This window comes from Selaginella moellendorffii, unplaced genomic scaffold (assembly GCF_000143415.4).
Source record: "Selaginella moellendorffii unplaced genomic scaffold, v1.0 SELMOscaffold_7, whole genome shotgun sequence".
Taxonomy (NCBI): Eukaryota; Viridiplantae; Streptophyta; class Lycopodiopsida; order Selaginellales; family Selaginellaceae; genus Selaginella; species Selaginella moellendorffii.
In genome coordinates, this window is record NW_003314268.1 from 1367158 (window position 1) to 1496515 (window position 129358).

Below are 129358 nucleotides of genomic sequence, written 5' to 3' on the forward strand. Positions count from 1 at the left end.
ATTAAAGCATTACTTGTGAGGAAGGCATTTTTGTATTCCTTATAAATAATATTGCTTTGAGGTACATTGCAAACAAGCTAATACTTCTAACAAATTTTTCTAAGTGGATGACAAATTATAACAAAGTATAACTTTGAGTTTTAATATAAGATAAAATCACTTAAGCAAAATTGGCTATAATTTTGGATTATAAAATACCTCTAGAGCAAGAAGAGATCCATGCTAGGAAGAGGATCATGACGTTTAAATAATGAGTGTTGAAAGAATATCAAGATTTTACAATTTTGAAAATAAGGAGTTTTTCAAAAGGGTGTAAAGGCATTGAGAAGTAGAAAATTATATGCAAGTCAAAACCATTCATATTAATAATTAATCAACTTTACCAAATTGGATGAGACAATATGTTTTAGGGAGCAGTTGAATAGAACAAAGGAAAGGAGATCAAAAGTTTAGATTTATGAAATATGTTGTAGTGGATAGTATCTATCATAATAAGGAGGAGTTGCCAAACTTTCTAGGCCGCCGAATCCAGCCAATCGCAACTGTTTGATAGGGGTGTAACTGTAAAGGGGTTATTTTTTTAACCACATGTTAGTGAATAATTGCGCTGATGTTTGCTCCTGGTTAATGGGAGCAGCCAAACCATGTATGGCAAGAGAAGAAGGCCTGGCAACACATGTCACATGCTAATGTGTTGACCATGGCTGCGCCTATCGTTTAGACATCGAGATCCCTCGAGCACCAAAGCTGTAAGGAAGATTTGGCAACTTGAGAACCACATGCTTGTTCCAAGAGATCACATTAGCATTTGTGTTGTGGACTTTCACCACTGTTTTGAAAGTACCAATGGAAACTCCCATAGACTGACCATTCCATCGGAGGAGCAAGCCACAAGCTCAAAGGAATCCACCCTTTTACATAAACTTAATATAAAAGATAAAGAAAGATGATTCAGTTGCCTGGATGAAAGAAAAGCAAGGCTTAACTAAAAAAAAAAGTTCAATCAATTAGTTCAAAGCATGATGTGAGCTTTCTATGGTGCACTGAACTCCAATCTAGAGCAAATCCTTCCACCCCAAACAACTTGGAGGGGTGCCTGGTTTGTAACCTGAGAAAAAGCACAGCTGCTTTCACCAAAGTCCCAAACCCGGTGAAAGTACGAGATCCCTCATTTCTTCGTCATCACAAAGAAATCAACTTAAGAAATCCATTCCTTTCAGCTCCTCAAATTTTTCTTTCGCCTATGTGCCTAGCTCGATCCTGTGCTGCTGCTGCTAGAGCTCTTGATCCTCTCAAAAATCTAGAACAGACTGCAAGGAAACCTTTGTTGCTAGAGATCTCTTGGCGACCAGAGGGGGATTGAGATCCATTGCCGCTGATCACGATTTCCATGCCTTGGATCAGCTCCATTGTGACTGTCACTCTGTGGTGGCACTGGAGATGCTTGAGCTATGGCGATGACCAATCTAACACCACTACCATTGTAGCTAAGGCGGCAACAAACTTTGATGCCTTGCGATGCCATGAAAATTCCAATCACCCAAATGGGCTAGATCCAATCTGTATTTGGCACGACACACTTTTTTAGCTCTTGCTTCACATAAGCCTAAATCTCACGATTAAATTTTGGGCTTAAGGGCACCATCAAAAATTACAACAACTTGCAGCAAAAGGTCAGTCTTTCTTCTCAATCCATGACACATCCTTTTCCGGCAAACAATTGAAAAACCCTAGATGGGCACACAGAACTAAACACACAGCAGGTTCATGTTTGTTTATATCCTTGCCTCCACCACATATTAAACACTGTTTCATATTTCTCTTACTAATTTGAGTTTGTTTACAAACATGAACCTATATAAGCTATAGTTTTCTAGCTTTGTACTTGAAAATTTTAAATTATGCCTCCCCTTTGTCATCTTCTTAGAACTATAAGAAATACCAATCATTTTGATAAGAATTTTGATACTAACAATTTTGATAAACACCTTGAGCCACTTCAAATTATTTCAGATCAAAATGAAATATATATACATCAAGCAATATCCACTACATCATCTCTACCTTCACAAACCACACTAGCAAGTCATACTATTCACAAAGATTCACAAATTTCAACTTTTGAAATTGGTTTTTTATTTGTTTTTTGTAATGCATCACATTTTAAAGATGAGAACATTGTTATGTGTTGTCAACATGGTCAAGTGATATTGCCACTTATATTACCTTTGCCAAATACTTTACTTACACTTTACAAGCAAAACAAAAACTCTAATTTCAAAATTAATATTAGACACTATAATAGTGCCCTTTGCATTTGCATCAATGGGTGTTAACATTGACACTTTTAGGGGTAATAGTCCTTATTGCTTTAGAATTCATGGGTAGATTTACCATAGTGTCATGTCATCACATTCTTTTGGTGATTAAAGTCCATATTACGGGCAACTTTATATGCTAGATACACAAGAAGCCACAGATATAAGTCATCAAAACCCATTTAATACAAATTGCGAGCAAGATTTACTATTACATTTTGATACACTCTTTTGTCATATTAATCCATATGCACAGACTTATAGAATGATATATGAAATGGAACAAAAAGAACTTCATGAAGTAGAAATTACAAGCTGTCCTTTATGTGGTGTTTATATATTACTAAGGAATGAAGGAACCAATAATTGACATTATAATATATCATAAACAAATGATGTTGTTTTTGTTTTTGTTAGTGAGAATGGAGAACCCCCACATGGACGTAAAATTTGTATATATTCTATGGTCATTCTAAAAAGATTTTAATACTTGATGTTAATTGTGATCCTATGGTTTATCCTTTGATATTTTTCCTTTTAGTGATAAAGGATGGCATGCAAATATTTTGAATACATGACAACATCAAACTACATTACTTTTATATTATGCATATCGCTCATCTAAAAGAGACACACTATAATCAAGTTTGGACCAAATCTTACATGCTAGCAAGCTTACTCAACTATACATTGTTGATGCATATGTCAAAGTTGAGAGTAATAACCTATATTACTATTGTACCCACGAAATGTAATTATGAGTAGAAATGGATATTGGTCTTATGAATTATGTTGCAAATCATGTTTCAAATGAAAATATGAACCTTGGTAAAATTGTTATACTACCTTTAACTTTTGGTGGTGGACCTAGAGCAATGCAACAAAATTATTCAGATGCAATGGCAATTATTGCTCATTACTCAAAATTAGATATTTTCATTACTTTCACTTACAACCCTAAATAGCCAGAAATTATAAAAAACTTATATCCAAATGAAGGTCCTAAAGACTGTCCTGATTTGGTCTCTAGAGTTTTCTATATTAAACTTAAAGAATTTTTGAAAGACATAACAAAAAGACATGTATTTGGAAAATATGTAGCATATATATATGTAATTGAGTTCTATAAAAAAGGTCTCCCACATTGTCATTTTCTAGAAATTCTAGCCCATGAAAATAAAATTAGAGACCATGATGCAATTAATCAATATATCATGGTTGAATTACCAGATCCTTTGTGAGACACAAAATCCCTAGGCCCCAAAGTGGAGCCGGAAAGGGTGCCACGTGGTAGTGGCCGAAGCGAAAGCCCAAACGAGTGTAACACGTTTGGACTAAAAGCTCTGACTTGGAAGGTCGAGAGTGGGAGTGGAACTCCCAACAAAGTGCTCAAGGAGCGAGCACGAAGCGAGCAATAAGCAAGGCTCCAAAAAGGGATCCAAAAAGGACCAACACATGACACGTGGAAGTGTTCGAGATGGAGTCCGATATGGAGTCCAAGATGGACCCGAAGTGGAGTCCGAGATGAAGTCCGATATGGAGTCCGAGATGGACCTGAAGTGGAGTCCGAGGTGGACCGAGACGGAGTCTGAGATGGACCCGAGATGGAGTCCGAGGTGGACCAAGATGGAGCCCGAGATGGAGTCCGAGATGGACCGAGACGGAGTCCGAGATGGAGTCCGAGAAGGACCCGAGATGGAGTTCGAGGTCGAGACCGAGACCGGGACCGAGACCGAGACCGAGACCGAGACCGGGACCGAGACCGAGACCGGGACCGGGACCGGGACCGAGACCAAGACCGAGGCCAAGACCGAGCCCGAGCCCGAGCCCGAGTCTGAGTCCGAGTCCGAGTCCGAGTCCGAGTCCGAGTTCGAGTCTGAGGGGGTGAAAGCCCAAAGCGTTCGTCTCCCAGACCCTGGGGGGTTTGGTGAGCTCCAAAAGTATAGTAAGGGGGAGGACTGCAGTGGAGCCAGTTTGGCCAGGAAAGGCCAGTTTGGCCCAGGAAGGCCAGACCCAGTGTTGGGTGATGAGCTGACCACTGGGAAGTCCAAGACTAGAGTGAACATGGACCGACAAGTGGGGTAGCTTGGTGAAGTGTTCAAGAGCCAACTCTAGTTCCCCTGGGAGATCGACTGGCCGATACTCCTAGTCCAAGTGTGGGTGGCACTACCTACTTGGATACCAGGCGTGGCTCAACGGAACCCCACTCTAAGCCCATGGCTAGAGCACCCAAGGGCGGAAGGCAGGGAAAGTACCTAGGTGGCTCGCGTAAGGCCATGGTGTTCCGAAATGTCATCCCAAAGGCCCAGACTGTGGAAAGGAAGAAGAGCAGTCATCTGGGGTGTGACCAAGGACACAGTCGTGTGGTGATAAAGTCCTAGAGGACTGTGGGACTTAGTGGTCGGGCCTGTAGGCTTCGATCCAGTGGCAGTGTTGGCAAACACGGCCAAAGGCAAAAAGGGACTTAGTGGGGACTGACAGAGGGATATTGGGGAAGGCTGTTCCCTTTGTCAGTGGGCATCCTAAGGATGCTAAGGAGTGGATCTGGGGTGACCACTCATGGATGGTTGGCCCAGTCTTGGAGAGACAAGACTGTGTTGCAAGTGGTATTGGACTACCAGTGCAGCAAAGGTGATTGGGCATAGCCTTAGCGTAACAGGCTGCTATGTCGGTGGTACCTTTGAGTGTCAGTCATGGGATTGGACACATAGAGCACTTAGACCAGGTGCAAGGGTTGAGTGGCATGGATGCCATTCTTGGGGCTAGCAAGTCCCAAGTCCTGAATTGGACTTATGGAGGTTGTGAATGAGACTCCTCCAAATGGTCGGAGGTGTGGTTAAGTGATTAAAGTAGAATGGAAAAATTAGTTGCTTACAACTTGGTATCGGAGCTGTTCCTTAGTCCGACTTTTATTGGTGCTCAAGTATATCACCATTGATATTGGCATCGGAAGGTCCTAGGAGTGGGCTTATCCTTGAGGAGTAGCATGTCGAGAGGACATGGCTCTCCACTCAAGTTCATGCGTGAACTTCGGCTTAATGTGGTGGATAGAAAAGTGGTCAATAATAGAACGACTTTGGGATCTTGGGAATAGTATATGGTTTTCCTTAGAGAGTTGAGGATGTGATCCAGATGAGCATTTAACTTAGCAAACTGGCTAATGTAGTTGTGGTAAACAACTATAGCTGGGATCACGGTAAAGATAAAGACTCTAAAACAATAAAGGAGTCACAAGATTATCCTCATATAGTTGAGGTTGGTGCTCATGAATGTGAGACCAGAAGTAATGACTGTGGGAGGTCAAATACGGAAGAGGGCTCAAGTCCTTGAAATGGTAGCCGGGGCTACTTTTAATAAATGTTGGAACAACCCAAGGAGTTGGGGGGTGTACTTAGAGATGAGTTGGTATTCTCATCACATGGACAAGTAGTCTTAAGGGGCAAAGGTTGCCCCAGAGAACAAAATCAAGTGTCAGAGCAACACTTGTGAAAATAGTCCTTGTGAGTGAAGACATGAATGCAAGAAGTGTATTCCAATGAGTTAGTGCCCGACAAGTAGGACCTTACGGGTCTGCGGATTAACCAAGTCCAAAACTGCTGGATGACTCAAGTAGAGTCAAGGAATGGTCCTAAAGGACTGATGGAAGCATTTGGACTGAAGTGTGTGGTACCCCACGAAGGATGGGGGGGATCATAGGATCCAAGGATAAGAACAGAGGGTATCTCATCGATGGCAAAATATGCCATGCTAAAGTCGTGGGAAGGGTGTTCCCAAAAAGAAAACAATTTTGAAACAAAGTTGTGTGTGACCTCTATGGTGCAGTGCTAACGGATGGTTGGCATGAGAAAGAGTGGTATTGGTCTTGGCAAAGACTTAGACACAAAGAAGAAGTGTCATAGAGGTAGGCTCGTGGAGCCGATGGTGTGGAGACACCAAATGTGCCAAGGTGTGATACCTTGAGGCTATGTTGGTGGGCTCATGAGAACCCCTTGCCAAAGGAATCCCAATGGAAATGGGAATGGCATAGCCTAAACTGCAGAGCATGCAGTTGGAGTGTGGTGACCTAGATAATGATGAAGGTGTGGAAGCACCAGCAATGAGTTGTAGGACTTGACAACTATGAGGCAACTAAGCAAGAGGTGCAAAATAATTGGTTAAACGGGTAGAAGGTAGCTACCCAAGCCTTCTTAATGGCATAAGGAAATTGGATATACCCTTACAGGGGATAAGTTGCTTATGTTGCGATATAGTAAGTCAATGTCATGAAAAGAAATACTCATTGTCAAGGAAGTTGTCATTGGGACACCTGAACACTCTAGAACACCAGGAGGTGGTGTTTGATGTCGCGAGGGCAATAGATAAGGCCCAAGGGACTAAGTCCTTAGCGAATGATGGATAGAAGGTGCTATCCAAATGTCCAAGGTGGCGGAGACAGGAGAAGACTGTCTACTCAAATTGGACAAAGCCAAAAATGAAATTTTGGCAAGGCTAGCGATGGGCATGTAAAGGCCCATAAGCAACAACATAATCTCGGTGTGTGGGATTATAGGGTGAGCATACCTAGATTGAGGAACCACTCCCTAGGCTACCAGGTAGGTTCATCCCCAAGAATACTTGCTAATGCATGATAGAAAGTGCAAAGCTATCCTCTTGATCTGGAGGAGAATGACCGAAGGAAAGGTGTGAAGCCAAAAGCAAGAAGTATGGGGGTAGAACCAAACCATAGGAATCGAAGGGCATAACCAAGGTTGGTTATGCCAGTTGGGAGTGGAGAATCAAGTGGGGGCTCGAGGGTGTTGCCGTTAGCAACCGTGATGCCATGGAGAGTCTAAAATATAGAATTATCCATGTTAGACTATATGGTAATTGGAAAGCTTGCAAAAAGGGAGGCCTTAGCCAGCTAAGGGACAGAGTTCCTTCAAAGTTCCCAAAGATGATTCTAGGTAGCTTAGTACCTAGAAAGGCCAAGCATAAATGGTTCAAAGAACGCACGAAATCAGAGTGGCACAGCAGAAGTGTGGTCTTGAAGCTTGCCATGAGGCAAGGCTATCAAGGTTAGGGAAGTAGTTCCCGAGTGTTCAAAGAGAGGGTTTTGAACAAAAGTCGATGATCAAGGGCTTTTACGCTTGTGCAGGAACCATGTTACAGTGGTCGGAGGACTTGCCAAAGCAAGATTGGCAAGTCAGGGGAACAAATACCCTAGTTGAAGGTGATAACTTCAAAAAGGGTGGGCCATGGGGCCAAGCATGGAGGAGTCCATGCATGATCACAGACTTGTCAAGTAAGAGGACTTGGCAGTGTGGAGGAACTAGGTTCCTAAGCTGTGATCTATAGCGTGCTTTGAGTATAAGTTGGTGCACTGGCGTGGGGAGTCACGCCAGGCATCCTTGGTGATGCCGTCTGTAGATGCATATACGGAGGTTGGGTTCGAGTCCCGACCCTCTAGTGCTTGGGTTCGAGTCCCAACTCACTAGGGCGTGGTGATGGTTTGGAATATGAGGACACTCATATTTCGGTGGTCATGGACTCTCAGTGAGGAGACTGGTTTGGGCACACCGCCAAGCGAGGGATGCTTCGGAGTCGTGATGCACGGTTAGATTGCTTAGAGTGAAAGCTCGGCATATCTAACTTGAATACTTTGGTGCAAAGGGCACCAAAGATGTGTTGGATGAGATGGGGACACCCAAGTCTCAGTTGCTATGGACCCTTGGCCGGAAGGGCTGGCTTGGGCGCACCGCCAAGTGTGGGGGATGCCCCCGGGGTTGTAGTTAACAAGTTAAAGGTCTGGAAGACCTAATACCTATTGGCAAACCTGTTAAGGTGCCGAGGTGAGATCACTAGGTGATCTTGTGGCTAAATAAGGACAAGGTCCTTGTTTGGGCTAAGGAATAAGGTTCTTAGTTCAAAGTGTTGATTTGAACTATTAATAAAGGTGTGGCTTGGTCAAGGTGACTAAGTGGGAAGGACACCTAAGGGAAATGAACTACTACAATACAATGGTATTATGAGTTCAAGAAAATAGTCTCCAGAGACAGGCCCATGGGTGGGTCACAAGGTTGGGCTAGGAAGAGAGCCTAGAACAGTGGGGAGACTTACTAGGGGTGAACACCCTAGTCTGGGCAAAGCAGATCCTTTGCTATGGAACCAAAAGAATACCTCAAGGAGGGAGGTAATGATCCTATGTTACTTGGTGCAACAATCCAAGGATAGGAGCAAAAGACGAGTGCCCAAGATAGGGCCGTGGAATCCATTAGAAAGAATCCAAGTGGCAAAGTTAGCCAAGGAACACTAATGTGTTTGATGCTAACGGATTGCGAAAAAAGAAGTGAACTTCCAAGGATGGATTCCCAAGTGCTCCAATTTGGCAAAGGAAAGGTTCCAAGTGAGGGAGCAACTAAGTAGCCAAAAGATAGGGCCGTGGACAGCCCTAGCACAAATAATGATAAATGGAACGTAATGCCAATGGTGGCACAAAAATAGAAAAGAGGATGAAGGTGCCCTCGAGTAGAGAACTTCCTAGGAGGGGAAGTGGAGTTGCACAAAATGTGCAAGGCAAGGTGTCGGAGACACCTAGGAAATTGACTTCAAGAAGTCAAAAGTAAACGTTCCAAAGTGCAAAGGTAGATCAATGGAATCTGTGACTACTCAAGAATGAGTAGTGGAATTGAGTTAGAGAGGGTGTCTCTAACAGGTTTAGTGAGAACTGAACCAATAAAAAGGAGCAACCCACCCCAGGTGGTCAAGTGAGTCTCTAAGTTAGAGAGACTATCCTCCTTAGAGGATGGGCAAGGCATGGTGAGCCTTTGGTGTCAAACTATTGACGAATATGAAGAAGGCATGGTGAGCCTTCAATGTCAAACCATTGACAAATATTGGCTAGGTGCCAAGGATGGAAATGGTAACACATGCGGGTGTTACTTTATAAAATGGTTTACCGTTCGATGAGGACATCGAACTTCATCTATGGGTGGTGGAGTTGTGAGACACAAAATCCCTAGGCCCCAAAGTGGAGCCGGAAAAGGTGCCACGTGGTAGTGGCCGAAGCGAAAGCCCAAACGAGTGTAACACGTTTGGACTAAAAGCTCTGACTTGGAAGGTCGAGAGTGGGAGTGGAACTCCCAACAAAGTGCTCAAGGAGCGAGCAATAAGCAAGGCTCCAAAAAGGGATCCAAAAAGGACCAACACATGACACGTGGAAGTGTCCGAGATGGAGTCCGATATGGAGTCCGAGATGGACCCGAAGTGGAGTCCGAGATGGAGTCCGATATGGAGTCCGAGATGGACCCGAAGTGGAGTCCGAGGTGGACCGAGACGGAGTCCGAGATGGACCTGAGATGGAGTCCAAGATGGACCGAGATGGAGCCCGAGATGGAGTCCGAGATGGAGTCCGAGATGTACCGAGACGGAGTCTGAGATGGAGTCCGAGATGGAGTCCGAGAAGGACCCGAGATGGAGTCCGAGGTCGAGACCGAGACCGGGACCGAGACCGAGACCGAGACCGAGATCGGGACCGAGACCGAGACCAGGACCGGGACCGAGACCGAGACCGAGGCCAAGGCTGAGACCGAGCCCGAGCCCAAGTCCGAGTCTGAGTCCAAGTCCGAGTCCGAGTCCGAGTCCGAGTTCGAGTCTGAGAGGGTGAAAGCCCAAAGTGTTCGTCTCCCAGACCCTGGGGGGTTTGGTGAGCTCCAAAAGTATAGTAAGGGGGAGGACTGCAATGGAGCCAGTTTGGCCAGGAAAGGCCAGTTTGGCCCAGGAAGGCCAGACCCAGTGTTGGGTGATGAGCTGACCACTGGGAAGTCCAAGACTAGAGTGAACATGGACCGACAAGTGGGGTAGCTTGGTGAAGTGTTCAAGAGCGGACTCTAGTTCCCCTGGGAGATCGACTGGCCGATGCTCCTAGTCCAAGTGTGGGTGGCACTACCTACTTGGATACCAGGCGTGGCTCAACAGAACCCCACTCTAAGCCCATGGCTAGAGCACCCAAGGGCGGAAGGCGGGGAAAGTACCTAGGTGGCTCGCGTAAGGCCATGGTGTTCCGAAATGTCATCCCAAAGGCCCAGACTGTGGAAAGGAAGAGGAGCAGTCATCTGGGGTGTGACCAAGGACACAGTCGTGTGGTGATGAAGTCCCAGAGGACTGTGGGACTTAGTGGTCGGGCCTGTGGGCCTCGATCCAGTGGCAGTGTTGGCAAACACAGCCAAAGGCAAAAAGGGACTTAGTGGGGACTGACAGAGGGATATTGGGGAAGGCTGTTCCCTTTGTCGGTGGGCATCCTAAGGATGCTAAGGAGTGGATCTGGGGTGACCACTCATGGATGGTTGGCCCAGTCTTGGAGAGACAAGACTGTGTTGCAAGTGGTATTGGACTACCAGTGTAGCAAAGGTGATTGGGCATAGCCTTAACGTAACATGTTGTTATGTCGGTGGTACCTTTGAGTGTCGGTCATGGGATTGGACACATGGAGCACTTAGACCAGGTGCAAGGGTTGAGTGGCATGGATGCCATTCTTGGGGTTAGCAAGTCCCAAGTCCTGAATTGGACTTATGGAGGTTGTGAATGAGACTCCTCCAAATGGTCGGAGGTGTGGTTAAGTGACTAAAGTAGAATGGAAAAATTAGTCGCTTACATCCTTGTGACGAGTTTGAACTCTTTAAAATAATTACATCACATATGATGCATGGACTATGTGGACTTTTTTATCCTAATAGAAAATGGTTCTTGCTCAAAAGGTTTTCCAAAAAAATTTAATTATGAAACAACATTTTTAGTTAATGGATATCCAAATTATTATAGACTAGAAAATGGATGTACAGTTTTTAAAAATTGTCAGACATCATATATAACTTTTAAACTTCCTGTTCCATTAAATGAAACTTTTATTTCTACTATTATAGCTAATAGTGAAGCATGCCAGAAAATAAAAAAATGCACATATGTTAATATGGGATGAAATTAGTATGGTTTACACACATGCATTTTTTGCCATTAATTTAGCATTACAAGATATAAAAAAAATGAATTACCTTTTGGAGGAATTATTCTTATTACAAGTGGCGACTTTAGACAAACACTACCAATTATTCCACATGGTCATCGAGTATAAATTGTTTCAAATTCAGTAAAAATGAATAGGTTATAGAAATTTTTAAAACACTTTCCTAAAAAGGAATATGAGACTAATTGAATACTTTTTATGGGCTGATTGGCTTCTTCAAATTGGAAATGGTAATAATTACATGAATTTACCCAATTTACTTTTAGAATCTATTACATTACCTTACACACAGGTAATAATATCCTCTATTGTTGATTTTGTTTTCCCATCTTTACAAGATATTTCAAACCCCTACATTGCATCTAATAGAGTCATACTTACCCCACTTAATGATGATGCTTTTCCAAAAAGATGAACATCCCTTGGACTTAGCAAAGCAAGAGCTTTTCATCCTTGAGGTATGTTTTCGATTCCATAGCTGATATACATATTTATAAAAATGTTGACTTTTTTGATATTGAACACCTAGAAGATTTTCCAATTGAATTCCTAAATTTCATTACTCCTTCTGGTCTTCCACCACATAAAATCTCGCTTAAAGAAGGTATTATCTTTATTTTATTGAGGAATATATGTCCATCAACTAGACTATATAATGGTACACACCTCATACTTAAACATGCCTTACCAACAATTCTAGACTATGAAATTATATTAAGCCAATTCAAAGGTACATGAGCTTTCATCCCTCAAATCACACTCACACCTTTAGACATAGAAATTTTAATTAAAATGTCTAGAAGACAATTTCTAGTGCGTTTATGGTATTGCCTTATAATCTCTAAATGTCAAGGCCAAACATTTGACCGAGTCACAATACACTTGTCATATCTAGTTTTCACCCATGACCAACTTTATATGGCTTTATCAAGATGCACATCACCAGCAGAATTAAGCATTAAAGTACAGAACACATCACTCTAAGGATAGTTATTCCCTTTGAGTCCTTTTACTTTCACTATCAACACAGTATATAAGAACGTTTTATCCTCCATGTATTGTTTATAGCACTAAAACAAATTCTTAATATAAATTAATGAACAAATAAAACAGCCTACTAATAGGACAGCATATGCTAGGCAAGTGCTAGTAATTATAAAACTAAGAAGATTGTAAATATAAAATATTTCTAGCCAACATTATTCCAAGATATAAAAGAATGGTGTAGGTCATGTCATATTTATCAAGTCTTTCAGAAGAATCCTTCAAACAAGAAGTCTTTATTCAATTTTGTCAACATGATCATTTGAGCAATAGGGTATAAATATTGTAGGACCAATTGTAGTGACATCAAGTTATAAAAATCTATCCTGGTGGCAATAAACTACCTTACTAAGTGGGCTAAAGCAATAAAAATTAAAACCAACATCAAGGAAGTTGTGATAAACTTTCTTGTTTAAAATATATGCATAAGGTTTGGTTGCCCATTAGAAATTGTTATTAACTAGGGTTCATATATATCTACTATCCAAAAGCTAATGGGTTGGTGGAGCTAATGTGTATTGTGCAACATTTTAGGAAAGTTGACTGCTGAGAAAAATAAAGTTTGGGATAAATAGAAAATAACAACATTATAGGTTTACACAACCACACATAAGGTAGTAATAAATTTCACTTCTTTTCAACAAGTTTATAAAATAGTAGCTATACTTCCAATTGAGTTGGAAATCTTAAGTCTATAATTAGTGTTTAAGCATGGAATAAGTGATAAGAAGGACTTGTAATTGAGGCTCATTCAACTTGAGAATCAATGTTAGCTCTTCAATATACAAAAACAGTTCAATAAAATAGAAAGCATAGATGTGATAAGAAATTTATAAAAGCTTTATAAATGGAAATCTAATGAATTATATTTGCTTGTAGATTTTAATGAAGAACAACAGAACACCTTAGTGCATGGATATAAATGTTCTAACTTCAACTATAAAACAACATTATCATTAGGATGTAAATAACCTACATGACTTATAGCCATGTGGCTTGTTTGGGTGGGATTATACAACCAAAAATGGCATGTTTAAAGTCAAGATGTCTGGATACAAGGTATGTATATACAAAACCATCCTCCTTATACCTCTACCATCAATTTTTCCTTATAATTTTAAAGTTGAAGTCAAAGTATAACTACTCTTTCCTTTCTATATCTTATATTTGTTCTATTACTTATCCACTTTACTTTATCACAAACCTTATATTCCACCATCTTTATAAAATAAAACTCTTATATTCAAGTATACCCTCCAACTTTGTAAAAGTTTCTACCACCATTCAAAAAATATTTCCTTGTGTAATATATGTATTCACTAATAGTCATCTAAATTTGCCACCTTTTCTACACCAATATTTTATGATACTAACAACAAAACATAAAATATATTCTAAGGACTATATAATGAAGAGCATTGAGTATGAAGTGATTTTAGTTTTGTAATATTCTTTTTTGATCCTTACTTCCTTAAAAAATGTAAAAATTACAATTTAGTAGAAATCCCTCTCCTCTCTCTTTCTCTCAAAGCACAAAGTATATAAAAATAGTGTGCCACTAACCACTAAATTCAAACATAATGATTTCATAATTGTGTAAAGAGAAGCTGAAAAATTAATGAAATATTTGTCAACTCTTTTATTAAAAGATTTATTCTTGATTACATCATTGCTCTGAAATTCCCTCTAAAGCACACCTAATGGAGTATGATGCATAAGTTATAGAAAAGATCATCTAAAGTCTTGCATTAGAGAAGTGAAATTTATCCTTCCTTGGCAATGATCATGGCCATATCTTCATTTTTGTCCTTGAACACAAGTAGCAACAATCATCAAAATTCTATCATGTCTCATGAAAAGTAAACATATATAGTTACAAATAGGAGAGATATGTTTCATAGCATTGTGCTACTTGAAAAGTATCATCAAAGTGGTTAGTGCAATTGCATGTATAAATCACATAAGATCTTGATAAAGTCTTAAATAACCCTTAATGAAGACAATGCAATTGCACAATCTCAAATGCATGCTTGAAGATATTCAAGAAAAAAGCTTTAATTACCATACCATTGTAATGCCATCTTTTGAAAATATGTAAACATTAAACATTGGCATAAGATAAGTGGCAATCATTATAAAGTGATTAAATGAATGATACACATCATCTATAGAATTCCAAAGGAAAAAATATAGTTTATGCAAGGATTAGCAATAAGAGCAAGAGAAGTTACATCATACACTATGAATGCCACCATCATCTAAGTGCATAATATCATATTTATTAGATACCAATTTTAAATAAAATATAAATTAAGATAAGTAATTGATAATTGATTAAAAAATAAAAAATTGCTACACATTGCATGTAGAAATATTTGATGTGCTTAATAGTAGTGTTATTCTTACTTATTAATCCAATTGATCAAATAAAGTTTATAATTATAAGCACGTTTGTAATTTATAAACACAAGATTAATCTTATTGCATATCAACCATTAGATGATAAAATAAAAAAGAATATACTAGAAAGGTTTTAAGAAATTTTATAAATTATAAAAATATTTATAAATTATAAATATAAGATTAATCTAAATGCATAACAACCATTAGATGGTAGAATATCCTAGGATATCCAAGTATATTTTATATATATCCACTACCATCCTAGCCCCCCTACAAGTTTGTTTAAGCAAACAAAAAATTCAAAGAGAGAATATTGAAGATTATATCATTTTTCAACCATCATTCAGTTTCTATTTCATTAGTTTCAATAAGCATCAAAACATTATTTATAAAAGATAATAAGACCATACAGCCCTTTTTTATTTGCAATTTTTCCTGAATTTCAAGTAAATTTATTCTCCCTTTGTATTTTGTGTCAGAACTTATAATAATTTTAGTGTTGTGATAACTGCAAATGATGTGTTTAAATCAGACATTCAAAATAATTCTTTTGTACAAACACATAAGTAGCCTAATGCAATTTTTCAGAATATTTGAACAAAAGCCTTTGGAAAGTTTAAGAAATATTTTAAATATCCTCGACTCAATATTTGTGGATTTTTTGGTGTTAGCAAATGAACTTTACCAGATATTGGAGAAAAATCCATAATGAAGATAGGCTTAGATCTAGAAATGCAATTTAATTTACACCATAATGATAAATGAAAGGTATACTGCCATTTCTAAGTACATCTATAGTAGAAGAAAGCACTCCTAAATTATTTCACAAATATAAAGAATGAGCTAGATAATTTCAAGAACTTTATCTCTGTATGGTGACCTTAAGTAAATAATAAATCGAGGTTAATTTCAAGTATATGTTGTATCCAATAAATCAAGTGGCTATAATAAAAATAACTAAAGACCACGATATAAAAATGAAAAAATAGAAAAAAATATATTGTTTCCATTTTTATTTTGGTACCAGGGATTACAATCAACTTCTTCAAGAAGTTCCTCCTTTGAATTTGCGACTTGCAGACTTGCAAATAGAAATTGCCTAAAGCTGAGATGTTGGAGCCTATAGAACAAACTCCCATTGAAAGGTTCATACTCAATTTCCTCACCAGCTTGAAAGTGAGCTCAAATGCACTTGCTATCACCACTTTTGACATTGTCCCAGCCAAGCCTATACCCCATTTTGTTACGTTTCACCTTATTTGACTAAATCACAATTTGACTCAGGAAAATGCCCGCGCAATCTCGGCCGCCAATCAAGAACAACGAAAAACACAAACCAGTCTCCTTTGATGGTCTGACAAAAGAGTCCTATCAAAACTCTCCACATCGCTCTCATATATAAGCTTCTCATGGAAACATAACGCTTTTATTCAAAGCATTGCTCAGTCGATCCACAATCATAGAGAAAACTTCATTGAAGGACGATGGAAAAGCTCATATTGTTCTCGCTGTTCTTGTCCATTGTCTCACGCTGCTTCGCTCAACTCGGCCAGACGAATGGTAGTGATTTTTCTGTAAACTTAAGCTTCACTGGTCCTCCATCACCAGGAACTTCATTGTCAGTCACTTGGTTGAACTCTCCAAGAAACTCCTCCACTGCTGTTCTCGCCAGCACTTCCGCTTCTTTTTGCCAGATCCAGATTCAAGCCACCAACACGCCGGTGCTGATCGGCCAGCCAACGCCAATCTTCTGGAGCTCGCCTTGCGCCCCGGGCCTAAACTGTTCCTCTCGATTCCAAGTCAACGGGAGCTTGGAGCTCGTCGTGATGGAGGAGGTGGTGTGGAGCACAAGCACAGATGGGAGAAATGCGAGCTTTGCGAGGCTCAGCGATGGTGGAGAGCTCTCACTTGTGACGTCCTCTAACCAGGTTGTATGGACGAGTAAGGATGGGCCACTGGCGGGGCTTTGTTTGATCAGACAAAGCAGTGCCGGATCATCCCTTGCAGTTCCTTGCGGCTTATTGATTCTGCTCGGGTCACTCCTTCTAGCGCTATGGAAGAGTGTGTAGATCTTCTATCACAATAAAATTCTTCCACCATTCCTTAAAAGATATCTCAGTGATCCACTAAGTCGATTCTTTGTCAGCTCTATAGATATATGTGAAGAACTAACTACAAGCACAAAGTGGGCGGTAGAGATTTGCCCGGGTGGAAAAATCATATCGGCTCACAATGTGCCAAGTTGATGCTTATCGGCTGTCCATGTGTCTTCCTTCTATCGTTAGACCCTAATCACTTGGCACTTGCCATGGAAGGTCTTTAGCTAGGTTTCTCGGATCGATCCATTCCTCCATGGCGTCGCTCGATCACAGGGAAGCACGGCGAGCACAGGTGCGCTGGGCTAGAATCGAGGGGCTGAGCCCGGTGTTGCCGATTCCACGCGATAATCTGGGCCTCGGCGGTGCTGGATTGGGATTCGCGAGCATCAGCTTGTTTGGACGCCGCAAGCCAGAGAATGCGGGCCGGGAGGAGGCTGCTCCGGCTCAAGCGGTGCCATACTCGCCGAAGCGCGGGACGTATGCGCATGACGCTCTACAGCGGAGGTTTAAGGTGGGATTTTAGATTGTTTTGTTTATTCCCATGCCGTGACGAAGGAAGATCTTTGTCTTTGGCTCTTTCAGGAGCTGGACAAGCAAAACGCTGGGCACATAAGCGAGAATGATCTGAAAGCGGTGCTCAAGAGCCTCAATCTCCCATCGTCGGAAGAGGTACTAAAATTCGGTGCTGTTAAGTGTTTGTTTTCTATTATCTCTTTGGTGTTGTGACGTTTTCTATGCACAGAATGTTCAAGAGTTTCTCGATTCGCTTGGTGGCAATACTGTGCCATTTGATCAGTTCGCGGAGTACGCTGTTAGCCGAGAAAACCTCCTGTTTGATACCTTCAGAGAGCTCGACAAGAATAACGTACGAATCATATCATGTCCGTCTAGTTCTTATTGTTCTCTGTTGTCTGTTTGGCTTGCAACAGACAGGATACCTTACTACGAACGAAATAAAAGCCGCGTTGGTGAAATACAAGTTCCGGTAGGCTGTGCAAAGTATGTGAATTGCGAAGTCTCTCTCTCGGTTTTCTTTTTTTTTTTTGCGTTTCAGGTTTTCGGACAGTGATCTGCAAGCACTTGCTCGGACCTACAGCAAAGTTGGTGCTGGTCCTTTTGATGAAAACCAGCTCTTTGATTTTGCTGATTACAGGTAATTCATATGCATTCTCGGTACTGGTGGTTGCGACTAAGAACTGAATTTTTACTGCAGGAATTGCTTGATGGCGTACAGTCAAAAGGATCTGATAGACGCGGATCAAGTTTGGGCTCGAGCTGCGATAGATGTAGGGGACGTGGATACATCTTTCCCTCTTATATCTGCGAAGAAAGGAAAAGCTGGCGACCTCCTCCTGTCGAAGGACAAGATATTGAAGCATTTGTCTCTTGGTGTGCTTGCCTCCGCAGTAACGAGGACGCTCGTGGCACCTCTGGAACGTGTGAAGGTACTACTCTTTTCACACCTTCCGAACATGACAAGAATTTGTTTGGCTGAAATTGCAGCTTCTCTCAACGGTGGATTCCAATATTGCTTTTGGGAAGGCTTTCGAAGAAATCCGGAAGTAAGCGGTTCTACTTACCTGGTTGCAGTTGCTGACATCACTTAGTGCTTGACTGCAGGGACGAGGGGTTTCAAGGACTTTTTAGAGGCAACTTACTGAATGTGGCCCGCGTGATTCCAACCAGGGTGCGACTTGCAAAACTCAAATTTGTTTCGCTTTGTTGACTGTTTGCATGTGTAGGTCGTGGAGTTCCTTGTTTATGACAAACTTAAAGAAACGCTGCTGAGTAAAAGAAAGCAGTCAGAGATTTCTAATTTCGATCGCTTACTTTTGGGGACGTTTGCGTCTATGGCTGGTGTTATTGCGGGGTATCCTCTGGATACCATGAGAACGGTTCTAGCGTCACAATTACCAAACAGGCATGTGGACGACTTGATGGTAAAATCTGCTTTGGACAATGGCGGATTTCTAAACTTGTACAGAGGCCTTATACCCAACTTGGTACGTAGTTTTACGAGCTGCGCTGTTTGCAATCTCTGATCCCTGAGTGTTTATTTGGCAGGCGAGGGCAGTACCATATACTCTGATAACTTTCACTGTATTTAATCATTTGCAAGAACGTCATAGACAAAAGACTGGTCCTGGTGGCGAGATTAAAACTTCCGTGGATGCTTTATTCGGGTAAGCGTTGTCTTACATTTTTGTGAAACCTGGTTTGACACGCGCTTGGCCATTTTCCACTTTAGGATAGTGGCGGCTACGGCGGCACAGACCCTGGTGCATCCTCTCGAAGTGGTTCAACGGAGGTTGCAGGTATCGTTGAGAGAACTTTGACCTGGATTAATTACTTGTACAGGCTGAGACTGCAAAGCAAGGAGTACTGGTATACAATAACATGATAAATGCTTTCCAAGTTATCCTTGAAAAGGAGGGTGTAAATGGCCTTTATTCAGGTATGTCGTGAATACTTTCGTTCTGTTTTGACTTGAGAAATGTTACAGGGTTGGCCGCAAGCTATGTCAAAATTGTTCCTGCGACTGCGATCTCCTTACTCCTGTATAAAGCGCTCAAAGAAAAGCTCGACGATAGGCAGAGGCGATAAGGTACTGCACGGTTTGTTTTCTGAGTGCCTCAAAATGGTTCATCTGCAGGTTTGGCGAGTCACGTGTTCACTGTTTTAGCTGCTTCCATTGTGGAAACTACTTATTGAACCACAGCTTCCGAAAACAGTTTGAACGACTTGATTAGTCACACGACTTGGGAGCCTGAAAAGGAAGGCCTTCAGGTATGCCTTCGGCAATATACGCTGAAAACCTTGTTTCTTTGGAATTACTAGATTTGCTCCTGCAACTAGCAAAGTCACCTGGTTCTATATCCACAAGACCATTAGAAGTAAAGTTCACGTACTCAATGAGCTTATCTCTCCGGTATGCGCCTGTACTTCTTTTGGTTTTTGCACGCGATCTTTGTGTCTTGTGCAACGTTTGTACATTGTTTAAGACGGTTCTCTGACGAAAAGTTGCACAAGGCATGACGATTGCGAGATGTTTCGAAGGCTAGAGCATAGGCTTGCTGGTAGTGGTCGGCAATGGTGATCTGGAGGAGAGTATTCTAAGATGATCGCGGCTGGCTGGTGACAATAGTTCCCGCGGCTAGATAGGCAGGAAGTTGAAGCGTCACGCTTGAGAGTTCCGGGTAGCAGAAGGAACACAGGGACATTGTTGGGGCTGCATATGGACAGGATCAATCAGGGAAAAGCTAGCTAGCAGCAAAGCGAGCTGTGGTACCGTCGAAATGAGAAGTTGGCGAAATGTGACGAAGAAGGGTCGTCCAACAGAAGGGACGTATCAAAGTCCGGGAAAATGGAAAGACCCAAGGAAAAGGAAGGCGGAGGCAGCCACGCGTTGGACGCAGACTGGAAATTCCAATGAATGCGCGTGTTGGGCGTCTCCAGACAACGACGAGGACGTTGATAAGTTAAATCAATATGAAGTACCAGGTAGCAAGCAAGCCAAGCAGAAGAGGCAGGGGGAGAGGAAAATCACAAGAGAAATGATAAGCTCCGCGATTAGAAGGCTGATGGTGGTGCATTTGGTGACGAGGAAAGGAGGCAGCAGAGTAGCAGCAGTAGCAGTGGCAGAAACAGCAGTAGCAGAGGAGCAACTCATCAGGCACAGACCACCTCTTTAGTGTTTTTCTTTTATGCTGTTCTTGCTGGCTATGGTGGGGAGAGGTGGGAAGCTTGGGGAAGTGTCACATACACAGGGAAGAGAAAGAACAGATGAAGGATTGAAGAAGAGGAGGCTGCTGTTGTACTAGACACACTCTAGTACAGAGGTTTGGACAGAAGGTCATAATTGGCATCATATGAATTCTCATCTCATGCAAGGAAAAACAGCAGCATTTAATAGCTGTCATGTGGCACACAAAGCTCACACACACACTCCCACACACTAAGTTTGGGAGCTGGCATTGGTGGGGAGAAGAGGCAGGCATTGTTTGCATGCTCAGTAAATGAATGCCCAGGATATTCTCTTAGCTTGTAAGAGCATCATTGCATGGTTCCCAAGTGGAAAGGTGGTGGAGTTTTGGGGGTTAGAGACCTCTAGAGAGAGATTAGAACACATGTTTGCTATCTGATCGTTGGGGGCCATGAATTGATGAACTTCTTCACCCTCTGTGAAAAGGATTGTCTGTGTACACAGCCAGCAAGCAAGCAACCAGGGGTTTCAACTTTACAGTATTTATTTGCATAGATTAGGAGGAGCAGAGAGGCAAGGACAAATTTGTTCCAGGCTAGTGACAATGGCAAGGCTCTCAACCAAGAACAAGAACAATTTCTCTTTGCAGCAGCAACAGTCAAATAGTGGAGGGGAGACTGCTGTTGCTGGTGCCACCCAATGTTAGGCTGGCCGCCTTCACTACCCTTGCTCTCAACTCTTTCTCTCTCATTTTATAAGACAACTGTTGGAATCCTGCACCAAGTATATATAATATTATTATATATTTCCTAGTTTTCTGTTCTGGTTGCAGTTTAAAATTCCAAATTCAGGACTCTTTGTATGATATGTGGAGTGTTTTCTCTTTCTTGTATGATATGTGGAGTGTTTTCTCTCTGCTGTGCATGGCTGCCAACGTTTTTAAAGCGCCCCCCTCCTCCCACCTGTGGAAAGGAAGTTAGGGATGTGGCTGAAATTGGCCTGTTATTGTTGTTTGTTTGTTTGCTTGCTTCTAGCCTAGTGGTCCACCTTTGACCGCACCCCTCCACCCTTTTGTTTTGCTTGGCATTATTCTTACCTTTTATCACCACAACTGCTAGCCATGCAACCAAAGATCTCAGGAGAAAAAGAGGTGTGTGTTTTGTGGGTGGTAAAAGATTGAGATGAAATGAGAGAGAGAGGCCCCAGCCAGCCAAGCAATAGCTACATTCATTCAATTCAAATCTTTTGGGCATTCTTTACCACCTTTTTGCAACATCTGACCGGGCGCGTCCGTACCGTGGATCTGGGCCCGGGATTTAGCACGCCCATCGAAAGTGAGATGGTTGACGACGAGGGGAAGAATACTGAGCATCTGGATTGCCCTGAAATTTTGGGAGTGATGCGATCTTGGTGGTGGTGTATTTCCACGAGCCTTTCCTTTAGGTGGAGGCGGGTGAAAAAGTCTCTCGCCCAAAATTCAACAGGCTGGAAAGGCAACGAGTTCTCAGCCTTTCAAGAACTTGAGATGACAAGAGTATACGGAAGAGGAAGAATTTCCAGCTCCATGCTCGTTTACGTTTCGTTCGTTCTATCCATCAATCAATCAATCAAGCCATCCAAGGTAGAGATTTGGGCACAAATGTGGTAAGAAAAAGGTGGTGCGGCTGGCTTTTCATTGCATTCTAGGCAGCTACTAGCTGCTAGCCAGCTACAAGAATTCATGTAAAGCGCAAAAAAAAAAAAAACAAAAAAAAAAGAGAGAGTGGTCACTTCATTTGTTTTGTCCTTGCCTCTTTTTTCTTCGATTTCGTCCCCAACGGGCAGCGAAAATTCGTCCCCTAGCTAACCTAAAATCTACGCATCAGTCAAATCTAGAAGCCCTCTCGCACCAGGAATATCCCTCCACGTTTTGAAATTCAAAGGCTTTGGCGCGCGCGCGAAGTGCGGAGATTGGACGATCGACCGAATCGAATTCTTCCCGGCGAGTGAGGCGAGTGGAGGAGAGGAGAGTGGAGTGGAGCGAGTGAAATCGACCCACACGACTTTGGAGTGGGCGCGGCAATGATTAATCATTGAATACAGGGAGATTTTCCCAGCCGGAGGTACAAGGCATGGCGGCCAGAAGTGCCCAGAAAGAGCAACAAGCAACGACGAACAAGGAACAAAGGAACGGAAAAAGCAACACGGCAGATAGCAGCACAGCTAGTGCTAGAAGAGCCAAAAAAGATAGAGAAAGCAAAAGCAAAACAAAACACCCCCTCAAGATCTGGACAGACAAAGCCTGCGCAGGGAGGAAAGCAAAGAAAAGGAGAAATTTCATCATCGCTCACTACGTCTCTCAGATCCCCTCCTTGTCTCTCGCGAGAAAAAGCTACTCCATGCGTGCTCAAAGGAGGGAGGAAAAGAATTTCAAAGGAAAAAGGAACAAAGAAGAAGAAAAGGAGAGACAAGAAAAAAAATCACCACCTTCGCTGCAATCTACAAACAATGTTAGCCGCTACTCTTCTCCGGAACCAATTCGCGCATCCATCGTCCAATCCTCTCTCGCCCAATTCCCAGCTCTCGATGGAGAAAATCTCCACGACCCAAGACCCAAAATCCTCCCAGGACCCAGGGCGCTCGCTCTCCTAGATGCTCGAATTGGACGTGCCCACCGCGGCGCCGCGCACCCACCGCCAAAAGTACTCCCCGCCGCGCAGCCCAATGACGCTGGGCGGGCGGTCGCTCCTCGCGCTCGCCATCACCGTACGGTAGACGTACAGCATATCCACCGTATATTCGTCCTCCGTGCTCTCCTTGACGAGCTCCACGTTGAGCCATGGCAGCTTCTTGGACAGCTCGTCGCAGCCGGCGATGCTCACCCGGCAGCCCGAGAGCCAGAGGAAGCGCATCGTCTCGTAGCGCTCCAGCCCCGCCAGGAGCGCGCGATCGCCAAACGGGCAGTCGCGGATCTCCAGCTTGCGGATCTTGGTGCATCCCCGGAACACCGCCTCCAGTCCCACATCGCTGTCCGCCGCGAACGCCACCGAGAGCGTCTCCACGTTCTTGCCGAATTCGCCGATGTACTGGAAGGCGCGATCGGTGAGCAGGCCCGAGACCGCGAGGCGCTTGAGCTCCTTGCAGTTCTTGACGATGGCGCCGAATCCCTCGTCCAGCGGCTCGCCTGTGACGTGATCCGGCTGCCGGGTGGTGATGATGCACAGGCGGAAGCGGCGCATCTTGGAGCAGGCGCGCGACATGGCAGTGATGGCCGAGTTCGTCATCCGGCGGCAGAAGTAGAGGATCGAGGAGAGGTTGGCGCAGCCCTCGGAGATGGCGAGCAGGCCTTGCTCGGTCACCACGCCAACGCCCTCGTGATCCGCCGGGAACACCCGCAGCTCGCGAAGATCCTTGCAGGTGTTGGCCACGATGCGCAGCCCCGCGTCCTCGACATTGTCCTGGAGCTGCGACCAGGGGAGAAAAGCAAAAGTGAGATGGATGGATCACGGATCGATCGATCGAGAGAATGCATGGGCTTTTTGACTAGATCGATCGAGAGCGAGCGAGAGGCTGCTTGCCTCCATTCATGAGCGAATGAATCGCAAGCAATCATGATGCAAGAGAAGGGATGCCAATGGCCACACCAGCAAAAACCGAAAAAGCAAAAAGGAGCAAAAGTCAGAGAGGCTCGCATGTTCATTGTTCAGAATCAAACCATCACGCAGAAGGGGAAAAAAAAAAAAAAAAACGAGAAAAGAAAAGAGAGAACACCAGAGAAGGGGACAGCCACAAATCGACCTGGAGACGACCCAAGAGGCAAAACTCAGCGCAACCCAGCTCGTGATTCCCGCGGCCGGGTATAACCCATCAAGGAAATCGCGAATGCACGCCCGTAACAAGGAGCCCACGATTGAGATCACACCCAACCAAAAAGAAACGCAAAAAAAAAAACAAACAAAAACACCGCACAAAAGCAGGGGATCACATACCATCAATGCACGCACACGAACACTACTACTACTACTAAAAGCTCGCCTCGATCGATCAATCACCATGGAGCAACAAGACGCCATAGAACCATGAGAAATCCAAGAGCGAGAGCGAGAGCGAGAGAGACTTACCCACAACCTCTGGAGCTTGTGGCAGTGGCTGAGCAGCTGGAGGAGATCCGCGTTGCGGAGGTTGGCGTAGCTGAGGTTGAGCGAGAGGAGGTTGAGGCAAACCGGGTAGAGCGCGATGAGACACGGCGGCTCCGCCTCCCAGATCCCGGACAAGCTCTGCAGCTTGGTGCAACTCGAGAGGCACGCACCCAGGTCCTGAATCCGCTCCCACTGAATCATCTCCTGCTGCTCCGGAGCCGGCTGCGGCGGCTGCACCTGCACCTGCACCTGCATCTGCGCCTGAAGCTGCTGCGGAAGCGGAAGCGGAAGCCCGCCTACGCCAACTGCTCCGCCGCCGTTAAGGTTCCCGATGCCGCTCATCGAGCCCGTGCCCAGATCCGTGAGCTGCGGCCCGCAGCGGTGGAGCAGCTTCTGCAATTGCCACAGCGCCACCTTTTTGTTGAGGCCCAGGCTCCGGAGCTGCGGGTTGCGGGCGACCAGCGCGTCCAGGGCGTCGAAGTCCACCGCCGCGTCCAGGCAGGAGAAGTGGAGCGCGAGGAGCGAGGTTGTGCTGTCCGGGAAGGCGCTGATCCAGTCCACGCTGCTGTGATCCTCCACCAGGCTCTCCTGGAGGTTGAGCTCCTGCAAGTTCCTGGAGAGATCATCACGGCGATGGCGATGAGCATTCAATCAATCCGTCCAGAGGAGAGGAGATGCTTACCGGCAGTTCCTGGCGATGGAGGCGAGGCCCTTGGTGCTGAAGCCGTCGCAATTGTTGAGCACGATGACGCGGAAGCCTGGGAAGGAGGTGGCGAGGAGATCGAGCGCCTCGTCGCTCACGCACATCCGCTTGAGGCGGAGCTCCTCAAGCGGGAGTGACGCGTGCGCGAAGGTGACGATCCATGGCAGGAGGTAGGCTCCCCAATGCGGGGGCAAGAGATTGAAATCCGCGAAGCGCGGCTTGCCCTTGAGCGTGAGGGAGCGCACCTTGGGGAAGCGTCGCGCGACGAGCTCCGGCGAGACCGAGTAGCAGTTGCCGATGAAGAGGTTGGCGCGGCTGGCGGCCTCGGCCTTGTACCACGACTTGCAGACGAGCGACACCGAGTTGCGATCGCGGTGGGAGGAGAGGAAGACGAGGACGTGCTCGAGGATGTCGTCCGGGAACTCGTACACCATGTCTCGGGCGAAGCCTCTCATCAAAGCCCGGCGATTGGAAGCGATCTAGCTTGAAGAGTGGGGGTGGAGAAACAGGGGAGCGGTGGATCAATCGGCGGGATTTGGCGCGTGGGTTCGCGAGTGGAGGGCTGCTCCTGGCGATTGGGAGGATTCTAGAGCGACCCAAGTCCCTATCTCCAGCTGTTCTTGTCTCCTGGCAGGACCCATCAAGACCAAATCCCTCTCGCTCTCTCGCTCTTCCAAGTTGCGTTTGAATCCACCAGCATCTGTGTCTCTCCCCGGCCGCGATCTAGCTAAGCACAGCTATGGCCGCGTGGGATCCCTTGGAACCCCCGACCACCAGCACAAGCCACAGCGCGCTTGTTCTTTTGCTTGTTCTTCCGTCTCTCCTTTATCCCCTCCCCCCCCTGTTCTTGCGCTCGCTCGTCGGTGCCACCCACTGTATCAGACACCTATTCGCTGCTGGTGGTCCGTCCTCCTCATCCATTCTCGCCATTCCCGCCGGGTCAAAGCGCCCAGATCGCCGAATCCATCTCCTCCATCGCCGCAAGAACGACCACCCGATCAAAATCAATCAATCAACCTATCACCGCTTTCCTTGTCTTCCCTCTCCAGGATCGAGAAGAGGAACTCTCTAGCTAGCACCAATTTCTTGGCTCTCGCTCGCATCGCTCGCTCTCTCGCGACTCGCGAGCGACAAAAAAAAAAAACATAAGAAAAAAACACACACACTCACACCCTTGATTTCGAGCACACTAAACTGGATTTGCGTCAAATCTTGGGGTACGCTTGGCTGTCGGATTTGAGAGCGCGACTGACGTCCGCCGGCCACCCGCCTCGTATAAAGCGGGAAAACGGACCGTATCTCGCATTAACCACGCCGTAGCGTACTGCTCTACATACAGCCCTAAGCACCCGGCGAATATTCGGGCTTGCGCTGGTCAAGCCTTTGACCGCATATTCCGCCAAAGATGCGCCCCTCTAAATGGCCCATCATAAATTTTTGTGCCACGTTGGTACTTGGAAAAGTAGCCGTAGCATTGTGCATGATCATCATCAGCCAACGTACTTACTATCATTCGGGCGAGAAAATAAAAGGAAAATTCTCCAAGGTGTTTTGCCTGCTATGGTTAAGATTTGGTAGAGATTTTTTATTTTTTTTAGAAGTTTGCTTCGCGGATCCCCCATTCAGGCTCGATCAGGCATGTCGGCGTCTCATTTAAATCGCTGTTCTAGCCTGCTTTTGTTCGTGTCTCGAGTTTTATGATCCGATCGGTGTAAGTAGCTGCTAACTTTGAGATGAAATGTCCACTCTCGGCTCAACTCAACTCGATGCGATGCGAAGACAATGCTGCGCTAAACTCGCTGGTTCGTCCTAGTAATCCAAAATGGGTACTTTTACCTCGTAAGTTTTTCCGTGTAGCGAAGCTCGCGCTCGCAGTCCTTTCAATCGATTTAACAATCGATCCTGTTGCAGAGGCAGCAGCGGCGGAGATATCTGCATGAGAGCCAAGCAAAAAACTCGTGAATGCAGTGAGACTCGACGAAATCATGCTTACCAGTGCCACAACTCCATAGTTTAGCTTTAAAAAACCTACCTCGATCGATGGCTGATAGATGGGCAGAACGTTTTTCTCGCCCAGCCATGGCGGACCAGAAGCTAGCCCCTCTCCTTTGCCTCTCTGCCAAAGCCGTGCCTTGTGTGAGTGAGACGAAGAACGAAGAAGATGGAAGCAAAAGGAGTGATAGCTTACTTATTTACTCGCTCCTCCTTTCAAGGCACGATGAAAAATGATATCTTATGATCGCTGCTGCTACCTCTGATTCCTGGAGTCTCTGCTCGCTCGCTGCTCGCATTTCTGTGCATGGCGATCAATGCAATGCCTCTTTCCAGTCTGGACTGATCCAACTCCGATCTGATTGATCGTTTGATTCTTCCGAAATCCCTCCAGGAAATAAAAACTCTCCCCTCGCCATAGGTGGTGGGGAGGAGCTTGTGTATTCCTTCACTTTCTCCAGTTGCTATATATACATACCTCTTCCTTTTGCGCTGGTCAGTGGTGGTGGATGATTGATATAAAAACCTTGCATGGTTTTTCTTTGCGCTCGCCTCGTTTTCTGAGACAAAATCGACAAAAGTAAGTGAGGAATCCAACAGCAGCAGCGACTCTAAACGCAAATCCCTCTAGCTAAGCTAAAGAATGCTTGTTTATTTTTGTGATCTTCTCGGAGCACGAGGATCATGACGAGTAACTCTCATGATCTCCTCTCGCTGGTTTGATCCCAAGCACTAGATGGGTCGTGAGAGAATCGAGCAGTGACGCTACATACCTTGGATCCGAGGACGAGCGTCATGACCCAGCAGCGTCGTCATCGCGAGGGACCAGCGATTATAGCCGAAAACCCTGCCAACATTTTAACACGCTCTCAAGTTTTTGCATAAACAAAACCTCTTACGGAAAAGCGCGAGCAAACAAGAAGAAGAAGCGTCGATTACTTTATTCCCTGCGGCTTTTGCTTCTCAGGAATGATTGAAGCGAAGCTTCTTTCCTTCGCAGAGAGAAAAAGATATAAAAAAACGAAAGGAAAAACAAATTTTTAGACGAAGATGAGGAAGAAAGAAGAAGAACCTCGCATTGAAACAATGATTGTGTTCGTAGGAGAACTTGCATCGTCTCGTCGCCAAGGAGAAATAATTTAATCTTCTTTCTCCCAGCGAATAAACTCCGCTTTTCTCTTTCGTTTAGCGGCTGTTCATGATGGTCCAGATTTAATTCCGGTGCTCCATTTGTGGTAGCTGCTTTTTTGACTTGGATAAACAAATACTTCCACCCCAAAGTTGCTGCGTTCATCTGGGAGATTTTCGTGCAAGACCAATGGGAGGAAAAAGCGAAAGCTCTCTGTGAAATGCAGCAGCAAAAATATACGAATCAATCAAGCAATCAATGCCGAATTGAAAAAGTCGCTCGCGTACCTCTGAGAAGTTTGTTTCTTTTTTCTTTCTATTGCCTGTTCCTTTTTCTCCATTGGCAACTAACCGGCCAGAGCGACGAGGCTTTGCTGGACAACGGGAACTGCGGCCACCACCGACGAGATTATTCCCGTGAGAGCATAAGCTATCGCACAAAACGGTAGTGCCTCGGGTTCTTTTGCGGATAGCGCTGCAGTGCCTAATCCATGAGCACTGGCAAGAAGAAAAAGAAGAAGAAGGATCAGGACGATGATGAGACATTAAAGTTCACGCATTTTAAAATGCAAACCTGGAAGCTGTAGCCATCCCTCTAGCAATCGGGTCGTCCAGTTCGAGCTTATCCATTAATGTCTGCGCGAAGTTTGCTCCGACAAGACCGGTCAACACCACAACTGCTGCTGTCAACGATTGATTTTGAGCTGTAGAAAATACCTGGGAGCTTACAAAACGATTCAATAGCAGGATAAAGTGAAAAGCAAACCTTCGAGTAGAGACGAGATTGGCAGCGCTAAAGCAACAGTAACACATCTCGGTACTATAGCTCGAGTGAATTGTCCGTCCAGGCCGAGGACTCGTCCAGCTGCTGCGGTGGAATACAGAGAAAAAAGCGACGATGCAATAACTGCTGAAAAAATCTCCGCGGCGTGCCTCTTGACAAGCTGAGTTTGGAAGAAACAAATTACTCTAAGTGAATGAACGAACGAGTCATATAAGATCTTACAGAAACGTCACCTTTCTTTGACGAAACATCGAGAACGAGAAAGAGAGAATCACCGAACCAAGAAATCCCATGAGCAAGTCACCGGCACCAGGATCCCTAGGATTCTTTGTCAAATAAGCTCCTGACAAAGAGGAATTTGACAAAACACGAATAAGTTGCAAAACAGGTTGCACAGGAAGTGTACCTAGTATTGATTCGAATCCTCTTTGCGTGAAAAGGCCGAGCAAGAACGCGGCCAGGTCTGCAGCTATAGCACAGCACACAATCGGATGGAGCACCTTCTTAAGATCCGCTGGGAAGCTACAGCAGACAATGAAACAAAAAGTCGGTTAGAACTAAAGTTGGACGAGCAAACCTTGAGCCCAGCATATATCCGAGAACAGTTGCTGCAAGTAGAAAAGGCAGCGCTGTTGCTGGAAATGATCCAAGAGCCCCGGGAGACAAAACCGCTAGACCAAACGACAATACAAACACGATGGACCAGGCTGTTATCTCTTTCGTTGTGAATGGAGCAGGCTTTGGAGTCGGCTCCGTGGGCTCTAGCTTGGTTCGAACGATTCCCCTGACAGCCACCGCAGTGTATCCCGCCACAGCCAAAGTTGCAGCCCATCCAAAAACTGCCAAGGAACAAACTATATCAGTAATGCCAAAACTTGAAACAGTTCTTTTATCTTACCGAGAATGGCACCAATCTTTGCACCAGCGGACGCAGGAATACCTTTGGTTGCAAGTGGAATGACGACCAAGGAAGGCACATAAAAAAGTGGCAGCCATCTTTGTATGAACGTGATCGCTGGAGAAAAAAAGGAGACCACCGACGCAGCCGAGTCGGGTGATGCCGCGTCCAAAACGTTGAGGATGACGAAGATGCAAAACATCCCAAACAACGCACTTGGAAACTTTATCGACGCTGAAACGAAGAGTTTCTTGAGTAGCTTATCCAGTCCCAGGAAAATTCCCAGTGACACTCCCAGATGAGCCACCTACATTTGCAAGAAAACTTCAGTACTTCGAGAACTTGGCCGATAGAAAAAAAGAAAACGAAAACGAAAACCTGGATCTACCTAGGACAAAAACTCAAAAGAACTTACTCAGATCTCTCAACATAGAAGAAACATTACCTGCGTGAGTGCCAGAGAAGAAGCTCTCCCTTCTCCACTGTTGTGTCCTTCGGTGCTCGAGGATCTTCGCACGAGAACGAGACGACGATTTCTTCCCGAGAGCGCAAGTAAGTTACTCTGGATGTCCAGTCCTCCACCACCACCAAGTCTCGAGAGAAGAACACGACCAGTTCCACTTCGATTTCCAGGCTCGCAGGTATTTCTCTTCCATTTCTCTGGAGGATGGCAGCTCGGGCGAGGAGATCTGAGACTTAAACTCAGCAATGCCATCGAATCTACGTACCAATCGGCTACCAGGGATCCACTGTTCTTCCCGTCTCTTATCTCGTGAAGCCCAGACCTGTGGAAGAAAAAAATTCTTCTATCTTAAAAAACCACCCAATAAAACCATGCCACTTCTTTTGTCGGGACCACGACACATACCTTTAAGTGTAACCGAAGGAAAAAAAGAGAAACCCTTGCTCCTCCTCTCCGTCGATTGATCGCTCCAGCTCCATCGATTGATGCGAATGGCGCTGGCGGGGATCGCCGCGGCGGGAGCTATGGCAGCCGGGGGAGTGGCGCTGTGGAAATTCCGGCCCAAGGATCCCATCTTCGAGGTAACCTCGATCGAATTCAAGGGATTCCAGATGCGCTTCTGCACGGATTCGCCGATGCTCATGGCGGTGATCGATGTGGAGCTGGTGCTGAGCATCAGCGTCACCAATCCCAACGTCGCGCCGATCGCGTACACGAGCACTACCATGGACATCTTCTACCATGACACACTTCTAGGGCAAGCCAAGGTGAGTTCTACTATACTTTCTATAGTTTTCTTCGTTCTTCCAAGAGAATGTCAAGGCGTGCTAGATCTTTTTTTTTTTCTCTTTGTCTTGATCAAATCAATGCTTTGAGATGGCAGCCAGCATTTTTTCGTTAGATCATCCATCACTCCTGTCAAGAATTGTTCTAGATTGGGAACACGTAGAAACAAGTTATTCACAAGGAAAACTATGAAAAACAATTGTGACCAATCAAGATCTCGATTGTTCACGATTGCTCATAGTTTATCCTCGTGAATATCTTGTTTCTTCGATTAAGGAATTGCTACATTGTTTTCCTCGTGAATTGCCTGTTTCTTTGATCAAGGAATTGCTACATTGTCTTGGTTCGCATGAATAGCACTCCAATCTCTTCTTCTTCAAATTTGAGCTAGAAATCTAAACTTCCGTAGAAATCGAGAGCTTGGAAGTTCTTCCAGAGCTCGAGAGCGTGCATTCACGTCTAAACAACAACAACAAAAAAATTTCCTTTTTTTTTTTCTTCCAGGTTGACGAAGGCACCCAGGAGGCCGATTCCACCAAAATCCTGCGCGTCCCCGCCAAGCTCGATGGCCTCCAAGTCACGAACCACGTCAAGGATCTCATCAAAGACGTGTATAAGCGCGAGATGCTGCTCCACTCCACCGTCACGATCTGCGGCGCCGCCAGAGTCTGGAAATGGCGCCACAAATTCGAGGTTTGTCGTCTCAATTCATCGCGCTCAAATCTCTCAATCGCGCTGGTCTTCCAGGTTCACGTCGACAGCGACATCAAGGTCGATCCAATCTACCTCGACGTGATCGAGCAGGAGAATCGCGTCCATATGGAAATGCCGCTGGTGGCGGGATGAGAAGCTCTGTTTTTAGGGTTCTTGAATAAATGTCACTCTGTTTTTAGGGAATTTTGTCCCCTGTTTCTAGGGCTATTGCGAGTTTCGCCGATCCAAGCGTGATTTCCACGAATTATTTTAGTGGGCTCGCAGCTGCCGGACAGCTGCGCGGACCCAATTGCCTGATTCCGCGCGCAACAGAGCAAAACAGGGCGGAATCTCGCAAGCCCAGGTGAGTGCAACGAAATGATTCATGGACGAACAACAACAGCAACCATAAGAACAAGGAAAAAGATGATGGAATTGTCGACGATCCATTCCATCGATGAGAGGATCGAGGCATTAAAAAAGCCTCTGGGGAATTTCGAGAGGCTGGTTTCTCGTTCGCGCTCTTGCCTGCCTCATATCTCATCTCGTTTGATCTGTCTTGCGTGTACTTTGGCCAAAGAACATGTCCAAAAGAAACAAAGGTATTTATATATATTGTGTTGGTTGACCACTCTCCCCCTGTGTAGTCATGGTCCATGTCTCTCACTCAACACACTCAAAGAATATCTCTCTATCTCACATATCACACACACAACACTCAAATCCTCACTCTGGGATTCAAATCTCGGCTTTTCAATCGCTTGGGCAGCCGCAGCGCGCGATTTCCTTGGATGGGCAGCCGCGAATCGGGAGAATTCATCCCGAATTGCAGTAGAATCGCAGCATCGGACCAGCGATGAACCAGAGCACTGGGGATTGTGCTTGATTCGTCCATCCATTCCCGTCGATCGATCGATTGGAGCTGGCGAGAGGTCTCACATCACAGCGACGGTGCGATCTGGCTTGCCCGGCCCGTGCGAATGCGAGGGAGGCGGATTGGAAGAGGACGAGGACGAGAAGAGCTTCCGCAAGCCATGAACCCTAACGCTCCGGAGCGACGGCCCAATGCACGCCGGGACGTGAAGAACGGGCGTCACTCGCACGCTCGAGGAGGAAGGCTTGTGATCCGATGGCCGCCTCCAGTTGCTCTCGCTGTGCGGGCGCGAATTCCCGATCAGGACGTGGTCCTGGAGCTGCATCTTGGCCGATAGCGTGGAAGAATTCGCCTTGCGATTGCTCCCACTTCTCTGGAGATTGCTGCCACTGTTCTTCCCTGCCGACGAGTTCTGGAGCTGCCCATGGAGCCTGGCGTTAGAGATTCCAGCCGATGATCGCCGCCCCCTGCTGCTAGCCCGGCCTCTGTTCGAATCGGGCTTGCTCCTGCTCGAATTTCTGCCCGGGGCGATGGCGATCTCGTCTGGGAAATCCGCGGAGGAGGAGGAAGAGGAATTAGCCGACGACGCTGTCCAATTTGAGGAGGAATTGGAGGAAGTAGACGAGACCGACGAGGAGTGGAGCGCCAGGATCTCGGGATCGCAGGAATTAGAGGAGGAATCCTTGAGCAGCGGCACCAGAGAGCTGTCATGGACAATCTCCGCCGGATCATCCGGAGGAGAGATCTCTGGCGCATTGGAGCTGCTGGAATTGGAGCTGCTACTCCGGTTAAAGATCATCTTGAGAAGCTTGGCTGGAACACCTTGCTTGGAAGAACTCGATGCTTTTGGGGAAGAAATGGATTTTCTTTGAAACCCGAAGAGATCTCTCCAGCGGCTGGAAGAAGAACATTTGCCAGATTTTGGGGGCGAGGAGGGGCGCGAGGTGTAGCCCGGCGGGGGATAGGAAGAGGATTTGAGCGTGGACGCCACCACCAATGGGCGAGCGGGAGATCTCAGCGAGCGCTCGCGGCGCATTAGGGCAACCGGTGGCGATCTTGCCACGATCGATCCTTGCTGCTGCTTCATCTGGGCGGTGGGCTGGTTCTTCCCAGGCGGCGCTGGATCCATCCGGAGCTCGGACAAGTCCTGGACCATTTGGATTCGCGGAGGGAGATGGAGTGGCAGGAGCTTGCCCTTGTAGAAGAGCTCGTCGGCGGAGAGCATTGGGGGGTTCTTGGGCGGCGCCGCGCGATCGCTAGCGGCGGTGGCGCTGGCCGTGAATTCAAACTCGCCAGACGAGGAGGAGGGGCGGTGGCGCGGCGATAGCGAAGCGCCCACATTGCTGCCGGGATGATCTAGATCGCCCAGTTGGGCGAAATCGTTGGAGAACGAGATCCGTGGGCTGTGCCAAGATCTACCGCTGCTGCTCCTGCTGCTACTGCCGCCGCCGCCGCTGCCCAGATCATCCGAGAGCTCCACCGATTCCAAGAAGCTCTTGCCCGCCATAGCTATGGCCTTCCTCTTCCCGGCCTGTGATCGAGGCAGCGCGGCCTCTGGAAACCATGAGTCGTCCGCGGCGATTCCACTCCACTTCCTCTCGCCACTAGCATTTCTCGCGATCAGCGATGGATCGATCGATCCAGGAGGGGGAGAGCTACGAAAGATCCAATTGCTGGCCGGAAAGGAATCGCCAGGCGATGCCCTGTACTTTCTGGGCTAAATAGCAAGGAAAAGAGGATGGGTCATGGCTTTGCTTGTAGCAAGCACAACAGTGCAGCCATAGACAGGCGGGCAAAACTCCCCCACACGTGCCACGTGGACACGTCGTGCGAATCGGACGGACGCGATCGTCCTATACACCGAGACCGGATTAGTTATGATACGACGGCATAAACCCCCGTGGTTTAGACCATGATTAGTACGGACATACTGCCAGGGTGGGCCACATGGGGTTTAAATCCAGTACGGCCCACGTGGCCAGAACAATATTTGTCTTTCCCGGTTATGTTAATCGTAGCCCCTAAAGTAGAAGCGTATGGAATCTCGCAGGAATCTTCCGTTCCATGGTAGCTGGATAGAGAGGAATTTTTACCTAAGTGACAAGCGCTTGTACTTTACCTTGCAGCGGAATAAAGCTGCGCAGCAAAAAGAAGATCTCTACCAAATACGAGCCGTCCATTCCAGGATCTATCCAACGGCTGCAATTTAACATTTTAAAATCTGGCGCGGGCAAGAAAAGAATATCCCCATAAAAGCGAAGGAATAAAAAAATTCACGAACTAGCTAGAGCTGGCCGCTAGACGAAGAATTGCTCGAGCTTCTCAGCTCCTGCTTCTTCTTCCTCCTCCTCTCGCTGCGATTCAACACCGCGACAGCGCTCTCCAATCGGCTCACAATCTCGCCCATGCTCGGCCGCTCCTTCCCCTCGAGCCGGACGCACTCCTCCGCGAGCTCCGCCACGATCAACACCGCCTCCATCTCGTCCGCCTCCTCAGGAAGTCCAATCCTCGGATCCAGGATCGAGATCACTTGCCCCGCCAGGATGAATGGCACCGCGAAATCCACCACATTGACAGGCAGCTGTGGATTCTGGCGGAGCTTGAGCCGGTTCTCCACGATGATCGCGCGCTTGCCGGTGAGGATCTCGAGCAGCACCACGCCGAAGCTGTAGACGTCGCTCTTGGTGGTGAGCTGCTGGAGCCTGTAGTACTCGGGATCCATGTAGCCCACGGTGCCGGCGGCGGTGAGCGAGAGATGGGACTCGCCATCGCTCGGACCCATGAGCGAGAGACCAAAGTCCGAGACCCTGGCCGAGCACTCGGCGTCGATGAGGATGTTGCTCGACTTGATGTCCCTGTGGATGATCGGAGGAACCGCGTACGTGTGGAGGTACTCGATCCCCCTGGCGGCCTGGAGGGCGATCCCGATTCGCATTTGCCACGAGTTTAGATTGATCGCGAAGATCCTCTCTTGCTGCTGTGGGACGATCTCTCCACCCTCTTGCCGTTCCTGGTGTTCTTCCTCCTTTCGCCCGTGGAGGTGATCGTGGACGGTTCCATTCGGCATGAAATCGTAGACGAGCAATCGCTCGTCGTCCTCGGCACAGAATCCCACCAGCGTCACCAGGTGCCGGTGGTGGAGCCTGGTGAGGAACTCGAGCTCGCTCTGGAAAGCCGATTCCTTGTCCTGGAACTTCTTCTTGGCGATGGCGTCCATGCCCGACGATCCAACCCCGCCGCGCTTGATCGCCACCTCGCGCCCGTCCGGAAGAACACCCCGGTAGACGGTGCCAAAGCTGCCAGTGCCGATGCGATTGTCATCGCTGAAGTTGTCGGTGGCGGCCGCGAGCTCTTCCAGCGTGAATGTTTCGGCTCGGCCCAGGCTCCTCCGGCTCCCGGTCACGTACGATGCTCCACTGCGCTGCCGTCGCAATTGCTGCTGCTGGGAGATCGTCACCGATCCATTGTTGGCATTCACGGAGTGATGGATCCTTCCGGACTCTGAGCGCTTGCGGAGCCTCGACCAAGAACAGAACGCGATCGCGACGAGGCCGAGTAGCATCCCTGTCGATCCCAGCACCACGCTCACGATCTCCACGTTCGATAGCCGCCGCCGCCGAGATCTTCCAGGAGGAGGAGGTGGAGGAGCTAGCGCTGGAGGTGGCGGTGATGAGCTGCATTGCCTGTCCCCGCCAGTGATCCCGCAAGGGACCTCCTCGATTGCCCCTTCCGGGCATCTGGTGCACGACACGCAGACGTGATTGAATCCACCGCAGACGCTGGAATTCCCTGTGGCATTCACCAGCGCGTACGATTCCGCCGCGCATTGCCCACTGCTACACGATCCTGGCAGCGATTGGCTCAACCCGATCGAGACGCTGCCCCAGCAAGTTACCCCAAGATCGCCGCTCCTCACGCCGCAAGTGTAGAAATCCCCCGCGGCGATGGAATCAAACCTCACTCCTGCTGGCGCCGCGAGCTGCGAGGTGGAATTGTCGCCCCAGCAGAGCGCCTGGCGCGTCGATCGATCCAACCCGCAAGAATGCCTCTGCCCTAACGCAAACGCGAAGAACTCCACGCTGGGAGGGAAATCCAGCTGCCCGTACGTGTTATCGCCCCAGCAGTACGACACGGTCCCAAAGGACGAGTAAAGACCACAGACGTGTTGGCCGCCCGCCTGTACGGACGAGAATGAGCCCTGCGATGGCTGGAAGCGCCGTTGGATCGATTCGTCGCCCCAACACACGACGCTCCCGTTTGACGCGACGATGCCACAGCTGAAATTCGAGCCGCTGGTGATGCTGGTGAGATTTGCTAGATTAGTCGGTGCCGCGATGCCGATCCCTCGCCAGCAATCCACGCCGCCATCGATCGATCGAATGCCGCAGACGTGGGAATCGCCCACCGCGATCTGGGAGTAGCTCGCGCTCGAGAGGCGGCTGCGCGAGCTGAAATTCATGGCATCCCAGCAAAAGGGCTGGCGCGTCCACTCCCTGAGCGCGCAGAAGAATCCATTCCCGCCCGAGATGCCAACGAAGGAAGCGTCGCCATAGCTGAGTGGGGGGCTGGCGCTGTTATTGCTGCCCGCGCAGCTGATGATCGATCCAGCCAATCCGGGGACAATCCCGCAAATCCGAGCTTCTGGGTACGTGGGAGCGATCCCCGACATTGAACCCAATGAGCGCGCGGCAGGGATTAGCAGCGAGACGACGAGAAATCGACATACCAGACCCCATTTCTTCGCTAAAGCTCTGTTCTTGCGACCCGAATTCCTACCCAAGGAGATCGAATTCTCAAGAATTGCCTGAAACCCACTACACCTGTCCATGAAGCAAGCTGATCAAGCTTGGATCGTCCCCAATTGCAGCACATTTTTCGTTCCCGGGTCGTGCAATTCCGGCCGGTCTCGGGTTTCGATCGGTAAGGAGGAAGCGAACGCCTATTGATGAACGACCGCGATTTTCTGCCGCGCTGCTGGTACCTAGAGTCGTCGTCCAAAGTCCTCCACGGAGCGCGAGCTATAAATCCCAAAGCGGGCTTTTCTCGCAGCTCTCGATCGTTTCAAACCGGCGGCTCATTGACCATTCCAGCACAGTGGAAATTAGCACCAAATTTTTGTGCGTGCGCGGTCTAGCAAATCTAATCGTTGTTTTCTTCTTCTACGTGGTCTTGAGGGAGCTTCCGCGTTTTGTCAATTCAGCGCGCAGCGTGTGAAAAGTGCCATGTCTGATTAACCAAGAGCCGTAGGATCCCGGTCAAGCCCAGCTCTGACGTTGATTTGACAAGAATATTCCACCGATTTGAATTTAAAACCTTTGCCGCGTGGCACCGCCCACCCAGCTAACCTGTGGACGAAGTGTCGAACTCCGTTGAAAACTTGCGCTGGGGCGGAGGGGGGGTTCGTTCTCGACATTTTCTGCATCTGGGCGAGTTATTTCTCGTCAATCAGGAGCTCTGGAATGCTACAAGGACGCACAGAAAGCAAACGAAAAGAAAAAAAAAAGATGGAGGTGATCCGTGGACGTCCTTGTCGGATCCACAAACACCCAAAAACCTTTGCTCTAATCTTTTCAATAAATTCGCGAACCTTGACGCTGCTGACATTTGGCTGGTTTCTAGAATCATTTAAGCTGTCCTGGCCTTAAACCTGCGAAAAATAATCACAGTAAGTTCACGACGAGAAAGTTGCAGAGTGTTTCTTCTACCTGTACTTCGGTTTGACGTTTACCAGGAAAGCAGCGCCAAGAAAACAAAGGTTTTGAGGCATTCAAAGCAATTTTTACAGAGATTGGTACCTCTGAATTGAGTCCATGGTTTGTGTACAAGACCCTGGCCAAGTCCAGCCATGGAGATCCCTCTCAAAATACAGCGATGACTCCGCTGCTCTGAGAAGTCTTGACGGAATCTCGCGCCCTGAGACAAAAAAGAGAATAAAAAGTATGTAATAAGAGAAACTGAAGTTAACAACTTACCTCTCCAAACCTTTGATGCGATGCCGACTCGGTCAGCAAAAGCCCCAGTTGCCACCTCAAAAGATCGCTCGCTGTCGATGACTCTTGACTCTCCTCGGTCTCCTCCTTTAATTTGATTTTCGTTTGCTTCACACCTTAATCGTGGAAAGCGCGTTTCCCCATCGAAAGCCCCATTTCGCACGACTAAAGTGTTGTGTAAGACGAGGAAGAAGCACGGGGAGCGATGAATGCGAGCACCGGAGCTGGCCATCTCTGTCTTCTCTGCCTGTAAAAACTATGAGAAACTCCAAAGCATTGTTTCTAGTGCTGCCAGTAAGTAATCCCACTGTGACTTAAAAAATCTCGTAGCTTACTTGGTTCGAGGAGGAAGGGGAACCGACGAAGTTTTCTAGTGCTTTCAACACCTCCAAAACTTGTGAGGGACAGGTAGATCGATCAGTGTATGCGCTGCATGATCCACACTCGTTTTGCTTTGCTGTCTAGATCAAATTCAATCACCAAGTACTTAGACAACGAAGTAGGAAGAAAAAAAAATTCGTTTCCTTTAAAGCATTGAAAAGGTTATACCAAAGTTTCCGGACTGTTAGAACACATGTCGCTCCACTACTAAAAAACGATCCCCTTCTTCTCAAGAAAATCTTTTGCCTCGATGATATCCTGACAGACAATGAAGCGAAAAAGATCAATCTCTTTTTTCCCGAGAGAATTTGGTCGAGAAAAGTAAACCTGTTGTAGTAGAATCGCCTCCTTGGGACACGATGGAAAAACCAGGAGTCCATAAGCAACCATTACGACGCCATAGCAACCCAAAGCAAAAATCGCGAGAATTGGAAGCTACAAAGTTAAATATTTAGCGAAGAAAAGATAGAACTGCAATACTCACGTAAGGAACGAATTTTGCTACGCGATCCGGTAGATCAGATCGAAGGAGTAGACTGAGCCACAGCGCGGTGACGAGAACAGCGATGGCGCCTAGCTTGATCACCTGCTTCATGGCGCTCGTCGCGCGAGCCCAAGAACCCTAGATCGAATTTTGGCGCTCACATTTTTAGGGCTCTTAGTGGGTTTGGGGTTTGCGAAATGGGGGGAGAAGACGAGTCGCTGCGCGCGGAGATCTCTCGTCTCCAGCAGCGCGTGGAGATGCTAGAGCAGAAGCTGGCTGATCGAGATCGCGTGCCTGTGAGGAGTGCGGCGGCGGAGGATTTGCGGTCGGCTTACACGACTCATGGATTGAATTCGTATCAGGTCTGTCGATATAGCAGGCAGCTCCTCGTTCCGGCCTTTGGCATCGCAGGTGTGTATTACGAATAGTTTCTCTTCTGGAACTTCCTTTTTCTTCTTCGAGGCTAACGAGCTAGTATCAGGCCAAGAGAAGTTGCTAAGTTCTTCCATTTTGGTTATTGGCTGTGGAGGGTTAGGCTCTTCTGCCGCATTATATCTTGCTGCCGCTGGTGTTGGTATACTTCCTCGAATTCTAGTTCGTGAGTAATTTTTTCTGTGGCAGGTGTTCTTGGGCTTGTGGACCGTGATACTGTGGAGCTAAACAATCTCCATCGCCAGGTACTTCGTTTCGTTCTTCGCACTTCAGACATTTTTTTTCTTCGTTCTTTTCAGATCATCCACTCCGAGGAAGCCATCGGTACGTCAAAAGTGAGGTCCGCTGCTACGTCTTGCAGGAGGTATGGTGTTTCTATGCGTCAGCAATGGTTTCTAGTTCTTTCTTCCTGTCGTTCCTCAGGATTAATAGCTCTCTATCCATTTTGGAGTTTCCAAATGGATTTTCCGCTGACAATGCATTGGAGATTGTGAGAAAGTATGCCATTCAATCGTCCTTTCGCCTGAATTCTGCGCATTCTTCAACAGGTTCGATGTGGTCGTCGATGCTACGGACAATCTCCCGAGTCGCTACCTCATTAGTGACGCCTGCGTTGTTGCAAGGAAGGTACATATCCATCAATTCGGACTTATAGAACGGATAAAAGAACACTCGTAATTCGCGTTTCCAGCCATTGGTATCCGGCGCAGCACTCGGTCTAGATGGCCAGGTAAGACTTTCATCAGCTTGATGTGATTTAATCCAACATTCTTTTATGCAGCTAACTGTTTACAATCACAAGAATGGACCATGCTATCGTTGCTTATTTCCTGTCCCACCTCCTCAAAGCGCTTGCCAAAGATGTTCTGATAGCGGAGTACTTGGTGTTGGTACGTGAAGCTTTACAGCCTCGAAGATCTGAATCCTTTATTCTTGTTCTTGCAGTGCCAGGAATAATTGGCTCCCTTGAAGCTCTAGAGGCAATCAAGCTTGCAAGTGGTACCGGGGAGCCACTTAGCAGCAGAATGCTAATCTTCGATGCGAGCTTGGGAAGGTTCCAAAATGTAAGGCACGCTGTTTCTTTTGAGCTGAGCAAGTCATCTAGACTTTTTTGTCTTTTATCAGATCAAACTGAGAGCAAAGAATCCAAGCTGTGTGGCGTGTGGAGACAATCCGGAAATCACTGAAGCGAATTTTCACAACATGAACTACGAGGCGTTTACCGGGGTTGCCATGACAGATGAGGTAAGTAGGACCAACACGCTTTCAAATCTTCGATAATCTTTCTCTATCATTTCGTAGGCTCCAGTTCGAAAGCAAGTGGTCTCTCTTTCCAATTCCCTGAGCTGCTTAGAGCTGAGAAAACGCATCGAAGAAAAAGTCCCTCACGTCCTGTTAGACGTCCGTGACGAGCACCAGTACGCCATCAGCGCGCTGCCACAGTCGACAAACATTCCTCTCTCGCAACTCCAGAAGAACAGCCAAGAGCTCCGCGATATCATACTCGACGACGAGAAGATGCCAGTCTTTGTCATCTGCCGGAGGGGGAATAGCTCTCAGGAAGCTGTGGAGCTGCTCAGAAACTCTGGAGTTAACGCCTTGGATGTCACGGGAGGACTTGAGGCGTGGTCCAGAGAGGTAGACTCCAAGTTTCCTTTGTACTAAATCGTTTTTTCTCTACAGGAAAGCTCAAAGGTCTTGGTTTTATTAGAAACAACTTTTTCTTTCGAGAATCATCAAAAGTTTCGCGGAATAATCTCGTTTCGAAGCAAAGGTAAAGAGTTTTGCTTGAGAAAGACTACAATGGAAGAAAAGTTCAAGCCAACCGAAGTTTTGGTTCTAGCCAATCAAAATATTGGAAGCTACAACCTTTCCCACAGAGTTTGATCTATCAAAAACACCATGGCAGGTTTGTATATAAATCTAGAACTTGGGAGCTACATCGTCGTCTTGGGCGCTAGAAGCAAGCGTCTAGCAAACAACAGCAACACAAGGCCGCCAAACTGGAAGAAAAAAAAAGGATCAAACAAAGAAAAAATGCAAAAAAAAAAAAGGGAAGAGCTTCGAGCGAAGCGAGGCTCCAGAAACTATAAATTTACCATCCCTCGATGAACGATGGGCCTTTGTTGTTTTGATGATACTGCTCCTGGTTATATCCCGGCTGTTGGACTGGATAGCCCGCTGGAGGATAGCCTTGCGGAGGATATCCCTGGGGAGGATAGCCTTGCGGAGGATAGCCCTGGGCGGGATACGCTTCATACCCTGCCAAAACACCCCAGATCTCTCAGATATCCAGGATTTCTCCGCGATCAGGGTAAAATCGTCGCAAAGATCTCGCGATTTCTCGCGGCGCTTACCTTGAGCATAGCCTTGCGGCGGCGGCGCTTGCACTGGCGGCTTCTGATCGTAGTAGCTCATCCTCTCCTCCGCCAAGAAATCGAATCGATCGAAAGCAAAACGAACGAGTAAGTGGTGCGTGTACCCGTTATAAAAGGGGCCAAAAACGCGGAATGGCTATTCCTAGGCTTGACGGACGGTCGAGATTCGCGGAGGCCACTAATCGACGGCTTCCCGGAAGCTGGCCTTAAGACTGGGGTTTATGGGGTTTAGGGCTGACGATGCCCCTGTTTTTTAGGGTTCTTGAGGATGAGGAAGCTCTGGCGATGGCGACGCGCCGGCTTGCGCCAGGTTCGTGCTCGATTTGTCGCGGATTTTGATTGATTCTCGTGGTTTCAGGGAGAATGCCGTGGCGCGGGTTGTTTGTTTCGAGCATATCGACGCAATGCGGGTCTTCCAGTGATTTGTTCGATGTCTCGGCATTGCTGCGGCTAGGAGGAGCAAAGGCGGCGCTGGATTATCTCGATTCCAGGCAAGGTCGAGATGGTTTCTTGGATTCTTCCACGCTCGCGAGGTTGCTGCTGGATTGTGGAAGATCCAGCGCTCTCGCGGAGGGCCGGCGCGTCCACGAGTACGTTGTGAGATCCAGGTTTGTCCGCGACGCGTTCCTTGGCAATCACCTCGTCCATATGTATCTCAAGTGCCAGAGCTTCGACGAGGCCGAGAGGGTTTTCCAGAGCGCTGCTTGTGAGAGCTTTGATGTTGCAACGTGGACAGCAGTGATCGTCGCTAGAGCGGGGCTCGGGAAATGGAAGTTGGTGTTTGGTCAGCTGGATGAGATGGATCGGAGAGGGATTCCACCGGACAGGGTCATGATCAAGACGTTGCTCACTGCTTGTACCAAGCTCGGTGCTCTGGAAGAAGGGAAACTTATCCAGGATCGTCTAGCAGGAACCCAGCTCGAGCTCGATATTGGTGTGCGCAACCTCACGATCAACATGTACGTGAAGTGTGGTTGCCTAGATGGAGCAGTGCAAACTTTCGCGAGGATGAAGCGACGGGATGTGGTCTCCTGGACTGTGATGATCGGAGCTTACTCACAGGATGGGAAGTTCAGCCTCTCGCTCCAGCTCTTCCGGGAAATGCTGCTCGAAGGGACTGCTCCAAACAGTGTCACCTTTGTCAGTATCTTGAGCGGCTGCGAAGCACCATCTTTACTCGAGCAAGGGAGGCAGATTCACGCTCTAGTGGTGGAGAGCAGTCTCGAGTCACACGTCGTTGTAGCGAATTCTCTGCTGGGGATGTATAGCAGATGCCGCAGCTGGGAGGATTCGAGAAGTTTGTTCGACAGAATGAGCGTCCGAGACTCGGTTTCATGGTCGACGATCATCATGGCCTACGAGGAGTTTACCGGAGTTACACGAACTACGGGAATATTCCGAGAATATTCCATGGCCTAGCTCTCCTGTTCGCTTCATCGGTGATGGCGGGTGAGTAAGATATTGATCTTCATGAGGAGTATGGTGTTAGTGATAATGGCCATGATGATGTGGAAGAGACTCTTAATGATGTCATTGTGTGTTAGATTTCTGAGGTTCAGAGCGACGTAACAAGTTCGTGATTACCATTGGTATGTCAAGTATGCCAAGGATTATAGTATCGTGGAATGGAAATCATCACCGGATGTTTGTAATAGTCAATAGGTTGATTCTTGGTTAGAATTGTGAGAAAGTTGTTAGTCTCACAATCCTTGTGAGGATAAGGTGAAGATAGATTTCTTTGTGATGAAGTTTACGGGCTATGCTTATTCGTGGTGAAAGAACTACATTAAAGTTAATTCGAAGCCGACTTCTTAGACTGATTTGACAAAGGTTTTCTACACTTCGTTTGTCAAAAAGTTTGAAGAAGTTAATCTCGTGAACTAGCTATTAAAAATTTAACAAAGGACTTTGTCTTTGAATGCATATGCCCGCAAGTTCTATGATCTTTGCCTTAATCTCATGGGCACCTATAATGAGCTGTTAAAAGTGCAATGTTTCATCAAAAAATTGAGCTTAGTGGATATGTAGCAAAAGGTCAAAAAGGATTTTCCTACAACATTGACTGATGCAATCACTAGGGCTCAGATCTTTTCACCCAAACTGTCAGTCAACTTAGTCAACTCTAGTCAACAGGATGGTCTATGGGGAGGTCAACGTGATAACCAAACCACCAATACTTCATCTTTAGAGAAGAAATTCCTATTATTCTATCATAGCTTGAAGAGTGGAGATGGTAATGAGGCCAAAAGACATTGTTTGGACTAATGAGAGAAGGATAAAGCAGAGGGCAATTATTTTCATTGCCATAGGGCTGAACATTAGAGCAAAAATTGTTCTGAAAGGGTCAATGAATGAATGAATGGCAACATTATCTATATGGATCAGACTTCCATGTGGATTTAGATCATCAATCTCTCTAATATTTCAGTCGACAAAAGGATCTTCGAGACCGCCTTGCTCATTGGCAAGAGTTCCTATAGGAAATGTTTGTTAAAATCCAGTACAAGTATAGAGGTGACAATAAGGTGGCTGATGTATTATCCAGGATGGTAAATTCTATCTTGTTCATAAAGTTATCCAGCGATCTCTTAGATGAGCTTAAGGAGTTTGCTGACTTCGACTCCTTTATCACTAATATTTGCGCGAAGGTTTTGTTGAGGGACGCCTCTACAAATTTGAAGGGTAACAAGTTTGCATCATTCGAAATACGAGATGGAATTCTAGTGAAGAAGGGACATGTAGTGGTTTCTCGTGTTAACAAACTCATCAAACAAATTTTGGTTGAGTGTTATGATGTGCCAAGTGTTGGGCATTCGGGGGTATTGAGAAAGTATATTTTGGTGAAGAGGCATTTCTTTTGGCCTGGGAAAGTCAGATGTTGAGAAATACATACATGGTTGTTTGACTTGCCAAGCAATCAAAAATTAATCATCAAAAGCTCGCTGGCCTCTATCATCCTTTACGTGTACCCGAGAATAAATGGGATAGCATCTCAATGGACTTTATCATTGTTTTGCCCAAAACCTTTCAAAGAAATGATGCTATTTGGGTTGTTGTGGATCGTTTGACCAAGATGGCTCACTTCTTCCCTGTGAAAATGACGATAAAAGCTTCTGAACTTGCTCAGTTGTTTGTAGACCGGTTATTTAGTCTCTATGGTTTGCCAGGTGACATTGTGAATGATCAGGATTCCAAGTTCACGTCCAAATTTTGGCAAACAGTCTTTGAAAAGCTAGAGACTAAGTTGAGCATGAGTAGTGGTGAGCATCCACAATCTAATGGACAGACAGAACGCATGAATCAGCTATTAGAAGATATGCTAAGGTTTTTTGTGGGAAACTTGACTCGACAGAGAGTATGGGAGAAGTACTTACCTTTACTTCACTTTGCTCATAATAGCGCTCATCAATCAGCTATTGGCATGTCTCCCTTTATAGCAATATATGGCTATGAGCCTAAGCCTCTTGTGAGTTTGAATTTGGCTTTGGTTTGGGTACCTCATGCTTGTGATTTTCTAGAGGATATGCAAAACAAACTTGAGTTGGCAAAGTTGAACATAAGGCAAGCTCAATAACAAGACAAAAGATTAGCTGATGAGCATCATCGTCATCAAGAGTACAAAGTTGGTAACAAGGTTTTCCTTAAGCTGTCAGATGCACAACAGTTTCTGAAAGGAGGTGGCAGTGCTAAGTTGCCTCCATAGTATTGTGGATCTTAGACAATTTTACAGCGTGTAGGGGATCTTGCATACACTTTGGACTTGCTAGTTAATTCAAAAATTCATCCAACATTCCATGTGAGTAAGCTTAAAGCGTGTTTGCACTCTGGTGATATTGTGGATCAATCCATCATCCAAGTCCCAAAGATTGATGCAAAGAAGGTTGGTCCAACCAATATTCTTGCTCAAAGATTGGTGAAAACACGCCAGAAGACAACTAAAGAGTTGTTAGTTCAATGGAATGATTATTCCATGGACGACGCTACATGGGAAATTGAGGATGACATGAAGAGAGTGTTTCCAAGTTTTGGTTATAATTTAGATGACATTTTTGAGGAAGGGGAAAATTGAGTTTTATATCCGTATTGCTATATAATTTGAGCTGTTTGTTCTATTTTCATTCTTTTGTTTCTATGATTATATTGTCATGTGAAAAAGCTATATTGCTTTCTTTCTTTCATGGCCATTTGCTGTGACATTGGTGTTGCCATTTGCACACCTTTTCTCCATGGCCATATTGCCTTTTGACTCCCTTCATGTGAGGCTCGTTTAACTTCTTAAGGCTGCCTTATGTTGCTAGGTCATCAGAACGACACAAACCACAAGAATATTCTGAGAATATTCCATGACCTCTGGGATTTAAAGCAGCTTGGGCTAGGGTTCACTCTCCTGTTCGTTTCAATGACAGATGAGGTAAATAGGACCAACACGCTTCCAAATCTTCGATAATCTTTCTCTATCATTTCATAGGCTCCAGTTCAAAAGCAAGTGGTCTCTCTTTCCAATTCCCTGAGCTGCTTAGAGCTGAGAAAATGCATCAAAGAAAAAGTCCCTCACGTCCTGTTAGACGTCCGTGACGAGCACCAGTACGCCATCAGCGCGCTGCCACAGTCGACAAACATTCCTCTCTCGCAACTCCAGAAGAACAGCCAAGAGCTCCGCGATATCATACTCGACGACGAGAAGATGCCAGTCTTTGTCATCTGCTGGAGGGGGAATAGCTCTCAGGAAGCTGTGGAGCTGCTCAGAAACTCTGGAGTTAACGCCTTGGATGTCACAGGAGGACTTGAGGCGTGGTCCAGAGAGGTAGACTCCAAGTTTCCTTTGTACTAAATCGTTTTTTCTCTACAGGAAAGCTCAAGGTCTTGGTTTTCTTAGAAACAAAGCACTTTTTCTTTCGAGAATCATCAAAAGTTTCGCCGTTAGGTAAAGAGTTTTGCTTGAGAAAGACTACAATGGAAGAAAAGTTCAAGCCAACCAATGGCTAGAACCAACGTATTTTCCCACAGGGAGTTTGATCTATCAAAAACACCATGGCGGTTGTATATAAATCTAAGCTGCATCGTCGTCTTGGGCGCTAGAAGCAAGCGCCTAGCAAACAACAGCAACACAAGGCCCCCAAACTGGAAGAAAAAAAAGGATCAACAAATGCAAAAAAAAAGGGAAGAGCTTCGAGCGAAGCGAGGCTCCAGAGATTTTGGAACTATAAATTTACCATCCCTGGATGAACGACGGGCCTTTGTTGTTCTGATGATTCTCCTCCTGCTTATATCCCGGCTGTTGGACTGGATAGCCCGCTGGAGGATAGCCTTGCGGAGGACATCCCTGGGGAGGATAGCCTTGCGGAGGATACGCTGAAACACCCCAGATCTCTCAGATATCCAGGCAAAGATCTCGCGATTTCTCGCGGCGCTTACCTTGACCATAGCCTTGCGGCGGCGGCGCTTGCACTGGCGGCTTCTGATCGTAGTAGCTCATCCTCTCCTGACTCGTTCGTTTTGCTTTCGATCGTGGTGCGTGTACCCGTTATAAAGGAGGCCATAAACGCGGAATGATATTTCCTAGGCTTGACGGACGGTCACTGCTTCGATAGCAATGGCTGATGGAGCGTGGTCAAGACGGCTTCGGCAGTGCAAGGGTTTATGGGGTTTAGGGCTGACGATGCCCCCTGTTTTTAAGGGTTCTTGAGGATGAGGAAGCTCTGGCGATGGCGACGCGCCAGCTTGCGCCAGGTTCGTGCTCGATTTGTCGCGGATTTTGATTGATTCTCGTGTTTTCAGGGAGAATGCCGTGGCGCGGGTTGTTTGTTTCGAGCATATCGACGCAATGCGGGTCTTCCAGTGATTTGTTCGATGTCTCGGCATTGCTGCGGCTAGGAGGAGCAAAGGCGGCGCTGGATTATCTCGATTCCAGGCAAGGTCGAGATGGTTTCTTGGATTCTTCCACGCTCGCGAGGTTGCTGCTGGATTGTGGAAGATCCAGCGCTCTCGCGGAGGGCCGGCGCGTCCACGAGTACGTTGTGAGATCCAGGTTTGTCCGCGACGCGTTCCTTGGCAATCACCTCGTCCATATGTATCTCAAGTGCCAGAGCTTCGACGAGGCCGAGAGGGTTTTCCAGAGCGCTGCTTGTGAGAGCTTTGATGTTGCAACGTGGACAGCAGTGATCGTCGCTAGAGCGGGGCTCGGGAAATGGAAGTTGGTGTTTGGTCAGCTGGATGAGATGGATCGGAGAGGGATTCCACCGGACAGGGTCATGATCAAGACGTTGTTCACTGCTTGTACCAAGCTCGGTGCTCTGGAAGAAGGGAAACTTATCCAGGATCGTCTAGCAGGAACCCAGCTCGAGCTCGATATTGGTGTGCTCAACCTCACGATCAACATGTACGTGAAGTGTGGTTGCCTAGATGGAGCAGTGCAAACTTTCGCGAGGATGAAGCGACGGGATGTGGTCTCCTGGACTGTGATGATCGGAGCTTACTCACAGGATGGAAAGTTCAGCCTCTCGATCCAGCTCTTCCGGGAAATGCTGCTCGAAGGGACTGCTCCAAACAGTGTCACCTTTGTCAGTATCTTGAGCGGCTGCGAAGCACCATCTTTACTCGAGCAAGGGAGGCAGATTCACGCTCTAGTGGTGGAGAGCAGTCTCGAGTCACACGTCGTTGTAGCGAATTCTCTGCTGGGGATGTATAGCAGATGCCGCAGCTGGGAGGATTCGAGAAGTTTGTTCGACAGAATGAGCATCCGAAACTCAGTTTCATGGTCGACGATCATCATGGCCTACGAGGAGTTTACCGGAGTTACACGAACTACGGGAATATTCCGAGAATATTCCATGGCCTGGCTTTCCTGTTCGATTCATTGGTATTGGAACAGCACGTTCTTTTAGGGATGGCGGGTGAGTAAGATATTGATCTTGATGAGGAGTATGGTGTTAGTGATAATGGCCATGATGATGTGGAAGAGACTCTTAATGATGTTATTGTGTGCTAGATTTCTGAGGTTCAGAGTGACATAACAAGTTTGTGATTATCATTGGTACGTCAAGCATGCCAAGGATTATAATATCGTGGAATGGAAATCATCACCAAATGTTTGTAATAGTCAATAGGTTGATTCTTGGTTGGAATTGTGGGAAAGTTGTTAGTCTCACAATCCTTGTGAAGATAAGGTGAAGATAGATTTCTTTGTGATGAAGTTTATGGGCTATGTTTATTCGTGGTGGAAGAATTACATTAAAGTTAATCCGAAGCCGACTTCTTAGACTGATTTGACAAAGGTTTTCTACACTTTGTTTGTCAAAAAGTTTGAAGAAGTTAATCTCGTGAACTAGCTATTAAAAATCTAACAAAGGACTTTGTCTTTGAATGCATATGCCCGCAAGTTCTATGATCTTTGCCTTAATCTCATGGGCACCTATAATGAGCTGTTAAAAGTGCAATGTTTCATCAAAAAATGAATGAATTGTTCTGAAAGGGTCAATGAATGAATGAATGGCAACATTATCTATATGGATCAGATTTCCATGTGGATTTAGATCATCAATCTCTCTAATATTTCAGTCGACAAAAGGATCTTCGAGATCGCCTTGCTCATTGGCAAGAGTTCCTATAGGAAATGTTTGTTAAAATCCAGTACAAGCATGGAGGTGACAATAAGGTGGCTAATGTATTATCCAGGATGGTAAATTCTATGTTGTTCATAAAGTTATCCAGCGATCTCTTGGATGAGCTTAAGGAGTTTGCTGACTTCGACTCCTTTATCACTAATATTTGCGCGAAGGTTTTGTTGAGGGACGCCTCTACAAATTTGAAGGGTAACAAGTTTGCATCATTCGAAATACAAGATGGAATTCTGGTGAAGAAGGGACATGTAGTGGTTTCTCGTGTTAACAAACTCATCAAACAAATTTTGGTTGAGTGTTATGATATGCCAAGTGTTGGGCATTCGGGGGTATTGAGAAAGTATATTTTGGTGAAGAGGCATTTCTTTTGGCTTGGGAAAGTCAGATGTTGAGAAATACATGCATGGTTGTTTGACCTGCCAAGCAATCAAAAATTAATCATCAAAAGCTCGCTGGCCTCTATCATCCTTTACGTGTACCCGAGAATAAATGGGATAGCATCTCAATGGACTTTATTATTGGTTTGCCCAAAACCTTTCAAGGAAATGATGTTATTTGGGTTGTTGTGGATCGTTTGACCAAGATGGCTCACTTCTTCCCTGTGAAAACGACGATAAAAGCTTCTGAACTTGCTCAGTTGTTTGTAGACCGGTTATTTAGTCTCTATGGTTTGCCAGGTGACATTGTGAATGATCAGGATTCCAAGTTCACGTCCAAATTTTGGCAAACAGTATTTGAGAAGCTAGAGACTAAGTTGAGCATGAGTAGTGGTGAGCATCCACAATCTAATGGACAGACAGAGCGCATGAATCAACTATTAGAAGATATGCTAAGGTTTTTTGTGGGAAACTTGACTCGACAGAGAGTATGGGAGAAGTACTTACCTTTGCTTCACTTTGCTCATAATAGCGCTCATCAATCAGCTATTGGCATGTCTCCCTTTATAGCAATATATGGCTATGAGCCTAAGCCTCTTGTGAGTTTGAATTTGGCTTTGGTTTGGGTACCTCATGCTTGTGATTTTCTAGAGGATATGCAAAACAAACTTGAGTTGGCAAAGTTGAACATAAGGCAAGCTCAATAACAAGACAAAAGATTAGTTGATGAGCATCGTCGTCATCAAGAGTACAAAGTTGGTAACAAGGTTTTCCTTAAGCTGTCAGATGCACAACAGTTTCTAAAAGGAGGTGGCAATGCTAAGTTGCCTCCATAGTATTGTGGATCTTGGACAATTTTACAGCGTGTAGGGGATCTTGCATACACTTTGGACTTGCTAGTTAGTTCGAAAATTCATCCAACATTCCATGTGAGTAAGCTTAAAGCGTGTTTGCACTCTAGTGATATTGTGGATCAATCCATCATCCAAGTCCCAAAGATTGATGCAAAGAAGGCTGGTCCAACCAATATTCTTGCTCAAAGATTGGTGAAAACATGCCGAAAGACAACTAAAGAGTTGTTAGTTCAATGGAATGATTATTCCATGGACAACGCTATATGGGAAATTAAGGATGACATGAAGAGAGTGTTTCCAAGTTTTGGTTATAATTTAGATGACATTTTTGAGGAAGGGGAAAATTGAGTTCTATATCCGTATTGCTATATAATTTGAGCTGTTTGTTCTATTCTCATTCTCTTATTTCTATGATTATTTTGTCATGTGAAAAAGTTATATTGCTTTCTTTCTTTCATGGCCATTTACTGTGACATTGGTGTTGCCATTTGCACACCTTTTCTCCATGGCCATATTGCCTTTTGACTCCCTTCATGTGAGGCTCGTTTAACTTCTTAAGATTGCCTTATGTTGCTAGGTCATGAGAACAACACAAACCACAAGAATATTCTAAGAATATTCTATGACCTCTGGGATTTAAAGCAGGTTGGCCTAGGGTTCACTCTCCTGTTCGTTTCAATGACAGATGAGGTAAATAGGACCAACACGCTTTCAAATCTTCGATAATCTTTCTCTATCATTTCGTAGGCTCCAGTTCGAAAGCAAGTGGTCTCTCTTTCCAATTCCCTGAGCTGCTTAGAGCTGAGAAAATGCATCGAAGAAAAAGTCCCTCACGTCCTGTTAGACGTCCGTGACGAGCACCAGTACGCCATCAGCGCGCTGCCACAGTCGACAAACATTCCTCTCTCGCAACTCCAGAAGAACAGCCAAGAGCTCCGCGATATCATACTCGACGACGAGAAGATGCCAGTCTTTGTCATCTGCCGGAGGGGGAATAGCTCTCAGGAAGCCGTGGAGCTGCTCAGAAACTCTGGAGTTAACGCCTTGGATGTCACGGGAGGACTTGAGGCGTGGTCCAGAGAGGTAGACTCCAAGTTTCCTTTGTACTAAATCGTTTTTTCTCTACAGGAAAGCTCAAGGTCTTGGTTTTCTTAGAAACAAAGCACTTTTTCTTTCGAGAATCATCAAAAGTTTCGCCGTTAGGTAAAGAGTTTTGCTTGAGAAAGACTACAATGGAAGAAAAGTTCAAGCCAACCAATGGCTAGAACCAACGTATTTTCCCACAGGGAGTTTGATCTATCAAAAACACCATGGCGGTTGTATATAAATCTAAGCTACATCGTCGTCTTGGGCGCTAGAAGCAAGCGCCTAGCAAACAACAGCAACACAAGGCCCCCAAACTGGAAGAAAAAAAAGGATCAACAAATGCAAAAAAAAAGGGAAGAGCTTCGAGCGAAGCGAGGCTCCAGAGATTTTGGAACTATAAATTTACCATCCCTGGATGAACGACGGGCCTTTGTTGTTCTGATGATTCTCCTCCTGCTTATATCCCGGCTGTTGGACTGGATAGCCCGCTGGAGGATAGCCTTGCGGAGGACATCCCTGGGGAGGATAGCCTTGCGGAGGATACGCTGAAACACCCCAGATCTCTCAGATATCCAGGCAAAGATCTCGCGATTTCTCGCGGCGCTTACCTTGACCATAGCCTTGCGGCGGCGGCGCTTGCACTGGCGGCTTCTGATCGTAGTAGCTCATCCTCTCCTGACTCGTTCGTTTTGCTTTCGATCGTGGTGCGTGTACCCGTTATAAAGGAGGCCATAAACGCGGAATGATATTTCCTAGGCTTGACGGCAATGGCTGATGGAGCGTGGTCAAGACGGCTTCGGCAGTGCAAGGGTTTATGGTGGGTTTAGGGCTGACGATGCCCCCTGTTTTTAAGGGTTCTTGAGGATGAGGAAGCTCTGGCGATGGCGACGCGCCAGCTTGCGCCAGGTTCGTGCTCGATTTGTCGCGGATTTTGATTGATTCTCGTGTTTTCAGGGAGAATGCCGTGGCGCGGGTTGTTTGTTTCGAGCATATCGACGCAATGCGGGTCTTCCAGTGATTTGTTCGGTGTCTCGGCATTGCTGCGGCTAGGAGGAGCAAAGGCGGCGCTGGATTATCTCGATTCCAGGCAAGGTCGAGATGGTTTCTTGGATTCTTCCACGCTCGCGAGGTTGCTGCTGGATTGTGGAAGATCCAGCGCTCTCGCGGAGGGCCGGCGCGTCCACGAGTACGTTGTGAGATCCAGGTTTGTCCGCGACGCGTTCCTTGGCAATCACCTCGTCCATATGTATCTCAAGTGCCAGAGCTTCGACGAGGCCGAGAGGGTTTTCCAGAGCGCTGCTTGTGAGAGCTTTGATGTTGCAACGTGGACAGCAGTGATCGTCGCTAGAGCGGGGCTCGGGAAATGGAAGTTGGTGTTTGGTCAGCTGGATGAGATGGATCGGAGAGGGATTCCACCGGACAGGGTCATGATCAAGACGTTGTTCACTGCTTGTACCAAGCTCGGTGCTCTGGAAGAAGGGAAACTTATCCAGGATCGTCTAGCAGGAACCCAGCTCGAGCTCGATATTGGTGTGCTCAACCTCACGATCAACATGTACGTGAAGTGTGGTTGCCTAGATGGAGCAGTGCAAACTTTCGCGAGGATGAAGCGACGGGATGTGGTCTCCTGGACTGTGATGATCGGAGCTTACTCACAGGATGGGAAGTTCAGCCTCTCGCTCCAGCTCTTCCGGGAAATGCTGCTCGAAGGGACTGCTCCAAACAGTGTCACCTTTGTCAGTATCTTGAGCGGCTGCGAAGCACCATCTTTACTCGAGCAAGGGAGGCAGATTCACGCTCTAGTGGTGGAGAGCAGTCTCGAGTCACACGTCGTTGTAGCGAATTCTCTGCTGGGGATGTATAGCAGATGCCGCAGCTGGGAGGATTCGAGAAGTTTGTTCGACAGAATGAGCGTCCGAGACTCGGTTTCATGGTCGACGATCATCATGGCCTGCTCTCGGGAGGATTCCCACTGCAGGGATGCTCTCCCGCTTTACCGCTCCATGCTCCACGAAGGTGTGATGCCGAAGACGTTAGCTTTGTCGATGGTGCTCGAAGCTTGCGGGAGCTTGGCGGAACTTAAGGGTGGCAAGCTCGTCCATGCACACGTTATAGAGAGCGGCTTAGAGGGCGACCTTGTGGGGATATCACTCGTCAACATGTACGCGAAGTGCGGTACCGTGGGGGAAGCTCGCAAAGTTTTTGATAGGATCAACAACCGGAGCCGGATTCTCTGGAACTCGATGATCACAGCATACCAAGAAAAGGATCCTCACGAAGCTCTCCATCTCTTCCGAGAAATGCAGCCGGAAGGCGTCAGTCCGGACAGGATCACCTTCATGACGGTGCTCAACGCGTGCGTCAACGCAGCGGATTTGGAGAACGGGAGGACGATCCACACCAGGATAGTCGACAGTGGATTCGCAGCGGACGTTCGCGTTGCGACGGCTCTCTTCAACATGTATGCAAAGTGTGGAAGCTTGGGAGAAGCTCGAGGGGTTTTCGACAGCATGGTATTTCGGGACGTTGTGTCGTGGAACAACATGATTGCTGCCTACGTCCAGGGCCGCGATGGAGAGGGCGCGATCTCACTCTGCTGGGCAATGCAGCTCGAAGGTATGCGACCAGACAAAGCAACTTTTACTAGCCTGCTCAACGCTTGTTCGGATCCTAATCGTCTCGTCGATGGCCGACAGATTCATTCGTGGATCGCGGAGAGCCGGCTGGAGAATGATATAGTCATGGTGACGGGACTCATCACCATGTACGCCAACTGTGGGAGCCTGAACAACGCGAGAGAAATCTTTGACAACATCTTCTCCAACAGTCGGCAGCACCACCGGGACTTATTCCTCTGGACGTCGATGATTACTGCCTACGAGCAGCACGGCGAGTACAGGAAAGCTCTCGAGCTCTACGAGCAGATGCACTCTAGACAGGTCGAAGCGGACAGGGTGACTTTCATCTCGGTTCTCAACGCCTGTGCGCATCTCTCCGACTTACGCCAAGGCCAGGCCATCCACGCTCGTGTCATGCGAAGAGGGCTCGCGACAGACGTAGCAGTGGCGAATTCCATCGTATTCATGTATGGGAAGTGTGGGAGCTTCGACGAGGCCAGCATAGTCTTCGAGAAGACGAAGCACAAGGACATCTCCTTGTGGACTGCCTTGATAGCGTCCTACGCTCGTCACGGTCACGGTGAACAGGCTCTCTGGATCTTTCGAAGGTTGAGGCAGGATGGCATCGAGCTCAGCAACTTAACGTTCGTCGCCATGCTTTCCGCGTGTAGTCACGTCGGTCTCATCGAGGAAGGCTGCGAGTTCTTCGCCTCCATGGCCGAGCTCGGGATTGAGCCGAATATGGAGCACCACAGCTGCTTGGTGGACTTGCTCGCAAGGGCCGGGCATCTACACACCGCGGAGGAGTTCCTCTCGAGAATGCCGGTGGCAGCCAACACCATAGTTCTCACAGCCTTGCTCGCTGCTTGCCGAGTTCACGGTGACGTCGAGAGAGCTCGTCGTGTTGCGGAAAAGCTCGAGGCCTTGGACCCGGAGAGTGAAGCACCATACGTGACTCTCTCGAACATTGAGATGGTACTTAGATTTTTTTTTCTTGGCTTGTCCTTACCTTCTTTGTTCCTTCCTCTTTTTTTTTGCAGGGTGATCATTCCATCTGCTACCTTTGAGTGACTTACACCTGACAATGAGCGTTGGATAAGATGCCTTTTCTATCTTAAGAGGACTAAATCTGTGTCCTTGCGTTAAGGGTAAGTAGCTGTTTAAATAGATTCTAAGCCTTGTAGTTCCGTCGTGATTCTTCTTCTCTTTCGTCAACATAGTTCCTTGTCGGTATCGATTATTCAGCCTGACCCTCAACATTTTTTTCTCATGTTGTGAAGTATCTTGGCAACTAAAAGTCTCGAGAGAAAGAGGGGCAGCGCGCCATGGAGGTCGATGGCGGAGCTTCCAAAGAGCGGCGATGGCTTCCAAATTCCTACGTTATGAAGCTCACGCTGGCGGCCGGATTGGGTGGGCTTCTTTTCGGCTATGACACTGGTAAGCGAGCTTCCTGATCTCTTTTCTCCTTCTTCTCTAATGGAATTGAGCCGCAGGGGTCATTTCTGGAGCGCTTCTTTACATCCGTGATGACTTCCCGGAGGTGGACCGAAGCACGGTCCTTCAGGTGATGCAAAGAACGAACATTGAATTGGTTTCTCACTCGATGGACACCAGGAAACGATTGTTAGCATGGCCATTGCTGGAGCGATCCTGGGAGCTGCCATTGGTGGAAAGATGAGCGATCGTTTTGGAAGGCGGCCCGTGCTGATTGTGGCGGATGCTTTGTTCGTAGTTGGGGCGGTGCTCATGGCAGCAGCAACAAGTGCCACGTTATTGATCGTGGGTCGAGTCTTCGTTGGACTTGGAGTTGGAGTTGCGTCTATGACAGCTCCTCTCTATATCGCCGAGGCTTCTCCCGCGAGTAAGCGCGGGGGACTCGTGAGCTTGAACGTTCTCATGATCACCGGAGGACAGTTCATATCTTACGTTATAAATTTTGCTTTCAGCAAGGTACTTCCTTCTCTCTCCTATATTCGATGTACTGAGCTGATGCTATTTTGGATACAGCTGCCTGGAACTTGGCGATGGATGTTGGGAGTAGCGTGCGTGCCTGCCCTTCTCCAGGCATTTCTCATGTTCTTTCTTCCGGAGTCTCCTCGGTGGCTCTTCAGACAGGTAAAAAACTCTTGAAAATGTTTTTTAACTCACGCGAATGACCAGGGACGAGTCGACGAGGCTGTTGTCGTGCTGACCAAAATCTACCCCGGGGATCAACTGAAAAAAGAAATGGGCGAGCTTCAGGCTTCCGTGGATGCCGAGAAAGAAAACAAGGCTTCGATAAAAGAACTTATTAAATCCAGAGAAATCAGGCTTGCTCTACGAGCTGGCGTTGGTCTCCAGGTACTCTAGAAACTTTTTCCTGAAACTTTGGTGATATATCTTTTCCCACAGATTTTCCAGCAGTTCGTGGGGATCAACACGGTCATGTACTACAGCCCCTCCATCGTGGAGCAAGCCGGCTTCGCATCACACCAGACCGCGCTGCTACTCTCCATGATCGTTGCCGGCATGAACGCTCTGGGAACAATCGCAGGGATAGTCCTCATCGACAAGTTTGGGAGGCGTCGCTTGTCCATGAGCAGCCTCGTCGGCGTCATCCTCGCTCTGGGACTCCTCACGGCCGCGTTCCAGATTACAGCCAGCGACGCTCCAGCGGTGGACATCACCTCCTCGTTCGCCTCTCCATACACTTGCCCGGACTTCTCCAGGAACTCCGCTCGCTGGGACTGCATGTCGTGCTTAAAGCACGACTGTGGTTTCTGTGGAGCCGAATCCAATCAGGCAAGCATAAGCATCCCCTCTCTCTCTCTCTCTCTCTCTCTCTCTCTCTAGAGTCTCTCAGCTTCTAAGACTTGTTCTTCTCCTCGTAGATGTTTGCCGGGAGCTGTTTCATCTCGAACAGAACCGTGGGTGACTTTTGTGGCGACAACCATCGACCGTGGTTCACAAAAGGCTGTCCAAGTCACTACGGGTGGCTGGCTCTCATCGGCCTGGGAGCTTACATCGCAGCGTTCTCTCCAGGTATGGGGCCAGTGCCTTGGGCCGTCAACTCGGAGATCTATCCTCTCAAGTACCGGGGGGTCTGTGGGGGGATCGCAGCCACCGCAAACTGGGTGTCCAACCTCATCGTCGCGCAGAGCTTCCTCTCGCTCACCAAGGCCATTGGAACGTCGTGGACGTTTCTACTGTTTGGAGGGATCTCGGTGGCGGCGCTGCTCTTCGTCTTCTTTTGGGTTCCTGAGACCAAGGGCCTGTCGTTTGAGGAGATCGAGAGGCTGTGGCAGGGGGAGAATCGGCAGCAGCAGCCGCGGGGCATCGAATCCAAAGAAGCCGCCGTTGAGAATGCGTGAGACAGAGAGATCAAAATGGTTTGTGACAAGTTCCAACTCTTTCATGCTGTGATTGATCAAGAAAGTGTATATGTTTTTCTAGTGTATGAGAGATGTGTGACCCATGGGGTGTTTGTTGGTCATCAAATTCTTGCTGCACCAACTTTCCAAAGTTGGTGAATGTGTGTGAATTGAATGCTTAGGATGCTTTCATATATATCTCTTTATGCTCTATTTCTAGAGCTTGGACCACAGAGCAAACACCAACTATGACCAACACCCCCATCAAGTCAGCAATCATGTGAATTTTGTGTTTCTCGCTTTTTATTTTTTTTATTTTTATTTTTATTTTTTTTCTCTTTTTTTTGCTTTTCAGTGATGCAAGCCCTGCACCAACACACAAGGATCAGTGCTGCCAGGACAAAATTTCAAGGAAATCAGGGAGAGTTTGATGAACAAGCAATGCCAACCAGTCACCAGGAACCAAGTGTTGCCAGGTTTTGTCCATATGATGTAAGTTGGAACAAGAAAAAACAGCAAGAGGGCAAGAAAGGTGGCAGGCAGTTTGTGATAAAAGAGAATTTGATGGTCTCCATTTTGATGATGATATGTATATATATATATAATCTTCATTTTGTAAAACAAAATGGAAGAAAAGGATCACTCCTGGGAAGAAATGTTATGATCCATCCAATCAATCCAGCAATCCAATGCCCTTTCAACCTGTGGCTATGGTGACAAACAACAATCTCACCAGAGAATCCATAACGGATTCTTCTCTGCAGACTGCTCCCGTCCTTGCACTGTCTCGCTGCACAGCAATTAAATTCCAAAAACCATGACAGGGATTCTTCTTGGGGTAAAACAAACTCTTTGTCTGTCTTTTTTTTTTTTTTTTTTTTCCTGAGTTGTTCTTCCTTTTATCGATCATGTGGGTTTCTTGCTTGCGATGTTCTCCCATTTTTCGTAATTTTTTTCGACTCCAGAAGATGGAACTTTGGATGGAATTTCTTTGGTGGGTTTGCCAGAGATCCGCAAAAGGACGCCCCAGTTGCTCGTCAACAGGCTTTCAGGCGGCAGTCAGGAGCAACGTGTCTGCGTGAAAGCTGAAAGCTACCAACACCAAGGCGTGCGGTGACTCACTCACTCACTCACTCTACACTGTGAGAAGAAAAGAAAATCTCACTTCCTCGGCATTTGCGCATAGGAAACTCACCACTAGATTCCCATTCTTGCTTATCTTATGGCTGTAGATCGAAGAAAACAACTCCATGATCGATCGATCCATCGCCAAGCTAGCTAGGAAGGACGAAAGCTCCTAAGAAAATGGAAGCTTTGGTAGAGATGGCGGCACGGGTTATTGTGAGTACGAGCGAGCGAGCAAGAAAAAAGGAGAGGGATCAAAGAAACAAGCAGTGAAAAGCGAGAGATTCGCTGGCATGCCCTGTCCGTTATCGCGGAGCGGAGGTTTTTCTTCTCTTTCTTTTTTCTCCCTTTTTTTCTTCGTCTCAGTTCTCACTTAGCCGAACTATAGAACTATAGCCTTAGAAAAATCTCGCACAGCGATCAAAGAAGTGCGTCGAAAGGATCGATTAAAATGGTTTTCTTCTTCTTTGGTCTTGTTCTTCCTCGGCAACCTCACCGACCCTCTGAGAGGAGGAGCGATCCTAGCTAGGATCGCAGCATTTGGGCTCGCGGATCGAGCCAGGAAACGATCTGGGTCGTGGTCATTCCATCCCACCAGCGCCGAATCCCAGATGGGTCTCCTGGCACTGCTCCTGTGCTGCGAGAGGAAGCTCATCTTCTTCCACAGATCTTCATCGCGGGGCTCCAGGCGATTCCGGTGGGAGGAGGCCAATTCGTGGTGGATCTCGGGATGGATCGCGCCTCAGGTATGGTGGTAGCATTTGCTCGTGTGGAGGTGGAGTAGGATCATAGATTATACAGCATAGATGATAGATCTCCCACTTTAAATCCATGGGCTCCAAGAAGGAAGGAAGCTTTGCGGGATGGCTCCAGAGAGTCCGCAAGACAGGCGAGCACAGCGATCTCACAGTCAAGATCCAAGGCCAGGAATTCAAGCTCCATATCCTCCCGCTCGTCAACGAATCCACTTACTTCCAATCCATCAACTCCGCCACCTCCAATTCCAATCCGGATTCTTCCACCACCGCCACCACCTCCAGCTCCAGCTCTTCCGGCGGAGAAGCATCCACCGCCAAGCTCGATCATCAAGATAAAAGAAAACACCACCGCCACCATCGCCACCACCACCACCACCAACAGATCAAAGAGGTGGCCATCGACGAGCTCCCTGGCGGTGCCGCCGCCTTCTCCATCGCCGCCGACTTCTGCTACATCATCCGGCCCAGCTTCACCACCGCCAACGTTGCCGCCGTGCGCGCCGCCGCCGAGTTCCTGGGCATGGCCGATCTCATCGACAGCACCAAGAAGTTCCTCTACTCCAACGTCTTCTTGAGCTGGAAGTCGTGCGTCACCTTTCTCCGCGAGTACCAACCGATCTATCCCTCCACCGACGAGTATATCGAATTGCGAGCTCTCAAGGTGGTGACCGCGGCATGCACGAAGGCGTTCCTCGACACCAAGCACGTCTCAGTGCCGATCTCCTCGCTCGCCATCGCCGCCAGCGCCAGCGCCTCCACCACCTGGCACAGCTCCCCCAGCGCCAACCTCAAGGACGCTTTGATCGCGGTGGCGCAGCTCCCCGATCGCTACTCCATGCAGCTCCTCGATCAGCTCGTTGCCTCGGATACCAACTTGAACATCAAGTGCCGCCAGTCGAGGAGCGTCCGGGAGTGGATCGACTATCTCCTCCGGAGCGAGTGCAAGAGGATCAAGCCCCGGATCTGGATTGTGCTGTGCCTGGCCAGGATGCTGCTCAAGAACGCTCCCAGGAAGCGGCCATGGCTGGAGCTCTCGTCGCAGTACTGGTGTAGCTTGCTGGAGCACGCGGCGGGATTGATGGCGCAGACGGACGATCCGGCGGCGAGGGCGAGCTTGGCGGCGGTGAAGGCGTCGCTCCAGCGGCGGATTGGAGCGAGCTTGCACGAGCTCGATGATTACATCCAGGCGTACAGCTTCGAGCCGGAGACGCTGCTCGCGCTGGTGAGGCACTTCATGGCCGGGAGGAGGAGGAGGAGGAGAGGTAGAATTAGCTCGTCGAGCCATGCAGCGATGGAGGACGAGGAGATGGAGGACCTGGACGACAATCCGGAGGAGGAGGAAGAGGTTGATCGTGAAGAAGTTGATGTGGAGCAAGGGGAGGGCGAGATCGAGGCGGTGGCGAGCGAGGTTGACGGGTGCTTGTGGGGATACGCCGAGAGCGGCGTGATCTCGTGCGAGACTTTTGTGGCGCTGGAGCGGGCATTTCCTCCGGGATCGCGCGGGAACCACGACATGCTCTACTCGGCGGTGGAGAAGATGATCGCCAAGAACAGGCTCGGTGGCGACGAGATCCACAAGCTGTGGAGCTTCGTGGATTGCTCCAAGCTCAGCTCGGGTGTGTATGACAAGGCGATGAGGAACGCCTCGTATCTCTGCCAGCCCCATGTCCTCGAGTGTGTGCTGCGAAGGCACAGCGAGGAGCTCGATGGCGATCACGGTGGCCACCATGCTTCGTCCATCGACTTTCGGGATGTCATGCACAAGGTGATCAAGGCGAGCCTGAAGCTGCTCGAGGAGAACTCGCGGAGGTCGAAAGAGATCAAGGAGCTGCAAAAGCAGTACGCGGGGCTCGTGAGCTCCGGGTTCAAGGTTTATCCGGCTGGGGAGGACGATGGTGGTGATGGTGGCCATGGCCGGGGCGAGGATGATAGTGTTGACGATAGTAACAGCACTGGGGATGATGATAACTACGTTGTTATTCCTCCGGTTCCACCTCGCAGTGAGATCACAGAGATCAAAGCTGAGAGAACTTAGATGGTTTGGGTGGCGGCATTTTTTGTGTAGATACTAGAAAGGTTAAAAGACAGATTCTTCAAAACTTTCTGTTCTCCAGATAGTGGATTCTGCCGCCGTTGCCCTGTATGGGCAAATGCAGAAGTGGAGGTCTGTGACACTCTTTAAGTACCACATTTTGGCGAGGTGATAGTGCTTAAATATATGTGTTTTTCACTGTTTTTACTTTGCTAGATACCGCATTTTCATGGTTTTGGCATTTTGTTTCTTGGAATTCTACCTTTTTATGTTTAAGAGGGGATTGCATAGAGCTCCTCTTGTCTTTGCTCGTATGTATGCTTGTATAAAAGCTTTTGAATTTGCACATGCCCACCACAGATCATAGGAGAAACTAGGGTCACTGCGAAATCATGTTGAAGAGAGAGTTTCTACTTATAAGTGGGGATTATCAATGTAAGGCAGTGTGTCATGTAACCCAGCAGCAAAGCACATGGCTACAATGCCCTGGGATTCTTAATTCCTCTCGGAGTCACTTTCACAACAGCACACAATGCTACTACTTGAGGAGGAGAAAAGGGAAAAAAGAAGAAAAACCCATGCACTCACAAACAACAAGAAGGAATGAATTTCTAGACAGCTCTTCCCGTAAACTCTATGGTTTCCTTCTCTTTTTCTGAAGGGGAAGGAGGCTTGGCTGCTTCTCCCAATCCAGTTGTCAATTATTGTTTCCTGTTTGTCCATCCTTTCACTTTCATTTGCTATGCTGCTATCTGCAGCTGGGTGAAGAGCACTTGGCATGCACGCAGCAGAGCAATGCTACAATGCAGTCATGCAGCAACATCACTGCAACAGTTGAACATCAACACACAAGAAACGAATACCCACCACCAACCCTCTCCAACTTGAGGCTCCAACACACCCTCACAGAAAAAAAAGGAAAAAAAAAAGAGACATAATGTTCAGAAGGAAGAGAGGCCCCTTTTCTTGAAGACAAAGACCCAAGAATTCATAGTTTTCTCACCTTGAAACCTGTGAATTCCTGCCTCATACCATGAAGCATAAGAAATGTTGCTGCAAACCGCATTAAATGGGAAGGTGAGACAAACCAAACTACCAGATGATGGAGAAAGTGAAATCTCCACACCATCTTCTGATCCCTCTCAGCCAGCCAAAGGGCCAAGCAAGGCAAGCCAGCTACAATCCAAGACAGACAACAGGACTGGCATGTACATCTTGCAGCGGCCCAATTAACAAATACAAGAGAGGAAATTGTGGCCTCTTTGCTGGACTTGGTCCCCATGCAGACGCTCTAAACAACTTTCATGGCCCTGAAATCACTCATCTAGTCTCTAAAATCACACTTATCTTAGAAAAGATGGTGGTTTTTATATGAACAAGTTGATTATACAAGGGTGGCAGGGAGAAAGGAAGTTATATAGTATAGATATATGTATATATGTATAAAAGTATATGGCATAACAAGCCAATCCAGCTTTTTATTGGCAAAGCTCACTCAAACACAGCAGCTGCTGGAGGAAGAAAAAAAAATTTAAAAGCACACAAAAACAAGACCACACTGAGATGGAAATAAGAAAGACTCCAAATGCACAGAGACCCTTGCGGGATTCTTCAAAAGCTTGCACACCAACATCAAGAAGAAAGAGAGAAAGAGATCAGAAAGTCCACGGGGGAGTTCGTGACAAAAGTTCACGAAGATCAAACGAAGATCAAACCAAAGAACTCTCACAAAAGAACTCTCAGAAGCAAAGAATATAAAAACCAAAGAACGAAAATGGAGGGGGGAGAAAAAAAAAACAGTGGGATCAAAGTTTTTTTTCTTCTTTTTTTCTTCCTTTTTTTTTCCTCTCTATGCCTGAGCCTTGTCCCGTGGAGCTGCAGGCCACACACAAAACCATCCGTCAGCTTCGCTGTGTATAACATCAACCCGAAAAACCACTCCTCTCGATCTCTCTCGCGCTCGCTCGCTCGCTCGCTCGAGCTCGCTCTCTCTCGCTACAAGCAAAGAAATCCACACAAAAGAGTTTCTTTCTTTTGATCTTCGCAAGATCATGAGAATCCCAGGAAGAGGGCCAGAAGGATTGAGCGTGCCTTCTCAGCGGCAGAGTTCTTCCCTGCCTTTCTCTCTATGTAAAAGTATAATGCAGTGTGTGACTGTGACTGTCTGTGTGGTATCATCTCTGGGTGTGTGCTTCTCAAGGGGGAAGATGGTTTCTATCACTTACCAAGGCCAATCGCCTCGGAGCCTTTCATGATACGAAGCCTCTTCACAGTTCCAGTGAACATCCTGAAAGATCCAAGAGGAAGAGCTTTCGGTAAGCACGGAGAAGAAGAAACAAGTGTAAGCACACTTACCCCCAAGGAACATCACCCACGAGCATCAGATCCCCGTCTTTGTCCTCGTAAGTCAGCACAAAGTCGGAGCTCTGGAGAAAGTTGAGCTTCTTCTCGCCGGGATCACGGATAGACGAGACCTCTGGAGTGCCATTCTGGCCTGTTTAGACACCAGAGGGCCAGCTCAGCTCGGGAATCTCACGAGCAAACCAAAAGATGCAAACTTACCAGTGATGAATCGGAGAAACATGTCCTCGAGAACGGTAGACAGCTTGTCGTAGCTGTTGTTGGCCTTGAGATCCACCTTCCGGCCGATGGGAACGCCATCCATGTACACTTTGACAAACAAGGGACTGGCAGTAGCAGCGTTCGCAGCAGCAGGAGCCGGAGCTGGAGCAGAAGTGTTGCTGCTAACACCATTCTTGGTGGTGGTCTCCGTAGACTTGTGCTGTGGAGGTGGAGGATGAGCCACCAAGTTCTTCCTGAAAGACTGCACTGGGGGCCAGCCCACAACCGGTGGACTGCAAAGACGAAAACACCCAGCATGAGAAAACAAGCTAAGAACTTGGAGGCTAAACAAACAAAGAGGAAAAGAACACACCTTGCCGAAGGAACAGCCTCCTCGGTAGCGTCTTCCTTGTTGTGCGAAGTGAGGCCCGAGCTATTTGGACTCCCGCTGTTGCTATTGTTGTTGTCGACATCGCCCATCTTGGGTGCCATGCGAGACGACGAAGGGAAGGGGCCAAACGAGCTCTTGGACTGCTCCAGACCCATCCTCCACGCCGCTGGAAGCTGCTTGGAGCTGTTCCATGGGTACATGGAAGACGGCATGAGCGGCGGAGCAGTGGCGCTAGCCTTGCCATTGCTGGGCTGCGATGGCGCTGGAGCCACTGGAACTCCAGGATTCGAGGAAGAAGCTCCGCCATTGCCAGTGCCCGGGTTGCTGGGAGAGCCCGCCACCACAATGCCGGGGGGATTGGGCATCACGGACCGCCCCTCCACGAACTGCCCATTGCTGCCAATCGCCTCGGAGAAGACCCTCTTGTTCTTGTTGGCAGCCATGGCCGCGGTGGATGCCACATTGCAGTAGGCGGTATGGCTCATCTCCTGGTGCGCCGCTGGCGATGGCGCCTGGACCTCCTGCGGGATCATCCGCGCTGCTGCCTGCCAGAAAACGTTGCCCCCGGACAGATCTGGCTCGTTGCTCTTCTCGCTCTTGGGCTGCTCGACCTTCTCGTGCTGCCATTTGGGGGCTTCGCCGGCCGCGACATTGTTCTTGGCTGGCTCCTTGCTCTTGGGAGGGCCGAGGCGGAGCTCGGTCTCTCCCAGATTTAGATCCGGCAGCGGCTTGCTGCCGCTATCCGGCTTGAGAGGCATCGATGTTACCTCCGATAGGCCGATGTAGTCGTGCGCCTTGAGCGTGCTGCCGCTGTCGCCGCTGCTCTCCTGGACTATGCACGATGCTTCATCCCTCACCACCGCTCCTCCTCCTGGCGCGATTCCTCCTCCTCCCGCCGCCGCTGCCGCTACTCCTGCCGCCTCCGCGAATCCTTTCCCTGCCGGCTGCTCCACAAACGACATTGACAAGATCAGCGCTCGCTCCAACACCCGATATTTCGACGCGCGCTCCTCGTCCTGACCCTATCAGCGCTCGAGAATCACTGCCGCCACTCCCAGGCCCCCAGGCGAATGCAGATTATCGCGAGCTCCGGGCCACATCGCTCGCCGCGCCTCCTCTCTCGATCGATTCTAGCTATGGAAGCCGCGATCCCTTCCCGTGCCTTGTGAAGCTCTAGCTATGGCGCCCGAGAAGCAAGAACAACAAGTTTAGAGCTCTAGGCTAGAAGGAATGGCCCCCGCCCACATTCATATGCTGCCCAAGGACACCCGGCCTTTACACATAACCCCCTAAGGACAGTGAGCCGGATTGGAATCCGCGTCTGGCGTCCGCGAGGTTGCGGTAAATCGCATTGAGTCCCTCGTGCTCAGGTCCGCCGGCCGACCGGCAGCCACTTCCGTCGCCGGGAATGGTATCCGGTCGGCCGTCCGGCCGTCTTTTAATACAATTTTGCCACCCTCTTTTTACCATTTGTGTAGATTTGCTCCTTTTATCTCCCCGTTTTACCTTTACGAAGAAATTCTCCTCGCCCGTTAGTCTGCGGCACCTTGATGTTTGGGGACGTACATAAAATCGGCGATGAATGCCCTATAAATTTCGTGGGTGGTGGTCATTGTAGTGTAATATAATCCGATTCTCTCCATAAAGTTTAGGGCTCTTGAGATCTCTCTCTCTCTCGTTGGTTGGTTTGGGGGTGTTTTCAAACCACAATGCGTTCCCAACCTACGGAAATTAGGGCATCTCTGCAGCTGGCAATTCGTAACAGCGACAGACAACGCGGAGGAAGTGTGAGGGCTTTGCAATCCAAGCTACCAACCTGTGGCATTTTTTAAAAGCCCTAGCCGAATATTCTACTCGCTCTCGCGAACATGCTCGGTTGGCGCTGTGGTGAGTTGCCTGGGGACATCACCCACAAAACAATGCAAATGATTTGGAGATTAGGGAAGTTGGTTGGGCTATGAAATCTCGAGACAATGGCAAGGAGGGTTATTCCATTTTTCTAAGCTTTGGGCGCATAGATTTTGACTTTGCAAGGTACGCTTTGCCTTGGTTGATGCCATTATTGATGCCCCCAATCCAGCTTTTTAACACTAGTTTTTGGGGAACCACAAGTTGCCCCCACAAGCACAAGGGGCGCAAGCGCATAATCTAATCAGGAACTTGTGCCAGTTTCCATGATTATGCCCGGGAGAACATGGATCCACTGTAGCTGTGAAACAACCCAGGGTGGGGTGACAGGTTTTTTAAGGGATTTCACAAGGTGGCGGCCACAAGCGAGGTGAAATTCTTTGTCTTTTGTACCTTATAACAATCCCAAACCCCGACAATTGTCGCTGGCAATCAGTTGGGCGATAGAGTTTTAAAGCCTATTAGGAAAATGGTGCTGCTTGATGATCATGCTTTCTCGCCCTCGCCGCCAAAATCCCGCCCCCCATAAAACTGGCTGCAATTTCGCCACGAAGTTGACCCACCGGTGGACATGTTTGCGCTTTGCTCGATTCACAGTGAATGGATGGATGGAGTGGATTGGGGTGGATGGATTCATCTTTAAAAAGATGAATGGGGCCATTGTCATGTCAAGCAAAAGCCAAATTCTCCGGAAAAAGAAAGCGATGGGAGCCCTAGCTATCAAGAGTCGTAGCATGGGAAAAAGATCAACACAAACGGAAAAGAAAAAAAAAAAAAAAGGTGGCGGAAACCCGTTGAAGAACATTCTAAACAAATTTTGTCTCGCAAATGCCCTCACCCCTTTTCCGAAAGTGGGGTCGTAGAATCACACAGCATTTCGATGCGATCAAAAGATACATAGTAAACTAACAATACGGACATCTGTACGAAATGGTATAAGTAGTGGCCCACCCACCGGGTCAAAGCCGTCGGCCCCGCATCCGGAGATCGGTCGGTCGTCGCGCGGTTTGAACGGTCAGATCTTAATTAGGGTTCATGCGGTCGCCCAACAACCCAACCCCTTCTCGTGCGCTCCCATGTGTTACCCATAACCAAAAATTCTTCTCGCCCTCGCAATTGGGTGTTTGATCGAATCGAATACACTTGCAGTAGTGTTTCTCATTCTCCCTTTTTCTTTTTCTTTGACTGAGTATATGGGTGAAATGTAAGATCATCAAATTTATACCACGAGTCGGTTTTCTGAGAGCTCGCCACCGCCCTATTCTCTTCATCATCATCCCGCTCGTCATGATCAAAGTTGTTTTGCTCCTCTTCTTTTCTGGAACCGAGAGCTCGTTGGCCTCTCCACTTTGGAGACCAAAGATTTGAGTAAAGTGCGTAGGCACTTTAGAAAGCACGCGGCTCTGCGAGTTTGTCCTGATCCAAAGGCTCGATCTATCCATGCATTAGCCCTAAAACACGATTCAAGCGCTGGTTTGACAAACACACTTTGGAGGGGGAGAGAGAAGATGGCAGTGCGCCACCAAAGCAGCAAAACATTGACGTTCTTTTTCCTCTCCAAATGTCATAAGAGGGACACTGGCAAAGTCCCCATCACCTTTGCATGGCCAGCCACAGGGCCCTGTTCCCGGTCTTAAGGACAATGCGACACTGGCCCTCCAAAGAGGGGGGGCCATGCCTCGGTTGCTTTCCCAGCTATTACTCCCTCTTATCGCCATCGCCACCTCATTCATTCCAAGGAGAGAGAAAAGGTGGCGGTGGGTTTAGTTCAAGATTCCACGTAAAAACATGCATGAAAAGTTGGTGCCAGGAAGACTACAGAAGGGATGGATCGATATGGGCAAGCGAGCGGTGATCTAACCAAATGACAACCACACGAGGCCTTGTAATAATCGGGCGACAGGCCCAGCTCAACCAACATCGGCCCGCCTTAAGTTTTCGGAATCCAACAAGCAACCAAACCTTGTCTGCCTGATCGATCGCCTCTCTTCTTTGAAAAGCTGGTCTACGCGAGAAAACATCCACATCTCGCTACGTGGGGGCAAAATTGATGGAATCGCAAAAGCTGGCAAGGGAACAACAAAGCATGGATTGCTTGATTCATCCCGTGGGCTTTGATTTTGGTCGAATGATCGATTGGATAGATTGAGTTGGGGGCGACGAGGAGCAACGTCGGCCACTCGATCCGTGTGGATGGATCTGAATCTCTCAAGTGCAATGGACCAGTCATACACACATAGCTTTTGTTTTGCCAAAAGTTTGGGGCATAAGAATTGGGCGCTGACACACACAACTATTCGCAACACGAGCTCTCCAGATGGATCAGAGAGACAACATCAATCAATTCATACAATAGCTCATTTCAGTGAGAAATCAATAAAAAAGGCTACACTGTTCCGCTGATTTTCGCATGGCTGGTGTTGAGGTTTCTATATCGGTTGCAGTGCTGAATTCCTGCGCCAAGCACATATTCGGATATGGAAGGGTTTGGTTGGCGCGAAGGGATTTCAGGACGAGTGTCGCAAAACACATGGCGCGCAGAGCGGGCTGACGTGGCCGATCTGCCACGCTGGAACCTTCAAATTTTTAAAAAGTGGCAGAATATGCGCCGGGAACGGCGCGAATATTCTCGGAGTTATGGGAACCACGCGGGCTTTGTCACCCATCGCCTGGACAATGCAAAGGCTCAGCACTTGCTCGTGTCGAGAGTTTCCACCACTCGGAACTTCTCTCTCGTTTTTTTGGTGTTTTTTTTTTCTACTCTTGAGAGCTTCTCTCTCGTTTCTTTTTTGGTGTGTGTGTGTGTGTTTTTTTTTCTGCTCTTGATCGTGAAGCTCGAGGAAGCTCGTAAGACGCGATTCTCGTGAAGATTTGGTGTGTGTGTGTATGTTTTTTGGAGCATTACCTCTGGAAGCGACATGTCGGGCTTACGACTTACGCAAGAACAGACGCGGGGCGGGCTTGCAACTTGTTCATCTGTAGCTCGCGGAATTTGACTGGAAAAAAGAGAGAGAGAGAGAGAGAGAGAGAGAGACAAGAGTTTGAGTTTAGTCCGCAACATCGACGTGAGAGCTTGAGTGACAGACAGGAGGAGAGAGCGAGTTACCCGGGTGTTAAGAAGCACACTGTTCCTGTGGATGAGTTTTTTTAAGTACCTGTTAGATTTCTTTTGGCTTTTTTTTTTTCTTTCTTTTTTTTTTGGCTTCCAGGAATCGCGTCGCGTCCTCTTCACTGGAAAGCAAGAGCCTCGATTAGCGGCACAATGACTATTTCTCCGGTAGCAAAAGAAAAGAATATCACGTACCCGGGGAATTTTGGCAGTGGAACACGGCGAGAATCAGTGCACTTTAGCTCGGGGAATTCTGGAGGGGAGAGATTTGGCGTCGACTTGTTTGGCTCTTGAGATGCGCGGTAACGATCTCCAGGTACTTATCAATGCCATCCTCGTATTTGTCATAGATGAGGGGTAGCGTGTGAGCGAGTACCACCGCTGGGAAATACAAGAGGAGAGACAAAGCACGTTTTTTAGCTTTGCAACTTTCGTGCACAGCGCAAGGATTTGCGTACGAAAAAAGCTGGAAGGAAAAGGAGAGGAATGGAATACATTACCAAAATAAAGGAGCGTCAGGAAATGGCACCAGCCACCGACAAGAGAGAAGATCCACAGGCCCGCTATAACCTGTAGACAGTGGATTGAGATTTGGAGCGCAACTTGATCCAAAAAGAGAGAAAGCGAAAATACTATAGTATATGGAAGAAGAAAGAGAAAGAGAAAAAAAAGGGGAGAGAGAGAGAAGGATTTACCTCGACACAGAGCATGAAATCTTTTCCCAGGGCGATCATATGAATTATTCCAAGTGCTCGGTTTAATTCCAGACGAAGAGTCTGAGCGATGTTCTCGACCATCTCCTCCGAGAGTTGTATCTCTGGAATCGGTGGTGGCGGCCTGGAAGAACGAAAGAATGAAGAGCACAGTGGAAGGAAAAGGCTCACTTGTCGAGCAAGGCCGCGAGATTCGACCAAGTAAACAGGATCAAGACGAGGAAGAGGAGCGCATTTGAAGCGATGGAGAGAAGTGTGTAGCCGCACCACTCAAACAGGACGTAAGAAACAGTGGCTCCAAGCAAAATCCCGCCAGTGACATGCTTCTTCTTCCACATGAGAACATCGGCATCTGAAACAACACATATAGCAGGGGGGAAAAAGAAACACTCACTCACATTTGCCACCTCCAAGAATCTCGTGAACGCTCCTTTGCGTTCCCAAGGGGTGGGGCACTGCCGCCGCTACCAATGCTGGAGGCGCTGGCGATGGTGGTTGATGCTCCCCCGCTGGATGCTCGGCCATGGCATCTTTAGGTCAAGAAAGCAAAAGAAATTCCAAGCGGTTGTAAACTCGTTTGTAATCAATAGAAAGTTCTTAAATTTCATTTAAATTATATTATCATTATGAATGGAAGGTGAAAGAGGAAGGATTGCTACAAACTAGGGATCCTAAACAGGACTTCGTGATAAAATGCTCTTAGAGTCATATAAAAAAGCCAATGTATCCCTTTGATCTATAAGATGATTAAAACTTATAGATTTTTTTAATTATTTAGTATAAGTTTGGCAATCTCAAATTGGTATTTTAAATATACAAATTTAAAAAATTTCAAATAAAAGAGCACTAGAAAATATAAATGCCTGTTAAGTAAACTTGGTTGAAATAAAAGTTTAATAATTCAAGTGCTCTCAAAATAAATAAAGGTCAAACTCTTAAATTTAAATTTGATAAAAAAAATAGCGGGTTTATAAGATTTGGCCTTATCTACTTCAGATTTGGAACAATTAAAATATAAATATAATCTTTTTTAATAATTAAATTAAGTTAAATGAACCTTAAATAGTTTATACAATTTAGAAATTAAAAGCTATTGTTATTATAGTTTGATAGAAAATTAATACTGTGAGTGGAACTTAGACCTCACAATATAATATATTCTAAATTCAAAGCTCAAATATTATTTTGAGTTTATATAAATTCCTTTTGCTTCACAAACGAGAATTCCTCAAACCTCCAAAACTGCCAAAAGCCAAAAATAAATGAAATGCCTTAAATAATGGTTATTACTTGTGAACAATTTAAATTAAACCATTAAGTAATATTTTTTAGAATTTTAGGAGGTGTTTGAAAGAAGTTTATGGAGGATTAATGGAGAACTCATCCATTCAGTGAGGACACTGCTCTACGTGATGCAACAAAATCTACTGTTTGACGATGTACATGGATGTTTCAAAAATATTTTTATCGCCTGGATCTTTACGGTATACACTTAGTACTTACCAAAATTCTCCACAAGAGCACGCTCCATCTCTAAACACATGAAACCGACTCGAGTCTCTACACACGATGGTCCGTCGCTCCAGCTTGGAGATCACAGCCGTCGCCCTGTGACAATCCTCGCAAACCCGGAGATTCTTAGAGATCCTTATGTCCGTCCCGGCCACCGAGTTGACAAGCGCGCAAGCTATGGCGAGCCTCTCGCTGTGTCCACATAGTGCCGACTCTTTCTCCTCCTCGGATATGTCGTGCACGACGCTCTTCGTGTCTGGAACGTATCCCCCCTCCTCCTTCATCCTCAAAGTCACTGCTTTGAGCCTCGCGGAGATCTCTTCCGCCTGAGGATGGCTCGAGTCTCCCGCCGAGAACCTGTGCACTGTCCCAGCTCCATCGATCCACCAGCTTTGCCCCGGCTTCTTCCAAGCTCGAGCAGCCCTTCTCAAGCTCCGGATCTCGCCACTCTCCTCCCACATCCCCGCGCTCGCGTAGATGCTTGCCATGAGCGAGTAGGCTCCAGCGTCTTTGTCGTCCAGGCTCACCACCGAGTCGAAAGCAAGCCTCCCAACTCTCACGTTGCTCCACTTCCGGCTCGCGGCGAGCACGGACATCCACACCGTCGTGTCCGGCTTGAAAGGCATCGTCTCCAGCATCTCCACGGCCTTGTCCAGCTGATTGGCTCGACCCAGGAGATCCACCATGCAGGTGTAGTGTTCCAGCAGCGGAGCTATCGAGAACTCCCGGCTCATCATCTCAAAGTAGAGCTTGCCTTCGTCGACCAGGCCGGCATGGCTGCAGAGTGATAGGAGGTGGACGAAAGTGATCGCGTCCGGCCTCACGTTTTCCCTTCGCATCCTCTCGAACAGCTCAAAAGCCTGCTTTGCGTCGCATTGGTGGCTGTATCCGGCCATGAGAGTGCTCCAAGTTACCAAGTCTCTTGCCGTGGAAGAGTCGAAAACTTGCTGCGCTTCCACCATGCTTCCACACCTCCCGTAGAAAGCCACGAGAGAATTCACCACAAGCCGATCGTTCTCGAGGCCGGCCTTGCGAATCTCGTCGTGGACGTTCTTCCCGGCCTCCAAGTCCGGCAAACTTCCACAGGCCTTGACCGCTGCTACGAAAATTGGAGGCGTAACTGGAACCAGCTTCTCCTCTCGGATGCGAGCGTAGTACTGGAGAGCCAAGTCGGCCTCTCCACTCTGAGCACACCCCCAAATCATCGTCGTCCACGAAACGACGTCTCGGAGCTTCATCCTCTCAAACAGCTGCCGAGCATCGGGCACGCTTCCGCACTTCACGTACATGTCGAGAAGATTGTTGGCGACGATCATGTCGGATTCATAGCCAGCTTTGCGAAGTTGGGTGTGGATCTCCAGTCCCTTCTTCAAACTCTCAGCTTTTACTATTCTTCCGTCAACCTGCTTGCCAGTTTCCTTGGCCGCTAGACTCGTGCAAGCGTTCACTGCCGTGACGTAAGTTCTCCCGTCGGGAACAAAGCCTTCCTCTTGCATTCGAGCAAACGAGGAGAGAGCAAAGTCGCCATCTCCACTCTCAGCATGCCCCCAGATCATTGCTGTCCAGGAAACTAAGTCGTGCCGAGGCATCCTGTTGAAAACCTTGCCCGCATCTTCCATGCTTCGACACTTCGCATACATGTCGACGAGGCTGCTCGCCACGAACATATCCAGTTCGCAGCTGCTCTTCGAAACCTGCGAGTGGATTCTCCGGGCTCTTTCTAAACTCTCTGCCTTGACATGCCTTCCTCCCACTTCCCTGGCTTCTTCTCTGGCTGCTATAGCCGTGCAAGCGTTGATGGCAGCGACAAAAGTTCTTGAGTCGGGCACCAGTCCTGCTTGGTCTTGCATCGTAGTGAAGAGCCGGAGAGCACTCTCTCCATCTCCACAAGCTGCGTATCCCATGATAATCGAGTTCCAAGTCACCAAGTCCCGCTTTTCCATGCAGTCGAATACTCTCCTTGCCTCACGAACGCTGCCACACTTGGCATACATGTCCAGCAGCGTGTTAGCGACAAAGATGTCATGCTCGTATCCGCTACTCGAGAGCTGAGCGTGGATGGCTCGGCCTCTCTCCAGGCAAATCTCTCGTAGCTTTGTTCTCGGATCCGCCGCTGCTAAGGTCGAGCATGCGTTGAGTGCAGCGACATAAGTTCTCGCGTCGGGCTGGAAGCCTCTTTCCTGCATGGCAGAGAAGAGATTAAAAGCCTCATTGGCATCTCCAGATTGTGCGTACCCGGTGATGATCGCGTTCCATGACACAACGTCGTGCCTTTGCATTCGATCGAAGACCCTCTTCGTCTGGACCATGCTGCCACACTTGGAGTACATGTCCACCAGTGTGCTTGAAACGTAGATGTTGGTTTCGTGGCCTCGGCTGGCGAGCTCGGAGTGTAAAGCCGCTCCTCTCTTCAAACTTTCCACCTTGACGAGATTTCCATCCACCTGCTTGGCTTGCTCCTTGAGAGCCAGGCTCGTGCAGGCTTTCAAAGCCGCGACGAACGTCCGAGGGTCTGGAACGAAGCCTTTCTCTTGCATCTCGGCGAAGAACTCGAGAGCCAACTCCCCTTGATCGGCCTGGACAAATCCCATAATCATCGTGTTCCACGACGAGACTGTGCGATTCGGCATCTTCTCGAAGAACTCGCGAGCGCGATCCAGACTACCGCACTTGGCGAACATGTCTAGCACCGTGTTGGCCACAAAGATGTGCAAGCCTTTCTTCTCTTCTCCATTCCCATCGCTGCCGTGCTCTTCCAGAATCTCGCCCAAGATCCTGATCCCTGTGGCCAAATCCCTGGCGCTGGTACACGCCTTCAACGCCGCAAGAACCACGGCATTGCTGGCCATGATTCCATCGCCGCGGAGCTGATCGTAGACCCCGATCGGGTCCTGCTGCCCTGACGCACCCTGATTGCGCCGCCCAACGGCATTCTTCCTCCTCACACCTCCTACCTCGCGCAAGCTGGGAATCGTCCTGTATCGCCTGAGAAGAGCGCGCCGCAAGAGCATGGAGCCTGGCGCTCCAAGCTCCAAGAACCCTAAAACCAAGTAACCCTAAAGTCCACAAATTTAAAACTTGGCGCGCAAAAGTGTTTTAATTTTAGGGTTCTTGGCGCGCGCTAAACATTCCCTTCCTTTATAAAACTGCTATAACTAATCCGGCGAGGCGGCGCATCTTGCTTTCACAATCTCCCCACTGTGGCGAGCGTTTCGTTACCGTTTAACACCCTCCCATGCTCTCCATGCAACGGAAATTCCGGCTGGCCACCATTTAAATCCAGCGCGATGGCATCTCAGCCCACCATTCCAAAGATCATACCACTATTCTCCTTCCATGGCGCTAGAGCTCCAATCGCTCATCCTTTTCTTCTTCATGGCTTTGCTATGCTGCTACGCACTGGAATCTCGAGGTAAGCAGCAGCTCCCTCCACTCTCGATCGCCCAGTATCGATCTTAACTTTCGTTGGTTTTTTCGTTGCCAGATCCAGGAACTTCGCGTAAACTTCTTCTCCGCGATCGCGAGGAACAGCCGGAGAGGCTCATTCCTTCCGGCCCCTCGGATCCAAAGCAGTACCAAAACTCGATCAGTCAGGCGGCTTGCCGCAAAGAATTCGGCATCGGGATCCCTGCGCCACCCTCCGGCAATCACCACCTCGAGCGAGAAGTTCCCACTGGACCGGAAGATCCATTCCAGCGCCTCAAGGACTTCGTTGCGTGCTGGAACTCGGCCGTCGGCAAGCCTCACCACGATGTCTTGACGCATCGATCTCAATCCATCCCAGTAACTTCATCTTCTTCCAAGGACTCTATCCCAGTTCCACCAGCAGCTTCTTCTTCCAAGAATTCTATCCCAGTTCCAGGAGCAGCTTCTTTTTCCAAGGATCCTATCCCAGTTCCAGCAGCAGCTTTTTCGTCCAAGGATTCTATCCCAGTTCCTTCTTCCAAGGATTCTATCTCAGTTCCAGTAGCAACGGATTCTTCTCAATCTGGTCCAGCAACTTCTTCCATAAATGCTATCCCAGCAGCTCGTTCTATCCCACCTCCAACTTTCAAGGACGATCCTTCCAGCAAGCAGCTCAATGCCATCCAACCCGAGAGGCAAGTTCCCTCTGGAGCCGATCCGATCCATCACAAATCCCTGGAACCCTGACACTCTAGCTGACACTTTTTCTATCCTCTCCCTTTGTTTTCCTGTCGCCGAGCCAAAGTTTTGCTACAGAGACTAGCTTGGCCTGTAAAAATTTCTCTAATCATTAGAGAAGGAAAAGAATACGAGAAAGACGTACCTTGTCAATCTCAAACCGAGGACGTGCATCTGTTGGAGAAAATATAAATTTCGTCTCCATTGGATAGTTAGCTCCTAAGAGGTGCGCTACTGTAGCCCGGATGTTGCTGCGAGCGTAGAATCATTCCAGTCATGGAAGGCGTCTGATAGTCTCGATTGTATGAGTATCCTCTCGTCGTGGCTCGCTGTGAGAAATGCGAGCTTTGAGCCGAGAGAATGTACGCTCGACCACTTCTCTCGTAGAGCTGCCTGTTTCCAATCCTCTCCTGAATTTCTCCAAGCTCGGACTCAAGCGCCTTGGAGAGTTTGTCACCACCTTGCCACGAAAGCGAGGCTTGGATTAGCTGCTGAGTTGCTCGAAGACACGTCTGAGCTGCCTCGATGTCACCGGAATCTGCCAAAAAACCAGCCTCGGAGATCGTCTTTGCTGCCAGCAGCCGGTTCCTTTGTCGATCAACTTCCACGCTAACATGTTGCCGGTTGGCGCTCACGAAATCCGGACGAGCGATCGAGAGCTTCCGGGACGCAGTGTGAAGCTTCTCTCCACGTACTGGATCGGTGAAAGAGCACCTAGCTTCGAGGATAAACTGTTCCTTGAGGCTGAAGTTGAGTGCCGGGAGCTTAATCTCCAGAAGAACGTCTCGTTCCTCGTCGGCATAGAGATCCCCCAGCTTCACGGTTGCTCGTGACGAATCCTCCACGACCGAGCTTCTGTAGCTGCCAGCATGAACGCTCGTTATCCGAGACCCTCCGGCCTCACATCCTCCAAAGACTACCAGCTGAACGTCCTGGACGACAACGCTTAGAAGTCCCCCGACGCACTGAGCAAAAGCGTCCTGGACGCCACCTTCTGCCTGGATAAACGAGAAGGTTCCTCCCGAGACTTGAGAAATGGAGTGCATGGTCGCAGCGTCGTGATCAGCTCCGAATCCGAAAGTGTGGACTGGAATGCGTGGCGATATCTGTCCGCTGTTGCTCAACCGTCGTGACAGTAGCTTGTGACGGTTGAAGCTGGAGCTTGGAGAGGAGTTGAAAACCTGGCCCCGAGTTCCCAGCGAGTAAGTGTCATGTCCGTCGGAGAGCAGCATTATACTCGCGACTGGATTCTTGTGCTGCCTCTCTTCCAAAACTTTCGATCCTTTGCGCAGCCCCTCGGCAATGTTCGTTCCTCCGGTGCAAACCAACGTCTCCACTGCTCGCAGCGCGAACTGCCGGCCTTCCTCCACCATAGTCTTGAGCGGGAAGAGCCTCTTTGCTGACGAGGAAAACACCACCACCGAGAGACGGTCCCGGGAGCTTAAGTTGCGGATCACAAACGCCATTGCTCGCTTGAGGAGCAAGAGCTTTGTCCCTGCCATGCTTCCGCTCACGTCCAGGACTGTCACTAGATCGATCGGCGCTCGATCCAAGACTGCTGGTTCTGTCCCGGAATCGAGAAGCTCCGGAGCTTTGACGTGAACCAGGACGTTGAAACTGTTCCGCTGCTCCGAGAATGACACGCTGCCAACTTCTGCGTAAGCGCTGAGCTCGAGCTTGGATCTTTGCTCGGACGAAGTCACATTTTCTGGAAACTCATCGTCGCAAGAGCCTTGGTTGGCGAGAGCTTCGTCATCGTCGTAAACGAGAGGTTCTATGGCTTGATGCTGCTGCTGCTGTTGCCTCGAGGGTGGCGACGCTCGACTGATTTCTTGAGTGGCATTGGCGTTTGCGATCGACTCGTCAATGATTCGTATGACGGGGTCCTGTTCCTCGTGTTGTTGTTGTTGTTCTTGGCGGAGAAGCTCATTGAAACTTGGCAGCGACGATGGTGGTGGGATGACGAGTGGCGGTGGCGGGGTCGAGGATCTCTTGGGCTTGTTCGTGTCTGGAAGAGGGCCGTGCCATGGAACTTCCTTCCACCGGGATCGACACACGGGACACACCATGTTGCCGTGCTTCACGTTGGACGCAATGCACGAGAAGTGGAAGGTGTGCGAGCACTCGGCTGTGAAGAGGGCCTGTCCAACCCCGGTTTTGATAGCTTCCAGGCAGATCGGGCAAGAACTCTGCAAGGAATCACACAAAGAACGATCAAAGATCGCGAAAAAAGAGAAGAGAGAGAGACAAGTAAGAACGCTACCCACAGCTAGACTCGACTAGAAAGAAGAAAACTATGATAAATATATCTTCTCGATCGAAAAGGAGGAATGCTTCTAATCCAGAGGAGAGCTTTGGATCTAGAGGTCTAAGAAGCATACCTTGATGGATGATCGTGCCGGCGTTGCCGGCCGGCCTTGGAAATCCCATTCTTCGTCGGATGGAAAGCCCTCGGAATCGGCCGGGAATGTCCAAGAACACATGCGCAATCCAAGAACGCTCCTGGCGACGCTCCAGACCTTCTTCCCCATTTTTCTTTCCCTGCTCGAGCCGCTTGAGCCGCTCTCTCGCAACCGATGCTCCTAGCCTATCACTCGTCAGGAGAAATCCCCGGCATTGCCGCTGGAAGATCACAGGAAGCGATCAAGAAGAAGGAGAGGAAGCGATCGATCCATGACGCGCAAGAATGCCGGTAGCTGGAATGTCAAAGCTGGATATTCGGGCCGCGCAGTGCGCCCTGTTGACGATGATCGTGCGTAGATAGCTGAAACACGATCGAAAGAGCAACGAAGAAGAACAGTAGCTCTCTCCCTCTCGCCTCTCTTTGGTCAAACCTAGGCCCCAGAGCCAGAGAGATCACACGTGGCACTACACGCAGAGTAAAGATATCTACGTGTCTGCCATCGTGGCAAGTGGTATATTCTAAGCTGACTTAGGGCAAAATCTTACGTTACACTAAATAGTTTTTAAAAGAGATACTTATTTACTCCGACGTAGGGCAGGTTTTTGAGAGCGTGGCTCCATGTCATGACCAATTGTTCTTCTTCCATCTTCGCCCTCTCCAACACCGGATGTTTCAAGCCACGATATCGTGCTTGGTCATGGCGATTCACCCTTGCGAGGTCTCTGTCTTGGATCAAACAAGTCGCTACTGGGGCGAGAAGGTGAGACAAATGTAGTCGCTCTAGGATTCTAACGATTGTTTTGCCTTGGTTGAACGATCGTGAGCTTCTAGGCTATATACTTCAAAGTGTTCATCTTTCTGATCCTAGAACAGGAAACAAAGAAAGTTGCCTTTAAGAAATTCCATAGAACGTTTTCTAAACATTTTAAGTTGTATTATTTCTGGGAGAACTCGATAATGCTAACAAGAAGTTTATTTCTCATCTTGCCTCAAATCAGCAGCTTTGAATCTAAAATCAGCTGGTTATTTCCTGGTTTTTGACTGTCCTCTCAAATATATGACTGAGATGAAACACTTTATGCCTTGTGTCTTAAACTATTATAATGCCAATACAATGGAGGAGAGTCAAAGATTTGAAGATAGAAGAAGACTTTAGAAAGAACAGTTTGTAACAGGTATTGTTGGTTCTCGTTGTCACAGATCAGACAATTTATGTAATTTTAAATGGGAACACTGTTGAGTTTTTAATTTTCTTTTTATATAATTTTCTTGTTATATTTTTTTTACTTATAAATACAATTAGCAACAATTATCATCTATAAAGATGAATCATCATAATTGGTGTGCCTTCTTCTAGCTATGTCCCTGCTCTTTTGCTGATCAAGCTTTGGGCAGTCTCCCATGCGATGGCCAAGTCCCCCACAGTAAACACATCCTCTAACACCACCAACCTCTACCATGGATGTGCTGGGGTCCTCGAGCGATTCCAAGAACACAGGAACTTTCTGTTTCGCTTCCCGCAGCAAATACTTCAGATCCAAGAGCGTGCTCTCGCTCTGCCTGCTGTTGATAAAGGTGGTGGCGATACCTGTCTTTCCACACCTCCCAGTCCTCCCGATCCGGTGAACATAGTTCTCAATCTCGCTAGGCATGTCATAGTTGATGACATGCTGGATGCTTGGGAAGTCGAGTCCCTTGGAAGCAACATCAGTTGCAACCAAGACATCTTTGCGTCCTTGCTTGAACTTAGTAATTGCGTCTTGCCTCTCCTCCTGATCCTTGCCACCGTGAATCGACACAACTTCCACGCCTTTGAGCACCAGGTACTCGTAGATGCTATCAACCTCGCCTTTGCTCTCGCAGAAGATGAGCACAGGCGGTGGCGTCTGCTGCAAGCACTCGAGGAGATAGACCATCTCGGCCTCCTGTTTCACGAACTCCACTTGTTGGACAACATCCAGAGATGCAGCTCCGGCCCTGGCAACGTTCACCACCACGGGCTTGACAAGAGCACCCCTCGCAAACTCCTGGATCTTCCGGGGCATGGTTGCCGAGAAGAGCAGCGTCTGGCGCTGAAACTTGAGGTGATCCATCACCTTTCGGATGTCGTCCTCGAATCCTGAGTCGCAGAGCCTGTCCGCCTCGTCTAGAGTCAGATACTTGCATCGCTCCAGATTCATCTTCTTCTTCTCTAGCATGTCGTTAAGTCGCCCTGGAGTCGCCACGACGATGTGCACTCCTCTCCTTATCGCCTCCAGCTGAGACCTCATGCCAGTTCCCCCGATACACAGCATTGCCCTCAAGTGGCAACAACGAGAGGAGTTCACCATCGACACGAACTCCTCGATCACGTCAAAAGTCTGCTTCGCAAGCTCACGGGAGGGGCACAGGATCAACCCTACCGGACCTTCGCCACCTTTCAGCCTCGACCTCTCCTCTTCCTTGAGAGCCAACATAATCAGCGGCAAAACAAACGCAAGAGTCTTCCCAGAGCCTGTGAATGCCACCCCGATCATGTCTCTCCCGGACAAGATCGCTGGAAGACCCTGAACCTGGATTGGTGTTGGGTGTTTCACACCCTTCTCCTTAAGTTTCCTCAAGACTGATTTCGGGAGACCCATGTCCTTGAAGCTCCGAATTGGCGGTGGCACGTCCTCACCTTCAACCAGGATATGCAGCTTGTTCCGAATCGCCTCGATCTCTACTGCGCTCATTTCGGAAACATGCAAAGGTGGCGTCCATCCCGTGTGCATTGGCTCGGTATACTTGATCCCCTTACTAATCTCGCTCACCGGCAGTAGCACTCTCTTCTCGTCGTTCAATCTATCTAGCATATCCTTTTCTTGCCTTTGGAGCTCTTCACTTGGGCTCAAAGGTCCTCCTTCCTGTTGCTTCTCGTGCTGGAGGAGTGATGCTTTCTCCAGCAGAGAGAGAGGAGCGCATGACTTGGGTTCTTCCTTCTTATTGCCTTCGATCTTCTGTGACTTCCTTTGTAGCAAACGTTGTTGCTCGGCCAACCTGCGCTTTCGAATGGGAACATAATCGTTCTCTTCTGTATCCATAAACAAAGCTAAGAATTGTTCTACCCTAACATTGTTTGTTCCCTTTATAGTCCTCAGCCTATTTTTCCTTTTCGTGAGACCTTTTCTAAAGAGCGATGAAAAATGTTACCATCTTTTAAAACCATGTATCAAGAAGCTTGAGTCTGTGTGTAGATGTTGGACAAAACAACGTAAGCAGCCGGGATGGATGGATCCAGCAGCGTGATCCGACGAGCAGCACGCTTCCCCCTCTCCGGATTCCCATGCATCCGGCACGCTGCAAGCAAAGTCATCCAGACTTTGCTATCCGACCGAGACGGGAGACGATCCACGAGCTTCTCGGCGAGATCCAAATGCCCAGCTCGTCCCAGCACGTCGATGATGCAGTTATAGTGCTCCAGCCGGGGACTGATGCCATAGTCATCGATCATGGAGACGAAGTACTTGCACCCCTCCTCGAGGAGGCCCGAGTGGTCGCAGCCCGAGAGGATGCTCAAGAACACAACGTCGTCGACTTTCACTCCATCCTGTTCCATGATCTTCACCAGCTTGAGCGCCTGCTCGATCTCGCTGTGCTGCGCGTAGGCCACGATCAAGCTCGTCCAAGTCACCACGTCCCTGTGAAGCATCTCGTCGAAGATCTTCCGCGCTTCTTGGAGGCTGCCACACTTTCCATACATGTTGACGAGCGCCGTGGCTGCTACCGTGTCGAGCCGGTTGGAGAAGCCGTGATCGAGCATGTAGCCGTGGATGAGTTTGCCGTGAGCGAGGCCTCCCGCGAGGCCGGAGCACGCGTCTAGAGCAGCAACGTACGTGACTTTGTCTCGAGCCACGTCCATCTTCCAAAACATCTCCACCGCGTCCCGGTTGAGGCCCTTCTCAACGTAAGCCGCGAGGATGGTGTTCCAGGAGACGGTGTTCCTCTCGGCCATGGCGTCAAAGACGTTTCTCGCTGCTTCGTGGTCGCCAAGCTTCGCGTACATGAAGATGAGCGCGTTTGCAACGCCGGTCCTCTTGTCGAAGCCGCTCTCCACGACCATCTGGTGGATGCTGCTCCCTTCTTTGGCGTTTGCTTGCTTCGTGCAAGCGTCGAGCATGCTGATGCACGTAACTTCGTCTGGTCTCGAGCCTTCCAGCTTCATCCTCTGAAAGAATTTGTGAGCGTCGGCATAGCAGCCGTGCTGAATCGCGGCCGATATCAGTGAGTTCCACGACACGCTGTTCCGTGACGGCATCCCCTCGAACATCTTTCGTGCGGCGTCCAGGGATCCACACTTTGCGTACATCGCTGTGAGAGAGTTGTGGACGATGATGGACTCGAATCCAAGCTGGGAGATCCAGTCGTGCAGCAGGATCCCCTGAGCCAAGTGTGCTGGACTGCTGCAAGTCCCAAGCATGAGTACGAACGTTACCGCGTCTGCCTTGACGCCTTGTAGCTGCATCTGCTGGAAGCTCCGCAAAGCCTGGAAGTGATCGCTGTACCGAGCATAGGCTCCGATTATTGTGTTCCAGGCGATGGTGTTCCTCTCGTGAACTTCACAGGAACTTCGCTTCACGTCTTCAAGGCTGCCACACTTTCCATACATCCCCAGCAGGAAACTCTTGACAACCTCGTCCCGGTCGAGTCCCATGTCGACAACGCTGCGATGGATAGACTTGCCTTCGCCCAAGTCTTCTCCGCTCGAGCACGCGTTGAGCAACGTAGCGTAAGTCACCTTGGTTGGCGAAAGCCCATCTTGCTGCATTCGCCAAAGGCATCTCAGTCCTTCCTTGCAGTCTCCACTCTGAGCATACCCCGATATCATAATGTTCCAGGAAATCACGTCCCGCTTGGGCATCTCACGGAGCACTAAATCGGCTTCGTCAACATCCCCGGTCTTGCAGTACATGTCCACCAGAGCATTTCCCAGCGAGGTATCCAAACTCATTCCAGCTTCCAACACATAGCCATGGACCTGTCTCCCATCTGTTAAGTTGCAAGCTCTCAGCACGGCCACCATGGTGATCAAGTTCGGACGAATCCCTTCGAGCTCCATCTTCCGGAACAGTAACACGGACTCTCTTCCCAGATGACCATACTGCGCAAAGTTCCCGATGACGGACGTCCAGGAAACCACGTTTGGACTCTCCATCCTGCTGAAGAGCTGGAAGGCGTCTTCGGGGCTTCTACACTTTCCATACATGTTGATGAGAGCATTTGCCGCATAAATGTCGGTCTCCAGCCCCGACTCGCGTATATAAGCGTGCACTTTTCTGCCATCGTCCAATGCCCCCTCGACAGTGCAGGCTCTGAGACAGGTGACAAACGTAACGCTGTCCGGACGAACACCTTCCAGCTGCATTCTCTTGTAGAGTTCCAAAGCCTGCACAGCGTCGTTTTCAGAGTTAGCATAAGCTCCAAGCAACGCAGACCAGGCCGCTACATGCAAAGGATCGAGCTTACCAAAGACTTCTGAGGCAGCGTCCAAGTCCCCGCATTTTCCATACATGTTTACGAGCGCACTGCCCACCCTGCCGTTGCTTTCCAGTCCATATTCCACCAAGTTAGCGTGGATTTGCTTCCCATCTGCGAGAGATCCGCAAGTAGTACACGCACCGAGAGCTGTGACGAAGGCCACCCTGTCGACTTGGAAACCACGTAGCTGCATCTCTCTGAGTAACCGGATAGCTTCTTTGCAGTAACCATGCTGTGAGAAAGCTGCCATGTTCACGGTCCAAGTTACTACTGTCTGCTCTTGCATACTGTAGAGTGTTCGTCGAGCATCAGCTACAGAACCACACTTGAGATACATCTCAATGAGCCTGTTGCCCAGAAATGTGCCTCCGTCCAATCCTTGCCGCGATATATGTGCGTGAACCAGCTTTCCCTGTTGAAGGGCTCTGTGTCGGCCACATTCGCTTATGATATCGGCAAGAGTGGCTGGAGAAGCATCGTCAAGACGGGCAAGAAACTTACACTGCCACTCAGAGCGAGAAGAACTTCCATGACAGCGTAGAAAGATTCCTGGTTTTTGGAAAGCAATGTGCTTGCCCCTCAGCGGTCTCATATAAACAAGAATCACTAGCCGGGAAGCATCTCAGCGTCCCAGAATCAATGCAAACACTAGTCAATAAATTCTTCCAAGAGACCCTGCAGAATAAAAAATCTATTGAGGATCAAAGAATCTAAAGGCATAAGAGTCTTACCTGGGAAATCAATGGTTCTGCTTCTGATCGTTTAATCAAATGTATCGAGTTCCGAAGCAGCGACGTTGACTGATCGTCTAAGTACACATTTCCGACGTTCTCCAAAACTTTCACTTGAATGTAAGGATCTTTTGGTGGTGACAAATCCTGCATACGATAAATGAAATAGTAAGAAAAAGGTTTCCAGATAAACATGAAAAAACATACCACTGAAAGATCAAGATCGATGCTCGACATATAAACCCCCAGAGAATCTGAATACTGCTTGAAATAATTCTTTTCCGAGTAGCTCAGCTTGCTCTGGATATCATCTGGAAGCACAGCACCAAGTTGCCATCGTAGTCTCTGAACCGTTTGAGCTCGATGGTAGCTGAAAAAAATAAAATGGAAGACAATTTAGGACTCAAGAACGAAAAAGAAACCAAGAAAAAAAAAAAAAAACGGAGAGAGAAGCACAAACATGTAAGCTAGAAGGCATCGCTTATTACGAAGAATGCTCGTGTGATGCGTTAATCCTCCATAAAAGTCCGCATTTTTGGTGGTTTGAGCGTCCAATCCTTCTTCATGCATTTTCCTGTCTAAATTCTCACAGATCAGACAATAGAGGAATCGAGAGGCAAACGCGAAATGCCAGAAAATCGCCTCACTTACGTCAATCTGGCCTCGAGCTGCTCGAAATGCTCGCTCGTCTCGTTCAAAACCTGCTCGAAGAGATCATTCTGCAAGAATGCCAGTATAAACAGAGAAAATCTAGGCCATCTAGAAGCTCACATTGAACCGCGACAGCTGATCTTCCTCCGTGTGCAAGAGCTCGACGCACAGCTGTGCTCCTTTCCTCCCAAACATTCCCTTGGAAATAGGAACCCTAATTGTGCCCTAAACCGGTATGAAGGGTAAAGTCCCAATAAATGCCTATGAAAAGAAGGTTTAGACAATGGAGGAACAGAAAGTTTGCAATCTTTTGGCGGATTGAGAGTCCGCTGTTCATCTGAATGAGTTTTAGCCGTTTTAAAACATTGTGCTGAATCAAGTTGAAAGCTGAATGGTATGGAGAAGTATAAGACTCTATGAATGCAATGCAATTGAGCCTCTGCCTCCCTCCACGCTCCAGTTACTCCCCAGGTACTCAGCTCGCTCAATCCCCAGCTCAAGTCGCTCAAGCTTGAAGAGTTTCAAGTCTCAGAAGATGCGGGACGTGATTCCAGGTTCCACGCTCCCAAGACTTGGTGTCATGTCGAGACGACATGTTAATACGGCTCTTGAGTTCGAGTGCCAAATCCGCACCAAAGTGCACAACCGGTCCTGGATTGCCCCGATCGAGTTTCGCGACAGCCCGATCCTTTCAACATCTGACAAGGGGAAGCGTCAAGTTGCATGTCACTCCATTTTGGACGGTCAACTATCGAAGTGTATGCATAGAGAACCACCAGCGTTGACGATGACGTCTCGGGGTGACAAATCACAACCTTGTCAAACCGTCGAGGATACTTTCTACAAAACATATGTACACTTTTGGAGAAATTAAAAAAACACCAAAAAATCTTTTCTCGTAAAGACTATTTTAGAAGAGAATATCTGTGTGTCGCCCAACGCTATGTACGATCCGACTGGGACCTCCGCATCCCAGCCAATACTGACTTGGAGTGACCATGTAGAACTCAACACTGTCAGCTCCAAACTTCTGCATCACTTTGAGTTGGACGAGATGGAAAACCTGTAAAACTGCCACCACCTTTCATTCTGTGTACACCCAGTGTCAATGGGATTCTCTAGCGCATCGTATCTGGAATTCTTCGACTTCGCCAGGTTGAGCAAGGCACGGTATCTGGACGACCTGAAAGTGGATCAAATGCCGGACACAACCTTTCTTCACAAGCTGAGCCACCCTTGCCCCCAAACACCTCAGGATTCTTGATCTTCCGACGACAGGTCCTATGTCGACCGCCTGAAATGCTCTCTCACCACTCCAGTCTTCAGATCTTCAAAGCTGTGTTTCTAGCACATAACAAAACCTTGGAGCAGCTGATGCCCATGCAGTTTCGTGAAGATCAGCCACCTCTGGCCGTCTTGTAACCGGAGACACGTACTGGAGACACTGATGTACTGGAGGCACTCGTGTAGCTCCTCAGTATCACGTCTCCCACCCAATTGGTGATGGACTCCAAGGTTCCACCGACAAAAGACTTCTCTCGGATTGCCTCCCTAGTGCCAGTACCTGCGTCTTGAGGCGTCCAGATCTTTGTCCGGGAGGACTTCTTTCTGGAGAGGGCTCAGCTCGTTGCTCGACCACATGGGGAGATAGAAAGTCCTGCATTTCGTGTCCTTTTGGTAGTCCTTGTAGTTTTCTCTCATTGGGCTGCTTACCAAGAGTGCCTTGCTGATGAAAAGAGGGACGTTTTTCAGCTCCACGTCCGCCAAGAAACATATATCTGGATCTGCCTCAAGTTCCACTTCCACATACGTCCTGATAGTCTTACAAGACTCTGTAGCTTCCATTACCATCTGGCAGGAAGTAATAGAGAGATCCCCCTCTGGTCAGCAGCAGTACCTTCTGCTTTTCCTTGAGCAGCAGCGCCAGAACGTAGAGGACGAAACCAGGTTCCCAAGCACCAAAGCAGCCTGTCTTCCTTCACACTGGAAAAGGCTCCACCTTGAGCTTCCACACATCCCTGAAGCATTCTTGCTTGATGATCTTTGAGTCTTCCGAATCCCAAATGGACTCAATCATTGGATTGTCATCCAAGTCAAGCATCTGCAGTACCATGGAGTCCCATGTGTTCAACAAGATGCCATCCGTTTCTTTCCGTGGAAGTGAAGATTAAACTCTGGGGGCAGAAGGAGACGACCACAATTCCTAACATGCTGCATAAAGTTTTAAATAAACTGAAGGAAAAGTTCTCATATTCAAATAGTCTCAAATATATATTTGCAAAAGAAATATAAAAAATAAATGAAAAATTATAAAGTAATAATAATTACCTTAGCTTTGTAATTTTTAAACAGGAATAACAAAACATTTTAGTTTTATAACACTCTTTTAATCTGCTCTATGAATTCCCTAGCAACGAGAGTATGTTTGCTTTGTGGGATGTATCATATCCCAAAAGACATAATCAGTTGAATTTTTGCACAGACCGCTCAATGTATTTTTATGTGAGAGGCAATTAGGGCAACAACCTCCTGCAGTTCTTCACAAAAGATTTAATTGGTGAGTAACCATCTATGAATGCACTTCTCATCCCTGGTAATCTTTCTGCTGCCCTTAGAAAAATCCCCCGAGCCTGTGTGTTGAATTGCTCTACCAAATTATTGATTTCAAATTTCCACCTGAAGTAACAATAGGTGAGCATCCTAGCGGCCCAACACTCCATATTCGTAAAGTTGTTGCAAACGTTTCTCTAATGACATTAACATCCCTTCCAAGTCCACATCCATAATGTTTTGAAGATTTGCTGCGATATCATTTCCACCAGAAGAGATCACAACAATGAGATTCTTCTTGGAGATCTTCATGGAGAATTCCCTGATTTGTTTTAGCTGCTCACTAAATGGCACGACACCCCAGTCCGAATGAGTCGAGTTGAGTAATCCACTACCATCAGATGCAAAGTTGATACTAGGAAAAACTTGGTCCTCAACTTTCAAACCCAGGAATGGCCTGGAAAAGGGCAAACCCAGGGCCTTGTTTATCAGATCTGGGATGATGAATCCATCACTGCACCTCCCAGATGGTTTGGCATACCGTGTTTCCCCATAAGTATTTGTTAGTTCCCACATCAAAGATTGAATCTCCCATATAGATGGTCCTAAGCTGAGGAATTGACCATCCAAACACGCAAGCCAAGATCGCATGCACGAACACTAAAATCCTCATCTCGCCAAAAACCTTTGTTGGCATGTTTATAAAAGGAAAAGGTTACTACTAACTAAACTCGAAAACCTAAAGTTTAAATGGTAAAGATAAAGATTTTCTATCTTCTTTTTTTTTTCTTTTTTTATCCAATGATCATTTGAACTCCACAAAGGTCCATTCTTAGGAATTGTTACGTTGTAGTTTCTCTTAATCTCGCGGCACACCTCATTTCTAGTTCCTTCATCATCTCCCATCTCTCCCTCGTCAAGCTTCGTTCGCTATAGCTCAAGGATAACAGGCGAGCCATTGTTAACCATCTACGCACAAAGAGAAACAAGGATTTTGTTAGTCTTGACTCGGAGTAAGGAGCGCTATACCTGTGAAACGTTTCAGATCCGAGAGTTCTATCGTTCTGGCGTGCGGCCACAAGATCTTCCTCCACAATCTGGCAGCCAACAGTTAGAACTCGGGAAGGAGAAAGACACTAGAGAAAAGAATACCTTCTGCATTGAAGGCTCGATAACGTGGTCGGCCTCCCGCGCACTGCTCAAATAAATACGCCATTTCGACAAGTCCGATGCTTCTGCATGGATACGTGCCGCTTCCGCGCTGCACCTTAAAGGTACGAGCGCATCAGCTGGTAAAATCCTCGATTTGCCGCAAGAAACCACCAACACGGGCAAATCTGTCGGCATTTCCATCTGATAATACTGGAAATCGTAGTCGACTTTTTGAACAATCGAAAACATCAGCATACCACGTAAGAGATGAGCAAGACAAGACTTACTTTCTGAGACTCCATGACGCTCTTCAAGCTCTGCAAATTCCTGACACGGGTTTCGTTCAGCCTTCCTGTGTTCAAAGCAGTCTCGTCTAACGTAAGATGGGTGCCGCTTGCTAGTTGTAAACCACCGGTAACCAATCTATACATGAAACTATAGCAAGTGAGACCGGAATGAAAAGAGAAAACGAAAGAAGCGTACCGATTGGTGGCATAATCTTTTCGTGGAGCGATCAGACAGGATCGAGTGACAGCGGCACTGTAAACAGGAAGAAGTACTGATATCGCGTGCCCAACTGCAGAGGCAACGAGTGATACGGAACCATCGGCACCAGCTTGACACCCGCTAAAGTTGAGAGAAAACTTCCCAACAGCCAAGGGCTCTACACGGCTATAAACCTGAGCATCACAGTCAGAATAACATCCAGAAAAAAACGACGAGAATTGTGCATACCTTTGACAGAAGATGCAAGAGTAAATATTCCGCGGCGAGCCTGTCCTCACCGAGAACAGATTGTAATTTACAAACAAGAGATTCCCTCACGGAGCATATATCCGCCAAAGCACCCGGCTGACTAGGAATACTGTAAGCTGAAAGTTTTCTCATGGTAATACAGTGAAGTCGAGGAACCTTGAGATATCAAAGTCGGAGAGGTAATGGAAGTGAGCTTCTTACCGTGCTGGATGGTAACTGCAAGGAGGTGTCATCTTCCATCAAGGATTCAGCCAGAGCTGATGAATCAGAAGCCGAGCTAGAAACCAGTTCCAATTCTTTCCATACGATACCAACAAACTCTGCGATGTCATTCAACTTCAAGTCCGCATCGTTTCCATCGTAAATCTGGCAGAAAAAAGGCAGTGGTTAAGTCTCAGAAACAAAAAGCGGAATTCTCGACCTTGACGAGGCACGAGTTGTGCTCTTTCGTTGGAGAGTCACAGTCCATGCTCTGCAAAAAGAAAAACATGATAAGAAGATCCATTTAAACACATAAAAAGCTTTCACCTCCACAGTCGCTGGAATATCCTCCCGTTTGCGCTTCAAGCTCTGACTAGTTGCATCCGGTTGTACAGCATTTGAATGCCATGTATTTTTCATCCATTGATTTTCACCAGGAATCTACAAACACTCGAAGAAAAGTTGTAAACCCTGAGAAAGTGAAAACTTACTGGAACGCAATAAAACAGCCGTCGATCCCAGATTTGCTGCTCGGTATCTTGCGGAACTGGGCTGTCGGTGTACTTGTTTGTTTGCCAAGTATTGCAATCCTGTAACATAAATCACGATAGAGGACCTTGAAAAACAAAAAACTCAAGAGAAAGCGCAATACCTTGTAAGCGCCAACATAGTATTCCACATCGAACATATCTTGGATCTGTAAGAAACATAGATAAAAACTTGTTTGCAAACAATTTTTTTTAAAGAGAACACAACGGAAAAATGTACCATTCCCCGGAAGCGAACCAGCGAGCCAGAAGGAATAGAATCGTGCGCCAAATCGTCAATGTGAGGAACCTAGCAGTGGCATTCAATTCCAGCCCGGTTAAGAAGTAAAAAGAAGAAAGCAAACCTGAGCAATGGCGCCTTCTTCATACAAGAACTTGTCGAAGACTCCCTTGATGCCCCAGTCGCCTCCCGAGAGCTCCAAAGTTGCGGCTGGAGCAGGAGAAGCGACCATGGCTGCAATGGAGAAGAGGCCTCGCACGGCGCCCAGTGGATTCCGCAGCAAATCCACCGCCGGCATCGCCCTTACGTTAAGAAATTTCCCGCCATAATGAATATACTCTCTATTGAGTAGAATATACCAAAAGACAGGTGCCATGTTTTAAAGACATTCACTATTACATGATCAAATTGCTAACATCATCGCATTAATGTATAACGAAATATTTTCTATTCAGTCGACTGGAGAGTGATGTATGCACTTTCGTGGAGCCTGGGAGTGATCCTGGCTTTGAGAGTGTGTGCCATGAAGTTTACGATACCCATAGCTTCACCCATGGGTTGATCTTTCGGACTGCCAGGAAACTCCCACTCGAATCCATGAAGAAGATTGGAAAGAACAAGCTGGACGTTCCTAAGACCCAGAGAAAGCCCTGGGCAAGACCGCTTTCCAGATCCGAATGGAAGTAGCTCAAAGTCTTGGCCGTTAACACCGATGTTGCTGCCAATGAATCTCTGAGGTTGGAACTCCAGAGGATCACTCCAGACTTGAGGGTCTCTTCCAATTGCATAGACGTTCACAAGCAGCGTTGCGTTCTTGGGGATGTCATAGCCGGCAACTTTCTGGGCCTCAATGGATGCGTGTGGTACGAGCAAAGCAACGGGAGGGTGGAGACGAAACGTTTCTTTGATGATGGCATTCAAAACCTCGAGCTTGGATATGTCTCCCTCTTCGACCATGCGTGTGTGTCCAGCAACGCTCTCGATCTCTTGCTGGGCTTTGACCATCCAATCTGGATGATGAAGAAGTTCCGCTAGAGCCCATTCGGTCACTGTGGATGATGTTTCAGATCCACCAAGCAATAGATCCTATCAAGATCACAAAAGAATCAAGCAAGTTCCACGGACGGAGAAAACCAAACTTACCATGAGCAGAGCTCTGAGATTGACCACATCGTTTCCAATGTGATTCCTTGTGATCTCCACGAAATCGGGAACCTCGCCCTGGCGTTGCTCTTCCAAAACCTTTTGCAAGAAGCCATTCATCTTATCCCCGGCCATCTTAGCACGGCGGGCGACCAAGTCGAGCCAGCTCAAGTAGGGGAAATAGTCAGTGATCGAGAATGCTGCTGCCACCTTGAGGTTCTCATCAATCATCGCTATGAAATTGGAGGCCTCCTTCGCAATGGCGGGATCGCTAGAGGCCTTGGATCCAAAGTAAATCTTCTTCATCAGGATGCGAGTCATAACGTTGAAGCTGAGCGCCCTCAAATGTGATCTCACTCCCACAACGTGGCCAGCCTTGGAAGCTCTCAAGAACTCGCGACTGACCTCCCACAGCTCGTCCCGGATGATGTGCGTGTTCATGCTCACCCTCTTAGCCGTGAAGAGCTCCGTGGCGCAGAGCTTCCTCAGCTTCTTCCAGTAGTCTCCATACGGCGAGAAAGACATGCTCCTGCAATTCATGACAATGGAGGCCACATTGTTTCGAGGCCTATACGCGAATTCCGTGTCGTTGTTCTTGAGAAACTCCTTGGCCATTGCTGGACTGGCGACCACGAACACAGGGACGGATCCCAGGCGTAAGTGGAAGAGCGGGCCAAATTTTTTGGAGAGCTGCTGGAGTGAGATGTGTGGGAGCCTGCCCAGGAGATGGAAGTGGCCGATGAGTGGCAATCCTCTTGGGCCTGGCGGAAGATTGAGAGATTTGCTGGAGAGCCATTGCTTGAGAATGAAAGCTGTGATGAGGAAAAGTGCGACTGCCCAAAGCATTGCTACTTTCTGCCCCTCGATCATTGAAGCCCCTCTTTTTGTATTCTTCGTTAACTTAATGTAAGAGTTAAGATTCGTATTTAAGAAATCAGAAGCTTTGACTCTTTAAGCCATATCCCAGATTTTCAGCCTTGAGACTTGTCAGATGAGCCACGAACACACCTTGAAGAAGGTGCAGGAGCTCAAAGCCGAATAGTCAGCAAACCCTTTGAGGAATTTCCAGCCTTTGTCCCTGCTGCTGTGAAGAGATATGCGGAAGCTGTGATGGACAAAGATGACTCTTGGATAGTCCAATATCTATATATACATGATTGAGAGACACTGCCTCTAGCTTACACCTGGATTAATGAAGTGGCACTACTGCCACCTAGGACATAGAGAGCATATACCTCAATAGCCTACTTCTCTTTCACTTGCTTTCAGTGTCACCTTCGTCCTCCAGAATCACCAGTGGTGAGAAGTCTTCGAGCTTGGCAGCCTTTTGCTTGGCGAGCATGACTACACATTGTGGAAATGCCAAAGCTCTGGTCACAAGGGCCATCTTCAACCTGGGAAAGAGATTTGGCATCTAAACTTTAGAATATCAGCCCAAGAGAAGAAGCCACATCTTTTATCACGTGGATGTAGACAAAAAAAAAAAAACTTATTCCCAAGGTTCTTCTCAAAATATGAGAGAAGAATTTACATTTTACTACTGCCATATGCACACATTCTCACTTTGTGGGTTATTAAAGATTGCTTAAGCTTGCATTCACCACCTTGATTTGTAGAATGCAGTGGTGATGATTTGCACTTTGAGGTTTTGATCTCCAAGCCTTCCATTGAGATCTATATCAGCAAAATCCCTAAACAAAGCAAACCATATATGTAGGTATCTTTGTTTTGTCTAAGTCCTTTTTTCCTTGCTCATAAACAAGTTTTCATAAATCCTTATGCTTGTAAGGAGGCTCGCGTGGAGCCTCCATCTTGTGGATATTGTCATGTGGCAGCTCCACCTCCTCGCTTGTAACCACTATGCAGCAAAGAGCATTCACCTCACCAGTTGGAACATCCTCCTCATCACGTGGATCCATTGGCTCATTGGCTGGGGGAACCTCAACTAAAGCCTCGTCCTCTACTTTGCTTTAAACATCCAATATAGCCTTGTCATATGAAATACACACTTGTGAGCTTGGGCTGTCCACTTCATAAGGAGGCTCAAAGGCCTCCTCCCCATCACCTCACACCTATGTGAAGGGTCTTCCTTTATAATATTATGAGGAGGGTCTTCTGCCACCTTGTGTTCATGGATGACCTCATGTTCAACCACCAGCTCACATTTGTCCACCAATTCATGCCATGCAATGTAAAATTATGTTGCAGGCTGTGCGGCAGCAGCCCTTCAAAGAAAAAAAATCCAAAAAGAAGCAAAGAATATATAGTAGTATTCAATACAAAACTTATATATATTATAAATGATCATTGCACCATCTATATCGACATAAACTTCATCAAGTGTGGCATTTTACACTTGTAAAGTTGCTTCCTCTACATTCTCAAGATCCATCACTACTTCTTCTACAATCTCCATGACAACATGATGCTCCCTCTTCACCTTCCTCCACAACATCATCCACTTGTGCTGCTGGCTCTATGACTTGCACACACATACACCCAAAAAGAGGACGACATGGTCTCTAATCTCAAGCCTACACCCCAGCAAGTACAGCTGTCAAGCTACACTTGAGAATTCCTAGTGCCCAATCCAATAAAGCATGAATCTTTCTCCTGGAAAGAAAAAAAACACACAAACACAAAAGCATAAACATGCGGAGGTATTTAAACAACAATATAAACATACTAGCTCCAATCTTCAGATCTTCAAAGCCATGTCTCTAGCACATAATGAGACATTGGAGTAACGATGATGGTTTTCTTGACTTCAATTTTATACAATGGGCTTTTCAAAAAAATAAAAAATCTTTCTTTTCACTAACCAGGTGAATCAGCATTTTTGTTTCTTCGTGTCTTGACTCAAAGAGGCAATGCACTAGTCGGCATTGATGCTTTGTTTTTCATTTCCACTTTTTTTTGCAATGGACAAACATTTGCCTTTTTGCACAAACAAAAAGAACTAAAATTACTATAGCAATGTGACATATACTTGGTGCTGCCAGAACTGGAGCCTTGGATTGCTGCACCACTATGGCTGCTGGAAAATCCTTGATAATCCCTAGCATGCATTCCTTCAATGTTCCAATAGTTCAATTAAATTTGAACTTGCAGACTAATCTGTTTTTTTCTTTTATGACCCTTTTTAGTTATAAAACTTGAGTTCATATATATCGTCTTATCATAAACTCAATCCTCAAACATTCTCTAAAAACTGGATTGCCTCATCCATAATTTGCTAATCAATGTCACAATCACACTCCATATTAACGAAAAATGGTAGAACACCAAGAATAGGATAAACTGTATAATCATGTCTCATAAAAGTTGGAGATAACAACACACCAAAGATGGGTGCAACACCAATATGATCACACCCTATACCACTAAAAGTTCAATTTAACAAAACAACATTAGTAGCCTCAAGTGATATACTCCTTAATTGATGACAACATGATATGGTAGAAGAAGAGAATGCAATAAAGATTAAAAGAAAGAGTAAATCTAAACACAATGATAACTAAAATTCTAGATCTTGAAAAAGTTAATATAAATCTAGATATAAAAGAAAATGAAGAAATAAGAACAAAAATCACAATCCCAAATATTAGAATAAAGCACTGCCAAAAACTTTACCCTTCAAGAACAAATTGCAATACCCCTTATCTCCATTAATATAAGTGCTCGAGATATAAGAATAAATATATTAATTAGGGTTTACACCCTTACTTATATACAAGAATTAATGAACCAAATTCAATTATGCTATAATACTATAATTAATATATTACCACTATGATCCTAATCACTAGCTTGCATAGAACACACACCTCCTCTTAGCAATATGAAGCTCCAACAATGTTCTTGGACCACCCCAAGGCACTGCTTTTGGTCAGCTTGTCATCCATAAACTTGATATCAATACTAGCAGCGATCCATTCTTGAAGTTGTTTGGCCATTGTCATCACATCCTGCTAGAAAACTCGTGAGATTCCAAAAGTAGACAAATGATTCTCCAACCTTGAAGCTCGGCCCTGGTGGAGGAATCCCCTCCGCCTCTAGATAAACTGGTGGAGGAACGAAGAATTCTAGCAGTTGGGACGAAATCCAGAAAAAGCACGAGCTCCTATGACGATCACCTGCAAGTAATTTATCAAGCTCACTTTCCCGTGTCCAAAAAAGTTTAAACGCACACGCACACGCACAAAGAGATAAAACCGAAGTTCCACGAAAAAATCACACACACTTTTGGAGAAAGTATAATACACCGTAAACCTTTTCTCGGAAAGACTATTTTAGAAAAGAATATCTGTGTGTCGACCAACGCTATCTATGATCCGACTGGGACCTCCGCATCCCAGCCAATACTGAGTGACCATGTAGAACTCAACACTGTCAGCTCCAAACTTCTGCATCATGGAAAACCTGTAAAACTGCCACCACCTTTCATTCTGTGTACATCCAGTGTCAATGGGATTCTCTAGCGCATCGTATCCGGACCCCACTAGGTTGAGCAAGGCATGGTATCTGGACGACCTGAAAGTGGATCAAATGCCGGACACAACCTTTCTTCACATGATCTTCCGATGACAGGTCCTATGGCGACTGCCTGAAATGCTCTCTCACCAGTCTTCAGATCTTCAAAGCCATGTCTCTGGCACATAACAAAACCTTGGAGCAACGGATGCCCATGCAGTTTTGTGAAGATCAGCCGCCTCTACCGGAGACATGTACTAGAGACACTGATGTATTGGAGGCACTCGTGTGAAACATCCTGTATACTAGCTCTTCAGCATCACGTCTCCCAATTGGTGATAGACTCCAAGGTTCCCGTGACGGAAGACTTCTCTCAGATTGCCTCCCTAGTGCCAGTACCTGTGTCTTGAGGCCTCCAGATCTTTGTCTGGGAGGACTTCTTTCTGGAGAGGGCTCAGCTCATTGCTCAACCACACGGGGAGATAGAAAGTCCTGCAATTTGTGTCCTTTTGGTAGTCCTTGTAGTTTTCTCTCGTTGGGCTGCTTACCAAGAGTGCGTTGCTGATGAAAAGAGGGACGTTTTTCAGCTCCACGTCCGCCAAGAAACATATATCCGGATCTACCTCAAGTTCCACTTCCATATACGTCTTGATAGTCTTGCAAGACTCTGCAGCTTCCATTACCATCCGGCAGGAAGTAATAGAGAGATCCCCCTGTGGTCAGCAGCAGTACCTTTTGCTTTTCCTTGAGCAGCAGCGCCAGAATGTAGAGGAGGAAACCAGGTTCCCAAGCACCAAAGCAGCCTGTCTTCCCTCACACCGGAAAAGGCTCCACCTTGAGCTTCCACATGTCCCTGAAGCATTCTTCCTCGATGATCTTTGAATCTTCCGAATCCCGAATGGACTCAGTCGTTGGATTGTCATCCAAGTCAAGCATCTGCAGTACCTTGGAGTCCCACGCATTCAACAAGATGCAGCATCCAATCGATCATCAGTTTCTTTCTGTGGAAGTGGAGATCAAACTCTGGGGGCAGAAGGAGACGACCACAATTGCACAAAACTTTAGATAAACTGAAAGAAAAATATTCATTTATAAGAAACCATATTTAGGTCCTTGACCTGTAATTTTTAAACAGAAGAAAAAACATTTTAGTTTTGTTAATTGACTCTTTTAATCTGCTCTATGAATTCCTTGGCAATGAGAGTGTATGTGTGCTCTGTGGGATGTATCATATCCCAAAAGACATAATCACTTGGATTCTTGCACAGACCGCTCAATGTATTTTTATGTGAGAGGCAATTAGGGCAACAACCTCCTGCGTTCTTGAATCCAAATTGGATTGGGTTCTCCACAAAAGATTTAATTGGTGAGTAGCCATCTACGAATGCACTTCTCATCCCTGGTAATCTTTCTGCTGCCCTTAGAACAATCTCCCGAGCCTGTGTGTTGAATTGCTCTACCAAATTATCGATTTCACTCACGCAATTTCCTCCTGAAGTAACAATAGGTGAGCATCCTAGCGGCCCGACACTTGAATAGATGATCTTCCTAAAACCATATTTGTAAAGTTGTTGCAAACCTTTCTCTAATGACAGTAACATCCCTTCCAAGTCCACATCCATAATGTTTTGAAGATTTGCTGCGATATCATTTCCACCAGAAGAGATCACAACAACAAAGTCATTGAGATTCTTCTTGGAGATCTTCATGGAGAATTCCCTGAGTTGTTTTAGCTGCTCACTAAATGGCACGACACCCCAGTCCGAATGAGTCGAGTCGAGTAATCCACTACCATCAGATGCAAAGTTGATACTAGGAAAAACTTGGCTCTCAGCTTTCAAACCCAGGAATGGCCTGGAAAAGGGCAAACCCAGGGCCTTGTTTATCATATCTGGGATGATGAATCCATCACTGCACCTCCCAGATGGTTTGGCATACCGTGTTTCCCCATACGGAACGAAATCACAACGCGAAACTGAGTTTTTCACGTATTTGTTAGTTCCCACATCAAAGATTGAATCTCCCATATAGATGGTCCTAAGCTGAGGAATTGACCTTCCAAAAACGCACGCGCAGAGAGCCAAGATCGCAAGCACGAACACTAAAATCCTCATCTCGCCAAAAACCTTTGTGGCAAGACCTATGCATAAGCTTGTTTATATAGAAGAGGGAAAAGGAAAAGGTTACTGCTAACTAAACTCGAAAACCTAAATTTTAAATGGTAAAGATAAAGATTCTATCTTTTTCTTTTTTTATCTAATTGAGCTCATGATCATTTGAACTCCACAAAGGTCCATTCTTAGGAATTGTTACGTCGTAGTTTCTCTTAATCTCGCGGCACACCTCATTTCTAGTTCCTTCATCATCTCCCATCTCTCCCTCGTCAAGCTTCGTTCGCCATAGCTCAAGGATAACAGGCGAGCCATTGTTAACCACCTACGCACAAAGAGAAACAAGGATTTTGTTACTCTCGACTCGGAGTAAGGAGCGCTATACCTGTGAAACGTTTCAGATCCTACAGTTCTATCCTTCTGGCGTGCGGCCACAAGATCTTCCTCCACAATCTGGCAGCCAACAGTTAGAACTCGGGAAGGAGAAAGACACTAGAGAAAAGAATACCTTCTGCATTGAAGGCTCGATAACGTGGTCGGCCTCCCGCGCACTGCTCAAATAAATACGCCATTTCGACAAGTCCGATGCTTCTGCATGGATACGTGCCGCTTCCGCGCTGCACCTTAAAGGTACGAGCGCATCAGCTGGTAAAATCCTCGATTTGCCGCAAGAAACCACCAACACGGGCAAATCTGTCGGCATTTCCATCTGATAATACTGGAAATCGTAGTCGACCTTTTGAAACAAACGAAAACATCAGCATACCACGTAAGAGATGAGCAAGACAAGACGTACTTTCTGAGACTCCATGACGCTCTTCAAGCTCTGCAAATTCTTGACACCGGTTTCGTTCAGCCTTCCTGTGTTCAAAGCAGTCTCGTCTAACGTAAGATGGGTGCCGCTTGCTAATTGTAAACCACCGGTAACCAATCTATACATGAAACTATAGCAAGTGAGACCGGAATGAAAAGAGAAAACGAAAGAAGCGTACCGATTGGTGGCATAATCTTTTCGTGGAGCGATCAGACAGGAGTTCAAGTCCTCGAGTGACAGCGGCACCACTTGTGAACAGGGAAGAAGTACTGATATCGCGTGCCCGACTGCAGAGGCAACGAGTGATACGGAACCATCGGCACCAGCTTGACACCCGCTAAAGTTGAGGGAAAACTTCCCAACAGCCAAAGGCTCTACACGGCTATAAACCTGAGCATCACAGTCAGAATAACACCAAGAAAAAAACGACGAGAATTGTGCATACCTTTGACAGAAGATGCAAGAGTAAATATTCCGCGGCGAGCCTGTCCTCACCGAGAACAGATTGTAAGGTACAAACAAGAGATTCCCTCACGGAGCATATATCCGCCAAAGCACCCGGCTGACTAGGAATACTGTAAGCTGAAAGTTTTCTCATGGTAATACAGTGTAGTCGTGGAACCTTGAGATATCAAAGTCAGAGAGGTAATGGAAATGAGCTTCTTACCGTGCTGGACGGTAACTGCAAGGAGGTGTCATCTTCCATCAAGGATTCAGCCAGCGCTGATGAATCAGAAGCCGAGATAGAAACCAGTTCCGATTCTTTCCATACGATACCAACAAACTCTGCGATGTCATTCAACTTCAAGTCCGCATCGTTTCCATCGTAAATCTGGCAGAAAAAAGGCAGTGGTTAAGTCTCAGAAACAAAAAGCGGAATTCTCGACCTTGACGAGGCACGAGTTGTGCTCTTTCGTTGGAGAGTCACAGTCCATGCTCTGCAAAAAGAAAAACATGATAAGAAGATCCATTTAAACACATAAAAAGCTTTCACCTCCACAGTCGCTGGAATATCCTCCCGTTTGCGCTTCAAGCTCTGACTAGTTGCATCCGGTTGTACAGCATTTGAATGCCATGTATTTTTCATCCATTGATTTTCACCAGGAATCTACAAACACTCGAAGAAAAGTTGTAAACCCTGAGAAAGTGAAAACTTACTGGAACGCAATAAAACAGCCGTCGATCCCAGATTTGCTGCTCGGTATCTTGCGGAACTGGGCTGTCGGTGTACTTGTTTGTTTGCCAAGTATTGCAATCCTGTAACATAAATCACGATAGAGGACCTTGAAAAACAAAAAACTCAAGAGAAAGAGCAATACCTTGTAAGCGCCAACATAGTATTCCACATCGAACATATCTTGGATCTGTAAGAAACATAGATAAAAACTTGTTTGCAAACAATTTTTTTTAAAGAGAACACAACGGAAAAATGTACCATTCCCCGGAAGCGAACCAGCGAGCCAGAAGGAATAGAATCGTGCGCCAAATCGTCAATGTGAGGAACCTAGCAGTGGCATTCAATTCCAGCCCGGTTAAGAAGTAAAAAGAAGAAAGCAAACCTGAGCAATGGCGCCTTCTTCATACAAGAACTTGTCGAAGACTCCCTTGATGCCCCAGTCGCCTCCCGAGAGCTCCAAAGTTGCGGCTGGAGCAGGAGAAGCGACCATGGCTGCAATGGAGAAGAGGCCTCGCACGGCGCCCAGTGGATTCCGCAGCAAATCCACCGCCGGCGCGACCATCGCTCCCGCCCTTAGGTTAAGAAATTTCCCGCCATAATGAATATACTCTGTATTGAGTAGAATGTACCAAAAGACTTTTAGGTGCCACGTCATTCTAAAGACATTCACTGTTTTGTAGGTCATATTGCTAACATCATAACATTAATTTATAACGAAATATTTTCTATTCAGTCAACTGGAGAGTAGTGTAAGCACTTTCGTGGAGCCTGGGAGTGATCCGGGCTTTGAGAGTGTGTGCCATGAAGTTTACAATACCCATAGCTTCACCCATGGGCTGATCTTTCGGACTGCCAGGAAACTCCCACTCGAATCCATGAAGAAGATTGGAAAGAACAAGCTGGACGTTCCTAAGACCCAGAGCAAGCCCTGGGCAAGACCGCTTTCCAGATCCGAATGGAAGTAGCTCAAAGTCATGGCCGTTGACACCGATGTTGCTGCCAATGAATCTCTGAGGTTGGAACTCCAGAGGATCACTCCAGACTTGAGGGTCTCTTCCAATTGCGTAGACGTTCACAAGCAGCGTTGTGTTCTTGGGGATGTCATAGCCGGCAACTTTCTGGGCCTCAATGGATGCGTGTGGTACGAGCAAAGCAATGGGAGGGTGGAGACGAAAGCTTTCCTTGATGATGGCATTCAAAACCTCGAGCTTGGATATGTCTCCCTCTTCGACCATGCGTGTGTGTCCAACAACGCTCTCGATCTCTTGCTGGGCTTTGACCATCCAATCTGGATGATGAAGAAGTTCCGCTAGAGCCCATTCGGTCACTGTGGATGATGTTTCAGATCCACCAAGCAATAGATCCTATCAAGATCACAAAAGAATCAAGCAAGTTCCACGGACGGAGAAAACCAAACTTACCATGAGCAGAGCTCTGAGATTGACCACATCGTTTCCAATGTGATTCCTTGTGATCTCCACGAAATCGGGAACCTCGCCTGGGCGTTGCTCGTCCAAAACCTTTAGCAAGAAGCCATTCATCTTATCCCCGGCCATCTTTGCACGGCGGGGGACCAAGTCGAGCCAGCTCAAGTAGGGGAAATAGTCAGTGATCGAGAATGCTGCTACCACCTCGAGGATCTCATCAATCATCGCTATGAAATTCGAGGCCTCCTTCGCAATAGCGGGATCGCCCGAGGCCTTGGATCCAAAGTACGTCTTCTTCATCAGAATGCGAGTCATGACGTTGAAGCTGAGCGCCCTCAAATGTGATCTCACTCCCACAACTTGGCCAGCCTTGGAAGCTCTCAAGAACTCGCGACTGAGCTCCCACAGCTCGTCCCGGATGATGTGCGTGTTCATGCTCACCCTCTTAGCCGTGAAGAGCTCCGTGGCGCAGAGCTTCCTCAGCTTCTTCCAGTAGTCTCCATATGGCGCGAAAGATATGCCCTTGCAATTCACGACAATGGAGGCCACATTGTTTCGAGGCCTATACGCGAATTCCGTGTCGTGGTTCTTGAGAAACTCCTTGGCCATTGCTGGACTGGCGACCACGAACACAGGGACGGATCCCAGGCGTAAGTGGAAGAGCGGGCCAAATTTTTTGGAGAGCTGCTGGAGTGAGATGTGTGGGAGCCTGCCCAGGAGATGGAAGTGGCCGATGAGGGGCAATCCTCTTGGGCCTGGCGGAAGATTGAAAGATTTGCTGGAGAGCCATTGCTTGAGAATGAAAGCTGTGATGAGGAAGAGCGCGACTGCCCAAAGCATTGCTACTTTCTGCCCCTCGATCATTGAAGCCCCTCTTTTTGTATTCTTCGTTAACTTCCTTTCCGATGGTGAACGACAATGTATCGTATTTAAAAAATCAGAAGCTTTGACTCTTTAAACCATATCCCAGATTTTCAGCCTTGAGACTTGTAAATTGCGCGTCGCCGCTAGATCAGATGAGCCACGAACACACCTTGAAGAAGGTGCAGGAGCTCAAAGCCAAATAGTCAGCAAACCCTTTGAGGAATTTCCAGCCTTTGTCCCCACTGCTGTGAAGAGATATGTGGAAGCTGCGATGGACAAGGATGACTCTTGGACAGTCCAATATAATGTCATAGCTATATATACATGATCGAGAGACACTGCCTCTAGCCTACACCTGGATCAATGAAGTGGCACTACTGCCATGTCATAGAGAGCCAACAGCCTTTCTCTTTCGCTTGCTTCCAGCGTCGCCTTCGTCCTCCGGAATCACCAGTGGCGAGAAGTCTTCGAGCTCGGCAGTCTTTTGCATGGCGAGCGCGACGACGCATTGTGGAAATGCCGAAGCTCTGGTCGCAAGGGCCATCTTCAACCTGGGAAAGAACTCACGGAAGAAATGCGAGTACCTTGTAAAGCATTGTGAGCTTTGGGAACTGGGATTTATGTGCACGCTCACGTGAAAGTTGGGGATTCCTACAGGAGGACCTTTGCTGGCTGATGGACCTTGACAACCGTGAGCTCGTGCGTTGCAAATAGTCTAGTCACATCCACTCAGAGATTGCCCAAGCCAGACCTGCCATTGCTTACAGAGCGTTAGAGAGAACCAGAAAGTCTTGCAGTTAGCAAACTCGAACCAAATCCATCGTAAGTTGAGGTACCCCGGCCGAGTTCGTCAATAATTATTAGATTTTAATATCACCGAGGTTTCGAGCATCTCTGCCATAAACGTTGAAACACCACGCAGCTGCAGGAAAAGTTTTTATTCCTAGAACTTGAAGACGTAGTCGAGTTACCTGGCAGTCTCCTGCTCCAACCCGGGCAAAGATACAACTTCGTGTGCTGAATTCAGCACGATCGCAGGGCAGTAAGCAGCCGACTTGAGCCATCAAGATATTCACACCAATCTAAATAAAATAAACTTGTATCAGAGTAAGAAGCAATAAACACTAAGCTTCACCTGACGCATATATGTTGATTTGCCTCCCATGTTTGGGCCAATGATGATTTGAAACCAGCTCTTGCCTCGAATCTGCATTGTAAAAGAACATAGACATCGAAGAGGTCTAAGAACAAATACCAGGCGACAATCATTTGGGATGAAGTTCACCTCATCTTGAGCTTCTAAGCAGGGATGCCTGCTTCCCTCCAAGATAATATCATCCTCATTCTAGTAAAATGAATGAAACTTCTTAGTATAGGTTTTTAGCAAGCTTGCAGCAAGTACCTGTCCAGTGATAATAGGCCTTACAGGACTGCCTACAGCCAGATCCACAAAGCTTAACAAGACATCCAGTTCCGCCAGTAGGTTTGCCACACCATTAAAAATCTGCAGTAAGTCAAAACGTATAAAATCAACAACGCAGAAGAATCGACGAGCATACCTCAACATATAGCTCTGTGAAACCTGAAGCAGCCTCTTAGCAAGATCCCTTTGAGTATTGGTGTAATTTTCTGTCAGGTTCCCATACCTTTCGCTAAGCCTTCGAAGCTTGGAAGTCGTTGAACTTTATGCCATCCTTTCGAGTTTCCAAGGTGATGTATTGCACTGCAAGTTCCATGTGACCTTTAGGCTCCTCCTTCGTGATCCTGAATACGTGCCCGTCGTTTTGTCCAGCTTCAATGACTTATTAGCAGAAAGATCCAAATCGTTCACAGATCTCTTCCTCCACGGCATTACGGTCAGCTTTGATGATTTTTAAGCTGCTGTCATATGGTGCCGAAATGATGTACTTGCCATTCTTGATTTGATCCAGGTCGATCGCTTTAAATCAGTGCGTCATATCTTTCGAGATGTTCAGCAAGCGTCCACTCTCTCCTGAACGACATACCAATCCTCAATGGCGGATGTGCCTTCAATAACGTTCAAGAGCATCTTTGATGATGGAGAGACAATCACTTACCTGTATACCAATGATCAGAGCACTTACAGTAAGCAAGGTGTTCAGAAACTATGAACCTGATAAATCAATTTAGAATTGTTTCTTTGTCAAATTCTAATTAAGCTTGGACACCCTGAGGCCCGGACCCAGTCAATGCATGCTCGTCACGTTCACCATACATTCACTGCCCTGACCACGACCAAAATGAGGAGATAAACTGGATTACTGGATCAGCCAACTACGAGCAGGCACGGATGTTGTGTCATTGTCTCATGCTCAACAAGAAACTCCTACACCTCATCCAATGCCCCTAGGTTCAAAGCAATCGTCTTCGTGAAGATAAAGATGTAAACACAAGCTGAAATATGCCATTACCTCTTGACCAGATTTCTGGTTCTTCAGAAGGGAAGGAAATTCTTATCATTACAAACCTCCCTTAGAGCTCTTTCTTTAACTGATTTCTAGAATAGCTTCTTTGCTTGTTTATTTGTTGCAACAAAAACAATGATATTCTCTCTTGACTTTAAAGTGAATTTTATTTTTAATAGTTGCCTTTTTCGCCCAAAAATTACAAACAAATTTCAATTACACTAGATTGAAAGTAAATTGTTTTGAAATTCCACTTTATTAAAGTCCATGTATTTGAACACTTCATAGTGACATTGGACCAGTTTTTTCTTGGTCAAAGTACAAGTGATTTGCATGGCTCAATCTTTCTTCCTCTTTTTCGCTTGCTTGTAGAGTGAAGGCTGTAGGATCCAATCTTCATAAACAGGCTACTATTATCATGTAAGCATCATAGCCAGCCTTGAGCTTACTTGCAAGTTTGGATCTTCCAATCTCAACTTGGGCTACTTTTTCATGTTCGTGCTGCCTTTCCAAAGCATTTTTCATCACTACTGCACTATGGCATGCATGGAGGGTTGTCATGAATGTGACTTCGGGTATCGAAAGATACTTGTTAGCCAGTCCTTACAGACACTTTTTTTTTATTGCCACGACAGCAGGAAGTCGGTATTGCTAGACTTATTATTAGTTCCCACTTGAGCTAGTTGAGAAACTGGTCAATGAGCATGCACTTAGATTGGATAAATATAAGGTAGGAACCCTATGTGTTTCTTGCTAAATATACTCGGCCTGATTTGAGAAACTTGTGTCATTGGCTTGCACTTGCTAATATCAAGAACCCCCGCAATATTGAGATTGATCCCTCAATATTTGCTAAATGATAGTTTACCGTGTCTGCCAAACACATTTCAATTTGGTCTCAAATGCTATTTATGGAAAGTGTCTAGATTTGGTCATTTAGCATGTCTATAGAATGTAGAGATTTGCCTAAACACAATGGTGTTCGTCCCATGTCCAAATTCACATTCTAGCACCATTCCATATTTAGTAAGTTTTGAGCTTGTTATAAAGACTAACTCCTGATACTAAGGGAGGCTTGGGGTGAAAGCCCAAAGCGTGTGTTCTTCACGGGGGGGGGGGGGGGGCATGTGGGGGGTTCCAAATGTATAGTAAGGATAGTGAGTAGGTTGGGCATGGCCAACTAACCTAAGGCATAATTTAGCTCTTGCTTGTGTGCTTGTCCTTATTCTGCATCCGACTTGGGTCTAAACCCAAGTTCCATTCCATACTAGCAGTACCTATGTCCTGCGTTTAGGCCACTAATATGCCAAAATAGAGCCAAATAGACTCCATTTGGCTCTATTTAGCATGTTGGTCCTGGCAATAAGATGCTGGTTGCTCTAGGATTGTTCCAAGTTGCTTTGGGCTCTTGTCCTTTTGCTCCTTGGGTTGTATGCTTGAGAGTTGCTCTGTGGTTCAATTCCATCATTCTTTGGCCCTATGCTTGGGAGTTTGGCATCGTTCCTTCGTTCAGTGGCCCAAAGCCCTAAACCTCGGGTTCCACACCACTGTCCTATAGACATGTGGCATATGAATAAAAATTTATCAAGAGTGTCTCTCCATGCAAAAAAATCATAACCACTGCAAGAAATAAACTCTTAATCCAAATTGTATAATGTCTACAACGTGTTTACATTGCATTTGTTTATTGTATATTTGGCATCTAAACTCTAGAATATCAGTCCAAGAGAAAAAGCCACATCTTTTATCATGTGGATGCAAACAAAAAAAAAACTTATACCCAAAGTTCTTTTCTAAATGTGAGACAAGAATTTACATTTTACTACTACCATATGCACACATTCTCACTTTGTGGGTTATTGAAGATTGCTTAAGCTTGCATTCACCACCTTGATTTGTAAAATGTAGTTGTGATTATTTGCACTTTGAGGTTTTGATCTCCAAGCCTCCATTGAGATCTATATCAGCAAAATCTCTAAACAGAGCAAACCATATAAAGTCAATTGTATATATACAAAAATTTAGTATCTTTATTTTGCCTAAGTCCTTTTTTCCTTACTCACAAACAAGCTTTCATACTCACAAGAAGGCTCTTGTGGAGCCTCTGTCTTGTGGATATTGTCATGTGGCACATCCACCTCCTCGCTTGTAACCACTATGCAGCAAAGAGCATTCACCTCACTAGTTGGAACAACCTCCTCATCACGTGGATCCATTGGCTTGTTGGCTAGGGGAACCTCAACTAAAGCCTTATCCTTTACCTTGCATGAAACATCCAATATAGCCTTGTCACATAAAACATACACTTTTGAGCTTGGGCTGTCCACTTCATAAGGAGGCTCAAAAGCCTCCTCCCCATCACCTCATGCTTATGTGCAGGGTCTCCCTTTATAAGATTATGAGGAGGGTTGTCTAGTACTTTATGCCATGCAATGTAAAATTATATTGCAGGCTGTGCAGCAATAGCCCTTTAAAGAAAAAAAATCCAAAAATAAGCAAAGGATATTTACTAGTATTCAATACAAGACTATATATCATAGATGATCATGGCACCATCTATATTGACATAAACTCCATCAAGTGCAGCATTTTGCCTTTGTAGAGCTGCTTCATCTACATTCTTAAGATCCATCACTACTTCTTCTACAATCTCCATGACAACATGATGCTTTTATGCCACTCCCTCTTCACCTTCCTCCACAACATCATCCACTTGTGCTATTGGCTCTATGACTTGCAATGGAGAAGGGTTGTGTGGAAACCCCCCCACACACACACCCATTATATCAAGAAAAAAGAGGATGATATGGTCTCTAATCTCAAGCCTACACCTCAACAAATACAGCTGTCAAGCTACACTTGAGAATTCTTAGTGCCCAATCCAATAGAGCATGAATCTTTCTCCTAGAAAGAAAAAAAACACACAAACACAAAAGCATAAACATGCAGAGGTATTTAAACAACAATATAAACATTCTAGCTCCAATCTTTAGATCTTCAAAGCCATGTCTCTAGCACCTTGGAACAACTAATCTCTATGCAGTTTTATGAAGATCAACTGCCCATAGAGACATGTATTGGAGACACTTATGTACTGGAGGCACTCATGTAAACCATCCTGTATAGTGCCCTTGGATGATGGTTTTCTAGACTCCAGTTCTACACAATGGGCTTTTAATAAAAGAAAATTCTTTCTTTTCACTAACCAGGTGGATCAGCATTTTTTTTTCTTTGTGTCTTGACTCAAGGAGGCAATGCACTAGTCAACATTGATACTTTGTTTTTCACATTTCCACTTTCTTTTTGCAATGGACAAGCATTTGCCTTTTGCACAAACAAAATAAAACAAAAAAACTAAGATTACCATAGCAATGTGAAACATACTTGGCGCTACCAGAATTGGAGCCTTGGATTGCTGCGCCACCATGGTTGCTGGAGAATCCCCAATAAACCCTAGTATGCATTCCTTTAGCATTCCAATAGTTTAATTGTTAAGAGTGGGATTTGAACTTGCAAACTAATCTGTTTTTTTCTTTTATGACCCTTTTTAGTTATAAAACTTGAGTTCATACATATTGTTTTCTCATAAACTCAATCCTCAAACATTCTCCAAAAACTGGATTGCATCATTTATAGCTCGTTAATTGATGTCACAATCACACTCCATATCGATAAGAGATGGCAAAACACCAAGAATAAAACAAGTTGTATAATCACGTCCCATAGAAGTTGGAGACGGCAACACACCAAGGATGGGTGCAACATTAATATGATCACACCCCATACCACCAATTCAGTAGCATTAGCAGTTTCAAGTGATATACTCCTTGATCAATGACAACATGATATGGTAGAAGAAGAGAATACAATGAAGATCAAAAGAAAGAGTAAATTTAAACACAGTGATAGCTAGAATTCTAGATCTTGAAAAAGCTAATACAAATATAGATCTAAAAGAGAATGAAGAAATAATAACAAAAAGCACAATCCCAAAAACTAGAATAAAGCACTACCAAAAACTTTGCTCTTCAAGGATAAATTGCAATACCACTAATATAAATGCTAAAGATATAAGAATAAGTATATTAGTTAGGGTTTATACCCCTGCTTATAGAATGGACTAGATTCAATTCTAAATTGATGGTCCATATGCTATAGTACTATAATTAATATATTACCTAGTTCTTGGTTCCTCTTCAAAAAAACCCTATGATGCAGGATCCAAACTCATCACCATCAATTCATCTTGTCTTGATCTTTTAAACTTGTAGATCACCCGAGAGTAGAATGTTAGTGCATGAACACTCGAAACTGAGACATCTTCTCGAGTTTCCTGGCACAGGCATCTGTCGACTATGATTGTAATCTCTAGCTTGCATAGAACACACACCTCCTCTTAGCGATATGAAGCTTCGACAATGTTCTTGGACTGCCCCGAGGCACTGGTTTCGGTCAGCTTGTCGTCCATAAACTTGATATCAATACTTGCAGTGATCCATTCTTGAAGTTGTTTGGCCATTGTCATCTCATCCTGCTAGAAAACTCGTGAGATTCCAAAACTAGACAAATAATTCTCCAACCACAGCCAACAAAATGTGAGATCAGTAAACAAAGAAATGAACCAGAGCAGAACTAAGAAAAAGCCTCTCACCTTTGAGCTCGACCAAAGCTCTGTAAAGTGTTCTGTACAGTGTATTAGAGAACATAGTACTCCGCCTCTAGATAAACTGGTGGAGGAACAAAGAATTCTAGCAGCTGGGACGAAATCCAGAAAAAGCGCGAGCTCCTATGACGATCACCTGCATGTAATTATCAAGCTCACTTTCCCATGTCCAAAAAAGTTTAAATGCACACACACACAAAGAGATAAAACCGAAGTTCCATGAAAAAATCACATACACTTTTGGAGAAATTAAAAAAACACCAAAAAACCTTTTCTCGGAAAGACTATTTTAGAAAAGAATATCTGTGTGTCGACCAACGCTATCTATGATCTGACTGGGACCTCTGCATCCCAGCGAATACTGACTTGGAGTGACCATGTAGAACTCAACACTGTCAGCTCCAAACTTGTGCATCACTTTGAGTTGGACAAGATGGAAAACCTGTAAAACTGCCACCACCTTTCATTCTGTGTATATCTATGGGATTCTCTAGTGCATCATATCTGGAATTCTTCACCTTTGCCAGGTTGAGTGACACGAACCACAGGAATATTCCATGGCCTATGGGATTTAAAGTTGTAACACCTTAAGGGTTGGGAGGTTGGCCTAGGGTTTGCTCTCCTGTTCATTTCATTGGTATTGGAGTAGTATGTTCTTTTGGGGATGGCAAGTGAGCAAGATATTGATCCTGATGAGGAGTATGGCGTTAGTGATGATGGCCATGATGATGCGGAAGTGACTCTTGATGATGTTGTTGTGTAGCAAGGATGCCAAATTTCTGCAGTTCAGAGTAACATAAAGGAGGTTAAGGATTCTGTCAATCTCATTAAGGATTTCTTGCTTCACATGAACCCTCAAGGGTTGAATCAATCTCATATCTGTGATTACTATTGATACGTCAAGCATGCCAAGGATTATGGTATCGTGGAATGGAAATCATCACTGAATGTTTGTGATAGTCAAGAGGTTGATTCTTGGTTGGGATTGTGGGAAAGTTGTTGGTCTCACAATCCTTGTGAGGATAAGGTGAAGATAGATTTTTTTGTGACAAAGCTTACAGATCATGCTTTTTCGTGGTGGAAGAATTACATCAAAGCTAATCCAAAGTTGACTTCTTAGATTGATTTGACGAAGGTTTTCCATGCTTTTTTTGTTAAGAAGTTTGAAGAGGTTGATCTCATGAACCAACTGTTAGAGATCCGGTAGGGGACTTTGTTTTTGGATGCGTATGCCAGTAAGTTCTGTGATCTTTGCCTTAGTCCCACGGGCACCTATAATGAGCTGCTAAAGGTGCAATACTTCATCAAAGGATTGAGTTTAATGGATATATAATAGAAGGTCAAAAAGGATTTTCCAACAACATTAACTGATGCTATCACTAAGGCTCAGATCTTTTTGCCCAAACCGTTGGTCAACTCTGTCAACTATGGTAAATGGGATGGTCTCCGGGTGGTCAACGTGATGACAAACCCACCAATACTTCATCTTTGGGGAAGAAACAAGTGTTATTTCATCGTGGCTCAAAGAGTGAAGATGGTACTGAGGCTAAAAGACATCATTTGGACCAGCAAGAGAAGGACAAGGTAGAAGGCAATTATTTTAGTTGTCATAAGGCTAGATATCATGGCAAGGATTGTCCTTTTGTGAAAGAATCAAAGAATGCTAAGGTGAATATGGTAGAATCCATTGTGGATACAGCTCAAGCATCTACTGTAGTGGCTCTTCCACACCCTGTGGCAAAAGTTCACGAATCTAAGTCTTGAGTTTGTATCAACTTTATAGAGATTAATAGTTCTATGCGTAATCAATTTATGAAGGCCAAGGGGGACATTCAAGGTAATGCTGTCAATATTCTTTTTGATCCAGGTGCTACTCACAACTTTTTGAGCTCCAAGGTGGTGAAGAGCTTTGGTTTGCTTGTGGAAAAGAGTTTAGTAATCTACGAGGTGGTTATGGCAGATGGACATAACACTCGTGTTTACAATGAATGGGCTCCAAGTGTTCTTTTGACGATTCAGGGGATTCTCGACCATCCTTCATTCCAGGTTATGGATCTTGGTCGCATAGACGTTATTCTTGGGAAGGAATGGTTTTATAACAGGAAGCCAGGGATTGATTGGGAGCATAATATTTTGCGTATCGAAGTTGGTGGCACTATGAAAGAGATTGTCGGGATAGACAATAGTGATACTCCATTGATTAACGCTTTGGAGTTGGTGACATGCATGCATGAGATGGCTAGTTCTTTTGTGATATACCCATTTCTTTCTAATATGATCATGTTTGATTTGGAGTACATTTGTGGGCATGGGGCTCAAGTGGATTCCATTCAGGAGAAGTTTCGTGACGTATTTCCAGATGAGTTACCTTTGCCTCCCGAACGTGGAATTCAGCATGAGATTGACTTAGTTCCTAAAGCTATTCCTTATCAGCGATAACTGACTCATATTAGTCCCACTGAAGATGAGGAGATTAATAGGTAGCTTGCTGAATACCTTCGGAAAAGATGATTATGGATCAACAAGTCTCCTTGGGCTGCTCCAGAATGGTCAAAAAGAAAGATGGTATATGATGTCTCTACGTGAACTATAAGGGATTGAATGATAGGATAGTGAAGAATATGTTCCCAATCCCTCGTATTGATGATTTGCTTGATCGTCTTCGTAGTGCTCGATATTTTTTGAAGATTGATTTGAGGGAAGGGTATCATCAGATTTGTGTCAAGCCAGAGGATGTTTCGAAAACTGCATTTCGGACAAGGACAGGTCACTACAAGTTTTTGGTGATGCCGTTTGGTTTGACAAATGTTCCTGCAACTTTTTAGAGATTGATGAATTAAGTTTGCAATTGATTATTTTGATGATATCCTGGTATTCAGCTCTTCTGTGGAGGAACATGAGATGCATGTGCGAAGTGTTTTACAATTTTTGAGGGACAATAAGCTCTACTTGAAGTTATCAAAGTGCGAGTTTTTTTTAGAGGAGATTGGATATTTCGGGCATTTGATTTCATAACATGAAGTGAGAGCTGATCCTGCAAAGATTCAGGTCGTGGTTGATTGGCCTATACCTTCGACAGTGCATGATCTCCGTAATTTCCTTGGTATAGCTAGAGTTTTTCAACAATTTATGAAGGACTTTTCAGGGATAGCAGCCCCTTTGACTGATCTTCTCCAGAACACGTCAAAACATGCTACTATTCATGGTTGGGATGAGAAGTGTGAAGTGGCATTTCAATGTTTGAAGTAGTGTTGTATCTCTGCTCCAGTGTTGAAGATTTTTTATCCTAAAAAGCCTCTTGTGGTCAAGACAGATGCAAGTGACATTGTTATTAGAGCCATATTGCTTCAAGTTGGGCATCCTCTTGCGTACATGAGCTATAAGTTTGATGCCACATAGTGGAATTGGCATACTTGAGACAAGGAGTTGTATTCTGTGATTGCTGTTGTGAAGGAATGGTGACATTATCTGTATAGATCAGACTTCCATGTGGATTCAGACAATCAATCTCTCCAATATTTCCAAAAGGATCTTTGAGGCTGTTTTGCTCGTTGGCAAGAGTTCCTGTAGGAAATGTTTGTTAAAATCCAGTACAAGCATGGAGGTGATAATAATGTGGTTGATGCATTATTCATGATGGTAACTTCTATCTCGTTCGTGAAGCTATCCAGCGATCTCTTGGATAAGCTTAAGGAGTTTGTTGACTTCGACTCCTTTATCACTGATATTCGCATAAAGGTTTTATTGAGGGACATCTTTACAGATTTGAAGGGTAACAAGTTTGCATCATTCGAAATATGAGATGGAATCTTGGTGAAGAAGGGACATGTAATGGTTCCTTGTGTTGACAAACTCATCAAATGGATTTTCATGATGTGCCAAGTGCTAGATATCCGGGGGTATTGAGAACGTATATGTTGGTGAAGAGGCATTTCTTTTGGCCTGGGATGAAGTTAAATGTTGGAAAGTATGTACATGGTTGTTTAACCTACCAAGTGGTTAAAGTTGATCATCAGAAGCTTGTTGGCATCTATCATCCTTTACGTGTACTCAAGAATAAGTGGGATAGCATCTCAATGGACTTTATCACTAGTTTGCCCAAAACGTTTAGAGGAAATTATATTATTTGGGTTGTTATGGATTGGTTGACGAAGATGGCTCACTTCTTCCCTGTGAAGATGACGATAAAAGCTTCTGAACTTGCTTAGTTGTTTGTAGATTGGTTATTCAATCTCTATGGTTTACTAGGTGACATTGTGAGTGATCGGGATCCCAAGTTCACCCATCAGATTGTGGATGCTCACCACTACTCATGCTCAGCTTAGTCTCTAGCTTCTTAAAGATCGTTTGCCAAAACTTGGACATAGACAGAGCGTATGAATCAACTATTAGAAGATATGCTAAGGTCTTTTGTGAGAAACTTGACTCGACAGGGAGTATGGGAGAAGTACTTGCCTTTGCTTTAGTTTGCTCACAATAGCGCTTATCAATTAGCTATTGGCATGTCTCCCTTTATGGTGATGTATGGCTATGAGCCTAGATCTTATGTGAGTTTGAATTTGGCTTTGGTTCAGGTACCTCATGCTTGTCATTTCCTGGAGGATATACAAGACAAACTTGAGTTAGCAAAGTTGAACATAAGGTAAGCTCAAGAGCAAGACAAAAGATTGGCTAATGAGCATTATCGTCATCAAGAGTACAAATCTGGTAACAAAGTTTTCCTTAAGTTGTTAGATGCACAACGGTCTCTGAAAAAAAGTGGCAGTGCTAAGTCGTTTCCACGATATTGTGGGCCTTGGACAATTTTACAATGTGTGGGGGATCTTGCATACACTTTGGACTTGTCAACTAGTTTGAAGATTTATCCAACATTCCATGTGAGCAAGCTTGAAGCGTGTTTACACTCTGGTGATGTAATGGATTAGTCCATCATCCAGGTCCTAAAGATTGATGCAAAGAAAGCTGGTCCGGCCAATATTCTTGCTCAAAGATTGTTGAAAACATGCCGGAAGACAATTAGAGAGTTGCTAGTTCAGTGGAATGGTTATTCCATGGATGAAGTTACATGGGAAATTAAAAATGACATGAAGAGAGTGTTTCTGAGTTTTGGTTATGAATTAGATGACATTCCTGAGGAAGGGGAGAATTGAGTTTTATAGCCGTATTGCTATATGATTTGAGCTATTTAACTATTCTCATTCTCTTGTTTCCATAACCGTATTATCATGTAAGAAAGCTGTATTGCTTTCTTTCTTTTGTGACCGTTTGTCACGACATTGGTGTTGCCATTTGCACATCTTTTCTCTATGGCCGTATTGCATTAGACTCCTTTCATGTAAGGCTTGTTTAGCTTCTCGAGGCTTCCATATATGGTTGGGTCATGAGGTGAACCACAAGAATATTCCAAGAATATTCAATGGCCTGTCCATAACACGGGAGGTTGGCCTGGGGTTCGCTCTCTTGTTTGTTTCATTGAGCAAGGCATGGTATCTAGACGACTTGAAAGTGGATCAAATGCCGGACACAACCTTTCTTCATAAGCTGAGCCACCCTTGCCTGCAAACACCTCATGAATCTTGATCTTCCAATGACGGTCCTATGTCGACTACCTGAAATGCTCTCTCACCACTCCAGTCTTCAGATCTTCAAAGCCATGTCTCTGGCATGTAACAAAACCTTGGAGAAACTGATGCCCATGCAGTTTCGTGAAGATCAGCCACCTCTGGCCGTCTTGTAACCAGAGACACGTACTAGAGACACTGATGTACTGGAGGCACTCATGTGAAACATCCTGTATAGTAGCTCCTCAGTATCACGTCTCCCACCCTATTGGTGATGGACTCCAAGGTTCCAGTGATGGAAAACTTCTCTTGGATTGCCTCCCTAGTGCCAGTACCTGTGTCTTGAGGCCTCCAGATCTTTGTCCGGGAGGACTTCTTTCTGGAGAGGGCTCAGCTCATTGCTCAACCACACAGGGAGATAGAAAGTCCTGTATTTTGTGTCCTTTTGGTTAGTCTTTGTAGTTTTCTCTCGTTGGGCTGCTTACCAAGAGTGCCTTGCTGATGAAAAGAGGGACGTTTTTCAGCTCCACGTCCGCCAAGAAACATATATCCGGATCTACCTCAAGTTCCACTTCCATATACGTCCTGATAGTCTTGCAAGACTCTGTAGCTTCCATTACCATCCGACAGGAAGTAATAGAGACATCCCCCTCTGGTCAGCAGCAGTACCTTCTGCTTTTCCTTGAGCAGCAGCGCCAGAACGTAGAGGAGGAAACCAGGTTCCCGAGCACCAAAGCAGCCTGTCTTCCCTCACACCGGAAAAGGCTCCACCTTGAGCTTCCACATGTCCCTGAAGCATTCTTGCTCGATGATCTTTGAGTCTTCCGAATCCTGAATGGACTCAATAGTTGGATTGTCATCCAAGGCAAGCATCTGTAGTACCTTGGAGTCCCATGCGTTCAACAAGATGATCCATTTCTTTCCGCGGAATTGGAGATCAAACTCTGGGGGCAGGAGACAACCACAATTCCTAACATGAAAACTGAAGGAAAAGTTTTCATATTCAAATATTCTCAAATATATGGTTGAATTATTTTTATTCGCAAAATAAATATAAAAATAAATGAAAATTTATAAAGTAATAGCTCTTGTAATTTTTAAACAGGAATAACAAAACATTTTAATTTTGTTAAGTTTAGAACACTCTTTTAATCTGCTCTATGAATTCCTTAGCAATGAGAGTGTATGTGTGCTCTGTGGGATGTATCATATCCCAAAAGACATAATCACTTGGATTCTTGCACAGACCGCTCAATGTATTTTTATGTGTGAATCCAAATTGGATTGGGTTCTCCACAAAAGATTTAATTGGTGAGTAGCCATCTACGAATGCACTTCTCATCCCTGGTAATCTTTCTGCTGCCCTTAGAACAATCCCCCGAGCCTGTGTGTTGAATTGCCTTACCAAATTATTGATTTCACTCACGCAATTTCCTCCTGAAGTAACAATAGGTGAGCATCCTAGCGGCCCAACACTTGAATTGATGATCTTCCTAAAACCATATTCGTGAAGTTGTTGCAAACCTTTCTCTAATGACTCCAAGTCCACATCCATAATGTTTTGAAGATTTGCTGCGATATCATTTCCACCAGAAGAGATCACAACAACAAAGTCATTGAGATTCTTCTTCATGGAGAATTCCCTGAGTTGTTTTAGCTGCTCACTAAATGGAACGACACCCCAGTCCGAATGAATCGAGTCGAGTAATCCACTACCATCAGATGCAAAGTTGATACTAGGAAAAACTTGGTCCTCAGCTTTCAAACCCAGGAATGGCCTGGAAAAGGGCAAACCCAGGGCCTTGTTTATCAGATCTGGGATGATGAATCCATCACTGCACCTCCCAAATGGTTTGGCATACCGTGTTTCCCCATACGGAACAAAGTCACAATGCGAAACTGAGTTTTTCACGTATTTGTTAGTTCCTACATCGAAGATTGAATCTCCCATATAGATGGTCCTAAGCTGAGGAATTGACCTCCCAAACACGCACGCGCAGAGAGCCAAGATCACAAGCACGAACACTAAAATCCTCATCTCGCCAAAAACCTTTGTGGCAAGACCTATGCATAAGCTTGTTTATATAGAAGAGGGGAAAGGAAAAGGTTACTGCTAACTAAACTCGAAAACCTAAATTTTAAATGGTAAAGGTTCTATCTTTTTCTTTTTTATCTTCCAGAAGGATGTTAATGATGATCATTTGAACTCCACAAAGGTTCATTCTTAGGAATTGTTACGCTGTAGTTTCTCTTAATCTCGCGGCACACCTCATTTCGAGTTCCTTCATCATCTCCCATCTCTCCCTCGTCAAGCTTCGTTCGCCATAGCTCAAGGATAACAGGCGAGCCATTGTTAACCATCTACGCACAAAGAGAAACAAGGATTTTGTTACTCCCGACTCGGAGTAAGGAGAGCTATACCTGTGAAACGTTTCAGATCCTACAGTTCTATCCTTCTGGCGTGCGGCCACAAGATCTTCCTCCACAATCTGGCAGCCAACAGTTAGAACTCGGGAAGGAGAAAGACACTAGAGAAAAGAATACCTTCTGCATTGAAGGCTCGATAACGTGGTCGGCCTCCCGAGCACTGCTCAAATAAATACGCCATTTCGACAAGTCCGATTCTTCTGCATGGATACGTGCCGCTCCCGCGCTGCACCTTAAAGGTACGAGCGCATCAGCTGGTAAAATCCTCGATTTGCCGCAAGAAACCACCAACACGGGCAAATCTGTCGGCATTTCCATCTGATAATACTGGAAATCGTAGTCGACCTTTTGAAACAAACGAAAACATCAGCATACCACGTAAGAGATGAGCAAGACAAGACGTACTTTCTGAGACTCCATGACGCTCTTCAAGCTCTGCAAATTCTTGACACCGGTTTCGTTCAGCCTTCCTGCGTTCAAGGCAGTCTCGTCTAACGTAAGATGCGTGCCGCTTGCTAGTTGTAAACCACCAGTAACCAATCTACACATGAAACTATAGCAAGTGAGACCGGAAATGAAAAGAGAAAACGAAAGAAGCGTACCGATTGGTGGCATAATCTTTTCGTGGAGCGATCAGACAGGAGTTCAAGTCCTCGAGTGACAGCGACACCACTTGTGAACAGGGAAGAAGTACTGATATCGCGTGCCCGACTGCAGAGGCAACGAGTGATACGGAACCATCGGCACCAGCTTGACACCCGCTAAAGTTGAGGGAAAACTTCCCAACAGCCAAGGGCTCTACACGGCTATAAACCTGAGCGTCACAGTCAGAATAACACCGAGAAAAAAACGACGAGAATTGTGCATACCTTTGACAGAAGATGCAAGAGTAAATATTCCGCGGCGAGCCTGTCCTCACCGAGAACAGATTGTAATTTACAAACAAGAGATTCCCTCACGGAGCATATATCCGCCAAAGCACCCGGCTGACTAGGAATACTGTAAGCTGAAAGTTTTCTCATGGTAATACAGTGAAGTCGAGGAACCTTGAGATATCAAAGTCAGAGAGATAATGGAAATGAGCTTCTTACCGTGCTGGACGGTAACTGCAAGGAGGTGTCATCTTCCATCAAGGATTCAGCCAGAGCTGATGAATCAGAAGCCGAGCTAGAAACCAGTTCCGATTCTTTCCATACGATACCAACAAACTCTGCGATGTCATTCAACTTCAAGTCCCCATCATTTCCATCGTAAATCTGGCAGAAAAAAGGCAGTGGTTAAGCCTCAGAAACAAAAAACGGAATTCTCGACCTTGACGAGGCACGAGTTCTGCTCTTTCGTTGGAGAGTCACAGTCCATGCTCTGCAAAACGAAAAATATGATAAGAAGATCCATTTAAGCACATAAAAAGCTTTCACCTCCACAGTCGCTGGAACATCCTCCCGTTTGCGCTTCAAGCTCTGGCTAGTTGCATCCGGTTGTACAGCATTTGAATGCCATGTAACTTTCATCCATTGATTTTCACCAGGAATCTACAAACACTCGAAGAAACGTTGAAAGCCCTGAGAAAGAAGTGAAAACTTACTGGAACGCAATAAAACAGCCGTCGATCCCAGATTTGCTGCTCGGTATCTTGCGGAACTGGGGTGTCGGTGTACTTGTTTGTTTGCCAAGTATTGCAATCCTGTAACATAAATAACGATAGAGGACCTTGAAAAACAAAAAACTCAAGAGAAAGAGCAATACCTTGTAAGCGCCAACATAGTATTCCACATCGAACATATCTTGGATCTGTAAGAAACATAGATAAAAACTTGTTTGCAAACAAAAAATTTCGGAAAAAATGTACCATTCCCCGGAAGCGAACCAGCGAGCCAGAAGGAATAGAATCACGCGCCAAATCGCCAATGTGAGGAACCTAGAAGCGGCATTCAATTCCAGCCCGGCTAAGAAGTAAAAAGAAGAAAGCAAACCTGAGCAATGGCGCCTTCTTCGTACAAGAACTTGTCGAAGACTCCCTTGACGCCCCAGTCGCCCCCCGAGAGCTCCAAAGTTGCGGCTGGAGCAGGAGAAGCGGCCATGGCTGCAATGGAGAAGAGGCCTCGCACGGCGCCCAGTGGATTCCGCAGCAAATCCACCGCCGGCGCGACCATCGCTTAGGTTAAGAAATTCCCGCCATAATGAATATAAGTAGAATATACCAAAAGACCACGTCAATGTATATTCTAAAGACATTCTAGGTTACCGAAATATTTTCTATTCAATCAACTGGAGAGTGGTGTACGCACTTTCGTGGAGCCTAGGAGTGATCCTGGCTTTGAGAGTGTGTGCCATGAAGTTTACGATACCCATAGCTTCACCCATGGGCTGATCTTTCGGACTGCCAGGAAACTCCCACTCGAATCCATGAAGAAGATTGGAAAGAACAAGCTGGACGTTCTTAAGACCCAGAGAAAGCCCTGGGCAAGACCGCTTTCCAGATCCGAATGGAAGCAGCTCAAAGTCTTGGCCGTTGACACCGATGTTGCTGCCAATGAATCTCTGAGGTTGGAACTCCAGAGGATCACTCCAGACTTGAGGGTCTCTTCCAATTGCGTAGACGTTCACAAGCAGCGTTGCGTTCTTGGGGATGTCATAGCCAGCAACTTTCTGGGCCTCAATGGATGCGTGTGGTACGAGCAAAGCAACAGGAGGGTGGAGACGAAACGTTTCTTTGATGATGGCATTCAAAACCTCGAGCTTGGATATGTCTCCCTCTTCGACCATGCGTGTGTGTCCAACAACGGACTCGATCTCTTTCTGGGCTTTGACCATCCAATCTGGATGATGAAGAAGTTCCGCTAGAGCCCATTCGGTCACTGTGGATGATGTTTCAGATCCACCAAGCAATAGATCCTATCAAGATCACAAAAGAATCAAGCAAGTTCCACGGAGAAAACCAAACTTACCATGAGCAGAGATCTGAGATTGACCATATCGTTTCCAATGTGATTCCTTGTGATCTCCACGAAATCGGGAACCTCGCCCGGGCGTTGCTCGTCCAAAACCTTTTGCAAGAAGCCATTCATCTTATCCCCGGCCATCTTTGCACGGCGGGCGACCAAGTCGAGCCAGCTCAAGTAGGGGAAATAGTCAGTGATCGAGAATGCTGCTGCCACCTCGAGGTTCTCATCAATCATCGCTATGAAATTCGAGGCCTCCTTCGCAATGGCGGGATCGCCCGAGGCCTTGGATCCAAAATAAATCTTCTTCATCAGGATGCGAGTCATAACGTTGAAGCTGAGCGCCCTCAAATGTGATCTCACTCCCACAACTTGGCCAGCCTTGGAAGCTCTCAAGAACTCGCGACTGAGCTCCCACAGCTCGTCCCGGATGATGTGCGTGTTCATGCTCACCCTCTTAGCCGTGAAGAGCTCCGTGGCGCAGAGCTTCCTCAGCTTCTTCCAGTAGTCTCCATACGGCGAGAAAGATATGCTCTTGCAATTCACGACAATGGAGGCCACATTGTTTCGAGGCCTATACGCGAATTCCGTGTCGTTGTTCTTGAGAAACTCCTTGGCCATTGCTGGACTGGCGACCACGAACACAGGGACGGATCCCAGGCGTAAGTGGAAGAGCGGGCCAAATTTCTTGGAGAGCTGCTGGAGTGAGATGTGTGGGAGCCTGCCCAGGAGATGGAAGTGGCCGATGAGTGGCAATCCTCTTGGGCCTGGTGGAAGATTGAAAGATTTGCTGGAGAGCCATTGCTTGAGAATGAAAGCTGTGATGAGGAAGAGCGCGACTGCCCAAAGCATTGCTACTTTCTGCCCCTCAATTGTTGAAGCCCTCCTTTTGTATACCACTGGCTTACCCTCCTTTCCAATGTTGAATAGCGAGTAGCACGAGCAGCATCGATCAAAATGCACGTGATCGATCTTTGAAACTCTTTAACTCTTTAAACCATTTTCAAGGCAGCCTTGAGACTTGATTGGCGCTCTAGTCACATCCAGTATGTACTCACACATTGCCCACGCCAGACCTGCCAGTGATGATTTGAAACCAGAATCTGTATTATAAAGAAACAATTAGAACACATAGACATCGAAGAGGCCTAAGCACAAATACCAGGCGAGAATCATTTGGGACGAAGTTCACGTCATCTTGCTACGCAAGGATGCTTGCTTCCTTCCAAGATAATATCGCCCTCATTTTAGTAAAATGAATGAAACTTCTTAGTATAGTTTTTTAGCAAGCTTGCAGTACCTGTCCAGTGATAATAGGCCTTATTTAAGGCATAGGACTGCTTACAGCCAGATCCACAAAGCTTAACAAGACATCTAGTTCCGCTAGCAGGTTTGCCACACCATTGCGGTAAGTCAAAACGTATAAAATCACCAACATAGAAGAATCGACGAGCATACCTGTGAAACCTGAGCCTCTTAACAAGATCCCTTTGAGTGTTAGTGTAATTTTCTGTCAGGTTCCCATATCTTTTGCTAAGCCTTCGAAGCCTGGAAGTCGTGGGCTTTATAGTCCATCATTTGGCATCACATGACAGCAGCTTAAAAATCATCAAAGCTGACTGTGATGCCTTGGAGGAAGAGATCCGTGCATAAACAAGCCGTGAACGATTTGGATCTTCCTGCTGATAAGTCTCTGAAGCTGGACAAAATGACACAGTATTCAGGATCATGAGAATTGTCTATTTTAAGTATTTTAATAGAATTGTTTTACCAGTTAAGATAATACATAGTATTTATTTTGTCTCTTTATATAGATAAGATTAGAACCATCCATAAGTAATTAATCCTAATAGTTAATTACTAGGATAAATAATGTGGTAACTTCATCCTCATGTGTGCGTCTCTACTGCTTTCAGAGCATGCATCGACTAGGTTGGGGTTCCTGAGCTCGAGCACGGGGTCAGGTGCCTAAGTTCTGGGTCTTGGGGTGTCTGAGCTCGATTAAAATTTGACAAAGAAATCTAGCAAAAACTTCATCATGCAATTCTAAATTGATTTATCAGATTCATATTTTCTGAACACCTTGTTTACTATAAGTGCTATGATCATTGGTACACAGGTAAGTGTTTCTCTCTCCATCATCAAAGATGCTCTTGAAAGTTATGAAGGCGCATCTGCCATTGAGGAACAGTGTATAGTTCTGTGGATGTTTGCAGAACATCTTGGAAGATACAACACACTAATTGAAAGTAAATATAATTATACTGATTAGTTTTTATAAATATAAAATTATATACTTGTTTAAGTTCTTTTTCCCTCTTTTCTTGAGCATATCTTTTTGGTTTGGGGGACTAGGATGGTAGTGGATATACCTAGAATATGCCTGGATATTCTAGGATATTCTACTATCTAACAGTTGTTATTCATTTAAATTAATCTTGTATTTATAATTTATAAACTTTCCTAAACACTTCTTAGTATATTCTTTTTTATTCTACCATCTATATGGAATAAGATTAATTCTGATTTATAAATTATAAACATGTTTATAATTATTGATCAATTGGATTATTCAACAACACTACTATTAAGCAAACCAAATGTTGTTTCATACAACGTGTAGCAAATTATTTAAAACTAATAAAACTGATAAATTCTTTTAAAATAATATTTACATTAAATGCTTATAAAAATTTATCATAATTTTATTTGTAATCAAGCTTATCAGTAATATAAACTATATTTAGATTTAAAAGGCAAAATGTTTTTTAGACTCAGCAATCTTAGTTATAGCTATACTGCATAACCGTAGTCTTAACCATTATAAGCTAGAAAAAGAAAAAAGAAAAAATAGATAAGAAGCTGCCATGCTCTAGGGGACAATTAGCAAAGTCATAGATCCTTGCATTATTTTCTCGCAATCCTCTATAAGCATTTCTTAGGTGTCCACTAGTAAGAAAAAGTTGTGAGGCTAAAGATTTATATACTATACTAGAATTGTTAACAATCCTTTGCCTAAGCCCTAACTTATCAATAGCAGTTGGAGCTCGAGCTTGGCTTATGCTTGATCTATCAAGTTTAAATATTGCATCCAATGCCTCTATGTAGTGCACATGAATTTAGAATTAGTTTGTTGCACTTTAAAACAAGGTCTAATATGCCCATACAAGCATCAGCTCCTTATATTCAACCCCCAACACACACAATAGTGTCAAACAAAGTTTAGCACAGTTTTAGTATATTAGTAGTTAATATCTTTTTAGGGTTAGTTATACTTTTAACCACTATCCCTATTATACATTATACTTCCTAAAAATTAGAATATTGTCAATATATAGAATAATAAATAAATATTTCACCATCATTATACTGAATAATTACACATAATTCATATAATCCATAATAAGTCCTAAATAATCTTGATTTGCCACATGTACTTGGATTGTAAATCAAGTTATGTAAAATACTTAGCCTTTGAGAGTTGGTCAAATATGTTATCAATGTGAGGCAATTGAAAAAAAAATTTATTGTAATTTTGTAGAGAGCATGATAATAAATTATAGTATTATACATTTTCATAACAAAAAGGACTAACACTCTATAATATGACTTGCTTAGTTAAATATGACTTTGTCAAGAAGTTTTATGAGTTGCTTCTTAACCATCTCCTTGGTATTCAAATGATATGAAGCTTTTATTGGTGGCTTAGAATTTAAAACAATCTCAATTTGATGATCAACCTCACAATTAGTTGGTAACATTGATGGTAAATGTGTTTGGAAAATGTCTTGATTCCTTGCCAACAACTCCATAATTTCCCTTCCATCACCTATTTTAACTTAAATAACATCACCCTCAACCTCCATCACTTAAACCCAAAATATTTTACATCCCTTCTTAATTGCTATTGTAGTTAAGAACATAACATCCCAATCCCTTGAAAAATACTTTTACAATTGAAAAGATACATCAAGTTGGCTTTCTTACCACAATGTAATATGACTCTATCTAGCACTATATATCCTTTTGATATACTTATTGAAAAAATCTATACCAAACACCATCTAAAAGTTTGGTATCTTTAATACTACCAAGTGGATATATCTTTATTTATATATCACTTATAAATTTCTTAACTATTTGCCCATACTTTTCCAAATCAAAAGTGTATAGATAACATTTGCTTAGTTTTCAATTCTAACAACTTAACTAAGTATTTGGATATCATGCTATATTGTAGCTTTTATGTCGATCATCACTTCTATAAACAAAGTCTATAAATTACATTGATGGATCAATGCTTGCATAAGTCTTGAACACCTTTTCTTCTTTATTAACCCCTTTAACTTGACCACCATTATCTTCCCTCAGCCTCAATCTCAACCTCGCGTCAATTTGGAAGCACCACTAAAAAGTTCTTTCAAGACTGATTCCTAGACCTCACTATCCCTACTATACTTTTGGAACCCCTTGCAACCCCCTCCCCTTTAGGAGACACATGCTTTGGGATTTCACCCCACAACCTATATTAGTATTCAAACTCACTTTCAGACTCGATTTCGGACCAACTTTGGACTCTGTCTTGGACTTGATCTCGAACTTGGTCTCGGACCCAATATCGGATCTCGGACTTGGCCTCAAATTCGGTCTCGGACTCAGTTTCGGAGTTGGTCTCAAACTCCATTGTAAGCCACAAATTTTTCCTTCCCAATTTGCTAGCTTACCTCATCTATCTAACCAACACTGCCTTGGCTTTTGCTAAGTTCCCTCGCCAAGGTTCCCGCTTATTGTACCAACTCCTACTTGGTTCTACTTGGTTTCAGCTACTCACTGCACGAGCAACGAAGTGTTAGCCATCCATCCATGGATTCCCAAATCTCTCCTAATCCCCCTCCCCGGGTTAGACTGGACTTAAGGTTCGGCTACACTCCCCACAGGCATAAGCAGCCAAGCACACCAAGCCTCCAGGTTCTTAACATCCCTTGGTACAGCAACACTTGATCATGGGACCCTCTAAATCCCAAGCCTTAGGTGCAACACTTGCTTCGGGATGCCGGGGCGAAACACCGTGGCCTAACGGCCCGGTATAGGTACCTCTACCCCCCCACTTCTATCCCGAAGGGAAGGCCCAATCCCCTAGGAAGGGCGAGGACCAATGAGCCACAAGGTACTCAAGTGGGGCACCACTCCACATGAGCCGGGAGCACTGCAATTGGTTTCCTTTTCGGGAGTGGGAGCTGCTCTTGAGCACTTTCTTGGGTGGCCCCTCCAGCACCACCCGAGTCTATGCTCACTCCCACCCAAGGCCCCTTGGCCCCAGTCTCAACCTCAAGTCAGTTTAGAAGCACCACTGGAGAGTTCCTTTAAGATTAGTTCCTGGACCTGACTATCCCTACTATACTTTTGGAACCCCCTGCACCCCCCCCCCCTGGGAGACACATGCTTTGGACTTTCACCCCTTGACCGGTATTAGTACTCAGACTCAGTCTCGGACTTGATGTCGGACTTGATCTTGGACCCGACTTTGGACTCAGTCTCGGACTCGATCTCAGACTCGATCTTGGACCTGATCTCGGACTCGACTTCGGACTCGACCTCGGACTCGGTTTCGGACCCGATTCGGATCTCAGACTCTGTCTCGAAGTCGGTCTCAAACTCGGTCTCAAACTTGGTCTCCGGTTCGGCCTCGGACTCGATCCCGGACTCTATTTCGAACTCGGTCTTAGAGTCGGTCTTGGACTTGATCTTCAACTTGGTCCCATCCGATGAACTCTTTGTCATTTCGGTCGTGCTTTCAGGGACCCTTTAGCCTACGACACCTCGGGGAGTTGGTTCCTTACAATTCCACCACCCATAGAAGAAGTTTGATGCCCACATCGAATGTCTCTTTTTTATCTTACGACTTGTTGATTATGTCTCCGGGGGCATCCCCCCACTTAGTGGTGTGCTTAAGTTAGCCTCCCCAGCCAAGAGCCCATGACAATGGAATATAGGTGTCCCTATACCCCTCACCCCACCACGCCTTAGTATGGGGTTGGGACTTGAACCCAGCCTTGCTTTACTAGGGGGTTGGGACTCGAACCCAACCTTTGTAAAATACGTCTACGGATTTGACATCCCCGTGGGGAGTCTGGCATAGTTCTCTACGCATGGTCGACCTAGTTAACCCATGTTAATTAGCTTACCTTCGGCGTGTCTTTAAGTCCCAACATATGCCATTGCTCAACTTCACAAATTGATACTTTAATTGAATTTTGCTTAAGTACATAGAGTTCTGCCTTGCAGAAATTCCTCCACTAAATCTCGCGCATTCGCTAGGTTCTCCTTCGGTTCCCATGTTACTTCATAGTGTGGAAATCCTTTCCACTTCACATGGAACTCTCTCACCTTGCGTCCTTGTTGCTTGCTCTTGCGCGCATTGAGGATGGCCTCGACTTCGTATTCCTCTTCCCCTTGGATAACCTCAGGTAAAGGTTTTACTTGGTCCTTGCGAAGCGGATCCTCAAAGTATGGCTTGAGTAAGTTCACGTGGAACACTAGGTGCTATAGCACATATGATCATGGGATGAGATTTGGATATACTGTCACCGTGAATCCTTGGAACCTTGGGGGATATAGAGATAAAATAGCCACCAAGGGCTCTCTCATCAAGCAATTGCCCCTTTTCCAATTGGCTTATGGGGAGAGAGATAAGGTGTATTATAGTTGGTATCAGAGCAAATGGCACGGGTTCAATTCCTATTGATTAGTGGCTACTTAAAAATATAATATACCCTTGAGCAAGGTATATTCCTACCCCTAAATTTGAAATCGTACGTAGTGGGCATCCATGCGTATGTCCTTCCTCTTGTGTGGAGTATCCACGGGCGAAGGTATCCATCATAGGACTGCAGTATGAGTGGATGACTAGTTGCCTCACATGGAATAGTTGGTCTACACAATGGAAGGATTGATAGATTCAGTGCGAAAATGGAGGTGCTGGTTCAGTAGGGGTTGTTAGTCAATAGTCAATGAGGACATTGACATCTCTGAAGAGGGGGTGAATGTAGTGTATGTGATCATGGGATGAGATTTGGATATATTGTCACTGTGGATCCTTGGAACCTTGAGGGATAAATGGGGATAAAATAGCCACTAAGGGCTCTCTCATCAAGCAATTGCCCCTTTTCCAGTTGGCTTAAGGGGAAAGAGACATCAAGCAATTGCCCCTTTTCCAGTTGGCTTAAGGGGAGAGAGATAAGGTGCGCTACAGGTGCATCTTCCCCATCTCTCGAGGAAGTCGGAGACGGTAAGCCACTTTACCGATTCGTGCCTCAATTTTGTAAGGCCCCACGAACCTATTTAAGGAATCCAAGATCAATTCATTTACAGGAATACATGCATTTTTACCTTTGGGTCAACTTTTGGCTAATCCCACTTGGTAGCCTGAGGTTCTTGGTGTTCAGCCACACCTTCTCCCTAGCTTGGAACTCTACATCCCGGCGTTTCTGGTTCGCGTACTTGGTTTGTATTTGTTGAGCCCGTTCCAAGGAATCCCTCACTAGATTCCAAATGTTGAGCCTTTTCGCCGTGAATGCCTCCACTGCAGGTAACTCTCCATGATACTCGGCCACGCCAAGTTCCATAGGACCTTCAATATCTCATCCATTGATGACTTCCCATGGACTCACCCCAATACTCGAATGTGGTGAGTTGTTATAACACATTTTCACAAGTCCCAAATGACTTACCCAATCAGTCTGGTCTCCCGAGACATAACATCGCAAATAATCCTCCAGCTGCCTATTCACCCTTT

At 46.3% G+C, this 129358-nt stretch overlaps 30 protein-coding genes across 40 annotated transcripts; 9 read left to right on the top strand and 21 right to left on the bottom strand.

Moving 5' to 3' along the window:
• The first annotated feature begins 17049 nt into the window (after positions 1-17049).
• Positions 17050-19904, top strand: LOC9652330 (uncharacterized mitochondrial carrier YPR011C). 2 transcript variants are annotated; one of them, XR_002991964.1, is made up of 15 exons: positions 17050-17373; positions 17445-17531; positions 17605-17727; positions 17792-17847; positions 17917-18015; positions 18076-18307; positions 18366-18424; positions 18483-18549; positions 18605-18865; positions 18927-19045; positions 19111-19177; positions 19221-19317; positions 19366-19467; positions 19516-19649; positions 19701-19904. XR_002991964.1 is itself a non-coding variant. In XM_024671372.1 (14 exons), exons 1-13 carry the CDS (start codon positions 17116-17118, stop codon positions 19464-19466), a joined length of 1626 nt encoding a protein of 541 aa, XP_024527140.1. In that variant the 5' UTR covers positions 17050-17115; the 3' UTR covers position 19467; positions 19516-19837. The 2 variants fall into 2 exon arrangements, 1 of the variants encoding a protein (XP_024527140.1); XM_024671372.1 differs by having other exon boundaries at positions 19516-19837.
• A 2685-nt stretch (positions 19905-22589) lies between these two features.
• On the bottom strand, positions 22590-26520 carry LOC9652331 (protein AUXIN SIGNALING F-BOX 2). Its single transcript, XM_002966498.2, has 3 exons — positions 25366-26520; positions 24666-25296; positions 22590-24008 (listed from the first exon to the last, which is right to left on the bottom strand). Exons 1-3 carry the CDS (start codon positions 25839-25841, stop codon positions 23193-23195), a joined length of 1923 nt encoding a protein of 640 aa, XP_002966544.2. The 5' UTR covers positions 25842-26520; the 3' UTR covers positions 22590-23192.
• Positions 26521-26954: 434 nt separating this feature from the next.
• On the bottom strand, positions 26955-31160 carry LOC9652779 (plastidal glycolate/glycerate translocator 1, chloroplastic). Of its 5 annotated transcripts, XM_024671475.1 has the most exons (15): positions 31057-31160; positions 30634-30973; positions 30189-30495; positions 29868-30129; positions 29697-29812; positions 29524-29633; positions 29273-29450; positions 29081-29210; positions 28795-29004; positions 28278-28720; positions 28152-28225; positions 27575-27938; positions 27380-27502; positions 27223-27318; positions 26955-27171 (listed from the first exon to the last, which is right to left on the bottom strand). In XM_024671475.1, the coding sequence occupies exons 2-9, from the start codon at positions 30901-30903 to the stop codon at positions 28854-28856; spliced, it is 1524 nt and encodes a 507-aa protein (XP_024527243.1). In that variant the 5' UTR covers positions 30904-30973; positions 31057-31160; the 3' UTR covers positions 26955-27171; positions 27223-27318; positions 27380-27502; positions 27575-27938; positions 28152-28225; positions 28278-28720; positions 28795-28853. The 5 variants fall into 5 exon arrangements, with proteins under 5 accessions (XP_024527243.1, XP_024527244.1, XP_002966545.2 ...); XM_024671476.1 differs by having other exon boundaries at positions 26955-27176; positions 27380-27938; XM_024671474.1 differs by having other exon boundaries at positions 26957-27318.
• LOC9652780 lies at positions 31076-32334 on the top strand. The gene is made up of 3 exons (XM_024671482.1): positions 31076-31418; positions 31942-32130; positions 32185-32334. Exons 1-3 carry the CDS (start codon positions 31137-31139, stop codon positions 32281-32283), a joined length of 570 nt encoding a protein of 189 aa, XP_024527250.1. The 5' UTR covers positions 31076-31136; the 3' UTR covers positions 32284-32334.
• A 382-nt stretch (positions 32335-32716) lies between these two features.
• On the bottom strand, positions 32717-35012 carry LOC112345185 (probable membrane-associated kinase regulator 1). The gene has a single exon (XM_024671478.1). The coding sequence runs from the start codon at positions 34509-34511 to the stop codon at positions 33066-33068; it is 1446 nt and encodes a 481-aa protein (XP_024527246.1). The 5' UTR covers positions 34512-35012; the 3' UTR covers positions 32717-33065.
• A 171-nt stretch (positions 35013-35183) lies between these two features.
• On the bottom strand, positions 35184-39121 carry LOC112345183 (putative serine/threonine-protein kinase-like protein CCR3). Of its 2 annotated transcripts, none has more exons than XM_024671473.1 (3): positions 38977-39121; positions 38800-38917; positions 35184-38651 (listed from the first exon to the last, which is right to left on the bottom strand). In XM_024671473.1, the coding sequence occupies exon 3, from the start codon at positions 37830-37832 to the stop codon at positions 35289-35291; it is 2544 nt and encodes an 847-aa protein (XP_024527241.1). In that variant the 5' UTR covers positions 37833-38651; positions 38800-38917; positions 38977-39121; the 3' UTR covers positions 35184-35288. The 2 variants fall into 2 exon arrangements, with proteins under 2 accessions (XP_024527241.1, XP_024527240.1); XM_024671472.1 differs by having other exon boundaries at positions 38710-38917.
• Positions 39122-39494: 373 nt separating this feature from the next.
• LOC112345187 (dolichol-phosphate mannose synthase subunit 3-like) lies at positions 39495-40021 on the bottom strand. The gene is made up of 3 exons (XM_024671483.1): positions 39860-40021; positions 39703-39810; positions 39495-39633 (listed from the first exon to the last, which is right to left on the bottom strand). The coding sequence occupies exons 1-3, from the start codon at positions 39968-39970 to the stop codon at positions 39583-39585; spliced, it is 270 nt and encodes an 89-aa protein (XP_024527251.1). The 5' UTR covers positions 39971-40021; the 3' UTR covers positions 39495-39582.
• Positions 40012-42008, top strand: LOC9652781 (adenylyltransferase and sulfurtransferase MOCS3-1). Its single transcript, XM_024671480.1, has 11 exons — positions 40012-40270; positions 40341-40433; positions 40481-40536; positions 40591-40655; positions 40715-40789; positions 40840-40918; positions 40983-41021; positions 41073-41181; positions 41237-41355; positions 41417-41536; positions 41594-42008. The coding sequence occupies exons 1-11, from the start codon at positions 40057-40059 to the stop codon at positions 41954-41956; spliced, it is 1332 nt and encodes a 443-aa protein (XP_024527248.1). The 5' UTR covers positions 40012-40056; the 3' UTR covers positions 41957-42008.
• A 933-nt stretch (positions 42009-42941) lies between these two features.
• LOC112345186 (pentatricopeptide repeat-containing protein At3g46790, chloroplastic-like) lies at positions 42942-44261 on the top strand. The gene is made up of 2 exons (XM_024671481.1): positions 42942-42979; positions 43028-44261. The coding sequence occupies exons 1-2, from the start codon at positions 42955-42957 to the stop codon at positions 44086-44088; spliced, it is 1086 nt and encodes a 361-aa protein (XP_024527249.1). The 5' UTR covers positions 42942-42954; the 3' UTR covers positions 44089-44261.
• A 4073-nt stretch (positions 44262-48334) lies between these two features.
• On the top strand, positions 48335-49556 carry LOC112345146 (pentatricopeptide repeat-containing protein At3g46790, chloroplastic-like). The gene is made up of 2 exons (XM_024671325.1): positions 48335-48399; positions 48448-49556. The coding sequence occupies exons 1-2, from the start codon at positions 48375-48377 to the stop codon at positions 49551-49553; spliced, it is 1131 nt and encodes a 376-aa protein (XP_024527093.1). The 5' UTR covers positions 48335-48374; the 3' UTR covers positions 49554-49556.
• Positions 49557-52752: 3196 nt separating this feature from the next.
• Positions 52753-53357, bottom strand: LOC112345144 (cysteine-rich and transmembrane domain-containing protein WIH2-like). The gene is made up of 3 exons (XM_024671323.1): positions 53214-53357; positions 53012-53150; positions 52753-52919 (listed from the first exon to the last, which is right to left on the bottom strand). The coding sequence occupies exons 1-3, from the start codon at positions 53272-53274 to the stop codon at positions 52874-52876; spliced, it is 246 nt and encodes an 81-aa protein (XP_024527091.1). The 5' UTR covers positions 53275-53357; the 3' UTR covers positions 52753-52873.
• An 89-nt stretch (positions 53358-53446) lies between these two features.
• Positions 53447-56456, top strand: LOC112345053 (pentatricopeptide repeat-containing protein At5g39350-like). The gene is made up of 3 exons (XM_024670899.1): positions 53447-53511; positions 53560-56198; positions 56264-56456. The coding sequence occupies exons 1-3, from the start codon at positions 53487-53489 to the stop codon at positions 56288-56290; spliced, it is 2691 nt and encodes an 896-aa protein (XP_024526667.1). The 5' UTR covers positions 53447-53486; the 3' UTR covers positions 56291-56456.
• LOC9652334 (probable inositol transporter 2) lies at positions 56265-58769 on the top strand. Of its 2 annotated transcripts, XM_024670902.1 has the most exons (8): positions 56265-56371; positions 56504-56660; positions 56717-56787; positions 56838-57173; positions 57231-57338; positions 57384-57563; positions 57615-58004; positions 58094-58769. In XM_024670902.1, the coding sequence occupies exons 2-8, from the start codon at positions 56549-56551 to the stop codon at positions 58571-58573; spliced, it is 1677 nt and encodes a 558-aa protein (XP_024526670.1). In that variant the 5' UTR covers positions 56265-56371; positions 56504-56548; the 3' UTR covers positions 58574-58769. The 2 variants fall into 2 exon arrangements, with proteins under 2 accessions (XP_024526670.1, XP_024526669.1); XM_024670901.1 differs by having other exon boundaries at positions 56838-57338.
• A 647-nt stretch (positions 58770-59416) lies between these two features.
• On the top strand, positions 59417-62691 carry LOC9652335 (BTB/POZ domain-containing protein At5g48800). The gene has a single exon (XM_024670900.1). It carries the CDS (start codon positions 60530-60532, stop codon positions 62489-62491), a length of 1962 nt encoding a protein of 653 aa, XP_024526668.1. The 5' UTR covers positions 59417-60529; the 3' UTR covers positions 62492-62691.
• A 1213-nt stretch (positions 62692-63904) lies between these two features.
• LOC9652336 (auxin response factor 6) lies at positions 63905-66708 on the bottom strand. Its single transcript, XM_002966501.2, has 5 exons — positions 65424-66708; positions 65051-65343; positions 64844-64982; positions 64714-64775; positions 63905-64363 (listed from the first exon to the last, which is right to left on the bottom strand). Exons 1-5 carry the CDS (start codon positions 66401-66403, stop codon positions 64338-64340), a joined length of 1500 nt encoding a protein of 499 aa, XP_002966547.2. The 5' UTR covers positions 66404-66708; the 3' UTR covers positions 63905-64337.
• A 3834-nt stretch (positions 66709-70542) lies between these two features.
• LOC9652782 (reticulon-like protein B2) lies at positions 70543-71696 on the bottom strand. Its single transcript, XM_002966502.2, has 6 exons — positions 71570-71696; positions 71343-71523; positions 71154-71295; positions 70959-71028; positions 70654-70839; positions 70543-70580 (listed from the first exon to the last, which is right to left on the bottom strand). Exons 1-5 carry the CDS (start codon positions 71694-71696, stop codon positions 70697-70699), a joined length of 663 nt encoding a protein of 220 aa, XP_002966548.1. The 3' UTR covers positions 70543-70580; positions 70654-70696.
• A 921-nt stretch (positions 71697-72617) lies between these two features.
• Positions 72618-75728, bottom strand: LOC112345139 (pentatricopeptide repeat-containing protein At5g16860-like). Of its 2 annotated transcripts, XM_024671293.1 has the most exons (2): positions 73197-75728; positions 72861-73078 (listed from the first exon to the last, which is right to left on the bottom strand). In XM_024671293.1, exons 1-2 carry the CDS (start codon positions 75692-75694, stop codon positions 72976-72978), a joined length of 2601 nt encoding a protein of 866 aa, XP_024527061.1. In that variant the 5' UTR covers positions 75695-75728; the 3' UTR covers positions 72861-72975. The 2 variants fall into 2 exon arrangements, with proteins under 2 accessions (XP_024527060.1, XP_024527061.1); XM_024671292.1 differs by having other exon boundaries at positions 72618-75728.
• A 414-nt stretch (positions 75729-76142) lies between these two features.
• LOC9652783 (flocculation protein FLO11) lies at positions 76143-76837 on the top strand (the record flags this gene model as incomplete). Its single annotated transcript, XM_024671505.1, has 1 exon — positions 76143-76837. A coding segment is annotated over one exon (693 nt), but the record flags the coding sequence as incomplete, so codon positions are not given.
• A 38-nt stretch (positions 76838-76875) lies between these two features.
• Positions 76876-79654, bottom strand: LOC112345140. The gene is made up of 3 exons (XM_024671295.1): positions 79208-79654; positions 76972-79015; positions 76876-76917 (listed from the first exon to the last, which is right to left on the bottom strand). Exons 1-2 carry the CDS (start codon positions 79355-79357, stop codon positions 77039-77041), a joined length of 2127 nt encoding a protein of 708 aa, XP_024527063.1. The 5' UTR covers positions 79358-79654; the 3' UTR covers positions 76876-76917; positions 76972-77038.
• An 870-nt stretch (positions 79655-80524) lies between these two features.
• On the bottom strand, positions 80525-82309 carry LOC9652337 (DEAD-box ATP-dependent RNA helicase 35). The gene has a single exon (XM_002966503.2). The coding sequence runs from the start codon at positions 82290-82292 to the stop codon at positions 80547-80549; it is 1746 nt and encodes a 581-aa protein (XP_002966549.1). The 5' UTR covers positions 82293-82309; the 3' UTR covers positions 80525-80546.
• Positions 82310-82388: 79 nt separating this feature from the next.
• Positions 82389-84845, bottom strand: LOC9652784 (pentatricopeptide repeat-containing protein At3g09040, mitochondrial). Its single transcript, XM_002966504.2, has 2 exons — positions 84715-84845; positions 82389-84634 (listed from the first exon to the last, which is right to left on the bottom strand). The coding sequence occupies exons 1-2, from the start codon at positions 84754-84756 to the stop codon at positions 82421-82423; spliced, it is 2256 nt and encodes a 751-aa protein (XP_002966550.2). The 5' UTR covers positions 84757-84845; the 3' UTR covers positions 82389-82420.
• Positions 84763-85318, bottom strand: LOC112345194 (pentatricopeptide repeat-containing protein At4g18520, chloroplastic-like). Its single transcript, XM_024671506.1, has 2 exons — positions 84868-85318; positions 84763-84782 (listed from the first exon to the last, which is right to left on the bottom strand). The coding sequence occupies exons 1-2, from the start codon at positions 85316-85318 to the stop codon at positions 84763-84765; spliced, it is 471 nt and encodes a 156-aa protein (XP_024527274.1).
• LOC9652785 (DNA replication complex GINS protein PSF1) lies at positions 85274-86321 on the bottom strand. 2 transcript variants are annotated; one of them, XM_002966505.2, is made up of 6 exons: positions 86229-86321; positions 86109-86176; positions 85918-86031; positions 85665-85827; positions 85458-85604; positions 85274-85401 (listed from the first exon to the last, which is right to left on the bottom strand). In XM_002966505.2, the coding sequence occupies exons 1-6, from the start codon at positions 86301-86303 to the stop codon at positions 85375-85377; spliced, it is 594 nt and encodes a 197-aa protein (XP_002966551.2). In that variant the 5' UTR covers positions 86304-86321; the 3' UTR covers positions 85274-85374. The 2 variants fall into 2 exon arrangements, with proteins under 2 accessions (XP_002966551.2, XP_024526899.1); XM_024671131.1 differs by having other exon boundaries at positions 85918-86035; positions 86229-86274.
• Positions 86322-88808: 2487 nt separating this feature from the next.
• Positions 88809-89309, bottom strand: LOC112345195 (GDSL esterase/lipase 6-like). The gene has a single exon (XM_024671507.1). The coding sequence runs from the start codon at positions 89307-89309 to the stop codon at positions 88809-88811; it is 501 nt and encodes a 166-aa protein (XP_024527275.1).
• Positions 89310-89469: 160 nt separating this feature from the next.
• Positions 89470-101838, bottom strand: LOC9652789 (mini-chromosome maintenance complex-binding protein). Of its 2 annotated transcripts, none has more exons than XM_024671130.1 (13): positions 101636-101838; positions 101512-101580; positions 101396-101440; positions 101235-101333; positions 101071-101184; positions 100964-101014; positions 100744-100908; positions 100522-100698; positions 100255-100466; positions 100059-100194; positions 99771-99998; positions 99648-99715; positions 89470-89627 (listed from the first exon to the last, which is right to left on the bottom strand). In XM_024671130.1, exons 1-13 carry the CDS (start codon positions 101813-101815, stop codon positions 89501-89503), a joined length of 1671 nt encoding a protein of 556 aa, XP_024526898.1. In that variant the 5' UTR covers positions 101816-101838; the 3' UTR covers positions 89470-89500. The 2 variants fall into 2 exon arrangements, with proteins under 2 accessions (XP_024526898.1, XP_024526897.1); XM_024671129.1 differs by lacking the exon at positions 89470-89627 and adding an exon at positions 99364-99587.
• Positions 91892-93555, bottom strand: LOC9652787 (flavonoid 3'-monooxygenase). Its single transcript, XM_002966507.2, has 2 exons — positions 92679-93555; positions 91892-92621 (listed from the first exon to the last, which is right to left on the bottom strand). The coding sequence occupies exons 1-2, from the start codon at positions 93546-93548 to the stop codon at positions 91983-91985; spliced, it is 1509 nt and encodes a 502-aa protein (XP_002966553.2). The 5' UTR covers positions 93549-93555; the 3' UTR covers positions 91892-91982.
• A 101-nt stretch (positions 101839-101939) lies between the features above and the next one.
• On the bottom strand, positions 101940-103551 carry LOC9652790 (cytochrome P450 71A1). Its single transcript, XM_002966510.2, has 2 exons — positions 102675-103551; positions 101940-102617 (listed from the first exon to the last, which is right to left on the bottom strand). Exons 1-2 carry the CDS (start codon positions 103542-103544, stop codon positions 101979-101981), a joined length of 1509 nt encoding a protein of 502 aa, XP_002966556.2. The 5' UTR covers positions 103545-103551; the 3' UTR covers positions 101940-101978.
• A 13393-nt stretch (positions 103552-116944) lies between these two features.
• LOC9652793 (GDSL esterase/lipase 6) lies at positions 116945-118232 on the bottom strand. Its single transcript, XM_002966513.2, has 2 exons — positions 117443-118232; positions 116945-117138 (listed from the first exon to the last, which is right to left on the bottom strand). Exons 1-2 carry the CDS (start codon positions 118230-118232, stop codon positions 116945-116947), a joined length of 984 nt encoding a protein of 327 aa, XP_002966559.2.
• A 98-nt stretch (positions 118233-118330) lies between these two features.
• On the bottom strand, positions 118331-120774 carry LOC112345141 (mini-chromosome maintenance complex-binding protein-like). Its single transcript, XM_024671296.1, has 13 exons — positions 120595-120774; positions 120471-120539; positions 120368-120412; positions 120207-120305; positions 120040-120153; positions 119933-119983; positions 119713-119877; positions 119491-119667; positions 119224-119435; positions 119027-119162; positions 118739-118966; positions 118616-118683; positions 118331-118555 (listed from the first exon to the last, which is right to left on the bottom strand). The coding sequence occupies exons 1-13, from the start codon at positions 120772-120774 to the stop codon at positions 118429-118431; spliced, it is 1671 nt and encodes a 556-aa protein (XP_024527064.1). The 3' UTR covers positions 118331-118428.
• Positions 120775-120877: 103 nt separating this feature from the next.
• Positions 120878-122421, bottom strand: LOC9652794 (flavonoid 3'-monooxygenase). Its single transcript, XM_024671508.1, has 2 exons — positions 121570-122421; positions 120878-121516 (listed from the first exon to the last, which is right to left on the bottom strand). The coding sequence occupies exons 1-2, from the start codon at positions 122413-122415 to the stop codon at positions 120878-120880; spliced, it is 1485 nt and encodes a 494-aa protein (XP_024527276.1). The 5' UTR covers positions 122416-122421.
• Positions 122422-129358: the final 6937 nt, after the last annotated feature.

Bases quoted from the DNA above. Each gene is read 5' to 3' on its own strand.
- LOC9652335 (XM_024670900.1), top strand. From the start codon at position 60,530: ATGGGCTCCAAGAAGGAAGGAAGCTTTGCGGGATGGCTCCAGAGAGTC.
- LOC9652780 (XM_024671482.1), top strand. From the start codon at position 31,137: ATGCGAATGGCGCTGGCGGGGATCGCCGCGGCGGGAGCTATGGCAGCC. The intron at 31,419-31,941 runs GTGAGTTCTACT...TTTTTCTTCCAG, and splicing joins CACTTCTAGGGCAAGCCAAG to GTTGACGAAGGCACCCAGGA. The intron at 32,131-32,184 runs GTTTGTCGTCTC...CTGGTCTTCCAG, and splicing joins AATGGCGCCACAAATTCGAG to GTTCACGTCGACAGCGACAT.
- LOC112345144 (XM_024671323.1), bottom strand. From the start codon at position 53,274: ATGAGCTACTACGATCAGAAGCCGCCAGTGCAAGCGCCGCCGCCGCAA. The intron at 53,151-53,213 runs GTAAGCGCCGCG...GGGGTGTTTCAG, and splicing joins GCCGCAAGGCTATGGTCAAG to CGTATCCTCCGCAAGGCTAT. The intron at 52,920-53,011 runs GTAAATTTATAG...TTTTTCTTCCAG, and splicing joins CCGTCGTTCATCCAGGGATG to TTTGGGGGCCTTGTGTTGCT.
- LOC9652793 (XM_002966513.2), bottom strand. From the start codon at position 118,232: ATGAGGATTTTAGTGTTCGTGCTTGTGATCTTGGCTCTCTGCGCGTGC. The intron at 117,139-117,442 runs GTCTGTGCAAGA...TCCTGCCCCCAG, and splicing joins ACATAAAAATACATTGAGCG to AGTTTGATCTCCAATTCCGC.
- LOC112345141 (XM_024671296.1), bottom strand. From the start codon at position 120,774: ATGGTCGCGCCGGCGGTGGATTTGCTGCGGAATCCACTGGGCGCCGTG. The intron at 120,154-120,206 runs GTAAGTTTTCAC...GAGTGTTTGTAG, and splicing joins GGCTGTTTTATTGCGTTCCA to ATTCCTGGTGAAAATCAATG. The intron at 119,436-119,490 runs GTATGCACAATT...TGTGACGCTCAG, and splicing joins TCTTGCATCTTCTGTCAAAG to GTTTATAGCCGTGTAGAGCC.
- LOC112345194 (XM_024671506.1), bottom strand. From the start codon at position 85,318: ATGAGACCGCTGAGGGGCAAGCACATTGCTTTCCAAAAACCAGGAATC. The intron at 84,783-84,867 runs GTGCGTGTACTA...AAGCAACGGCAG, and splicing joins GGCCTTCGTCACAGCTCTCG to GGTGGGCAGTGCGCTCGTAA.
- LOC112345139 (XM_024671292.1), bottom strand. From the start codon at position 75,694: ATGCTCTTGCGGCGCGCTCTTCTCAGGCGATACAGGACGATTCCCAGC.
- LOC9652779 (XM_024671475.1), bottom strand. From the start codon at position 30,903: ATGGCATTGCTGAGTTTAAGTCTCAGATCTCCTCGCCCGAGCTGCCAT. The intron at 30,130-30,188 runs GTAAGATAAAAG...GTTCCTTGGCAG, and splicing joins AAAGATTGGTGCCATTCTCG to TTTTTGGATGGGCTGCAACT. The intron at 29,211-29,272 runs GTTTGCTTTTCA...TATTTTCTACAG, and splicing joins AATCTCGTCTCTACTCGAAG to CTCAAAATCAATCGTTGACA.
- LOC9652790 (XM_002966510.2), bottom strand. From the start codon at position 103,544: ATGATCGAGGGGCAGAAAGTAGCAATGCTTTGGGCAGTCGCGCTCTTC. The intron at 102,618-102,674 runs GTAAGTTTGGTT...TGATCTTGATAG, and splicing joins ATCTCAGAGCTCTGCTCATG to GATCTATTGCTTGGTGGATC.
- LOC9652794 (XM_024671508.1), bottom strand. From the start codon at position 122,415: ATGCTTTGGGCAGTCGCGCTCTTCCTCATCACAGCTTTCATTCTCAAG. The intron at 121,517-121,569 runs GTAAGTTTGGTT...TGATCTTGATAG, and splicing joins ATCTCAGATCTCTGCTCATG to GATCTATTGCTTGGTGGATC.
- LOC112345183 (XM_024671473.1), bottom strand. From the start codon at position 37,832: ATGGACAGGTGTAGTGGGTTTCAGGCAATTCTTGAGAATTCGATCTCC.
- LOC9652330 (XM_024671372.1), top strand. From the start codon at position 17,116: ATGGCGTCGCTCGATCACAGGGAAGCACGGCGAGCACAGGTGCGCTGG. The intron at 18,308-18,365 runs GTACTACTCTTT...CTGAAATTGCAG, and splicing joins CACCTCTGGAACGTGTGAAG to CTTCTCTCAACGGTGGATTC. The intron at 19,046-19,110 runs GTAAGCGTTGTC...TTTCCACTTTAG, and splicing joins TCCGTGGATGCTTTATTCGG to GATAGTGGCGGCTACGGCGG.
- LOC9652784 (XM_002966504.2), bottom strand. From the start codon at position 84,756: ATGGAAAATGCGGGGACTTGGACGCTGCCTCAGAAGTCTTTG. The intron at 84,635-84,714 runs GTAAGCTCGATC...GACGCTGTGCAG, and splicing joins CGCTGCCTCAGAAGTCTTTG to GCTTTGGAACTCTACAAGAG.
- LOC9652785 (XM_002966505.2), bottom strand. From the start codon at position 86,303: ATGTTTGGGAGGAAAGGAGCACAGCTGTGCGTCGAGCTCTTGCACACG. The intron at 85,828-85,917 runs GTTTGTGCTTCT...TATTTTTTTCAG, and splicing joins CGATGCCTTCTAGCTTACAT to CTACCATCGAGCTCAAACGG. The intron at 85,605-85,664 runs GTATGTTTTTTC...TATCGTATGCAG, and splicing joins TCGATCTTGATCTTTCAGTG to GATTTGTCACCACCAAAAGA.
- LOC112345140 (XM_024671295.1), bottom strand. From the start codon at position 79,357: ATGGGGAAGAAGGTCTGGAGCGTCGCCAGGAGCGTTCTTGGATTGCGC. The intron at 79,016-79,207 runs GTATGCTTCTTA...GATTCCTTGCAG, and splicing joins CGGCACGATCATCCATCAAG to AGTTCTTGCCCGATCTGCCT.
- LOC9652336 (XM_002966501.2), bottom strand. From the start codon at position 66,403: ATGTCGTTTGTGGAGCAGCCGGCAGGGAAAGGATTCGCGGAGGCGGCA. The intron at 64,776-64,843 runs GTAAGTGTGCTT...TGGATCTTTCAG, and splicing joins GTGGGTGATGTTCCTTGGGG to GATGTTCACTGGAACTGTGA. The intron at 64,364-64,713 runs GTAAGTGATAGA...TGTGGCCTGCAG, and splicing joins CTCCGAGGCGATTGGCCTTG to CTCCACGGGACAAGGCTCAG.
- LOC9652781 (XM_024671480.1), top strand. From the start codon at position 40,057: ATGGGGGGAGAAGACGAGTCGCTGCGCGCGGAGATCTCTCGTCTCCAG. The intron at 40,434-40,480 runs GTATACTTCCTC...TTTCTGTGGCAG, and splicing joins TCTTGCTGCCGCTGGTGTTG to GTGTTCTTGGGCTTGTGGAC. The intron at 41,022-41,072 runs GTAAGACTTTCA...TCTTTTATGCAG, and splicing joins CACTCGGTCTAGATGGCCAG to CTAACTGTTTACAATCACAA.
- LOC9652787 (XM_002966507.2), bottom strand. From the start codon at position 93,548: ATGATCGAGGGGCAGAAAGTAGCAATGCTTTGGGCAGTCGCACTTTTC. The intron at 92,622-92,678 runs GTAAGTTTGGTT...TGATCTTGATAG, and splicing joins ATCTCAGAGCTCTGCTCATG to GATCTATTGCTTGGTGGATC.
- LOC9652782 (XM_002966502.2), bottom strand. From the start codon at position 71,696: ATGGCCGAGCATCCAGCGGGGGAGCATCAACCACCATCGCCAGCGCCT. The intron at 71,524-71,569 runs GTGAGTGAGTGT...GTGTTGTTTCAG, and splicing joins GATTCTTGGAGGTGGCAAAT to ATGCCGATGTTCTCATGTGG. The intron at 71,296-71,342 runs GTGAGCCTTTTC...TCGTTCTTCCAG, and splicing joins CTCGCGGCCTTGCTCGACAA to GCCGCCACCACCGATTCCAG.
- LOC112345146 (XM_024671325.1), top strand. From the start codon at position 48,375: ATGGCGACGCGCCAGCTTGCGCCAG. The intron at 48,400-48,447 runs GTTCGTGCTCGA...TCGTGTTTTCAG, and splicing joins GACGCGCCAGCTTGCGCCAG to GGAGAATGCCGTGGCGCGGG.
- LOC112345053 (XM_024670899.1), top strand. From the start codon at position 53,487: ATGGCGACGCGCCAGCTTGCGCCAG. The intron at 53,512-53,559 runs GTTCGTGCTCGA...TCGTGTTTTCAG, and splicing joins GACGCGCCAGCTTGCGCCAG to GGAGAATGCCGTGGCGCGGG. The intron at 56,199-56,263 runs GTACTTAGATTT...TTTTTTTTGCAG, and splicing joins CTCTCTCGAACATTGAGATG to GGTGATCATTCCATCTGCTA.
- LOC9652789 (XM_024671130.1), bottom strand. From the start codon at position 101,815: ATGGTCGCGCCGGCGGTGGATTTGCTGCGGAATCCACTGGGCGCCGTG. The intron at 101,015-101,070 runs GTGAAAGCTTTT...TTCTTTTTGCAG, and splicing joins ATATTCCAGCGACTGTGGAG to AGCATGGACTGTGACTCTCC. The intron at 100,699-100,743 runs GTAAGAAGCTCA...TGATATCTCAAG, and splicing joins TGCAGTTACCGTCCAGCACG to GTTCCACGACTACACTGTAT.
- LOC112345186 (XM_024671481.1), top strand. From the start codon at position 42,955: ATGGCGACGCGCCGGCTTGCGCCAG. The intron at 42,980-43,027 runs GTTCGTGCTCGA...TCGTGGTTTCAG, and splicing joins GACGCGCCGGCTTGCGCCAG to GGAGAATGCCGTGGCGCGGG.
- LOC112345195 (XM_024671507.1), bottom strand. From the start codon at position 89,309: ATGCGATCTTGGCTTGCGTGTTTGGATGGTCAATTCCTCAGCTTAGGA.
- LOC112345185 (XM_024671478.1), bottom strand. From the start codon at position 34,511: ATGGCGGGCAAGAGCTTCTTGGAATCGGTGGAGCTCTCGGATGATCTG.
- LOC112345187 (XM_024671483.1), bottom strand. From the start codon at position 39,970: ATGAAGCAGGTGATCAAGCTAGGCGCCATCGCTGTTCTCGTCACCGCG. The intron at 39,811-39,859 runs GTGAGTATTGCA...TTAACTTTGTAG, and splicing joins TAGCAAAATTCGTTCCTTAC to CTTCCAATTCTCGCGATTTT. The intron at 39,634-39,702 runs GTTTACTTTTCT...ATTGTCTGTCAG, and splicing joins AGGCGATTCTACTACAACAG to GATATCATCGAGGCAAAAGA.
- LOC9652331 (XM_002966498.2), bottom strand. From the start codon at position 25,841: ATGAGAGGCTTCGCCCGAGACATGGTGTACGAGTTCCCGGACGACATC. The intron at 25,297-25,365 runs GTAAGCATCTCC...TGATCTCTCCAG, and splicing joins TCCATCGCCAGGAACTGCCG to GAACTTGCAGGAGCTCAACC. The intron at 24,009-24,665 runs GTAAGTCTCTCT...CCCTGGTCGCAG, and splicing joins ACAAGCTCCAGAGGTTGTGG to CTCCAGGACAATGTCGAGGA.
- LOC9652337 (XM_002966503.2), bottom strand. From the start codon at position 82,292: ATGGATACAGAAGAGAACGATTATGTTCCCATTCGAAAGCGCAGGTTG.
- LOC9652334 (XM_024670901.1), top strand. From the start codon at position 56,549: ATGGAGGTCGATGGCGGAGCTTCCAAAGAGCGGCGATGGCTTCCAAAT. The intron at 56,661-56,716 runs GTAAGCGAGCTT...ATTGAGCCGCAG, and splicing joins TCTTTTCGGCTATGACACTG to GGGTCATTTCTGGAGCGCTT. The intron at 58,005-58,093 runs GCAAGCATAAGC...TTCTCCTCGTAG, and splicing joins GTGGAGCCGAATCCAATCAG to ATGTTTGCCGGGAGCTGTTT.